This window comes from Myotis myotis, unplaced genomic scaffold, assembly GCF_014108235.1.
Source record: "Myotis myotis isolate mMyoMyo1 unplaced genomic scaffold, mMyoMyo1.p scaffold_m19_p_8, whole genome shotgun sequence".
NCBI lineage: Eukaryota > Metazoa > Chordata > Mammalia > Chiroptera > Vespertilionidae > Myotis > Myotis myotis.
In genome coordinates, this window is record NW_023416390.1 from 14,477,703 (window position 1) to 14,590,737 (window position 113,035).

The 113,035-nt window shown below is 40.9% G+C and overlaps 4 protein-coding genes and 1 long non-coding RNA gene across 18 annotated transcripts; 3 read left to right on the top strand and 2 right to left on the bottom strand.

Moving 5' to 3' along the window:
- Positions 1 to 2,391: 2,391 nt before the first annotated feature.
- Positions 2,392 to 2,811, top strand: LOC118661476 (60S ribosomal protein L23a-like). The gene has a single exon (XM_036319577.1). It carries the CDS (start codon positions 2,392 to 2,394, stop codon positions 2,809 to 2,811), a length of 420 nt encoding a protein of 139 aa, XP_036175470.1.
- A 14,690-nt stretch (positions 2,812 to 17,501) lies between these two features.
- On the bottom strand, positions 17,502 to 18,689 carry LOC118661477 (basic proline-rich protein-like). Its single transcript, XM_036319578.1, has one exon. It carries the CDS (start codon positions 18,687 to 18,689, stop codon positions 17,502 to 17,504), a length of 1,188 nt encoding a protein of 395 aa, XP_036175471.1.
- On the top strand, positions 17,690 to 76,189 carry CREB1 (cAMP responsive element binding protein 1). 10 transcript variants are annotated; one of them, XM_036319888.1, is made up of 9 exons: positions 17,690 to 17,783; positions 40,415 to 40,536; positions 47,092 to 47,238; positions 47,992 to 48,033; positions 55,644 to 55,744; positions 60,396 to 60,538; positions 65,574 to 65,756; positions 67,584 to 67,734; positions 73,449 to 76,189. In XM_036319888.1, exons 2-9 carry the CDS (start codon positions 40,423 to 40,425, stop codon positions 73,591 to 73,593), a joined length of 1,026 nt encoding a protein of 341 aa, XP_036175781.1. In that variant the 5' UTR covers positions 17,690 to 17,783; positions 40,415 to 40,422; the 3' UTR covers positions 73,594 to 76,189. The 10 variants fall into 10 exon arrangements, with proteins under 10 accessions (XP_036175781.1, XP_036175784.1, XP_036175779.1 ...); XM_036319891.1 differs by lacking the exon at positions 73,449 to 76,189 and adding an exon at positions 68,357 to 68,466 and having other exon boundaries at positions 17,692 to 17,899; XM_036319886.1 differs by having other exon boundaries at positions 17,695 to 17,899.
- Positions 48,792 to 90,630, bottom strand: METTL21A (methyltransferase like 21A). 5 transcript variants are annotated; one of them, XM_036319897.1, is made up of 4 exons: positions 88,750 to 89,780; positions 86,848 to 86,959; positions 82,786 to 83,102; positions 48,792 to 49,117 (listed from the first exon to the last, which is right to left on the bottom strand). In XM_036319897.1, the coding sequence occupies exons 1-4, from the start codon at positions 88,969 to 88,971 to the stop codon at positions 49,085 to 49,087; spliced, it is 684 nt and encodes a 227-aa protein (XP_036175790.1). In that variant the 5' UTR covers positions 88,972 to 89,780; the 3' UTR covers positions 48,792 to 49,084. The 5 variants fall into 5 exon arrangements, with proteins under 5 accessions (XP_036175790.1, XP_036175792.1, XP_036175791.1 ...); XM_036319899.1 differs by lacking the exon at positions 48,792 to 49,117 and adding an exon at positions 90,511 to 90,630 and having other exon boundaries at positions 82,295 to 83,102; positions 88,750 to 88,928; XM_036319898.1 differs by lacking the exon at positions 48,792 to 49,117 and adding an exon at positions 89,787 to 89,892 and having other exon boundaries at positions 82,295 to 83,102; positions 88,750 to 88,928.
- Positions 78,105 to 80,350, top strand: LOC118661650. Its single transcript, XR_004969421.1, has 2 exons — positions 78,105 to 78,286; positions 78,410 to 80,350. It is a non-coding gene; the product is annotated as an uncharacterized LOC118661650 (long non-coding RNA).
- Positions 90,631 to 113,035: the final 22,405 nt, after the last annotated feature.

A 113,035-nucleotide genomic window follows, 5' to 3' on the forward strand; every position in this document is an offset into this window, starting at 1 on the left:
GTTCGTTTTTTTCCTATATAAAAATTCATTTGATTCCGTCATTTAAATAATGTGTATTGGTCACTATGGAAGACAGTATGGAGCTTCCTCAAAAAACTGAAAATGGAACTCCCATTTGACCCTGTGATCCCACTTCTAGGAATATATCCCAAGAAACCAGAAACACCAATCAGAAAGGATATATGTACCCCTATGTTCATAGCAGCACAATTCACTATAGCTAAGATCTGGAAACAGCCTAAGTGCCCATCAGTAGATGAATGGATTAGAAAACTGTGGTACATCTACACGATGGAATACTATACTGCTGTAAAAAAGAAGGAACTCTTACCATTTGCAACGGCATGGATGGAACTGGAGAGCATTATGCTAAGTGAAAAAAGCCAGTCAATGAAGGAAAAATACCACATGATCTCACTCATTCATGGATAATAGAGACCAGTATAAACTTTTTTTTTTTTTTCAGTATAAAATTTTGAACAATAATAGATATAGAGGCAGAGCTGCCTCAAACAGATTGTCAAACTGCAGCGGGAAGGCCGGGGAGGGTCGGGGGGCAGGAGGGAGGGGGGTAAGAGATCAACCAAAGGACTTGTATGCATGCATATAAGCATAACCAATGGACATAAGACACTGGGGGATAGGGGAGGCTAGGGGACTGTCAAGGGCGGGGGGGGGGGGGAGGAAAGGACACATATGTAATACCCTTTGTAATACTTTAAGCAATAAAAATAAAAATAAAAAAAAATAATGTGTATTGGTTACTGTGCCATCTAGAGACTGAGCTTAGCCCAGTGGTCGGCAAACTCATTAGTCAACTAGTCAACAGAGCCAAATATCAACAGCACTTCTTCAAAACAGACTCGCCCAGGCCGAAAACCGACTTCTGCGCATGGGCCACGAAGTTTCAATCGCACTGTACGTGCACGCCCGCACGTGGTATTTTGTGAAAGAGCCACACTCAAGGGGCCAAAGAGCCGCATGTGGCTCTCAAGCAGCAGTTTGCCGACCACGGGCTTAGGGGATTCTATGAAAAGAGTCAAAACTGGGAAGGCAGATAGTGCTGTGTATCTGCCTACTGAAATTTAAAGGGCACAGGCAAACATTTTAGAGTACACAACTCTAAAATGTGTTATATTTATATATTGACAGCACATACATTCCTCCAACAGCTATAAACAACTAAGCTTGACATCTAATTACCAAGAACAGTTATTTAAATATGAAGCCACCAGATGGCACATGTTGTTAAGAACACATAAATCACACATCATAAGTGACATAGCTGATTCAAGAATGGATTTGTGTCTTGTCCCAGGTACCAAAATAGCTAAGGCTCTATCTCTGAGGGTAATCCCTGGTCCAAACTGAAAGAACACCTCAAAGGAGAAAGATCTCTATGTCACTGCATTCCTTTCTAAAGATACATACTGTAGCCCTAACCAGTATGTTTGGCTCAGTGGATAGAGCGTCAGCCTGCGGACTGAATGGTCCCAGGTTTGATTCCAGTCAAGGGCATGTACCTTGGTTGCAGGCACATCCCTGGTAGGGGATGTGCAGGAGGCAGCCGATCAATGTTTCTCTCTCATCGATGTTTCTAACTCTCTATCCCTCTCCCTTCCTCTCTGTAAAAAATCAATAAAATATATATATATATTTTTAAAAAGATACATACTGTAAACTTCCTTAGCCACTATTTTGGCGAACAGGCCTGAACATTTTCCTTACTGACCACTATGTTGACAAAGATGTGGCCCCTGGGCTGGTCAAGCTGACATTCCTGGCCCATGCGGTCTGATTGCGGTATGTTATGAGCGCTCACTGATAACGTGGTACACCTGGACATAAATAAGCCATGAAAAATTTTTTGCATTGTATTACCCATGGGGTTTGACTTCCACACCCTGAACAGCAATCAGGTTCAATCTAATAAGCTACCTGAAACAATACCCTATGGTTCCTTCAGCTGCCTCACTACTTATCCTTAAAAATTCAGCTGACCTCTTTTATAGGAAGACTAGAGGCCCGATGCACGGATTTGTGCACCCGTGGGGTCCCTCAGCCAGGCCTGCAGGGATTGGGCCAAAACTGGCTAATCAACATCCCCCGAGAGGTCCCAGATTGTGAGATGGCACAGGCCAGGTCGAGGGACCCCACCAGTGCACGAATACGTTCACTGGGCCTCTAGTATGCGTATAAGATCTTTGGTTAATCTCTTCCCGCCCTCCCTTCTTCCCTCTGAGATTCATCAGTCTGTTCCATGTTTCAATGCCTGTCTGAGCGTCTGCCCCCTGGTGAACAGTGCGCATCATAGCTACTGGTTGACGGTTGGACGGTTGGATGGTCAAATGGTTGCTTAGGATTTTATATATATAGATGGTGCTGAAAGCGATGACAGGAACCCTTGGCCCTCCCCAAACTGAAGCCAAAGCAAAGGCTTTGATGGCAAAGAAGGCAGTGCTGAATGGTGTCCACAACTTTCAAGAAAAAAGACACCCACGTCACCCACCTTCCGATGGCCAAAGACACTGCGGCTCTGAAGACCTAAATATCCTCAGGAGAGCAATCCCAGGAGAAACAAGCTTGACTACTGAGTCGGCCATGAAGAAGACAGAAGACAATACCCTGTGTTCATTGTGCATGTCAGGGCCCAACAGGCACCAGGTCAAACAGGCTGTGAAGAAGCCCTCTGACATTGACATGGCCAAGGTCAACACCCTGATCAGGCCTGATGGAGAGAAGAAGGCATATGTTCGACTGGCCCCTGACTATGGTGCTTCGGATATTGCCAACAAAACTGGGATCATCTAAACTGAGTCTAGCTGCTAATTCCAAATATAAAAAATTTATGTTTTTTAAAAAAAACAGTTCAGTGCCCTTGGCAGTCCCATATCTGTCTCTTGCTTCAACAGTGTTGGGATTGAACAGACCAGGGACGCCCCTTCTTCCAGCCTCCGGCCACTTTCCTGCATCTTATCCAGTTACCACCTTCAGAACCACCTCTGGGACCAGGCAACACACCAGGGGTTTTTTTTTTCCTACCTTCACTCCTTATTGCCGAACAACCATGAGCTCCCAAATGCCTCAGAATTATCCCACCGACGTGGAGGCTGCGGTCATCCGCCTGGCCAGCCTGCATCTGCGGGCCTCCCACACCTACCTCTCTCTGGGCTTCTATTTCGACCGTGAAGATGTGGCTCTCGAGGGCCTGGGCTGCTTCTGCAAGTTGGCAGAGAAGAAGCTGGAGGGCGCTGAGCGTCTCTTAAAGATGCAAAACCAGCTCCGTGGCCGCATTCTCTCCAGGACGTGCTGCAGCCTCCCCAAGGTGAGTGGGCAAAACGCAGGACGCCATGGAGGCCGCCCTGGCCTTGGAGAGGAGCCTGACCCAGGCCCTTTTGGAGCTGCCTGCCCTGGTTCTACCCATGCAGACCCTCAGCTCCGTGACTTCCTAGAGAACCACTTCCGGGGTGAGGAGGTGAAACTCATCAAGAAGATGGGCGACACCTGCCTCACCTCACAGGCGGCCGGCCCCCAGGCTGGGCTGGGCGAGTATCCCTTCCAGAGGCTCTTCCTCAAGCACGACTAGGAGCCTGTGGAGCCCAGAGGCCTTTGAGGGGCCCCTCTGCATCCCCTGGTGTCTGGCTTTTACTTGAGCCTCTTCCAGAAACCCCTAGCCATTCTTTTAACCACCCTGAAGCCCTCTCCCATGCATCGGACCAAATGAAACAATAAAGCTTTTTACAGAAAAAAAAAAAAGTTCAGTTGAAGCATTAGCTCAGTGGTTCTCAACCTTCTGGCCCTTTAAATACAGTTCCTCATGTTGTGACCCAACCATAAAATTATTTTCGTTGCTACTTCATAACTGTAATTTTGCTACTGTCATGAGTCGTAATGTAAATATCTGATATGCAGGATGTATTTTCATTGTTACAAATTGAACATAATTAAAGCATAGTGATTAATCACAAAAACAATATATAATTACATATGTGTTTTCCAATGGTCTTAGGTGACCCATGTGAAAGGGTCGTTCGACCCCCAAAGCTCCTTCACAAAGTCTTAATCTGCTCAGTGGGGGCCATTCTTATACACTCCCATGCACCTGTGCTGACATCAGTCATACGATTTGTCACAACTGAGTACAATTCAACAAGCACTGAGTGAGTGCTAATGAAGCACTGCTTAGGCACTTGGGAATTTCAGCGAACAAATCCACGGTTCCTGCCTGCCCTGGCCACATGGCTCAGTTGGTTGGTGCGTTGTCCCATACACGAAAAGTCATGGGTTTGACTCCCAGTCAGGATACATACCTTGGTTGTGGGTTCGACCCCTGGTTGGGGCAGGTACGGGAGGCATCTGATTGATGTCTCTCTCTCTCTCTCTTCCCCCCTCCCCCCACTTCCTCTCTCTCTAAAAATTCAATATAAATATATCCTCAGGTGAGGATTTTTAAAAAAATGCCTACCCTTGTGAGGAAAAACAGATAATAAACTATAATAAATAAGTACATTCTATAGTAGTTATACTGATAAGTGCTATGGAACAAGAAAACATGGAGTGGATTAAGGGGGATTGAATGAACCGGGGTACAAAAGGGGGTTCAGGTGGCTGTATTAATTAGGATGGCCAAGGTAGGTTTCAGTGAGAACATGAGATGTGAGCAAAGACTTGAAAGAGGTGAGAGAGTTAACTCTATAAATCCCGAAGGAGGAGGCTTTCGGGCAGAGGGAAGACCAAAGACCCTCAGGCAGGAGGAGCAGGCCTGGAAGCCAGTGAGTGGGAGCAGAACGCTCCAGAGGGCGGAGGAGGGGCCAGCACAAAGGCTCTGCCTTCTACTCCGAGGGAGCCATGCTGGGTTTTGAACATAGGAGACTTACTTATTTTTGCAAGATTCACTGGGGCCACTATGTTGAGAATAGGATTGTAGGGGGGCCAAGACAGAAGCAGAAAAACCTGTCAGGAGGTAATTATAGGTGATGTTTGAGGAGGCCTCAGGCTAGAGAAGTAGCAGTTGAGGAGCAGATGGAGCCAGATTCCGGAGTCAGAGTTGCAATCTTATGGAAGGGATGTGGGTGGAACAGACAGAGGGGAGCCAAGAACGGCTCCAGGGATGCTGCCCTGAGAAACGGCTGCAGTGGCCTTGTTATGACCTAACGGCTGCAGTGGCCTTGTCATGACCTAACGGCTGCAGTGGCCTTGTCATGACGTAACCTAACGAGGCAACGGCCCTGGAAAGAGCAGGTCAGGGTGTGCGGAGCAGGAATTCAGAGTAGAATATGGATGTGGCTGTTGTCTGAAAACATTCTGCCGGCACCTCCTGGGGAGAAGGGACGAGCATGAGGAGAGTGGGTGTCGGCGGTTTGAAAGAAAGTCTGGGATTTAGCAGAAGACATTTTAAAAGTGCTGCATTTCTCATTTCTCGCAATTGATATCACAGGCAACGTTACGAGAGAAAAAAACAAATCAAAAAGTGATTCTGAAGAACCAGACTCAGTGATTTTAAAAAGCCATCTAAATAAGTCTAAGAGTTTTTCAATAAGTAAAAAATAATTTTGGCCCTAGCTAGTTTGGCTCAGTGGATAGAGTGTAGGCCTGAGGACTGAAAGGTCCCGGGTTTGGGTTCGATTCCGGTCAAGGGCACGCACATACCTCAGTTGCAGGCTCCTCCCCGGCCCAGGCCCTGGTTGGGGCTCGTGCAGGAAGCAACCAATCGATGTGTTTCTCTCACATCGATATTTCTCTCTGTCTTTCCCTCTCTCTTCTGCTCTAAAAAAAAAAAAAAGGAAAAATATCCTTGGGTGAGGATAAAAAATAAAATTTAAAAAAATAATTTTGATGATAAGAAATCATTGTGTAATAGTTTAATAGGACATTTTTTCTTAGTGACACAAAAGTATCTCTTAATTGGATGTAATGAAATACGATAAAAATATTAAATACTTACTAATTACTTACCATCAGCCAGGGACAGTGCTAAGTCACATATATAAAACTTTCCATTTCATCCCCATAACAATCCTATGACATAGTTCCCACGTGCCACCCCCCGCCCTTTTCTAGAGAAAGCTCAAAACAGCAAAGAAAACTCATGTGTCTTCTGCATGCCCCCAAAACTTTTTGCACTTTGCTATTTTTCTTTCCCCTGGAAAGAAACGATTAGCCTCTTATTGAGTAACTCCTCGCCTGTAAGAATTTTAAGAGGGAAATCCTTAGCATGGGTATTCCATGCCTGCTACAAGCCAGGCTGTCCTCTCTCCTTCCAGTCTTTTCTGTCCCGTGTTTTCGGTTTTGTTTGGTTCCCTCTGTTCAGGTCAATAAACAGGCATAGAAGGAGGTGCTGAGCTAAAGGGATGAGTAAAACTTTATCCTTGGCCTTGAGGCATTTGGAGTCTAATGGGCTGGACAAATACATGAATGGGCGATATGTTTCATAACACGCAACGGGTGCTCTGCCTGTGGGTGCAGCAAGCTCCGACAGGGAACCGACTGCGTAGGGCAAGCCCTAATGAAGAAAGAGAGGATGTTTTTTTAAAACCCCTTTGGCTTCGGGGCAGCTCTAGTAAGCATTCTTGAGCTGCAGCAAGGGAGTGTTTTGATTACAGCCTTTTCATACCTTGCCACTCATAGGCCACAAGGGCATATGCTACCGGACTAAAGACGATAGACTATAAGCCAGTGATGGCGAACCTATGACACGCGTGTCAGAGGTGACATGCGAACTCAGTTTTTTGGTTGATTTTTCTTTGTTAAATGGCATTTAAATATATAAAATAAATATCAAAAATCTAAGTCTTTGTTTTACTATGGTTGCAAATATCAAAAAGTTCTATATGTGACACGGCACCAGAGTTAAGTTAGGGTTTTTCAAAATGCTGACAAGCCGAGCTCAAAAGGTTCGCCATCACTGCTATAAGCCCTAGAAATGATTCCGTTCTGGCTTCCTGGAAAAAGGACAAGAAACTCTGACACACAATTACAAAAGCATTCTCCGGTTCCACTCAAAACCACAATTACAAAAACCATTTAGCACTGTGCCATAGACCAGATAGTAGACAGTGACATTTACCGAGTATCACACAGGGACGTGTTGGACAATAACATTTACGGATTCGTTGCGGGAATCTATACAGGGTAACTGTACTGGGGAGTAGGGGATAGGAGGGGAAAAGGTTGTACTCAGTCCTGGAAAAAGATGAGTCTAGAGAGACTGTGTGAACCTGGAGTAAAAACCCACCCTGCTAAGAGCCAGGGCTGTGAGCAAACCAAATCCCAGCAAATTCGATTCCTTGTCGCTGCTGCCTATAACCCTCACTCACAGGCGGAGGCTATGTGTACGAAGGGACCTCTTATCCTATAAGGATCTCAGAGGCAGTTTTTTCCTGATCTACAGACGCAAGACCCTAATGCTATAAAATTTGCTGGGGCGGGGGTGGCGTGGACATGTGTGTGCCCTCTAAGTTCTGTTGTCGAGGAAATGTTTCCTGGAAGAAGCAACACTGTAGCCAAACCTGTAAGAAATCACTGTCATTTCTGACAGGTCCCTTTTTAAAAAAGTATGTCAAATACTCGGCTGCAAGAATTTTGCTGACAGGGCTAGAGTTCTTGCTAGAAAAGTCTACACAGAAAAGGGCCACTGGCAATCATGACATTGGGTTCTTATTCTCACGTGCTGACGAGGGATGGGTACAGATGAACAGATTTCTTCTCTCCTTCCCCATCACCCAAACGAGTCACCTCTTTCTAAATTCCGTGTAGAAGGAGGAGGATGAGGAGGGGATAAAAGTCTGGGTGGAAGGAGCTTTTGAAAACAGACGGGGTCCTTACCCCCACGCCACCTTTGGATGTTAGTAATGTAAATGTGTTAGTTGTAGGAGCTACAGTGACTCCTACCTCAGACGCTACCCAGGTGTGGAGAGCCTGTCATGCTGCAGAAACGGGGGATGCTTCCTGGGACGTGGTTTGAACCGCTGTGCCCTGCGGTAACAAGAAGGGCATGAGTCAGCTGTGTTGTTTCCAGGATCACCAAGACAACACACATGACTGAACAACTAGACAGAGACCAGAAACGTTTAATCAAGATGCATGTGAGTTCTGGCCGGTGCATGCACCAAAAAGTCACTGGTTCGGTTCCCAGTCAGGGCACATTCCCGGTTGCAGGTTCAGTCCCCAATAGGGGTTGTACAGGAGGCAGCCAATCTGATGTTTCTCTCTCTCTCTCTCTCTCTCTCTCTCTCTCTCTCTCTCTCTCTCTCCTCCCCCCCCCCCCCCCCCCGTGCTCTCTTTCTAAAATATCAATAAAAACATTTTTTTTTGAAAGATGCACCTGAACCTCAGCCTTAGGACTGACAGTTATGACGACTTCCTCCTTTTTACTCAGACATTGAAAGAAACGTCACTCTTCTGGGGAAGAACTGTGCTGGGGTCCTTCTGAAATACCTTCACTGACAAACTGTCTTCTACGTTATCACAGTAAAGCATCAGTTTTTAAGCCCCAAAGACATTCAGCGTAAATGTTTTGTTTCCTTTGAATAAGTACAGGGCAGCATGGGCGTAAAGCCTGAAGGAAAGGAGTAAGAACCTAACAAGACAGTTTAAAAGGCATGAGAATTCCTGTCATTTTATGTTATTGTTTCTGATGCCTTAGATATTTGACTAGCAACACTCGCCTAAGAGTAGTGCAGTCAAAAAAATAAGAATTTGGACAGCGCTGCAAGAATGAAAGCTTGTTAACCTTACAAAGTCAAATGTCTCCCCTTTTCCCAGGGTTAGTAACGCTGTTTTCCCATGGCTTCTTGGAAAATGCCAATATTTTCTTTGGGTTCTTTCCAGATATTTTATTGAGAGGGCAAAATGGAGGATGAGGAGAATGTTGTGAACATGGGGAATGCTGGCCTCAGTATGCTTCTGTTCTTTCTATATAAAATCCTCAAGATATAATTGTGGAGGAAAACGGAGCATTGGTCATTTGCTGATTGTTCTAGCACAATAATTCCCCAAATATATTCAGCCCAAAGCCTTGCCTTTATATACCAAATCAGTGCTTCTAAAACTATCTGTGGCAAAGGACCATTTTTTAAATCCTCAACAGAGGATATTCATTGATTTTTAGAGAGAATGGAGAGGCATGGCCCCTAATTCCCGAACTGCTCTGGGTTTCTAAAGGGGAAATTGACTTCCTTCTTAGTGATATCCCTCCTGCAGGCACTTAGGAATCAGCTTCCCCCTCCTGCCAAGTCAAGTTGCCTTTCCTCCATCCATCCTATCTTCTAAACATGCATTGAATTCTCTCAACTATTTTATCTCCTTTCCTATTTTGGTCCATAACGGGCTGTACTAGAATCTTATTGCCACTGCAACAAATTACCACAAACTTCATGGCTTACAACATCACCAATTTATATTATCTTACAGTTTTGGAGGTTTGAACTTCAAAATCCGTCCAGTGGGCTAAAATCAAGCTGTTGCAATACTTGCGGCCACCCCAGGGGAGAAACTGTTTCTTTGCCTTTTTGAGCTCCAGGCTGTCTGCATCCCTTGGCTCATGACCTCATGTTCTGTCTTCAAAGCCAACAGTGAAGCATCTTCCAATTCCCCTCTTCCCTGCCTCCCTCTTTCCCTTACAAGAATCTTTGTGAGGACATTGAGCCCACGCAAATGATCCAGGATAATCTACTATCTCAAAACCCTTATCTTAGTTATATCTGCAGAGTCCCTTTTACCAAGTAAAATAACGTATTTGCAGGTTCCGGGAATTAGGACAGGAGTATCTATGGGGGAACCACACTCTATCTACCAAAAGGGTTTATACTTGTCTTATTCCTTTACTGTGAGGTGTCAGGAGTGAGCAAAGCAAAAAGCATGTGTTCAATCACCTTGCGTAACTAGAAGCCCAAATAATATGTTGCTGGTTCCAATCCCTGGGACTTCTTCTTTGTTGTTGTTAATCCTCACCCAAGGATATTTTTTCCCATTGATTTTTAGAGAGTGGAAGGGAGGAAGAGAGACAGAGAGATACATTGATTGGTTGCCTCCTGCACATGCTACAACCGGGGACTGGGGTCAGGGATGAACCTGCAACCCAGGTTTGTGCCCTTGACCAGAAATGAACCTGAGACTCTTCAGTCTACAGGCCAATGCTCTAACCACTGAGAAAAACCAGCTAGGGCTCCCTGGGACTTGTATATCTATTTCTGAAACAAATATAACGATAGTGTAGGAATGATAGAAATAAACAAATATTACCAAAGCCTTCAATCCATACACAGGATTAGGGTAGGCCCCAAAAATGTTTTCAAAAGCCCTGAGTGCCACTATTTGGGATAAAAAATGGCAAGGTAGAAATGGAAAGAAAATGAATAAAAGTGAAAAACAGAACAAAGGAACAAGAGAAAAAGGTTTTTGAAGGAGGTGCATATAATGCATCTATGGAATATGATTACTACTCAGTAATATGTGTGATAGCCATGAACTAGTAGACAAGATCAGAGATGGGAACAGAAAGGTATATATATATTAAAGAAAGCTAAATTTAGACTCAGAAGTTCTAAATTCAAACCTCAATTCTCAGACTTATAGCTTGATCTTCCACAGTCAATCGGGCATCTTGGTTGTACGGCTGAGGAAACTGAAACCCCAAGAAGTTATCTCACTTTAAAGGAGCAGATATAGATAAAAGACCCTTGGGAAACATATCACATAGCAACTGAATGTTGCTGAATCTGAAGCCAAGAGAGGCACTGATCGGAAGCCAGCATCAGGGCGTAGTCAGTGATAACATGAAAACCCAACCACTGGAAGGCAGATTAAAGGCAAATTACCTTTTCCATTTCTAGAAAGATGGACTAGCCTGGATACAAGAAAAATCACCTTAATGCATGGCTAATTGGAGATATTCTAGAGAAATATAACTTTTATTCACTCAAAACAACTGTACTGAACTGTGCCCTCGCAAAGATTACAATCTAGTGGAGAACTAGACACTAAACAAATAGCAGTAAGTTGTGATAGGCACTTTGATGGAACAAAAACATGAGTTCAAGTACCTAAACCAGACTAGGGTGTTGTTAGGGACCTGGGGAGGGGAAAGGGGGGAAAGGGATTTAGGTAAGGCGCTCAGAAGCAATGCCATACCTTCAGAGCTCAGCTAAAGAGTAGGAGCTAGGGAAGCAAAGGTGAAGGGGAGTGGTTTGGGCAGTGTTTCAAGGAGCCTGCTCCTTTGCCTGGGGAGAGTGGAAAGTTATCTTGGAAGCGACTTAGCCTGATTCCTGTGTCCTGCATGGCAATGGTAGTAAGGCTGATGTCAGGAAACAGTACTTGGATTACTATGGCGCTTTCAGCATGGCAGAGTTCCGTGGGTGGAATTATAATTACTTTGCTTTCTTTTCAATGCAAAGCCCTCCCCCCTCACTCCTTTATATTCCACAACCAGGCAGGGGAGCACCATGGCTAAGAATGTAGGCTCTGGAGCCCGACTGCCTGCCACATTTCTTCACCTGCTGTGCTTCAGCCTGCTCCCCTATAAAATGCTGCTGAAAGTACTATTTTCCTCCTTGAGTTATTATGAGGCTTGAATTCGTTAACACATCAGAAATGTTTAGGACAGTACTTGGCACGAAGCAAGCGTTCAGTAAATCTGCACTGGGTCCTGCTACTGGATTTACTGCCAACCACTGGCCTTTTTGAAATTTCTAGCGGGAGAAGAGGCCGGCTTTGTTTACATGGCATTGCTTTCCGTCACAAGAAAGATGAGACTGCAGTTTACCATTTGGTCACCATCATAATAGAAATTAAAAGCAACCAGACTCTTGTTGATCAGTTCTTCAATTCTCTGGGATGTGGGTAGCTCTGAAAGCTTCAAAGAGGTCCTCATCTCTTTCAGGTTACACCAGTCCCCATTCTCCACAGGGGATGCATGCCAAGACCCCTAGTGGAGGCCTCAAACCACAGAGAGTACCAAACCCCTGTGTACTGTTTTTCCCCTATATATAAATACCTATGATAAAGTTTAGTTTATAAAATAGGCAGAAAAAGAGATTAACAACAACAAATAATAATAAAATGAAACAATTATAACCATACACTGTAATATAAATTATGTGAATGTGGCATTAAGTAAAATAAAGGTTACTTGAACACTTGCAAGATCTGTTTAACCAAATGACCGGAGATCAGAGAGGAGATGGGGTCTTGTGGGCCTAACGTAAGAATTGTGGCTTTTTCTAAGTGAGATAGGGAGCTACTAGAGGTTTTGAACAGAATCATGGGGTGGTTGGCTTTATATGTTGAAAGGATCACGCTAACTGCTGTACTGAGAACAGAATGAAGGTTAAGGGTGGCTGATATAACATCCTAGTCCAGTGATGGCGAACCTAGGACACGCGTGTCAGAGGTGACACGCGAACTCATTTTTTGGGTTGATTTTTCTTTGTTAAATGGCATTTAAATATATAAAATAAATATCAAAAATATAAATCTTTGTTTTACTATGGTTGCAAATATCAAAAAATTTCTATATGTGACACGGCACCAGAGTTAAGTTAGGGTTTTTCAAAATGCTGACACACGGAGCTCAAAAGGTTCGCCATCACTGTACCTAGTCGAAGGCGACAGTGGCTGGAACCAAGGTGGTGTCAGTGGAGAAGGGAAGAACAGGATTTGACGACAGATTGGGTGTGGGGAGTAAAAGAGTTGCTGAATGATGAAGTTCCCATAAACTGAGATAGACAAGGCTGTAGGTAGAGAAGGTTTTTGAGGGGGAGGGCAATTAGGAGTCTAGCTTTGGACACAATAAAATGGAGAGGTCTATTCAACATCCAAGTAGAGATGCTGAGGTACTTGGATATACAAGTGTGGATCTGAGGCTAGAGACTTGTGAGCATAGTTATCAGATCTAATGCCCTTGACTGAATGCCATTGACTGAATGAGATCACTAAGGGAGAGAGTACAGAACAGGTCCAGGAATCCAGGGACATGCAATATTAAGAGGTCAGTGAGCAAAGGAGATTGAGAACAGTGACAGGAGTATAGGACAAAGACTAGGAGAGTGAAGTGTCCTATATCTCAGAAGAAACAAATGTAAGAAGTGAAGGAAGTCTTACAGGGAGGAGGGAGTGATCACCTATGTCAAATGCTGCTCACAGGTCAAGTGAGATGAAGACTGAGATCAGGCCATTGGATTAAGTAACATGGAGAGTTTTGGTGGAATGCTGGGAACAGGAGCTAGTTAGAACATGAAAGAAAAGGAGTTGGGGCAGTAAATAGAGCACTCTTTCCAAGATCCTTACTGTAAAGAGAGCAAAAATTAATGGGACAGTAGCTAGAAGAGGAAGTGGAAGTAAAAATGGGTTTTGTTGTTGTTCTTATTGTTGAAGATTAACTTTAAGAAGCAAATATATTAACCTACGTGGGAACTGTCACTGGTAAACAGATCAGGAATAGTTGTAACAGATCGGTGCTCCCCTCTTCTCCTTTGGAAAACTATTTGGAAAGTACAATTCAAATCACAAGATTATTTCAGGAGCATTGATAACATTGATAGCACTGATGCCCAGTTTCTGTGCGTACATGGCACAAAGCAGGCGCTCAACAGATAGTTTCAGAATTAAAGAGAAAGGTCACCATGGCCTTGGCCCTAGACAGGAAAGCAAACTGAGTCATGAGAGGTGATGCACCAGAGTAGGCAGGGTTTGTGGAACGTGAGATTGTAGCGAGAGTGAACATTAGGTTCAACAGTGGAAGCAAGAGAGAAAAATAACAGGAAAAGGAAGCCATGGTTAGAGGGAAGTTCTCAAATGTCCCTTTCTCCTTGAAGCCTTTTATAATCATCTCATGAGACCTCCGCCTTTTCTGGACCTCTCTCAGGCACTTACTCTTATACTATGTCAAGTTATATCCACGTGCTCTTCTCTACTTTCATCTCCCCAATATTGACCATATTTTTCAATTGAAAAACGGAGTCAAAAACTAAGGTAATTTCTAAATCCCAGAGACAAAAAGCAGATGCTAAAAGTTTGACATTTCTAGTTCACTTCTATGGTTTACGGAGATGCTAGAGTAGAATATATGAAATTGGGGGACTGGGTTTCAAATCTGAAGTATATCCAAAATGTTTAATAAGATCAATTGCACTTGAATGCCTGGATGATTAAATGAATGAGTGAATGGACAAAGTGAAGTGAAAACTGAGGCCAGGAGAGAAGTCAAGGGGAACACGTGATTTAATAACTGAGGTCCCCTGGTCTGACAGGTGGGGCACAGGTGAATGCGGGAAGTGGGTCTGCAGTCAGAAAGCTCCTAGGAAGTTAGCAAAGTAACTAAGACGTGAAGAGATGGGGCCTAAAGAAAGGTCAGTGTGAGTAGAAAGGAAGGATATGAGGACATTTTAAAATAAAAAATTACCACATTTGGTGGGTGATAAATATAGGCTATGAGTAAATAATTCCAAGATTTTGGTATCATGTGGAGGGCCAGCATAAGAACAGGGAAATGATAAACTCAATCTTGAAATGTATTTGATACAAGGATGAGATATGCATGTAAAAGCTAGTAATAGGCAACATTTCGATGAACACTTAGTATGTGCCAAACATTGTGTCAAGTATGCTTTCCATGAATGAATTTAATTATCACAATAATGATCACCTATGATGTAGGTGCTATTATCATCTTTACACTATAGATGGGAAAATAGAGGCACAAGAATGAACCATTTGCCCAAACTCACATAGCTAGTAAGTGGATGAGCCAGGATTTGATTCCAAAAATATTAAGGAACTTATCCTGGGACCACACACATATTCATTATTTCTTCATTAAATATTGAATGAGTACCACTGCATTCTAGACATTGTGCTGGTGCTAGGGAAGGAAGGGAAAGGCTGGAGGTAAATAAGACAGACATGGTCCCCACCTGCACAAGACCTTACATGGGCATTAAACAAATAATTACAATACGATATATCAGAAAATGTTATTGCAATTAGGTAGGAGGAGTGGGTGACAGAATTCCAGGGGAGGGGAATGGTGTGTGTCAATAACTTGAGGTGAGAGCCTACAGTAGAAAAAAAAAAGAGAGAGAAAAGAGCCCAGAAAAGAAAAAAAAGAGGAAAAAAGACTAATATAAAAAAGATTAATATGGCTGGAGTGCAGAGCGATAGGGAGGCTGGAGAGAATGACCAGCCCAGATGGTGGAAGGGCCTGGTCTCCATGATAAGGAGCTTAGACTGTGTTCATTACGAAAAGGGAATCCACTGAAGGAATTCAAGCAGGGTAGTGACTTGGTCAGATTTGTATTTTTAAAATGACTGTGGCTGCAGCATGGCAACTGAATTGGAGCGAGAGAACAGTTTTGTAGGACCTGGATGGTAGTTATGTGCAAACTTCAAGCAAGAGAGGTAGGTGGCTAGGCTGGAGCAGGGTGTGGAGAAGTGGCCACAATCCCGTTTTTTAAGGCACAGGGGTCTAGGTGATTCTGATGTGTGTCAGAGACATGCTAGGTTTCTGGCTTGAACTCAGCAGATGAACAGGATGCCCTTAACTGATCCCAGGGCTAAGGGAGGAAGGTTTTGGAGGGACTGTAATATACAGGTGGAGTTTGACATGCCCCATTCATCCAAATGAAACTGTAGCAATGGCAGTTAGAACTATGAATCTAGAGTTCAAGAGCAAGGTCTAGATTTGCATTACGGGATGGACAGTCTTTGGCAGAGGGTATGTGAGGCTCCTGGTAGAGGATGAGGTCACCTAAGGGAGTACATAGGGTGGGACTCAGGAAGAGGACTCCGATTTGAGAGTTGGATAAAGGAGAAGCAGAGAGAAGAGCATATTTGGTTGAAGGTGTGGTCAGTAGTGCCAAACGCTAGAATCAAGTCCGGTAACAGGATGACTGAAGCTGTCTGTGACAGATGAGAGCTGCTTCCAGTGAATGATTGGAATAGAAGCTAGACAGTAAAGGGTTGAGTAGTGGGACATGAGAGCATGTCCACAAGGTAAGAGACCATTGGAATCACCCATTGGAGAGGGATTTAAGGAGAGAAATCTTATTTATTTTAAAAAAATCTTCATTGTTGAAACTATTACATAGGTCCTCCTTTCCCCACCCCCCATTAATCTCTTCCAGCCTCCTCCTGCCCCTGCCCCCCAAAGCTCTCACTACCCCATTGTCTGTGTACATGGTCATGCATATATCTTTTTAAAGAAATGAGAGACTTAAGCATGTTTATTGATTTATTTTTTAAATATATTTTTACTGATTTCAGAGAGGGAGAGAGACACACACAGAAACACCAACGATGAGAGAGAATCATCCATTGGCTGCCTCCAACATGTCCCCCACTGGGGATGGAGCCCACAACCAGGGCATGTGCCTTGACCAGGAATCAAACCCATGACCTCCTGGTTCATAGGTCGATGCTCAACCACTCAGCCAGGCCAGCACGTTGATATACTAGGCGGGGAAGCCCGTAGACTAGCAAAGGTTGAATAACAGAAGGAAAGATGGCTATTCTTTGGCCCAAGTCCTTGAGAAAGCAGCAGGTGATCGATCAAGAGAACCAAGAAGGGCAACTGTTTCTCACAGGAAGCCAGTAAGGGGCGGAGCTCAGACTTGTACCATCTCGGTCTGCTTCCTAAGACAAGGTCTGCTTCTCAAAGGGCAGAAAGGCGATTATGAAAGAGGACTGCAGAGTTCAATACAAAGGAGAACGAGAAATCAATATCGCGGCCGTGAGTGACCTCTGAAAGCGCAATTTCAGTAGCTCAGGCAACGGAAGTCACGCTGGCGGGTTTAGAGTGGGAGGGGCGGTGAAGGAAAGGGTGCAGTGGGTGCAAACCACGGCTGTAGAACACCGGCTGCGAAAAGAGAGCGACACGGGAAGGTGCCAGAAAAAAAAAGGGGAAAAAAAAGGCGGGCAGGTAGGGGAGGGGAAAGGAGAAGACATTTCGAAAAATTGTGGAAGAGCAACCTGGGTCAGGGCAGGTCATTGCTCAGAGGCCCTGGATGACCCAGGCTGCGCACGCAGCCGGGCTGAACCCCGCGAGGTGCCACAGGTCCCAGCCCCGAAACAGAACAGTCCGGCCGGCGGCCGCCCGCTTTCTCAGCTGGTTCTCGGAGCCGGGCTGCCCGGCCCGCCCGGGGAGACGGAAAACCCTCCCCGCGGGGGCTCCCGAGCCACGCCGGGGCGGCACCGCGTCCCAGCCCGGCCCTGCCCGGGGCCTTGGGGGCGTTTGCAGCTGCCTTCCTCCCGCACTCGGCTGCGGTCCAGACCCAGCGGCGCGTCTCCCGCGTCCCCGCAGCGTTTGAAAGTTCCCGGGCCGAGGCCGCCCGCAGCCGCCCTAGAGCCCGCCGCTTACCGCCGCAGGGCCCGACCCGCGCGGGAGTTTCCATGCAGTCGCCCACACCCCCCTGGATTTCCCCAGCCGGCCACACACAAGCCCCACTTCCTCCTTCAGGTTTCCGCCGCCGCCGGGTTTTAGCCGCCAAAACGCGGCGAAGGGGCTTAGATCACTCCTCCCCCCCACCGCGGGTCCCAGCCCACCTTCGCCTTCCCTCCCGGGAGAACCCCTGCGCCTCGCCCGAAGGAAACCGAAGAGCTTCGGCAAGTTCCGCCTCCAGCGCGGGGGGGCGGGGCCGCTCGAGCTCCTCCGGGCGGACTCGGCTGTTTCCGTGCGCGGCCGCTGCGCACTCGGCACTGGGCGGCGCTGGCTGGCTCCCTGGCTGCGGCTCCTCAGTCCGCGGCGGCTGCTGCTGCCTGTGGCCCGGGCGGCTGGGAGAAGCGGAGTGTTGGTGAGTGACGCGGCGGAGGTGTAGTTTGACGCGGTGTGTTACGTGGGGGAGAGAATAAAACTCCAGCGAGATCCGGGCCGCGAACGAAAGCAGTGACGGAGGAGCTTGTACCACCGGTAAGAGGAGCAGGAGGAGGAGGCAGGAGCCCGAGAGAGCCGGGGGGACCGAGGGGGGACGGGGAGGCGCCGGACACCCGCGCTCCGGGCCTTCCCCTCGCAGGAGGGGCCGCGGCAAAGATGGAGCCTCCGCCCGAGCCCCACAACCTCGCCGCCGCTCGCAGCGAACAAAGAATAATGGCGGCGGACTGGAGCCAGCGGCGGCCGGGCGGCAGCGACTCTGCCTGCAGCCAGCGGCGGCGCTCATGGCGGGGGGCGGCGGGCTGCGGGCGGGGTGGCAGCCGGGGACCGGGCGGCGTGCGGGCGGGCGGCCGGCCGGCCGCAGCGAGCTGGCGCCCGCGTTCCCGCCGCCGCTGCCACCGCCACCATCGGGCCGGGCGCGGAGCCGGGAGCCGGGAGCCGGGAGCCGCCCCGGGGGAGGCCGCCCGCCCGGCCCGATCTGGGCTGGCGCCGCTGCCCCCCGCGCCGCCCGCCTCGCCCCCGGCCGGCCCGGCCGTCCTCCCGGCTGCGCCGCCGAGCGCCCGCGGGGGGTGGCGGCGGAGGCCGGCGGCCGCGGAGGGCAGCGGAGGTGAAGGTGCCCGCCTTCCCGGCGGCCCCGGTGCCTGCCCTGCCCGCGGAGCAGCGCGGCGGCGGCGGACCCGCTCTTCGCCGCTCTCTTTGTGCAATAAAGTTCGGAACCCACGGCTTCTCCTCGTCCTGTATTTTGTTCGTGCCCTTTCCCCCCGCTCGCCGCACACCATGGCGGGGACCCTGGCCTTTCTGCTCCGGGGAGCGAGGAGGGCTTGAGCATTTTTAGGTAGTTTTGACTCTTTTCCCTTCGCCTCTTTTTTCTTACTTTTTCCCCCCTAAGGCAGTAGTCATGGAAATGCATTCTTTTTGGGAGGAAGGGGTTGCTAAGAAAAAAACCCCACATTTCTAATAAGTTTGAAACAGTTGGGATCTTGTAAAAGGGAAGCTGGCGTTTGAAAACAGTTTCGCTTTTAACCCTTTTCAGTAAGGTGATCGCTTGAGATGTATCATGGTGAAACACCTCGTTTTTGGTCGATGTACTTTTGCTTTACATCACTTTTTATGTGTGTGTTTTTTTTCTTGCCAACCATGCCAACGCGTTTGGGCCCTCTGGATCGCGCCACCCCGCCTCCCGCCACCATGTTTCCCCACATATTTCTGTCTAAACGTGAACGTATTGATTAATACTAACTCTAAAAATAGGCATTTTTAAAAAATATCCACTATTTGTCTCCCGACTGCGGTGGGTAACCCCGACCGGAGACTGACGGTTTCAGCCACAAGGCTTATTTTTTTCTTTGTTAGGAAAAGGCATGGCAGAAAAGTCATTGACACATTAAAGATGAAAAAGATGATTTTTAGCGGACCTGCAGTATGACCTATTTAAGTGTGTCATACCCTCTTTTAGGAGTTAGAATTTCATTCCGGCCTTAGCTTACATCAGTTCCACCTCCTAAAGGTTTAGTATAAAAGATACTTTTGGTTGCCAGCTATTGAAATCTTTTACACTCACTGCTTATTTCCTGATTTAAAAGTAAAAAAAAAAACAAAAAAAACCCGGTTGTTTTTAGGTGTTGCAAAAGATGAACGAATTATTTGTTGTAGAAACACTTGGTCTGCCACATTTCACTAGAACTAGTTAATATACAAGGTTTCTTGTGAGGAATTAATACTGATTGGTAATGGAAGCCCTCTTATTTTCCTGTTGCCAGGTCATTTTCAAAACCTACTTTGCTGTATTGCAAGTCTTAAACACACATTAGCAATTTGTCATTGTTGAAAAAATCAAGAAAATGCAATAAAGAGTTTTTCCATAAGGACTGAGAAGATGATTTTATTGACAAACACTGAGGAAATTATAGTATTGATGATGTTATAGATTACTGTTTTTCCTTAAGAAAGATTTTCTGAAACCCAGCATCAGTTGAGGAACATTTTTCTCCTACAGAGAATATAGGACAACTCTTCCTCTGTGAAAATTTAAACTTTATTTATAAATTCATAATCTGTTAATTCTTAGCAATTCCAAGTGAAACTTTTCAAACTTCTTTTATATTCATTAATATGTGAACATTCACATGGAGCATGGTATTAAAAATTACACTTCTCCCCCCTCTCACAGATCAGTAAAAAAATCACAGTTAAATCTGTGATTAATTTATTAACGGACCATGTATTCAGAAAATGAATGAATCTTTGACACAAATTGACTGAAAAATGTTAAAAGGCACTTCTGGGACTTAAAGCTGGCACCCCTTTTGAATGACTTTTTTTTTCATGTAAGAGCCTAAGGAAACTTAGAAACCTGATCTAGAAAACGGCACTTCCCTTTTCTGCTTTCTAAAATTTATATTCTTGATTAGATCTGACAAATAGAAACTTTTCTTCGTAGAGAATTAGATCTGACAAATAGAAACTTTTCTTCGTAGAGAAGTAGCTTTATTTCGTCACATTCTAAGACATTGTGTTTTGTTGTTTTGGAATATAATATGGTTATATTAAAAACCAAGTACAGGGGGGGGGGGCAAAAATAGGCTTACAGTTGTAAGGTTATAGTAAAACCAAGTACATGGTGGGCAAAAACAGGTTTACAGTTGTTAGTACAAGAAAGAGTTTATTCTTGTATTACAATTTATTAATTATTGTATTAATTATTATATCATTTTCCATATGAATAACAACCTACTTTTGTCCCACGTGTATGTATTCCCCACTTCATGTCAGTTTAAAAATATTTTTCCTCTTCTACAGTAGAAAAAATGTTCTTGCAACTTAATGCTTACAATGTATCACTGAAATTTATAATTTCATTTATTCCATAAATACCTTACTAGATTCAGTTATATGCACTTGTTTGCCTGTAACACAGTCTTATAAGCATATCTTTCTTGACGTACAGTGTCACAGTGATGGCATTTTAATTGAATAGTTAAGAGCTCAAATCTGAATGTAAGGATATAGTAGACAGGGAATAGAAAAAAGGCAAGGATTTTGTTTTCTCTTTTTTTTTAAAAATATATTTTATTGATTTTTTTTTTTTACAGAGAAAGGGAGAGGGATGGAGAGTCAGAAACATTGATGAGAGAGAAACATCAATTCAGCTGCCTCCTGCACACCCCCTACTGAGGATGTGCCCGCAACCAAGGTACATGCCCTTGTCCGCAATCAAACCTGGGACCTTTCAGTCCGCAGGCCGCTGCTCTAGCCACTGAGCCAAACCAGTCAGGGCAAGGATTTTCTTTTTCTTATGTGTGAACTCATTTCTACTGCAGTATCACTTGAGGCAGCAGTTTGTGGTAATTCAGGTATTTAGTTAGCATTCACTGTGACAGAATGTAGTTAGTGGAAAGAGCATTAGGTGTTAGAATCCCTGCTGACACTATTGTCATGTGCCTACCCTCAAGGAAATTTGTGACTTACCGGGAATTTTTTAATCTTCCTCAGCCTCAGTTTTCTTATTTGTTAAATTAGAATACTACCACCTTTTTAACAGGGTCATGAGATAAAGTACTTCCTTAGGGACTCAATGATAGATACTCATTTTTAAGCCTTATTTTAACTTCCTAGCTGTGGGACATGGAGCAGGTTTCTTCTCCATACCTCAGTTTGCTTGGTCATAAAGGTACAATATCCACCTCATAGAAATGTGAGAATTAAATAAATTAATACATGTAAACTGTTTAAATAAGTTAATACATATTAAATTACACAAGTGCCCAACAAATATTTTTATTTTTAAGTTATTCATTATTAATATTACTATGGAGTAGAAGCTGCAGCAAATCCAAAGATGAATTACACTGTCTTGTTGCTACTCTAAAGGAACTTTGAGGACGTGATGACTAATAAGGCAGAATATCAAAGGAAGGAGAGATCATACTTGGTGAAATAATGAAAAAGAGGAATACTACAGTTTTATATTTTCAGTTTTATTTTTTAATGTCATTCAGATAATTCATAATTCAAAACAAAATTTATAGGAAAAGTCTGTGTGTGTGTCACCCCCACCAAGTCGTCCGAGTATTGTCAATTATTCATTCAGAGGTATATATTCATACACAAGCAAATACGTATATACTCTCCCCTCCTTTTATACAAAGGATAGTCTACTATATACACCATCATATATCTTGCTTTAATCCACTCAATACTGCTTAGCAAAAAGAGCTTCATTTTTGTTTTTTAACAATGAGGCATTTCATCATATGAATGTACCCATATTTATTAACTAGTGAGTGAGCTGATTTTATTTTTAGATCTTACCTGGCACTTTAAAGTAATCTATCATTATGCCTTTATTTCTTTTAATGAAAGAGAATTCATTTGACTGATAAATAACAGTTTCTGAGAGGAAATTGTCATTTGAACTTCCTCATTACCTTGTTAGCTTTTTGTGCATGAAAAGGCATGTAAGGTGTGCAAGAGTTAACTATGAAAATGAGTTTAGTCTGAATTTAACTCTTGTTGAGGCTCTTTATCCTACCTGCTATTGCTATTTCAGCCAAAATATTCTCAATAGCTTTCTCTCTAAATGAGAAAGAACATCTCATGTAGTTCAGTTCTTTAAAAAAAAAAAAGTGTTTATTGATTTTTTTTTTTTTTTTTTTTTTTTTTTTTTTAAGGAGAGAGATGGATAGAAAGAAACATCAATGAGAGAGAAACATTGATCGGCTGCCTTTTGCACACCCCCTACTGGGAATGGAGTCGAAATCCAGGCATGTGCCCTGACAGGGAATGGAACCTGTGACCTCTTGGTTCCTGGGTCAGTGCTCAGTTGCTGAGCCACACCAGCCGGCTCAGCTGGGCAATCCTTTTTTTTAAGCAGACTATTTTCATGGGATAGTATGACCCAGTAATGCGGATGAGAATACTAGCTTTCTTCCTGTATTTATTTTTTGCATAGTCATTAACTTATTCTTTGATGATTTTCTAAATTTTTTAGTGTAATTGTCAGATTTATATTTGACTAGAGGCCCGATGCACAAAGTTTGTGCAAGAGTAGGCTTCCTTCCCCCGGCTGCCAGCACTGGCTTCCCTCTGGCACCCGGAACCCGGGCTTCCCTCACAGCCCTGCCTTCATCCAGAAGGTCGTTTGGAAGGACGTCCAGTCTAATTAGCATATTATGCTTTTATTGTTATAGATGCCTAAGTAAATAGTTTCACCTATATGATTCTATACCAGGGTTGGGCAACCTTTTTGTGAGTGCGTGCCAAAACCAGCAAAATCTCTAACTCAAAATTCTTCTGTGTGCCAACCCTAATTTTTTGAGAACGTGTTACGCCTACCTGATATCTCTTAAGGTGTACATATGTGAAGAACCTTGAAGAAATAACAAAATTCATTCGAGCAACAAAAACACAGTATATGATGATGAAAAATACATTTAAAAATATATATATTTTATTGATTTTTTTACAGAGAGGAAGGGAGAGAGGGAGAGAGTCAGAAACATCGAGGAGTGAGAAACATCGATCAGCTGCCTCCTGCACACCCCCCACTGGGGATGTGCCCTCAACCAAGGTTACATGCCCTTGACCGGAATCGAACCCGGGACCCTTCAGTCCGCAGGCCGACGCTCTATCCACTGAGCCAAACCGGTTAGGGCAATACATTTATTTTTTAATGTATACATGTACGCTGATAGTCCGACAGAAAACTTTATGACTCTGTTTGATATTATCAGTGGGACTTTTGCTGCTGCATCACTGATGACAGAGATTTTACATCAGGTTTATATTTCGTGACCTTCAGAGATATGCTCGAGCTACTACTTTCATCCGTCAGGCTACTCCTATTACGAGACTTAACAAAATTCATCACTGAGAACAAAGATTCACAAGCGTATGTGGATGAAACCAAAACACTGGTCGGATCTAGGAAGGCAGGGAGAGTTAAGGCAGAGGCATAGAAATTGCTCTTCCCCTCTCTCGTCAATCCATGTCTATGGTCTTTAAGATAACTTGTTATGTAAAATTATTTATTTATCTAAGATGCACCTACACTGAATTTATCTGAAAAATAAAGAAGTCAATATTAAGAAAAAAATTGTAAATGGAAGATTCTAAGAGAGGGTTTCGTGTGCCAGCAAAAGTTACTGGCATGCCATGTTTGGCACGCGTGCCAGGGGTTGCCCACCCCTGTTCTATACTGAGATTTTACTGCTAAGATGATACCACCTCACCCCCAGAAGTCTTTGATCAACCAATTAGACCAAGTAGTACTTCAAGTAGAGCACAAAATTAAGTTTCAGCATCTCTCTAAATATTTTTTGGCTCTTCTAAGCAGTTAAATGCTGTTTGTTTATCTTTAAAATACATATGCTATACATTTTTTTAGTTGATTAAAGTTAGAAAGAAAAAGATAACTAATAATCTAGTAGGAAGGACATAGATAAGCTCCCTATCTTCCAAAAAGATAGGGAGGTGGAAGCTCTATCCACTGAGCCAAACTGCCTAGGGCTAATATGTGCTGTTTTTATCTGAAACATTTACAAAGCACTTTTAAAGATTTGGGGGGATAATTAAAGTTTTTAAAGGCAAAACATTTTTCTTCTGGAATATATATCTGTGTGCTGCCAGGGAATTAAATAATTTCTCACAATATGGAGTTGTTGAATTGCCTTTTGGGAAGGAGGTAAAGGTAATGAATTAAAGTAACAAATGGATAAGGAGAAAATGGCTGTTTTCCTCTGCCATTTAATGTATATGCTAAATCAGTCATTATATAGAGGTTGCTCTGGTCAACTTTCTGAAGTCTTAAGAAAGTATGGTTTTAAACTTATCATATCTATAAATGTAGGTTTTTGAGAAATTGGAAACTTAGATAAGACTAGCCATTTATTTTTCTTATTCAGAATGCTTTTCTCCCCTTAATATATATATATGTACAGGACAAATAACTCATGTCTCATGTCCTGTTTGCTTTGTTTTGCATTCTTTGAGATCTGCCAGACATGGCCTTGTAAAGATGTGTTGTTATAATTTACCCAGAGTTTTGTTCACTTGTCTACTAGGTTACCAAAAGGAAGAGGGGACAAGATTAATCATTCATATTCTGGTGTTTATCCTAACAGAGAAGGAGAAGACAGTTCTCCAGTGATGAAAAATTACCTTTATATGTTTAATCTATGCTTGAGGCAGGTTACATGAATCTCAGCTTCAAAAGAAAAAAAAAAGCACACCACAGTAGTACTCCTTGAAAAACTTTTAAATGCTTGAGTTGCTTTTCTCAGGGTTGAGGTAAGGTAATAAAGGAGTTTACCACAAATGAGATGAGCTGCCTGAACCAAGATGAAAAGCACATAAGAGTTTTCTTCCTGCTGCTGGATTTATCTAGGATCTCTGAGGAATCTAAAACAAGGGGCAAAGATTTGGAGTGTAAGAGATTGATGTTAAGGGTGTGTGTGTGTGTGTTTTCCCAAAAGGAAAGAAGTGAAGACTGACATTTGGTTGGAGAAGAGAGAATTTCGCAGAAGTTAAAATAGCTAAGTAGTGACCTGGATAGGAGTGGAGAGTGAGCCTGAAAGTTGACTTACGCCAATAGTAATAGAAAATGCCTTTCCCAAATATTTTTTTTTTAATTTTTTTTTTAAAATATATTTTATTGATTTTTTACAGAGAGGAAGGGAGAGAGATAGAGAGTCAGAAACATCGATGAGAGAGAAACATCGACCAGCCGCCTCCTGCACATCCCCCACCGGGGATGTGCCCGCAACCCAGGCACATGCCCCTGACCGGAATCGAACCCGGGACCCTTCAGTCCGCAGGCCGACGCTCTATCCACTGAGCCAAACCGGTTTCGGCGCCTTTCCCAAATATTAATGAATCTTCTCTAAAACTAAGATTTATTTCTTTAATTTTAAGTGTATTCCGAATGAGCTAGTTATATGCATGTGAGTTTTCAGTTACAACTATATGACAATATTAGATATAGCTAAAAATGTTTGTAGTTTAGCCAAAGCTGAATAAACATTATCTTTAGGGCCATTATCTCTGTTTGTATAAGTGATTGGCAGTAGGAGACTGAGAAGTATCTTGTTTGTTTTTATCACAAGCAAAAATTATTGCTTGTTCTCACTTTGTATCCTTAAAGGGGTATTTTTTTAAAAAATATATTTTATTGATTTTTTACAGAGAGGAAAGGAGAGAGAGAGAGAGTTAGAAACATCGATCAGCTGCCTCCTGCACATCTCCTACTGGGGATATGCCCGCAACCCAGGTACATGCCCTTGACCGGAATCGAACCTGGGACCTTTCAGTCCGCAGGCCGACGCTCTATCCACTGAGCCAAACCGGTTTCGGCAGGGGGTATTTCTTTTTATATAATATCAGCAGCTTTATTGTTTGCTCTGACCAGTAATAGTAGTATGTTGGTTTTACTTATTGCCAATTTATCAATCTAGTCCTTTATTCAATGAACATTTATTTAAAAACTTTTTGTAGTGAGATAATCACATGAAAATTTATTCAGTTAAGTATTTTTATAGATATTAAATGAAGGATTGCTCTAGTTCAGCGGTTCTCAACCCGTGGGTCGCGACCCCTTTGGCAGTCAAACGACCCTTTCACATGGGTCGCCTAAGACCATCCTGCATATCAGATATTTACATTACAATTCATAACAGTAGCAACATTACAGTTATGAAGTAGCAACGAAAATAATTTTCTGGTTGGGTCACAACATGAGGAACTGTATTTAAAGGGCCAGAAGGTTGAGAACTACTGTTCTAGTTGCTATAAATACTAAAGCCTGATTATATGGCTCCCAACTTCAAGGAACTCACGGTGTAGTGGAAATGATTTATTCAGGGCAGAATATCAGTTTTCACTGTTGTGTTGAAGGGCTATAGGAGCTTAAAAGAGAAACAGTTTAGTGAGGGAAAGTTTTGTGAGAAAGAATTTAAACAATACTGAAGAACTTGGATAAATAGAGATAAAAGGGTGTGTATTCTAAGCTATGGCATGGACAACAAAAATGAAGACATGGAAGTAGAATAAACCTAATGTGCTCACAAGTTGTTGAAGGAAGTATTACATTAACTATAATCTCACATTATGAGGAACTCTGAGTGTGAGGCAGGAAGCTTTAAATTTCATCAAGAGAAGGAACAATATAAACAGGAATGACATGATAAATTGGGCTACAACATAGATTTCCTGACTCCTAATTCACTCTCCTTCATGGTAGATTATGTTGCAGTGTAAACATTGGACATCATAGTTTTTAGTAGTTTTATTGACATATTCACATACAATCTACCAATTTCAAATGTACAGTATATTGGTTTTTAGCATGTTCAAAAAGTTGTGCATCTACCACCACAGTCAGTTTTAGGATATTTTCATTACTCTCAAAAGAAACCTAGCATCTCATAGCCTTCACCCCTCAATCTCTTCATACCCCCCAGCACCAGGCAACCACTAAATCTATTTTCTGTCTATAGATTTACCTATTCTGGACATTGCATATAAATGGACTTACACAGTAAGTTTTTCTTTGTGATAACCTTTTTCACGTAGCATAATGCTTTCAAAGTTCATCCAAGTTGGATGTATTAGTACTTCATTTCCTTATATTGCTAAATATTCCATTTTATGGATACATATTTTATCAATAAATTCATGGACATTTGGGCTATTTATTAATAAAACTGCCATAAATATTCATTTATTGCATATGTTTTCATTTCTCCTGAATATATACTTAGGAGTTGTTATTGAATTATATGGTGACTGTTTAACCATTTGAGGAACTGTCACACTTTGCCAAAGCTACTGTACCTTTTTATATTCCCACTGGCTATGAGGGTCACATCCACACCAACACTTGTTGTTCTTTTTCATTATAGCCTTCTTGGTGGGTAAGAAGTGGTATCTCTGTAGTTTGGATTTCTCTGATCACTAATGATGTCTAGAATCTTTTCTTGTACTTATTGGCCATTTATATATCTTTGAAGAAATGTCTATTCAGATCCTTTGCCCATTGTTAAATTGAGTTAGTTGTCTTCTTATTGAGTTGTAGTTCTTACTATTCTAGAAACAAGATATATGATTTACAAAATATGCTTTCATTCTGTGGATTGTCTTGCTTTTTTTTCCCAGCCGAGGAAGTAAAGGTTATCAATTAAAGAAATGGTGCCACACCTAGAGTCGCAGGTGAGCTCGTGCTCAAATACCTGGCTTCCTGGTGGCTTCCATGTGATGGATGATATAGAGGACTAATGGAGTTAGGGTCCTGATTAGGGTCACACTGTATTGATTGGTCAGTCTTTTCATTTTATTTATTTTTTTGTTTGTTTCTTAATCCTCAGTGGATATGTTTTCCATTGACTTTTAGAGAGTGGAGGATTGGGAGAGAGGAACATCAGTGTGAGAGAGAGAGATCTATTGGTTGCTTCCCTCATGTGCCCCGACCAGGCCGTGCAACCCAGGTACATCCTTGACCAGGAATTGAAACCAGGACCCTTTGGTGCACAGGCCAATGCTCTGACCAGTGAGCCACACTGGTCAGGTCTTCACTCTCTTAATGATGCCCTTTGAGGCACAAGAGTTTTTAATGCTGATGATTTCCAGTTCATATATTTTTCCTTTTGTTGCTTGTGCTTTTGGTGTCCCTGTCTTGGACATCATAAATTCTTATTTAATTACAACATTTTCTAAATATCCCTGAAAGCCCAGACAAACAGGACACCATTATTTGATGAAAAATAACTAAAGCCACTAATGCATATTTGGACTTATACCATGTCTCCTCTGGACTTCCATTTATTCTGTGTCCAGATCCCTTAGTTGGGGTAACTGATGATGTTTCTTTTCATCAGAAACAAAAATCAAGAAATGACAACTTTAAGTGAAACATTTTAAGTACTATGTTTTGAGAATTATTTGTTATGAGAGAATTTATTATGACACTTGTGTGGGTGTAGTGTATGACTCATAAATTCTACTGTATTTGGGGAATTCATACTTTACAAACTTTTACCCTGAAGAGAGTAGTACCCATAACTCTTTTGTTTTTACATATGGTTAAATTGAGCCCTGGAGAATTTTAATAATTTATTGCTGACCTAGCTTGTTTAGCTCAGTGGTTAGAGCACTGGCCCCCGGACTGAAGGGTTGTGGGTTCGATTCTGGTCAAGGGAACATACCTCGGTTGCAGGCTTGATGGAAAAATATCTTTGGGTGAAGATTAACAAAAAAATAAAAATAAAATAATACCAGAATAAACTGTTTTTCCATGCTGCAAACTGTAAACCTACTTTTGTTCCACCCTATATTTTACCCATTGTTAGCTTGTAAGCTCAGTGAGAGAAAGGTTCTTGTCTGCTTCTTTTTAGTTCCCATAGTTTTTAGCAGAACACTTACATATGTGATAGGCACAGAACATGTATTTGTTGAACGATTCCCTCTTGCAGGGTCACAAATTTAAATGGATTAAAAACAGTGCCCCTTTAGAGTTGCACAGATTAAAGGAAGTGGAAATATAGATTTCGTATTATTAAAATGTACTGAAATTACAGATTTATTTTTTTTAAGCCAAAGAAGTTGGGTTTTTTCCATTGCTTAAAAATTTGTCTTACTTTGAATTTTTATTGATGCTTTATTAACTCATCCTGTCCCATCTCTGAGACATGAGAAATAACATGAGATTGTATTAATCAAAATGACCTTACCAGAAATCACTACCAGGCTAATATGCTAAGTGTCCAGTCATCTGGTCAGCCATTCAATCAATCAAAGCATAATATGCTAATGATATGCTAAGACCTTTCAACTGCTTGCTATGAGGTGCACTGACCACCAGGGGGTAGACACTCCGACTGGTAGGTTAGCTTGCTGCTGGGGTCCAGACAATTGGGACTGAGCGAGACTGGCCAGACATGCCCTGGAGCCGTCCCACAGTTCATCCCCAACTCCAATTGTGCACCGGTGGGGGTCCCTGAACCTGGCCTGTGTCCTCTTGCAAACCGGGACCCCTTGGGGGATTTTGGAGAGCCAGTTTCAGCTCAACAGTGGAATGACTGGTCACTATGATGCTCAGGACCACCAGGGGGCAGACACTCAACACAGGAGTTGCCCCCTGGTGGTCATTGCACTCCCACAGGGGGAGCGCTGCTCAGCCAGAAGCCAGGCTCACCGAGCACAGCAACTGTGGCGGGAGCCTCTTTCGCCTCCACAGCAGCACTGAGGATGTCCCATGGGGGGCGGGCCTAAGCCATCAGACAGACATCCCCCGAGGGTTCCTGAACTGTGATAGGATGCAGGCTGGGCTGAGGGTGTTCCCCCGCCCCCCCTGAGTGCACGAATTTCATGCACCGGGCCTCTAGTCTTTATATGTTAACCATGGCTAATTTTTAAGTATAGTCCCAATATATCCTTGGTTCCATGAATGCTTGGGCTTTTTCTGGTAAGAAAGATATAGTTAAAATGATTAGCATGTTGCTTACTAGACCATGCAGTTCCATTGCCAAATGCAAAGAATTCTTAACTTTTTGTAATATTGGAGGTTATGTGGTATAGCCCTGAACAGTATTGTAAATTCCTTACAAATCTCTTAACATCTCTAGTTCTTTATCTAAAGTCAGAGCCAAAACCAAAATTCCTGTCTGACGACTCCTACTGTAATATGCTGACTTATTTAAGGAAAACTGAATTTTCAGTCTTCCATGTCTAATTTATAAATAATTTGCCAAGAATAGCATTTCAAATTTACTTTAAAACAGAACTATTAAGCCGAAACCGGTTTGGCTCAGTGGATAGAGCGTCAGCCTGCGGAATGAAGGGTCCCGGGTTCGATTCCGGTCAAGGGCATGTACCTGGGTTGCGGGCATATCCCCAGTAGGAGATGTGCAGGAGGCAGCTGATCGATATTTCTCTCTCATCGATGTTTCTAACTCTCTATTTCTCTCCCTTCCTCTCTGTAAAAAATCAATAAAATATATTTTAAAAAAAAATAAAACAGAACTATTAAAATAATAAATTGTTGATTTTATAAACTTACTGTTCAAAAGCACTTGGACATTGATTTCCATTTGAATCGTGATTTTCACAAAGTCCCTCTTGGTTTTGTTGAGTAAATGGAATAGGTCACACTTCTGTGGGTCTTTACAGTTTCGGCATTAAGGTAGTTTATGAAGCAGAATTTAAAAGTTGAAGACAGTTTCATTCTTTAGTCAACACAAAAATTGCTTTTCTAAAAGTAACTGTATGTAGGAGGTGTATGTTTCCTTGGAAAACAGTTCAGCTCCAAAAATCCATTTAGTAGAACTTCATATGTGGAAGTTTATTCAGGATCACTTCTTTGAAAGGCTTATGGTGTAAAAATCTGGAAACATAGTTTCAGTTGGGTGTTTGGAAAGAAAGGAGAATGAGGAGAAATGGAATAAAAGTTATCTAAAATAATACATAGTCATGGCTGCAGTAGTCTTACCTGCAGGAAAACAAAGCATATACATTTTGCCAATACTTAAAAAATAACAACTTTGTTTTAAGAAAGTACTAAAGTTTTCTTATTGAAAGGTTCTATAGATTAATTAATTAGCTACATATTCTAGGATAGCTGTCATAAATCATGCAGTACATTTCTATAAATCAAATAACATTTTTCTAATTCACTTCTATTAAGTACTTCCTTTGAGGGGACGGTATCTTTTCTATAGTGCATGCTATATATTTTAAAATAACTTAGTTTATTAAAAATAGTGTTCAAATCTGGTATTCACAATATAGCAATAAATTAGAAAATATAAACATGGAACTTAAAGCAGTTTTTCTGAGTTCAATTCAGTAAATGTATATAGGTAATTAATTTTATTAAATAACATTGAAAAGATTCACCTTTGCTGTACTCTGCCTTCTTTTTGGTAGCTTTGGTACAGGTATTTTCTATTAATACAAAGAATTTATAAAAAGACATAAACACATTTTCAGATTTTATTTGCTTTATAAATGATTAAATCTTATCAATTTAAGTAATAGAGAATTAATTTCATATGTAACTTTCCTTGCCTTCCTCTAATACAAGCATGTCAAAATCGCAGCCCACAACAAATATTTTTGCGGCCCAGCCAATATAATGGTATGTAAGAAACATTTTAATAAAAATTTCATAACTTAATTTTTATAATATCCTGTTACACATAATTATTAATAACGAACTACAATGTTCGCTAATGACTGATTACTATAATCGTGTTGCAATTCATTTCCCTTACTCGCCAGCGCGCCATTTCTCTCCACCAATACTAGCAGCGAATATTTTAACAGCCAATTGTCACATCATTAGTCTTGTACTGACTTGCTTGGTGTGCGCAACAGAAAATATTTTGCTCCCGGAGAACAAGAAAAATAGGCTTATTTGCATTATGCTTATTAATTTGTGCAGTTATTCAGTGTCTGGTAAGTTAATGTTCAAGAAAATATATTAATTTTTATTAAAATGTTCTATTATTTTATGTTAACGATTATTTCAGCCCTTGGTATTCAACATGTCTCTATCGAAATAAACCTACGTTTCTACAAACATTAAACCTTTTGGTTTTTTTTTGTGGCTCATATATACTTAAACCTTGTTTATTTGGCCCATGTTAGCCTTTGAGTTTGACATGCTTGCTCTAATATCTAGAGACTGAGGTATGGGTTTGTTCTTCAATTAAAGGAGAAAGACCTTGGTAAGAGCACAGAGAAAATTGTGTCAGAATACTTAGCTTGATAGACAACAAATTTATTTTATTATATCGCCTGTTCTTTTACTGTTTTTCTACAAACGTATATAACCTCATTTTGTTAAGGTGTAATCAGTATAATCTAATAAAATTTTTATAGTTGAAGTTGATATGTGTATTGAGGTGTGTGTGTACATTATATACATACATTTGAATATGCGGTATAACTGATTTCAGTGAAGATAACTTGTATTTCATACCAGAAGACTATTATTGGCATCAGAAACCTGGAGCATTATTAAATTTCCAGTATTGATTACATAAATCTCATTATGCTGGATTGGACATATCCTCCTATATAATGAAACCCTAATATGCAAATTGACCGAATGGCAGAACAACTCATTGCTATGACGCGCACTGACCATCAGGGGGCAGATACTCAGCGCAGGAGCTGCCCCCTGATGGTCAGTGCTCTCCCACAGGGGGAGCACCGCTCAGCCAGAAGCTGGGTTCATGGGTGGTGAGCGCAGCAGCAGTGGCAGGAGCCTCTCTCACCTCCGCTGCAGGCAGGTGGACATCTGCTGAGAGGTCCCGGACTGAGAGAGGGCGCAGGCCGGTCTGAGGGAACCCTCCTCCCCCCAGTGCATGAATCCATGCACTGGGCCTCCAGTGATAAAGATAAATGATAAGTATTTAAGGTTAACAACCAAAAGAAAAATTGTACAAGGAAAAAGATAAAGGGAAAAAGGCAGTGCAACATAGTTATTGATTATTGGAAAGCTGAAGTCTGTTTAGCACCTCAAAGTTTTACCACTTTCTTTAGTAAATCTTAACACTTTAGAAAATTAATACAGACATGTTGAAGGTGTTAAGAATGTGTTAGCAAGGCTTTCAAACAGTTATGATATCCTAAAAACTAAATAATAAGTACCAAATAATTGTAGAGAGTATTACGTGTTGCTCATAGATGTTTCTAGGTACAGGTGTACCGGTTAATAATTCGATTTTGTAATCAAAGAAAACACGATAATTTCAAGAGAAACATCAAAAGTGCTTTATTCAAAATAATGTCCATCGCTAGCTACACATTTCCCCCATCTTTCAGGTAATTTGTGGATACTGTCCCAGTAGAACTTTTCTTGTTTTGAGGCAAACCATTCAGAGACCCAATTTTTCACTTCTTCGTACATTTTGAAGTGCTGCTTAGAAAGTGTGTGTGCCATCGATCGGAACAAGTGATAATCTGAAGGAGCAAGGTCTGGTGAATACAGCAGGTGGATTAATACTTCACAGGTAAGATCTTCTAACGTGTCTTTAACTGGTTTTGAAGTGTGTGATGGTGTGTTATCATGAAGCAAAATTACTTCGCCATGTCTTCTGGAACATTCTGGTCGTTTCACCATCAAAGCGTGGTTCAAATTGATTATTTGTTGTCGGTAGCAATCAGTATTAATGGTTTCACCTGGTTTCATAATACACCACACCTTCCTGATCCCACCAAACACAGAGCACTGTCTTCTTTCCAAAGCGATTTGGCCTTGCAGTCGATGTTGATGGTTGACCTGGATCAACCCATGATTTTGTGCATTTGGGATTCTCAAAATAAATCCACTTTTCATCGCCAGTCACAATTCAATGCAAAAAAGATTTTCTTTCATGCCATTGAAGCAACATTTTACTGATGACTTTTCGGTTTTCCATTTGTCTTTCATTCAGTTGATGCAGCACCCATTTTTCTTCCTTTAAAATCTTTCCCATTGCTTGTAAATGATCAGAAATGTTTGTTGAGCAATGTTTAATCTTTCTGCAAGTTGTTTTTGAGTTTGACACGCATCTTCATCCAATAATGCTTGTCATTGTTGGTCTTCAAACTTTTTCGGTTGACCTGAATATTCTTTGTCTTTCACATTGAAATCATCACTTTAAACCGTTTAAACCAGCGTTCACAAGTATCTTGAGATGGAGCATGTTCACCATGAGCTTCCCGAAGTATACGATAGCTCTCAGCAGCACTTTTCTTCAAAATAAAATAATGAATTAAAACTTCCTGCAAATGCTCTCTTTTTGGCACAAAATTCCACATTTTTAAGCATAAAAATGTATATGATGTTAACACCTTCAGAAAATTTGACATAGGAAGTTTTGAAGCTTACTGTCAATACAACAAAATAGCATACATATCAAATCATATATATATCAACATATGTGTAACTTCATGTATTGAAAAAAAATCCACATTATTAACTGGTACACCTGGTACTTCTGCAAAATATTTTTGGTACTGCATTTGAGTATGACAGAATAGTTATTTAAGTTTTAAAGTCGTGTGCCCAAATGTGCCTTTTGCTGTGGTTACCCTGGAGATTTTAAACTAATGCTTATATGATTTCCTTAAATCCTTGGACTTTTGGATTGTTAAGAGTTCAGGAGGAATGTATTTGGTGTAGGGTGCAGGGGTAGGTTTTTCTCTCATTTATAATTGAAGTTATTTACATTTTTTAAGTCAGCATTTATATGTTTTGCTAGTTATGGCTGCATTATTTCTTCAGAGTCAAAAATGCACAACAGTTCATTTCTTTGAACACTTACCTCCCTTAGGCTGGATTGATTTGGTCATAGATTTAAAGGATTAAAAAGTAGACTAGGTTGTCGGGGAGATGGGCCTACATTTCATAAATTGAACTAGAATGTTTAGGATTGTAAAGACTGGGACATTTATTAAAGGTCAAAATGTTTTAGGAAAAAGAATGAGGTGATCTGTAGCATTCTTTCCTTTTGCTCAATGATTATTAACAAAACTGATGAAACAGGCTTGCTTTCTTAATTGATTAGCTTTAGTTAACTTGGTAGAGGCAGATAGAGATGAAACTAGTGCTGCTAGGAATTTGTCCCTGACTTGTATAGTTCTGTATAGAATTGAAATGCTACTTTAAATCAATGAAAGTTTCACTGCTCAGCTTTTATAATATTGAAAAATCCCTCAAACATCTTTTCCAGGTTTATTTTTTACACAGCATTTCTCACCATCTGATTTACTTTCTCTCCCCTGTTCCCTCACACTAGAATATAAGTTCACAAAGGAAAAGTGTTTTACAATTTTATTTTGTATATTTCTTTATCTTCAGTAACTTGAACAGTTATGAAACTGAAATACAAATATATGTAAACTGTTCAAATTGAAGATATTGTTGGTTTTAGAAAAGTGATTATTTGTGAATTTCCTCAGGTTATATTGTTATATAAAATAGAAGTAAAATCTATTGCACTATAAAAATTCTGAACCCAGTACTTACCTTAAGAGACATCATTCTCATATTCTCATTTTGCCCTAGTAATTGTTGATTACTTTGGATTGACCATTATGTATTGTGATTTCTTTTCTCTTTGCTTCTATACAAAATCTGACACCAGCCAGTGACACAGTCATTTCTCTAAAGGTCTACCGCAATTTAAACCTTTGCAAAATGGGCAGGTGATCTGAATAGACATTTCTCCAAAGAGAACAAACAAATGGCCAAGTGACATATGAAAAAAAAATGCTCAAAGTCCCTAATCATCAGAGAAATGCAATCAAAACCATAGTGAGATTTATGAGGTATCACCTCACACCTGTCAGAGTGGCTATCATACAAAAATCAACAGACAAGTGCTGGCAAGGATGTGGAGAAAGGGAACACAAGTTCACTGCTGGTGAGAATACAGGTTGGTGCAGCCACTGTGGAAAACTATGGAGTTTCCTCAAAAAATAAAAAATGGAACTTCCGTTTGACCCAGCGATCCCACTTCTGGGAATATATCCTAAAAACCCTAAAACACCAATCAGAAAGAATATATGCACCATATGTTCATAGTAGCATTATTCGCAGTAGCTAAGATTTGGCAATAGCCAAGTGCCCATTGTTAGATGAATGGGTAAAAAAGCTGTGGGACATTTACACTACAGAATATTATGCAGCTGTAAAAAAAATAGGGATCTCACCCTTTGGGACCGCATGGATGGACCTGGAAAGTATTATGCCAAGTGAAATAAGCCAATCTGAGAAAGACAAATATCACATAACCTCACTTATTTGTGGAAAATAATGAACAAAATGAACTGACCAACAAAATAAGACCCAAAGCATGGAGGTGCGGAACAGACTGACATACCTTGATGTGGGGTTGAGGGACGGGAAGAGATAACCAAAGAACATAATGCGTAGCCCATGGACACGGGCAGTAGGGAAGTGAAGGCCTGGGGGAGGAGTGGGGAGGAGCTGGGAGGAGGAGAGTAAAAGGGGGGAAATGGGAGATATCTGTAATACTATCAACAGTAAAACGCATTTTAAAAATTAAAACTTTGCTCCTACCATTTTTCTTATCAGAAAAGTTATCGTTTCCCCCCCCCCCCCCCACATTAATCAGTACTATATTGCAGAGCACATTCTCTTATTTTAAATGTCATGGCAGTGCTCGTTTGACATTTATTGGGATGTTTAACTAAACTACATTTTAAACTCTCAACTATCTACTATCTTTACTGTGTAAAGTGATACAGCCTTATTCATAAATTCCTTGAAGGCTTCTAAGATAGAAAAAAACTTATCTTCTCTGAAAATTAAGAAAAGGGACTATTAAACTATTTAATAACTATAACAGCAGTTAAAACGAGGGCTGTGTAGTGAGTAATAGAGACTCTCCAGGTAAAAGATAATTTTGTTGAATAATATTCTGGTCTTGTATCATTTTTTATTGATTTCTGAGAAAGAAAGGGAGAGTGAGAGAGGGATAGAAACATCAGTGATGAGAGAGAATCATTGATCTGTTGCCTCCTGCCCACCCCCTACTGGGGATCAAGCCCAGCTGCCGGCCCGGGGCCTTTCTTCCCTCCTGCGCCGCCCCCTGGTGGTCAGTGCAAGTCATAGCGAGCGGTCGAACTTCTGGTCAGTCGCACTCTCGAGGGGACAATTTGCATATTAGCCTTTTATTGTATAGGATTACTTTTAATCAAATTAAGTTGAGTGAAACTGTAATGAATGATAGTATAGGCAAAAAAAAAAGGAGGGGGGAATTGAGATAAAGTCTTTTAAACATGGTTGCGGCCAGGCTGGCATTGCTCAGTGCTTGAACATGAACCAGGAGGTCACAGTTCGATTCCCAGTCAAGGCACATGCTTAGGTTGTGGGCTCTCTCTCCAGTGTCGGGCGTGCAGGAGGCAGTTGATCAATAATTCTCTCTCATCATTGATGTTTCTATCTCTCCCTCTCCCTTCCTCTCTCTGAAATCAATAAAAATATATTTATTAAAATAAATAAAAATGGTTGCTTACACTGTCTACAAAGGAAGTATTGTGATGATAAATTTTATTATCTTCGTTTTCATTAAAATGACTAGAGAAGATGGAGAAAAGTGTGGATTTCTGCTTTTATTTGGCTTGACTTAGTATTAATCTCAAATGGACTCATTTACCTATTATTATTGAATCGTTGTAATATTGTTATTACTTTCACTTCCATTTTCTCCCAGACCAAAAGTATGCACAACATTTAAAGCACATAAATTGTTTTGTTGTTACTGTTGCTTTCTATTACTTTTGATATTTTTCTTAAATACTGTAGTTTAAAAGAGCACAGATCATTAAGTATAAAAGTCAGTAACTGTCACAAATGATAATCAAAATTATTTGATAACTTTAAAAAAGAATTACTCTTTGGAAATATAGGGTAAACAGTTTGGGCAAAATTTCAACAAAAATAGTAATTTCATGTAAACTGTATCTGGGATTTTAAAAAATCTTGTCAACAGGTATCTCAAAATTATTATTGAAACACAGTTTTTAGTTCATAGTTTCAAAATGTTATCCATGATTTTTGCTATTAATTTTTTTTTTTACATTGTACAAGTATTCCTGAATCTTTGCTCATGGGAAGAGAAAAATAATATAAAAAGAGGTGAAAGTCAGCATCCTATACATGTCTACCAAATCTTCCTCTATTTAGAGCTACCACTTACAGTATACTAGAGGCCCGATGTACGAAATTCCCAGCCCTGCCTGCCTCACCGGCCCTCACAGCCCTGGCTCTGGCTTCGTCCGGAAGGTCTTCCTGACAGTTGTTCTACTGTTCAGTCAAATTAGCATATTAGCTCTTGATTAAATAACTTCCCATACCTTTTTCCGTGCATATACCTTTACAACAATGTTTTTTCTTGTTTTAAACATAAATCAGAGGTCTATTTTATAATATGTTCATGGCCCACTGTTAAAGTTTTATGTCATTACATTATAGATTTTATTTGTCTTTACTGCTATAATTTCTTTAAAGGTCCTCCTAATGATAGATACTTGTTTCCAGTTCTTTGCTATTATAAAAAATTTCTACAGTGAATATCCTTGAACATACATTTTTGTGAACTAGTCAATAGTAGTTCAGTAAGAATTTCTTATTGATTAGTACTTTCTGTATTCTAGAGGTTACTGTGTTAATTATATGTGGCAGATATTTTCTCCCTGTGCACTTGTCTTGATGGCTTTTGCCATATAAATGTTTTAAGTAATTATGTAGTTTAGTCAGTTGACCTTTTTCTTTTTTATCTGTTTTATGAATTCTGAATTTCTAAATTACTTTTATTCCTTTCCAGAAATATTTCCACTTTAACTTTTAACTGTCACTTGTAAAACGCTTTTTTTATAGAATCCTGTAAATGATGGCAAAATGTATTAGTATGTGACACATTCTGATGGTATGTAGTAAACACATAAGGAACAGTGAAATGTTGATGGTCAATTTCAGAGTTACAAAATAAATGTAATGAAGTCTGGAAAAGCATTTTGGGTTTTATGTTATTTATACAATCATTGTAGGTAATTTTAACTATTAATAAATTCATTTTGACAAGTAATATGCTAGGCACTGAATGATAACAGTAGTCCAGAGATAAGAAGTAATCCCTTTCATTGTGAATCCTTTACACATGATGGCTTCCCCAGTTATCAGAAATTTCTCTCATCTCTAGGTAGCTGCTGCTGCCATCCAGTTCTGATAACCCAACAAATATACTAAGCCCTTAGCACAGCAGGGCTCAAAAGTAAAAAAACATTAGCCTAATTAAAATTATCCACAATTTTGCAATTTAAAATTTCAGAAGTTTGTGTGTGTGTGTGTGTGTGTGTGCGCGCGCGTGCGTGTGTGTATGGTGTTGCATACTATACATAGTGAGAGGAATCAGAACACTAATATTTTCATGTGTTTGGAGCCTCCAGTTTGGCTCTGTGACTAATTATCCCACCTTTCTATCTTGATACCCCACAACTTTGGCTCTTGAAACTTGGGCTGATTTTGCCCTACCTCCAGTAATTTCACATGGAAGTAGCTTCTAATTTTTCTGTTTTTTCCCCCCATATAGTAGGAGGGAATACTCTTATAGGAGGTACCATGAAGCCAGTATACCTTATCATCAGCTCACTGCTCTCTACGCTCTCTTCATTCCTGATTGGTATAGTTTGAAAAATTATAACTTTGCTCGCTCTCTCTCTCTCTCTCTCTCTCTCTCCCCCTCCCCTTGTCAGTAGGGGAGATTCATGGAAGAGAGAAATAGCCTAGGTAGAGTAATCTCTCATTGGGAAGAAATGGCAAGGAAAAAGAAAGTGTTTTTCTTTTTGGAAGGGACTGAAACATTTACAACTCAGCAAATTTGGACAAGTTTTATAATAATTAAGCTACATTATATTGTAACTAGACTTTTTTTAGTGTATTTGCTAACCTATCCACTACATAATACCTATTAACTTGAAATTTGCCTTTAAAGTCACAAAAAGCACAAAGCACTGTAGTGCTTGTAACACTCTTCCATATTATTGTAGGTGGCTAAATGACCATGGAATCTGGAGCAGAGAACCAGCAGAGTGGAGATGCAGCTGTAACAGAAGCTGAAAACCAGCAAATGACCGTTCAAGCCCAGCCACAGATTGCCACATTAGCCCAGGTATTAAATACATGGAGAGATTCCAAGTTGCTTCTCGTCTGAGAGGCATATGTTTTTATTACAGAGATATGCATAGAATGAACACAGACATTCTTAGAATATCAAAATTCCTATTTTAGTATTAGACTAATTTTAGAAAGGATAGTATTCAGTTGCATATCAGAAAAAAAGTGATTTGTTAAACTGATACCCTATGTGTAGCAGCATGATTCAGAAAATTACATTTTAACTAGTGGGCAGATTAATTGTCTCTTAAACAAAGGAAGAAAACCTTATAAGTGCTTTTTTTCATATCATGCAAATTTATTTTGGGACATAGGAATGCAGAGAATCTGAAAGGCTAAGTTTATATGTGCTTAAACTAAAAATATAGGATAAGTAAATAAATTGACACACAAGTAAATTTCAAGGATGATAGTTTTTGTTTCCTGTATATTTTAAATATAATTCATGACTCTTCCATTTTGTCTTTGTCTGAAACATTCTATCTCTAAGGTTATATTTATATTCTCTCATCCTTATTTTTTGTTATTAAATATTTTTCCTTAAATAGTTTATTTTATTAACAACTGTTTGAACGTATATGAGAAAGATGGCTAATATAAACACCAAATAGCAAAAATAAATATGCTAGGTAAGAGTATGATATTGCCTATTTCATGTGAAGTCTCCCAGGAGAAAATAATCCTAGCAGAGGCTCTGGGATATCATACCTCAGCTTCCCAAAGAGTTTTAAAGCTCTCCTAGAGGAGTCACTGAGCAAGAATAGCATCTTAGGAAATAGAGGGCCAACCATTGATGGTTACCACACTGAGTTAAAGTGTGGGCCAAAAACTGGACCTCCAGCAGGAATATAATTGGGCTGATCTGTTTTCTCCTGAGGTCACTCAGGCCCACCTCCATTCTTGAGGAATAGAAGACACATGAGGATGAAGTAAATGTATTCAGATGAGTCGGGTGCAGGAACAAAGCAGGAGAACCAGGGCTTTATCAGTACATGGTTGAAAAACATGCACAGATAAGAATCTGGGCTCATCCAAGCATTTGGCCCTCTAGTAAGAAGATACAATGCCACGGGGGATTTTGATGGTGACAGCGCTCAACATGTCTCTCACATCACACTATCTTTTCTGGCCTGATGACCTCTAAGTCTGCTATAGTACATCATTCTGGAAATTTCTTCCTCCTACTGACTTTCTTGAGAAGTTTGTGTTCTGAAAATAGGAAAGCATGATTTCCAGTGGTTTCTTGAGCAAGTTTGGGTAAAGAATTCTTGGTAAAGAAATCATTTTTCTTTCAAATTTTAAAGACAGGTAACTTCTAGTGTTGCTGTTTGAGACTAAATGCATCTCTTATTTTGTAACTCTGGTATCTTAAAAAATCTCGTCTCTGTTCATAGTGCTTCATTATTTCATTATTGGGTTACTAGGATCTTGATTTGGACAATTTTCATCCATTGTCCTATTTATTCAGTGGGTCCTTTTGTAGTGGGAACTCATGCTTTCAATTCTGCACAATTTCTTTAAATTATTTGGTTGATGGTTTTTACTCTTTTCTCTCTAGGATTCTTGTGATACAGATGTTATACCTATAGAATTGTTTCTCTAATTTTCTCATCTCTTCTTTCCTGTTTTATATCTCTTTGTCTTTTTGTTCTGTTTTCTGAGAGATTTCCTCAAATTTACATTCTAACCCATCTGTTGAAATTTTTTTATTTCTCCTGTCATGTTTCTAAGAATTCCTTTTGTTCTCTGAATAGTCCATTTGTGTTTTAATAGCATCCTGTTTATATTTCACAAAGGCAATATTTTTTCTTATATCAGAATATTAATTAGGTTTTATTTTAAGTTTTCATCTCTGTACATAGATTTTCCTTTATAGCTTTTCCCCCCTTCCATTTGTTCTGCTCTTCATCTTCCATTTTAGAATGTGATTTGTAGTCATCTGTTCAGGTTTAAAAGTAGGGAACCAAAAAGCTGTGTTGGAAGCTCTGTGGATATGTTTGAGGCTTATAATGAGTTGTGAGCTTCACTTAGGGTGACTGGCAGTATATTTTAGGTCTTTTTTCTGCCCCTTGGCATTGGTCAGGTTCCCCAGAGAAAGAGTATTAGTATTCACTAATACTCTGCTTGTATGGTAAAGGCCTAGGTAAATACAGAGAAGACTGAGGTTTAGTACTCCACCTTCAGCAATTCCCTGTGTTAGGCAGTCAAGTCTAGAGACAGTCTCTATCCAGGGAATCTCCACTTCTCTTGCAGCATGGGATACCTTAGTTCTCTCCACAGGGAGTGAGGAGGAGTTTCAGTTGCTTCTGAAACAGCCTTCCTTATCCTCATTCTTTCACTCCACCTTCCAGGGTGTCTTAGATTCCAGACCCTTAAGGATTTTATGGTGCAAATCATGCTTTCCCTGCCTCCACCCTATGAGTTGGCTTTCTGAGGTTTTCTAAGTATAATACCATTCATCCATCTGCTTTCCAGCCTCCAAATTTCTTCTTTTTTAAATCCTCACCTGAGGATATTTTTTTCCCATTGATTTTTAGAGAGAGTGGAAGGGGAGGGGAGAGACAGAGAGAGAAACATTGATGTGAGAGAGACACATCGACTTGTTGCCCCATCCCACCCAACCCGCACCATCTGACCGGGCTGGGGATCCAGCCTGAAAACGAGGTATGTACCCGTGACCCTTCATCCACAGGCCGATGCTCCAACCCCTGAGGCAGACCCGCTAGGGCCAGCCTCCAAATTTCGTATTCTTTTCCATTCTCATGCTTGCATGATTATGCCTGTAAAAACAAAATCAGTTTCATGAAATTTAATTGGAGATTCAGGAAGGAGCAAAATTATTATACACGTTCCATATGTCATTCTTACTAAGCAGTCCTCTAGCACTTAAAACTTTTGAAAACAGGGTGGCATGATGTTTGAGTTTTAGGAAAGCTAATTCCCATTTGTATACTTTTTTGTTCTTTTTATCTCTAATTACAGTTGTTTTCACTTGCTCATCCAAGTCTGTAACACATACATCATACATTGTCAACATAATTTCCTTTTGTCATCCCAATATCTGCTTTTGTTTCCATTGTGTCTTTTTTTAATATATATATATTTTAATTGATTTTGAGAGAGAATGGAAGGGAGAGGGAGAAAAACATTGATGTGAGAGCAAAACATTGATCGGCTGCCTCCTGCACACCCCCTACCAAAGATTGAGCCACAACTTAGGTGTGTGCCCTGACCAGAAATCAAACCAGCAACCTTTCTGTGCATGGACGACTCCAGACCAACTGAGCCACTCTGGCCAGTACTTATTGTCAGTCTTTAATACTAGAAAAATAGAATAAAATTGTCAAATCCAAGATCAATGAACAGGAAAAAATATTCAGCCTAACTAATGAAGGAAGAAAATCTAAAACAATAATGAGATGTCTTATTTTACTTTTGGAATTTGCAGAAATTTTTTTAAGTGAAAATGAAAATATTGTTGGTTTTGACTATGAGAATGTAAATTTTTAAAAAAATATATTTTATTGACTCTTTACAGAGAGGAAGGGAGAGGGATAGAGAGTTAGAAACATCGATGAGAGAGAAACATCGATCAGCTGCCTCCTGCACACCCCCTACTGGGGATGTGCCCCAAACCAAGGTACATGCCCTTGACCGGAATCAAACTTGGGACCCTTTTCAGTCTGCAGGCCTACACTCTATCCACTAAGCCAAACCACTTAGTGCGAGAATGTAAATTTTTATGAACTTAACTGAAGAGTTGGATAAAAGGGTAATTATTGTTGTAGCTTCTTGAAATAGGCAAATTTGAAAACCTAAATATGGCCCTAGCTGGTTTGGCTTAGTGGATAGAGCGTCAGCCTGCAGACTGAAGGGTTCCGGTTTCAATTCAGGTCAAGGGCACATGCCTGGGGTTGTGGGCTTGATCCCCAGTAGGGGGCATGCAGGAGGCAGCCAATCAGTGATTCTCAGAATTGATGTTTCTATCTTTCTTTCCCTTTCCTTTCCTCTCTGAAATCAATTATATATATATATATTTATATATATATATATATATATATTTATATATATATATAAAGGAATTTATTGAATAAATTATATACTTTATTATGCAACCATTAAAAAAAAAGACTGTTAATGGAATGGAAAAGTATTCATAGTGGATTCAAAATAGATTCCATGATAATGTATTACAAAAATTGAGTGTATATGTGTACCTTTAAAATCACCTAGATCTACAGCAAAATTATAAAAAGTGATTAGCTCTGAGTGGTAGGAATATAAGTGTCTCATTTTATTTTTGTGTATCTGTATTTTATAAACTTATAATGAGAGGAGCCATCATGTAGAATGGTCAAGGTAGAAAAGGAATTATTCACTGAGTTACTTAGCCCTAGAGAATAGTCAGAAGAGGACATAATTAAATATTAGAAGAGCTTTTATATGGAATTGAGATGAATTATTCTGAATAACTTAAGATTGGGGTTCAGTGTAGGGAAATGTGTCTTTCGGTCCATGAGCGTTTATAAACAGGTCCCTATGTAACTAGTGGAGGGGTAGTCCATGGACCACATTTTGAGAACCAAGTAAAACTGAACAAGATTTATAGTGGCCAGAGAGAAAAATGACTAATTAGGAAGGACTTCTAACTGTCCAAAGATGGAAGGCTTATGGTTTTAACCTCTATCTTCAATAGAGATCTTCCCCACAAGCTTCACAGTCAAATATCAGATCAATTCTTTCATCTTCCACCACCACCCCCACCACCCAAAAGTTTCTCCTTCTTGTGTTCTCTGGTTCAGTTGATAGCAGAGTCTACCATTTGTTACCCAAAGATGAAATATATGGATCATCTTTGATTCCTCTCACCTCCTTCAACCAATCATTTATAAAGCCCTTACTGGTCTGCCTCCTGAATTTTTATTACATTGCTTCTCTCATTCCCATCCCTACCACATCTAGTACCTTCTTTCTGCCTTTATCATCTCACTTTAACTACTATTTAGGTTTTCTCAATTGGTCTCCTAGCCTCCACTTTTTTCTTCCTGTGACATAAATATTTTTCACATTGCACAAAAGAGATCTATCTAAAATGCAAACCTCACCATGATCAGGAGTTCAAAACCCTTCAATTGCCTTTCCCAAGCTCCTCAGGATAAAGTGCAAGTTCTTTAATATGACATGTATAAGAGTTTCATGACTAGCTGAATTCATATTCAGCTCCTGCCTGCCTTTATTATTTCATCTCCTCACTTCCTACATTTTAGAGTAAAACACATCTCCAGTAGTACTGACTGCTTGCCTTCCCTCTCTGTCATGTACAGATCATGCTGTTTCTCTGCTTTTGCCAGTGCTAGCCTTTCTGCCTGGAATTCTATGCTTATAGCAACATGCCTAACATGTGTTCTTTGTTGCAAATTTATATTCTTCCCTGGTAGCCTCCTCTCTTGGTGGGATGGGATCACTCTCAATGTGTTTATTTTTATCTTTGCAAACCTCATTATTTCACTGAAGTATATTTATTTGTGTCCTTTTCCCCATTTCTTCACACATTCCCCAATCTATATCTTTCTCATTTTTGTAGTTTCAGATCTAACATTGTTCTCGGCATATAGGTCCCCAGTAACTGTTCACCAAATGAGCAAATAAAATTCCTACCCCAAATTTGTGCTAGCATAGGAATAGTTAAGCACCATCTGATAGACATATGGCATAAGAGCCCTTTGTACCTACATATTGACTCATTAATAGTGCCTTCTTTTGTGCCTCAAGGAAAAAATGGTTTCTCTTATATTTTCTAAACTCTGCTCCTTTATTCCTTCAAGAGGAAAATAAATCCTTAAAATATCAACTATTACCAGTTTAGTGATTTATTTGGGGGGTGGTAGAAATTTTTACCTTATTATACCTATTAATACTTTCTCATTAATGAAAGGCATACTATTAGTTTAAGATAAAACTATGCTGTGTATTATAAAATGTGCATTTGTTATAGACTTAGTAGCTAAGTTTTGCCCAAACTTGAGAGCAATTATATTTCAGAACATGATTTATTTAATACATGTTACTAAGAAGACTTTTATGTTTAGGTCTAGCATATTGCTTGACTTTCAGTAAATTACTTAATCTCTTTGAGGGATTGGCTTTTCTCTTTCTAAAATGGATATAATCCTGATTACCCAGGCTTGATATTTTTGAAGAGCAAAATGAGAAATTGGGTATGAAAGCAGGTGGGAAAATGTGAAGTTCCATACAAATAAAGTAGTATTTAGTTTTCAAAGGAAGTCTGTTATATAATTTGTTATTACATTAAAATAGTATTTTGACTTTTGTCATTTGGGAGGAGTTGAAAAATGGGGACGGGGAGGTATTTGAAGTCTTTTTATTTTTTAAGAATATTAAATTTAATCATTAGTTTCTTTCACACCAATGAAAGACTTACCTAGCAAAAAGGTCATCATTTTGCTGCTAAATTTTGCTTTATATTCAACATAAGTACTCCCAAGAAGGTATCTGTGATGGTAATTTTTTTCCATGTTCAACACAATAGGTATCTATGCCAGCAGCTCATGCAACATCATCTGCTCCCACCGTAACATTAGTACAGCTGCCCAATGGGCAGACAGTTCAAGTCCATGGAGTTATTCAGGCGGCCCAACCATCAGTTATTCAGTCTCCACAAGTCCAGACAGTTCAGGTATGTGTATAAAAAGTTCTGCATCTATTTTTATAACTGTGGTTTATAGTCATATCTCTATTCTTTCATTAGTTATGAAAATAGGGGCATTATGTAGTTCAGAGTTTATTTTATTTTACAATAAATGAATATGCTGCATCTGTATAGTCACTTTTATAGGAATGCATATACCCAAGAACAGACATAGAAGAAAAAGATTTTCTTAAGCTATAGAAGAAAGAGAATTGATTGGGGGAAATCTTTAATAAGTACATGGGATAAAATGAAAATGTTTGGGAGAGACTGTAAGGTTCATGTACCTCAATTAAGGAAACTTAAGAAATAAAACTAATATCTTTGTAACTATTTTCTAAATATGCAACTAAAAAAATAAACCCTTGCCAAAAATTAACTAATAACCTTACCTAAGATATTATTGAATTTAGAGATTACATAAAGCATTTGTAATATGAGCTATGTTTAGGGTTCTAAGTTACAGAATATAACTTTGAAATAATGATATTTCAGAAAGGGCACCTTAAGAGTCAGGGATTATACTACACATTATCTCATTCTTTAGAGAGATTGTTCCTTTGAGTTGGATCCAAAGGAATTAGAGGCACGTAGACCTCTGAAGGTGACTACTCAAATGTAGGGAAAACCTAGAGCAGTATACATCTTTGCGGTGAGCTTATTGAAGAAGAAAAAAAAACTTGAACGTTCATTCAAGTAGGCCATAACCCCAGCCTCCCATTTCATATTTTTGCTTCACAGTCTTCCTGTAAGGACTTAAAAAGACTTTTCTCCGGAACTCAGGTGAGTCCTAGGTCCTAGATTTGGAGAGAACTATTTTTAGAAAGGAAGGTGAGAAATTTTCCTTTATGTCTTTGTCCTTCTCTGTAAACATGGGATTCAGGTTTGAATAAAAATCTTAGAGATCTTCTAAGTCTAGGCCAAACTTGTTACTTATCCAGCTCTTAGTCTGTGGCTTAATTTCCCTATCTGTCTTTTCTTCCTTCCTCTAAATTGTAGCCCAGCATTGCTTTCAAAGGAAGGAAGGTCATATTATCTCCTGAGGTAACCAATTTATAATTTTTAATTAGGGATAATTGCTAAAATATTGTTCCATGTGATGAACCAGGTATGCCTTTTCTTTTTTTTAATCCTCACTGAGGATATTTTTTCCATTGATTTGCAGACAGAGACCAGGTATACCTTTCACCAGGTGATCCCAGTTAAGCAAGTTTTGTTTTGTTGTTTTTTTTTAAATATATTTTATTGATTTTTTACAGAGAGGAAGGGAGAGAGATAGAGAGTTAGAAACATCGATCAGCTGCCTCCTGCACATCTCCCACTGGGGATGTGCCCGCAACCCAGGTACATGCCCTTGACCGGAATCGAACCTGGGACCTTTCAGTCCGCAGGCCGACGCTCTATCCACTGAGCCAAACCGGTTTCAGCTAAGCAAGTTTTAACTCCTTTCTGTTAGACTGCTTCCTATTCCCATCTCCCACCCCCTTCCTATTAAAAAAATAAAAGATCAAACCAAACAATTTTCTATTTTTCTTCAGTCATTTATTGTGTGGTGTAGCTTTGGTTCCTCATTACCATCCTTGTTGTCTTCTGTGGGTGAGCCTTGCATTTTCCTTGGGCATGGTAGCCAGACTGATGGGTATTTGTAGAGGGGAGAAGTGTCTCCTTTGTCTTGGGAGCATTCTGTTAACGTTGAAAGGACTTGTTAGATCTTGTCTGCCATATTATTCTTTTGTGTATTGAGCTGCTGTTACCTCCCCGCTTCATTATGTCCTTGTGCTTTTGGCTTGCTTGAATATTTCGTGGGAAAAAAGGATGTTTTCATGTGAAATCATTAAATTGTAGGAATTTCCATACTGAAAGATACCTGAAAGGGAATTTTTTACCAAGTAGGAGTCAGTATTGCCCAGTTAAAAATGGAAGAATTTGATATTTCTGTGGAATCATAGTGGATGGGTTATAGTCTCGTATACTTTGCCTCCATTTTTATTTCATTAATGTTACCTTACATTCTCTATCCTATGCCATTACTAATTCCCTATTCATATCTTCTTCTTGATAATAGTGGAAAGATTCTAAAGCTCACATTAATCTTTACTTTTTCAGTTTCACTTAATAGTAGGTCTTTCTATAAAGAACACCAAAAAATTACCAAAATTATACCCACAAAATTTGTTAAGATTACAGTTTTTGGTAATAATATGTGATACATGTTTATTCTTATTTTTAATCTTTACTTTGTGACAACAATAATAATAATGTGGACCTGGGGTTCATAGGGCCATTAACTCTAGAAATGGGTTCATCTTTTCAAGAACACATTTTTTCTATTAAGGTGAGTTATGCCTATAATTGAAAGCCTGAATTGTATAAACAGAGATATAAATAACAGTATTTTTTAAAAAGGGCCTAAACCAGGGGTGGGCAAACTTTTTGACTCAAGGGCCACAATGGGTTCTTAAACTGGACCGGAGGGCCGGAACAAAAGCATGGATGGAGTGTTTGTGTGAACTAATATAAATTCAAAGTAAGCATCATTACATAAAAGGGTACGGTCTTTTTTTTTTTTAGTTTTATTCATTTCAAACGGGCCGGATCCAGCCCGCGGGCCGTAGTTTGCCCACGGCTGGCCTAAACCATGGAAAATCTATTACATTTTAATGGTCACTTCAGCTGGTTAACAGTGACTAGTATTAATAACTAGGAAGTAGTTTACATCAAAAAAGGTGATCTCCAAAAGGAGAGAAGGGGTTTCTCGAACTTCTAGATGGGAGAATAGTATTATTCTAGAACAGCATTTCCAAAATACACAAGGCACATTTCTCAGGTGTGAGAATAACATATTAGGACTTCTGTTTATATTTTTTAATCTAAGAATATCAGAAACTAAGCTGTAGTAATATTCCATTTATCACTTGACATTGGTACCCTAACTCTATCTTATGTATACGTTAAGAGTCAAGTCTCACATATTATGTGAGTGACATAAATGTATAGAAATTAACAGTGGCGTCCTCACTTTTTATTTGTTGGTTTTGGATGCATTTTTAATACAGTGTAATTTAAACATGTCAGAGGATTTATGGATTACCTTAAATTACATTCATTCCTTCAACAAATTTTTATTGATCAGATGTTATGTGCCAGTCACTGTTCTAGGTGCTTTGAAAGACAGCAGTGAACAAATAATACTTCCCTATTCTCATGAAGATCACATTTGAGCGAAGAGAAACAATGAAAAAATAAAATATGTCAGGTGAGGATAAGTACTGGGAAGATGATTAAAGCAAGTGAAAGTGATGGAGGATGGTTTTATGTTGGGTGGTCAGGGAACATGGTAAGCAGAAGGCAGTGAAGGAGGCTAGCCCCTCTATATACTGTATATTAAAGGCTAATATGCAAAGTGTCCCCTCGGGAATTCGACTGGGAGACTGGGAGTTTGATCACTCCCTATAACGTGCACTGACCACAACAAGCGGGGGGGGGGGGGGGGGGGGCGCTGCGGAACGAAGGAAGGCCCTGGCCAGCAGCCAGAAGGAAGGCCCCGATCGGCCCTGATTGCTGGCCAGGCCTACAGACCCTACCCATGCACCAATTTCGTGCACCAGGCCTCTAGTACAATAATAAAAGGAAGTCCAGAGGCTGAGAAGTGAGAGTATGGAATAGCGAGGAATAGTGAGAAGATGTAACTCAAATAGAGTGAGCAAGGGGGAGAGTAGTTGGAGATGGAATTTTTGATAGAATCTTTACAATACTGTGTAATGTCATGGGAGCAAAAATCTTTTGTGCAACATAGAGGTTTAGTGGTTATATAGCAAAGTGTGTAAGAGTTATCTAATGAAAGGATGAATTGTTTGTTTTTTTACATAAGATACGTGTTCTGAAGATTCTGGTATTTTTAATGATGGCAAGCAAGGATGTGCAAGGGACATATTACCTAATATATTTTTGGAAAGAAAATCTCTTTTATCCTTTCTGGGAGAAAGTGACATATTAATGCATGAGAGAGGAACTAGTTTTTGAAAGAAACTTATGCTGTGGTGAGAGCATTTTGAAAATAAAAGTTTGGAAATATTTTCATACCTTTTTGTACAACTGCAAACAATAAAAATATTCTGCAAAAACTGTAAATTTGGCACCTAAAAAGTCAAATCTATATACTTTTAAAACCTGGAAATAGAATTTTTCAAATTTTTTAGAAGTCCTCTAGAGTTTCAGTAGGCATTGAACTTATTGGTTAAAATATGAAACCATAATACCTTTTATTAGCATATAGTAACTGAGAACCAGGGAAATGAAAATATACTAGATAAATCTCATCAAAAGTTTGTATAACTGGTAGATTGTTTTATTAAGTAAGCCCAGCCAAAAATTCACCTATTTATATCTACATCTCAAGAGGTCTCTTTTTTTCAACAATAGCAGATTTTAAATCATATTTCAAAAGCCCAAGCTTATAATCATATTTTTGAGTCACTATTTTAAAGTATTAAATGATTTTTGACAAAGCACATTAAAGCAAATTATTCACTATTAAAAATGAAATGATTTAAGAAATTTACAGATACATTTTAATATTTATACTTGCTCTCTTTAAAATACTGTTTTATATGTAAAATAACACTTATAATTTACAAATAAGAAATATATGCTTATGTAAATTATATGCTTATGTAAATTTTTCTTATTTATAAGGGAGATAGATCTGCAGATCAGAAGTGCTTGGAAGTTATTGTTCTAGATTTTTATTAAACGTCTTGATCCACTGAGTAAAAATCTGCCTAAGCCATGAGTGTGAACTATCCCAGGAAAAGTACTTAAGTTTCCAGGGGACTACATATAGTTTGAGAAAGCATCTAATATTATCAGTGCTTTGATTTTCACTGATATTTTATTTTGAAATTTCAAAAAAAAACATCAAAATAGGAAGTTTTCCCCTCCATATAAATAGGAGGTATCGGTTTTTAACAAAGTAAAAGAGAGTTGAGAAATACAGATCTAAAACTTTACATCTACAAGTAATAGTTTGGCTTTTGAAAATGTATTGACTTATAAGCAGCAAAGGTTAAAGACTTATTTAAGGAGCTCCAGAAGGGGTTTATAAGTGAGGTGATAGAGGGTGAGGCTCAGAGGAAGTGGTCTATCATTGGAATGAAGTAGTCTATGATACTTAAAATTGGGATGTAATTTTTTTTTTTTTTTTAAATATATTTTATTGATTTTTTACAGAGAGGAAGGGAGAGAGATAGAGAGTTAGAAACATCGATGAGAGAGAAACATCGATCAGCTGCCTCCAGCACATCTCCCACTGGGGATGTGCCCACAACCCAGGTACATGCCCTTGACCTGAATCGAACCTGGGACCTTTCAGTCCGCAGGCCGACGCTCTATCCACTGAGCCAAACTGGTTTTCGGCGGGATGTAATTTTTTATGTTATTTTAATAGACTATTAAATATATTAAACTATAATTACTAATTTTTATTTATAAAAAGGATTTTTAAAAATATTTGTATTTATTTTTAGAGAAAGGGGAAGGGAGAGGGAGAGAGAGAGAAACATCTATGTGAGTGCGGAACATCAATCGGCTGCTTCCTGCATGTCCCACAACCTGGGCATGTGTCCTGACTGGGAATTGAACCTAGAGGTTCATGGGACAGTGCCCAAACAACTGAGCTACACCAGCCAGGACGCATAAAAAGGAGTTTTTGACATGATTTTTATTAGTCTCAGAAATGTGGGTCCACTGTGTGTTTTTGTTTTTGTTGGGTTGCTTTTTTATTTTGGGTAGATAATCCATAGGAATTGGCCTCATAGTTCTAAGTAATTACAATATGGAAAGTTAATTCCTTTTGTCTGAATTGACAAAATCTTTTAGATCAGAGGAAGAGTTGTTTTTTCCCTTCTAAGAGCAATAGATCCACTGAGTTTAAAAAAATTAAAGGCTGCATACAAAAAGCAACATTAATTTATTTCATTTTGAAACTGTCACATGGGTGGTTTATGTAACATGTTTTGAAGTTGTTTTCAACCTGGGAGAGTGTGCCTAAGTCACTGTATATCCTTAAAAGAAGGTTGTAAGGATGAGAGTCAAACAAGGCAAAAAGAATAATAGAGGACCTAAGATTCTGAGAAATTTTAATGAAGGTAAACACTTTTGATACAAAATACTGTCCACTATGAGTTCTGTCTTCTTATTCCTTGAAAATCTGACCACTTGTTAAGGCCTTTTCACAGCTCCTTATCTGCTCTACCTCTGTGAGAAAGTCTGTGCAGACTACACTGAGTGGCTAGTTACAGCATCTACAGATTAGTGAGAAATTGTTCTAGGTGCTCCTTTGGCAGTAACTGTAGTGTTACTACTCTGCAGAGAATTACAGAGTAAATTCAGCCTTGCTCATCTTTTTATCTGTCATTTCTGGATTCCTTAAATGTTCCTGTTATATTTTTGGTCTTAAAGACTATTCTTATATTTTAAAGTGAGTGCATATCACAAAGCCCTGTCAAAATGAGTGTCTGCACTCTAACTCTTAGGCTCAGAACCATGTACATCAAGCATGTCAAGTTTGCGGCCCACAGCGAATATTTTTGCAGCCTAGCCAATATAACGGTATTTAAGAAACGTTTTAATAAAAATTTCATAACTTAATTTTTCAATATCCTGTTATACATAATTATTAGTAATGAACTACAACGTTCGCTGATGACTGGTTACTATAATCGTGTTGCATTCATTTCCCTTATGCACCTTACACGCAGGCGCATCATTTCTCTCCACTAATACCAGCAGCGTATATTTTAGCAGCCAATTGCCACGTCATTAGTCTTGGACTGATTTGCTTGGTGTGCACAACAGGAAATATTTTGCTTCCGGAGAACAAGAAAAATAGGTTTATTTGCATTATGCTTATTAATTTGTGTAGTTATTCAGTGGTAAGTTAATGTTCAAGAAAAAATATTAACTTTTATTAAAATGTTCTATTATTTTATGTTAACGATGACTCATTTATTTCAGCCCTTTGTATTCAGCATGTCTCTATCGAAATAAACCTACATTTCTATGAAAATTGAAGCTTTTGTTTTTTTGCGGCCCATATAAACTTAAACCTTGTTTATTTGGCCCGTGTTAGCCTTTGACTTTGACATGCTTGATGTACATAGTACCTTTGGGATTTCTCTGGTTCCTCTGAATATGTTTTTTCTTATTGTTATTGCCATACATTTTGACCGGGAGCTAACCCACAAAGACCCTTTTGCCCTGTTTAAATCTAAATCTCACTCTGGCAGCATCGTGCACACCTAGTTCAGGAGAGAGTAAGAGGCTCCTGTTGGAGCAGACTAGGGAAACTTGGCAGTATAAATCTGACAGAAAGCTTGCCTAGGTGAATGAACTTCTAGTCTGAAAATGGTCTAAAAACACGTCTGGGTTGCTGCTTCTGAAAAAACTGGTTTGAGATGGGAACCAATAGGATTTTGGTGCCTGTAAGGATGTCTAAAACTGAGATGCCAAGTACTGACAGTGACTCCACTACTTCCTAGCTTTGTGGCTCGGGTGAGTTACTTAACTTCTTTGTGCCTCAGTTTTTCTGTCTATAAAATATATATAATAATCACACTTACCCAGCACCTAATGTTACTATTTTAGTGAGTATTAAATAACATAATATATATATTTAGCAGAGCACTTGGCATATAGTAAGAAATACTAGTTGCTCCTTTTATTATTATTTCATGTAAAATCTTTACTCAACTTCATTACTTTTCAGTTCAGGGATACTTTCCAGAAATGCACAGGTCTTTGAGTGTTTGCTTACTAAAAATTGTAGATTACCAATTTTGAACCATATCTATATGTAACAGAGCTTTTTCCTAACTTACTAGAAACCACCATCTGGAATGTGTTGGGGTATCACCAATCTTATTTGTACCCTTATAAATATATTTTTAAGTGTTTTCACAGTAGTTAAGGAAAGTATTTGTATAGTCACTGTATAGACTTATATGACCAAATATTTAGTCATTTTTTTCTTACCTTCATGTCAGACATTTTATTTTACTTGGTAAATTTTTTCTAACAACTGTAAGAAAACAACTGACAGGGACTATTGATGCATTCAGGATTGATTACAAGAAGTCCTGAAAGAGATTAAGCTGAATTTGGATATCACAGAAGTGTGGTTTTGACAAATTTTTTAGGTCCTCTGACTTCTATAGAATAAGTAAATGGGAGGGGAAAGTGATCCGTGTAGGTCTCTCATAAAAAGGGATTTTGTTAATCTACTGAAGCATGTATATGGTTTATGTATGTCCTTTTGTATTTGACTTTTTCTTAAAATTCATAAATATTTTATGGGAATGAAATTTGATTATCAAGATAAAGTTCTTTATTTTCAGATTTCAACTATTGCAGAAAGTGAAGATTCACAGGAGTCAGTGGATAGTGTAACTGATTCCCAAAAACGAAGAGAGATTCTTTCAAGGAGGCCTTCCTACAGGTATGGAATTTAATAGTCAAAAGAAGTTAAAATCAGAGATGTCGGGAAAACAATTAGCTGCTCAGCTCAGGACCCAGTAGCTTACTTTTCTTCATCTTTAGTAAAATAACTTGGAAGCTTATCATGCAGAGTGAGAGCACTTCTTACTCTGAACAGTGCTGGATAAACACTGATATTTTTTTTCCTGCTTCTGTTTTTGTAGATTATGCTGGCTACTGCTTTTCTGTTTAAAGGTTTGAAATACACTTAATAAGGTTATAGTATTTTCTAGTTACATGCCAGTTCTGACACTGTACTATTCATCTACTTAGCAACACATTTGCCAACCATTTTCTTGTGCGATGGTACTTGGCAGATAACTGTTTGCCGGGGTCCAACCCCAGCAGGTCCAGGGGTCCCCAAAGGTGTGGACGGAGTCAGCGAAGAAGGAATGACACGGAGACAGCGTTCAGTTGATCAGCAGCCTAGCCAGGATCTCTAGCCAGGATCTCCAGCCAAGTTCTGGTCTGGATCTCCAGCGAAGTTCTGGTTAGGATCTCCAGCCAGGTTCTGTGTCCATGTTCTCTTGCTAGGTTCTCCAGGTTCTCCAGCCAGGTTCTGTAGCCATGTTCCCTCGCTAGGTTCTCCAGCCAGGTTCTGTGTCCATGTTCTCTTGCTAGGTTCTCCAGGTTCTCCAGCCAGGTTCTGTAGCCATGTTCCCTCGCTAGGTTCTCCAGCCAGGTTCTCCAGGTTCTCCAGCCAGGTTCAGTCACCAGGTTCTAGTCAGGTTCTCTTGCCAATTTCTGTAGTCAGGTTCAGTCCATGATCTTTTGCCATGTTCTCTCCAGCAAAGTTCTTCTGTCTCTAGGTTCTGTGTAGGTTCTGTGTTCTGAGTTCTGTGTTCTAAGTTCTGTTCTAAGTTCTGAGTCTTGCTGTCTTGTTACATCTGTATTTATACCAGTTGATTCAATCCTATCAATCTCTATTACAAAGGTTAGGGCGTTTCTTATCTCCATTCCAGGGAGTAAAGATTATGTAGCTTAAGCATGATTGTTCGTAGTTAAAGTGATTAATTACCCGCCTGGCACTTAGTTAAGAGGTTTTATTCCCTCCCTAACTTCAGGGGAAAATCCCTACCTGGGGAAACAACCTTTCTCAGAGAGGAGACCTTGGTTAAAACACATAGTGCCAAGAAGGTGAGCAAACATATTAAGAACAGTATGCCATATATGCCGGGTCCCTTGAAACAGCAAGGATGGACCGGCTCCCGGCAAATTCCCCCTTTTTTATTTTTTAAAAGGAGGCATTAAAAAGAAAAAAAAACCCAAATGCTCTCTTGTATCCATTTTAAGAGTAGGATTGGCGCTTTCCGCTATTACCTGAGGCCTGATCTATCACCCCAGGGAGAGCTTGCCAATCCTGCACTTTCCTGGGGTGGAAAGGCTGCAGTGGGGTTAAGGATAAGGCTCCTTGGGCCTACCTCCTCCCATGCCTTTACATTTACCTTTCCTTCCTCAGAAAAGCGTGGACATACTTCTTGTATAAAACGTTCTGTCTGACTAGGAGTAACCTTAATTCCTCTGCTAGCAAGCATATGTGTTAAAAGATCAATACAGAGTCTTATTTCTTTAGACTCAGTATTGCACATCTTCTTAATCTAAAGATCAATACAGAGTCTTCTTTCTTTGGACTCAGTATGGCACATCTTCTCAATCTAAGTTCTGTACTATCCACCTTCTTACCCTACTTATCCTCTATAGGAGGGTCTGTAGCACCCTGGTGGAGTCCTATCCGTCCCGAGTGTGGGGGTTCTCAATGGGGAGGGGGGTTTACCTAGGGGAATCCTGTTTCCGGAGTTCCCAAAGATGTGGACGGAGTCGGCAAAGACTATCCACCCTCTTCCTATGGTGGAGTCCTATCCATCCCGAGAGTGGGGCTTACCTAGGGGTCCCTGTTCGGGCGCCAGATGCCAGAGTCCAACCCCAGCAGGTCCAGGGGTTCCCAAAGGCGTAGACGGAGTCGGCGAAGAAGGAAGGACACGGAGACAGTGTTCAGTTGATCAGCAGAATGGGGGGATTACCTAAGGGTCCCTGTTCGGGCGCCATTTGCCGGGGTCTTGCCCCAGCAGGTCCAGGGGTTCCCAAAGGTGTGGACGGAGTCGGCGAAGAAGGAATGACATAGAGGCAGCATTCAGTTCATCAGCGGCCTAGCCAGGATCTCTAGCCAAGTTCTGGTCAGGATCTCCAGCGAAGTTCTGGTTAGGATCTCCAGCCAGGTTCTGTGTCCATGTTCTCTTGCTAGGTTCTCCAGGTTCTCCAGCCAGGTTCTGTAGCCATGTTCCCTCGCTAGGTTCTCCAGCCAGGTTCTGTCCAGGTTCTCCAGCCAGGTTCAGTCACCAGGTTCTAGTCAGGTTCTCTTGCCAATTTCTGTAGTCAGGTTCAGTCCAGGATCTTTTGCCATGTTCTCTCCAGCGAAGTTCTTCTGTCTGTAGGTTCTGTGTAGGTTCTGTGTTCTTCCTTCTGTCTTCTTCTGAGTTCTGTGTCCTAAGTTCTGTGTTCTAAGTTCTGTGTTCTAAGTGATGCTTTGCTAATATCCCCTAATTTTAGGGGCACCTTATTGTAGTTTTAATATTCAGCTAGAGAAGTTGCCTGGTCCATGCTTTGCCTCCAAAGATGAACCAAACCATTTTTTTTATATTTAGATATTGGCTTCATATTCAATATCTCCAGGAAAATTAATTCTGCAAATCTTCATAAGCTTACTTTAGAGTTTAATAAAGTTCAACCCTAACTGGTTTGACTCTTCAGTGGCTAGAGCGTCAGCATTTATAGAATTTCCAGAGGGGAAATTTGGAGAAAGGAAATTAAAGAGAATAGAATATTTTATATAATACTAGTAAAGGTAATTTCATAGATAAATATAAAAGCCAGGATTATTATAGTTTTGCCTTGTAATTTCTCTTTTTTTCCTATATAATTTGAAAGACAAATACATACAACAATAATTATAAATCTGTCAATGAACATACTATGAAGATGTGATTGAAAAAACATAAAAGGGCAGAGTTTGGGTAGACTGTTAAAGCTAAGTGATTAGTGCAGACTGATTTGTTGGAAATTTAAGATGTCAAAAATTACTTGGGTTAAGGTTTTTTCATCCCTTCTGTCATTATGTTATTAATTTGAAATACGAGAAAATTCATTTGTTTTTGTTTATATTCCATTTTTAGAATTTTCCCCATCCTTGTTGATATTATTTTCTTTCGTTTTGAATATGTGAAACATTAGCATGATTCTGAAAGTTAGAATTGTACCAAAAATGTATACATATACTCAGAAGTGTCCCTGCTCACTCATTTCTTCTACACTTTTTTACTTTTTTCCCAACCATCTTCAGTAGATACTAGTCCAGGGGTGGGCAAACTTTTTGACTCGAGGGCCACAATGGGTTCTTAAACTGGACCGGAGGGCCGGAACAAAAGCATGGATGGAGTGTTTGTGTGAACTAATATAAATTTAAAGTAAACATCATTACATAAAAGAGTACGGTCTTTTTTTTCAATAGTTTTATCCATTTCAAACGGGCCGGATCCGGCCCGCGGGCCGTAGTTTGCCTATGGCTGTACTAATCTCATCAAACTGTTTACCCTCTCTCTCTCTTTTTCTTTTTTTCTTGAACAGACAAGGAGATACATGTATATTTTCCTATTTTATTTTCATATACTAAAGGTACCATGTGTATCCAATATTGGGATGAACCATATTTATTCAACCATTCTCCTATGTGTGGGCATATAGACTGTTTCTAGTATATGCTGTTACAAACAGTACTACCATGAATACCCTTAATATTTTCATGCTGTTGGAAGAATATCTTAAGGGTAAATTCCTAGGAGAATGCTATGTAAACATAGTTTTGTTAGATGTTACCAAATTCCTTCCATAATAGTTATTCTGATTTTATACTCCCAACATTAGTGTATGAGTGTCTGTTTTCTCACAGGTTTGATCTTTTCCCCCCCCATCAATGTTTAAGAGTTCTTTATATATCAGGGATATTGGCCCTTTTGTATGTAATATATGTAAACATTTTCTCCTAGTATTGATGATATCTCTTGACTCAATTTTTTATATTCTTTGCCACACAAAATGATTTTTTAATTAATTTCATTAATTATTTTTATTAATCTCTCCTTTACTTGCAACTGGATTTTTTAATCACAGTGTTTACATTCAGGTTTAAGAAAAATTCATCTGGCCCTAGCTGGTTTCGTTCAGTGAATAGAGCGTCGGCCTGCGGACTGAATGGTCCATTCCAGTTAAGGGCACATGCCCAGGTTGCGGGCTGAATCCCCAGTGTAGGGCATGCAGGAGGCAGCCGATCCATGATTCTCATCATGATTCTTTCTCATCATTGATGTTTCTATCTCTCTCTTCCTCTCTGAAATTAAAAAAATATGTATTTTAAATCTGTATTTATCTGGTCCTGGTATGGTTTCATTTTGACATATAAATCCCTGATCCTTTTTTAGTTTATTCTTATAAATTTTTATATTTTAAACTTTAGTCCTCTGCACTAGTAGCTTTTTCCCAGTTTTCTGATCTTTTCCTATTACTGTTTTTAGCTAGTAAATGTCACTTTTATTTTAATTAATATAATTCTCTTTTTCTAGGAAAATTTTGAATGACTTATCTTCTGATGCACCGGGAGTGCCAAGAATTGAAGAAGAGAAGTCTGAAGAGGAGACTTCAGCACCTGCCATCACCACTGTAACGGTGCCAACGCCAATTTACCAAACTAGCAGTGGACAGTATAGTGAGTAACAGATATTTCTGTTTTGGCAAGTGAGATGAAAAACTAATGTCTGCGTTCTCCTTTAAGGAATTATAAAAATGCCAACTCTTTTCTCAGTCTCGCTTATTATTATATTTCCTTTACTGTTCAATATGCACAGTTCTGTAATGGCAGTATTTTCTTTTCTTCAGGTTTTTAATTTGGATTGCTCAAGTATGTAAGCCCTTTAGATGGCCCTATGTTTTATGCTGATGCATGGAGAGTCTTAGAAGTTTTTTGAACCACTACTTCAGGTTTTTAATTTTTTTAAAAAATATATTTTTATTGATTTCAGAGAGAAAGAAAGAGGGAGAGATAGAAACATCAATGATGAGAGAGATTCACTGATCAGCTGCCTCCTGCATCCCCCCTACAGGGGATCGAGCCCACAACCTAGGCTTGTCCCATGAATGGAATCGAACCAAACTGTGACCTGGCTCATAGGTTGGCGCTCAACCACTGAGCCACTGCAGCGGGGCTATTATTCCTTTTAATATGAAAGGTAGTGTTGTGAATTATAATAATGAAAGCATAAGGACTGCTGAATTATATCCTTTTTGGCTTATAGAAAGCAAAGATGTCTTTAGCAAAATTCAAAGTTTCCATTTCTGTTATAATACCTATCTTTCACCTAAATCTTTTATAAAGTACTTTTGAGTTCTGCTTTTGTTTGATCAAAGGCATTTGTGTGAGTGGTACTTTTTGTTCTCTTTTCCTAATATCTTTTTGTCTCCCAAAGTGCCTCATATTCATGATATTTTCCTTTTGATTTGTTCATTAACTTCAGTACTGCCCATTGTTTTCTCCCATCCCTTCCTTAGTTATAAAGTAAATGCACACCTTGAAACTCCTTTCCTGCGTTAGTTTTCTAATGCCCTGGGGAAGCCTATGTCAGGAATATGTATAAAAGTTTGACTCCCAAGTTAATAGTTTTCCAGTTATAACTCAAACTTGGTTTGCATTTCAGCTGGATTAACAACAAATTTGCAAGTAGCAGACTTTTTAGCTCTCTCAAAGCTGAAACTTTTCATAGTAAGTAGAAGGAAGGCATTTTTTACTAAGCTTCTTGTCCACTCTGTAAATTTAATAGAGTTCAGTTATCTTTTTCCTCCTTAAGTTCTTTGTTGGCAGAGATAAACAGGTACTATCTAAGTACTTGTACATGTGTATTTTTTAACCTTATAACCAGATAATTTGTGTTATTAAAGATGTGTATACTAAGACATAGATACATGACCTTTATTTTTCTCCTGCTTGAGCACGCCTCGGGGAGATAGCATGCTTCTATTAGTGACAGTGATGCACTTAGTGGAGCATCTGACTTGAACTAGGAAGCATGCTCTTTAGGAAAGAGGCAGATCAGAATCTCAAATAGGAAAGCAAAGTTCAGAAAAGTCCATGTTTAATTTGGCAAACTGCTCTCCTCCAGCAACTGAGGAGAGTACTAGTTTTAAAAGGTTAATAATTTGAGATTTTAAAATCTTAATCATTATCTTTCTCTCTTATTCTGAGTGTATACACATGGCCTTGATGGAACTGATTTAATGTTATGTTCTTGATTGTCATTAAGAACCCATATAATGCCTCCTTATACATATACAACATTTATATATTTCTTATACAATGGGGCCTTGACTTGCGAGTTTAATTCGTTCTGAGACCGAGCTTGTTAAGGAGCTTATTAAGGAGCTCATTAACTCAAATTACTCTATCAACTCAATGCAAAAAATCGGTCGAGAGACAGCTGGTATCTCAAAAAAGTCGTTAGTCGGGACACTCGTAAGTCAAGGCCCCACTGTATAACAAATTAATGGTTGTGAAAATTCAAGTGGTATAGGTTCATCCTATATAATAAAGCGATAATATGCAAATTAACCTTCACACCCTCACAAGATGGCTGCCTATGACCAGGCCAGCAGGGAGCAGGCTGTGTGGGGCAACCAGGTTGGTGTGGGGGGGCGGGAGGGGCAGTTGGGGGCAACCTGGCTGGCAGCAGGGGATAGTTAGGGGTGACCAGACAGGCAGGTGAGCGATTAGAAGCCAGCGGTCCAGGATTGTGAGAGGGATGTCCGACTGCCGGTTTAGGCCCGATCCTGCAGTCGGACATACCCCAAGGGGTCCCAGATTGGAGAGGGTGCAGGCTGGGCTGAGGGGACACACACTCCCCCCCCCCCCCCCCACGAATTTCGTGCACCGGGCCTCTAGTAGTATTAATAAAAAGTAAAATTCTTTTTCATCCCTTCCCAATAGTAAGAATTTGGTATATATTCTTTCATTCTTTTTCCTTCTATTTATACAGACACATGTTACCATGTATTTTTATACAAGTGAGACCTACATTATTTATATAGACAATATATACATAGGGTTTGTGTATTATGTCTTTAACAGCTATATCGTTTTTTATTGTATAAGTAGAACATTTCAACAGTCTCCCACACACACATACTGATGAACATACAGAACATCTCTATTGTTTCGAATAATGCTACATGAACATTCTTTTTTTAAAAAATATATTTTATTGATTTTTTACAGAGAGGAAGGGAGAGGGATAGAGAGTTAGAAACATCGATGAGAGAGAAACATCGATCAGCTGCCTCCTACACACCTCCCACGGGGATGTGCCCACAACCCAGGTACATGCCCTTGACCGGAATCCAACCTGGGACCTTTCAGTCCGCAGGCTGACGCTTTATCCACTGAGCCAAACCAGTCAGGGCTGAACATTCTTATATATGTAGTAATGTCTCGGTAAAGTAGCATCCAGAGAGTAGACTTGTTGAATCAAATCATATCCTTCCCAGTTGCCCTTTTCAGTGGCTGCACCAATTTTTGTTCCATAAATTGGTTATGGTTTTTATTAATACGGTTACTAATTTTATTCATACTTGATTCACTGTCTCTGTTTATAAAGTCTTGTTTGAAAGATTCTATTTTTAGTTAGAAAACATGTGTCTATCATTTTGAACTTGAATTTTTTGTTTCATTGAGCAAAACTATAACACATAATGTTTTCCTGTTTATTTTGGCTACTGAGAATCTCAGCTAAGTTTATGTTTAATTACATTCTTTCTATCTAGATTTTCTGGTAAGGTTATTACATACACCTAGAGACACATCAGTCACTTGACTTCTATCTTTTTCTTCTTGTTTTAATGAACTTAGTTTTATTGAAAGCTATCTAAAATCCTTTTGGAATAATCAAGAAATAATTATTATATAATAAATATTGAGAAAAACCATGTTTGGTAGAATCAGACTTCAGTTTTCAGAGTACTTTCATATACATTATCTCATTTGATTTTTTACAACAATTGTACCTTAGTGGCTAGAACCAGATATTTTTATTTTTACAGAAGAGATAACAGATTCAAGTAACAGTTTAGTGATGGAAGTTGGACTAGACCCCAGATCTCCTGATGTCTAGTTTTCTACTTCTTTCTCCCACCTTGAGTTCATTGGTAGGTAGCCATGAAAGCTGTATGTGTTAAATACAATAGAATCTGCTTATTAACTCTATATGAAAAATTGTGGTTTGATTCTCTTAACCTTCTGGTTCTTTCAAGTTATCTTGCAGTATTAATCTCAGAATATTTCTTACATATCCCTTTTTTTTATCATTGTCAAAAATAAGTAAAACTTACAGAATTAGCTAAAGTGAATGGACTGTATTTGCCAGTATCTTAATTTCTACAGTATCATTTGTAAACCAGATGAAAGCCATTAACTTATTATTTCTTGATTGAACAGTAAATAATCAATTTCCATATTCAGGTGACTCAGTATATTAGTTACTAAAGCTAGCTGACAGTTAATCCCAAGTTAATTCGTTTCTAACACACAAAAAGTAACGTGCTTAAGTCAGACATGTTGACTTATTTAGTTAAAAATTTGTTATGCAATTTTATATGTAATATTGTAACTTTTAGTCACTTTTTGGAAAACTTGAACTCAAACAAGGAGAGTGTCTAGAAAAGGATCCAACTATCTGTCTCAATGCTGGCATCTAAAGGATTGCTTCTTCCAAATAAAATAATGATCTATTTCTTTTTATTAACTTTATCTATGCACTCTATCATAAAGGTGAATTCATCTATAATAATAAAAGCGTAATATGCTACTTAGACCGGACGAAGCCGCTGAGGCAGAGGTGGCCGCGGCCATGAGCCCCTTGCACGAATTTCGTGGATCAGGCCTCAAGTTTTTTTAATAAAGTGAAATATCTAGTAGCATGAGCCAAAGGTGATTACTTTGTAACAGATGAATGATGTGTGGTTAATTAGTAAATAATAAAAAAAAAATTCTATATGAGAATGTTTGGGTAAGTAACTTAGAAATAGCAGTCGTTTGTTTTTTTTTCTCTAGATGATGATCTTAAGCTCTGATTTTAAAATCCATGAGAGACTCTGTGATCATTAAGTTCCATGGGACATTATGTTGTTTGATTGAGTGGACTTTTGTTATGGTTGTGCATTGCTAGCAAGTTAGAGAAAAGAATGTACTACTGAACTACTTTATTAATTACACATTAAGACAACCATTTGGGTGCCTATTACATGCCCATTATTGTACTAAAAATATGAAAGCAGAAAAGAAAAACCATATTTCCTACCCTCAAGAAATTTAGTGAGACAGTAAATACTGCACAGTTAGAATATTAGGTAGTTAGTGCTAGAATAAAGGAAGTATGGATCACAAAATGGTACCTCCTCTAAACCAAGTAACTTCAAAAGGAATTTAATATTTTCTCATTTAACTACTTTTTAAAAAATTAACAAATATTATTATAAATTATAATGTGGTTCAGAGAGTGCATTTATATTATAGAAATTGATTGTGGGTTTCCTAAGCAGAAAAGTACTTCAGTGTACCAATCCTTCTTGCCAGTGTTATTTGCTGTTATAATTTTTTCGAGTTTATGTCTCACAAGTTATTCTACTTTGAATTTAGTGTGTTGTAAAAGTCCTATATGGTATTAATTAAACTTGTAACAATAAAATTCATTGGATTTTAGTTGCCATTACCCAGGGAGGAGCAATACAACTGGCTAACAATGGTACTGATGGCGTACAGGGCCTGCAAACATTAACCATGACCAATGCAGCCGCCACTCAGCCGGGTACTACTATTCTGCAGTATGCACAGACCACTGATGGACAGCAGATCTTAGTGCCCAGCAACCAAGTTGTTGTTCAAGGTAAGTGAATTCAGATTTCACAGGTATGGTACATTCGTTGAAAGGTTGAAATTTTAAAACTCAGAAAAAGTAAGTATGATACTGTAAAATACTGTAAATGTAAATTTTTTCTTCATTATAAATAAATTTTCCACTAACTCTTCCATTATTCTAATTAGACCACAATGTCATGGCATAAAAACAACTATTTTCAGTTTTAAAAATACAACTTCTATTTTTAACACCTAGAATTTGGGGATAGGAGAAACAGGGTAGGTTAAATGGAAAGACAATGAAATTGTGAGTTAGGAAAGCTAGATTCTAGCTTAGATTCTGCATAGATTTGCTATGTGACCTTGAATAAGACTCACTTTCTCTGGGCCTCATTTTTTTTCATGTGTCAAATGAGAAAGTTGTACTGATAAGAAACTGGAGATTCAAATTTTTGTTTCTCTGCTGTTTTATTCAAAAGAAATTTACATTCTCATTTCTAAGATCATCCTTTTTATATTTCTAATGAAAAGCACTGTATTCTGAAAAAGCTTATACCAGTATGTAACTCCGCTGGTCTGTGTAGAAAAGTAGTAGTTAAATCCTTGATGAATTATAGAAATAGCTTTTTTTCTGTTTAATTTAATTTTGTTTTGTTTTTTCCAATTTGTTTCGGGAATCTTTATGGAGAAGAGTTGATCATTTTTCTTTTAAACTATTTGACTATTTTAATATATGGTTTATACCAGATTGAAAATTTGCATATTGAGGAAATAAAAAATGTTTCTAAAAATGTTATTAATAATATGTTTTGCCTCTGTTAGGTAATGACAGTTGTGCCCCATCCCCTCATCATGGAAGACAATTTTTGAATAATTCTAAAACATCAACTAGAGAGAGTCATAATTTACTTAATTACTAAAAAATAATATTTGAAGAAGATAATACTTTGCTTGTTAATGGGAGTAAAACACCTTTTCACTTTACATGCAGGTACTCAAAAATTGTAAAGCAGGATGTCAGTGAATTTGAATTCTGAACGTCAGTTTGAAGATGGTAACATGTTTAGTATATAAATCTTTTCCACTCAAACTACACATTTTAATTGATATTAACAAATATGGATAATTTTATAAAGATCTTCAAATTCTCTCAGATAATGTTAGGTTCCTTATTCTTCGGAGGGCATATTATTAAGCTGTTTTTAGAAGCAGTTTGACCAGTAGTGATTGTATTTCTTTTCACAAGTAGTAGATCATTTAGTTAGAAGAATAACTAATACATTAAACAATGTTTACAGATGATATAATTGTCATCATTTGGTATACTTTTTCATACTTAGTTTTGTGTCAATTAGAAATTTATAATAGTTGACCATAATGCTTTATTTTTTCTTCTATTTTGCCATTTGATGAAAAATCATGGTCGTTTTTATGTCGTGGCAAGAGTCTACTTGAAATTTTTTAATATGAATTTACCAATATCAAAGGAAGACATTGAGGACTTTATCTAGGAAGATGAACCAAGCTGTGCCCTGCTTACCTTTTAGACTTAAGGTTGGTAAGCATGTTAACAACAGAATAGAACTGCATTCCAATGAAATATAAATTAAAAACCCAGCAGACATAGGTTAAGACCTCTTTCCCCCAAGGGTCTATACTAATAAATACATTAATTTGGGAATTATTTCTCAGTAATTCTCAGTAATGCTGATTCTTTCACCATTTTAGTCAGAATCATCTGTCCCCCCCCCCCTTTTAATCCAAAATGTATGTTTAGATTGATGATTGCATATCTAGTTTTACCAGGCCACAGTGCTTCAGTGTCATACATCATATTCACCGGTTTTCTTTCCAGCGGCCTCTGGAGATGTACAAACATACCAGATTCGCACAGCACCCACTAGCACCATCGCCCCTGGAGTTGTTATGGCATCCTCTCCAGCGCTTCCTACACAGCCTGCTGAAGAAGCTGCACGAAAGAGAGAGGTTCGTCTAATGAAGAACAGGTACATATGTTGTATTTTACTGAGACTGTTGTAAGTCTGCTATGTCTTCACATTCTTCTAGATGTGTGTCTTTTATATCTGTTGACAATAGGATATTTGTGCTGAATTTTTTTCTGGTGGAATTGATGGATCTTGCTAAAACTTCTTTATTTAATAAGCTGCACTTACAAAATGGCTAACAGTATTATGGATTAATCTTTGATCATAAAGTAGTTTTCTTTCATGCAGTTTCCCCATGAAAGGTGTAGTGCACAATTTGCTATATATTCATTATGCTTTAATCAACTGGCTAATTTATTTAAAAATTGTTTGTTTTTGCCCTAGCTGGTTCGCCTCAGTGGATAGAGCATCAGCCCGGGGACTGAAGCGTCCCGGGTTCAATTCCGGTCAAGGGCACATGCTTGGGTTATGGCTCGACCCCCAATAGGGGGTGTGCAGGAGGCAACTGATCAATGATTCTCTCTCATCATTGATGTTTCTAGCTATCCTTTCCCCTCCCTTCCTCTCTAAAATCAATAAAAATATATTTTTTTAAAAAATTGGTTTATTTTCATGAGTAGTATATTTCAAGATCAAGAATTTCATGTATGAAAATTAAATGTTAAATTCATTTGTAATATAGTTGCCATTACCCAGGGAGGAGCAATACAACTGGCTAACAATGGTACCAATGGCGTACAGGGCCTGCAAACATTAACCATGACCAATGCAGCCGCCACTCAGCCGGGTACTACTATTCTGCAGTATGCACAGACCACTGTGGCTAATCTGTGTCTTAATGACTATTACCTTTACTCAAAATAGTAATAGTTTAATACTGAAATATTCTTTGAGAATAGATTGTCTAAGAATACCTTGTAATTGACAAAATCTTAAAATAGAATTAGTCATCAACAATTAAAATGCTACCTATCATAAAGTAAATTCATAGCTGCAAATGATTTTGTCATTAAAAAACAAAATACTTTTATTTGCTTATATGTACCTTAGGACTTTAATATTAATAAAATGAAAATGAGGTATATAAAGATATAAGAAGTTATAAATTGGTGAAAATATGTCTCTGCTGTTCACCCCAAGAATCATCAACACTGTGAATAAATTGAAAGAAACACAGATTGAACATCAAAGATCTGGATTCAAGTCCTATATCTATCCCTTTTACTGTGATTTTGGAAGAATATATTAACCTTTTAAACCTCAGTTTTCTGTTATAAAACAGGAACCCACAGCCCACCCAGGGTTGCATATTCCAGAATCTAACATAAATGGAATCACACAGTATGTAGCCTTTTGGATCTGGCTTTTTTCACTTAGCAAAATACATTTAAGATCCATTAACTGTGTTGCATGAATCAATAATTGGTTTTATCTCTGATATTTCATTGTATGTATGTACTGTGGTTTACCCTGAAGTTCATATTAGTTGTTTCCAGCTTTGGAGGATTATGAATAAAGTTACTATAAATACTTATGTACACGTTTTATATGAACTTTCAACTCACTTGAGTACATATCTAGGAGTGGTCTGGCTGAGTGGAATAGTAAGTATATATTTAACTTTATAAGAAAACAGCCAAACTGTTTTCCAGAATGGCCGTACCATTTTGCATTCCCACCAACAATATATGAGATCCAATTGCTCTATATCAAGTGTGAAATTGTTTTGTTTTGTTTTTAAATATATTTTATTGATTTTTTTACAGAGAGGAAGGGAGATGGATAGTTAGAAACATCAATGAGAGAGAAACATCGATCAGCTGCCTCCTGCACACCTCCCACTGGGGATGTGCCCACAACCAAGGTACATGCCCTTGACTGGAATCGAACCTGGGACCTTTCAGTCCGTAGGCCAATGCTCTATCCACTGAGCCAAACCGGTCAGGGCAAGTGTGAAATTGTTTTACATTTAGGCCTATGATCCCTTTTGAGTTAACTTTTGTATGAGGTGTGAGGTGTGTCAAGTTTCATTTTCTGTATGTGGACACCCATTTATCTAGCACCATTTGTTACAGACTATCCTTTCTCTATTGTCATTGCACTTTTGCCAAAAATTAACTGACTGTATTTGTGTGAGTCTATTTCTGGACTATCTAGCTTTTTTCATTGGTTTGTGTCTCCCCTTTCATCAATATCATGCTGTCTGGATTACTATTAGTAAGTTTTGAATTTGATAATGTGAATCCTCCAACTTGGTTCTTTTATAGAATTTTTTTTTTTTACTTTATTGATTAAGGTATTACATATGTGTCCTTATTCCCCCATTACCCCCCCCCCCACACACACACACACACTCATGCCCTCACCCCCCTGTTGTCTGTATCCATTGGTTAGGCCTATATGCATGCATACAAGTCCTTTGGTTGATCTCTCCCCCTTACCCTCACCCTCCCCTACCTTCCCTCTGAGGTTTAACATTCTGATTGATGATTCTCTGTCTCTGGATCTGTTTTTGTTCATCATTTTATGTGTTCATTATATTCCATAAATGAGTGAGATCATGTGATATTTATCTTTCTCTGACTGGCTTATTTCACTTAGCATAATGCTCTCCAGTTCCATCCATGCTGTTGCAAATGGTAAGAACTACTTTTTTACCACAGCATAGTATCCCATTGTGTAGATGTACCATAGTTTTTCAATCCACTCATCTGATGGGCACTTAGGCTGTTTCCAGATCTTAGCTATGGTCAATTGTGCTGCTATGAACATAGGGGTGCATATATCCTTTCTTATAGAATTGTTTTAGCCATTCTGGTTCCTTTGCATTTTCATATAAATTTTAGAATCAGTTTGTTGATGTCTATAAGAAAGTTTGCTGAGATTTTTATGAGGATTATGTTGAGTTTATAGGTCAAATTGAGGAGCATCTTAACAATACTGATTCTTTCATTCTATGAACACAATATATACTCCATTATCTAGCATACAGGACTTTGTTCCTTTCTGGAGATTCCAGGAGAGAGTGTCTTCTTGCCCTTCCAGCTTCTAGTGGCTACCTAACATTCCTTGGCTCATGGCTCCTTCTCCGTCTTCAAAGTCATCAGTGTAGCATCTTGCTGTGTCTTTCTTTTATAGTCATACTCGAGGCCCGGTGCATGAAATTTGTGTGTGTGTGGGGGGAGGGTTGTCCCTCAACCCAGCCTGCACCCTCTCCAATCTGGGACCCCTCGAGGGATGTCCGACTGCCCGTTTAGGCCCAAACCCAGTGGGATCGGGCCTAAACGGGTAACGCTTCTGCCTGCCTGCCTGATCACCCCCTAACCACTCCCCTGCCAGCCTGATCGACCTCTAACTGCTCCCCTGCCGGCCCAATTGCTCCTAACTGCTCCCCTGCAGGCTGGTCACCCCCAACTGCCCTCCCCTGCAGGCCTGGTCCCTCCCAATTGCCCTCCCCTGAAGGCCTGGTCTCCCCCGCAACTGTCCTCCCTTGAAGGCCTGGTTGCCCCCAACTGTCCTCCCCTGCTGGCCTGATTGCCCATAACTGTCCCCCTCTTGCAGGCCTGGTCCCTCCCAACTGCCCTCCCCTGCTGGCCATCTTGTGTCCACATGGGGGTGGCCATCTTGTGTGTTGGAGTGATGGTCAATTTGCATATTGCCTCTTTATTATATAGGATCTTCTGCCTCTCCCATTTTTAGAGACTTTTCAGATTACATTGGCTCCAGTCAGATAATAATCCAAGATAATTTTCCTATTTTAAGATCAGCTGATTAACAACCTTAATCCTGTGCAACCATAATTCCCCTTTACCATGTCAGAAAACATATTCACAGGCTAGTGACTTATAGCTTGCTAAAAAATATTTATTACTTTTAATCTGTTAGATTTTTTAAAAAATTTATTTTTAATTGTGGTAAAATATAAAATTTGCCATCTTAACCATTTTTAAGTATACAGGCTCAATAGTGTTAAGTATATGCACATTATTGTGCAACAGACTTCCAGAACTTTTTCATCTTGCAAAAGTTATACTTCATAATAAACAACTTCCCTCATTTCCCCCTCCTCTAGTCCTTGGCAGTCCCCATTCTCCTTTCTGTTTTTATGAGTTTGACTACTCTAGATACTTCATAGAAGTGCAGTCATGAAGTATTTGTCTGTGACTGCTTATTTTACTTAGCACAATGTCCTCAGGATTCATCATGTTGTCGTGTGTGACAGGATTTCCTTCATTTCTAAGGCTGAATAATATTCCGTTGTTTTTATATACACCACATTTTAAAAATGTGTTCATCTGTGAATCGATATTTGGGTTGCTTTCCTTCTATCTCTTGGCTATGGTGAATAATGCTGCTAGGAACATGGGTGTGCAAATATCTCTTCAGTATTCTTCTCTAAATTCTTTTGGATATATTCCCCAAAGTGGGATTGCTGAGCCATATGATAATTCTATTTTTAATTTTTTGAGGATTTGCCATAGTGTTTTCTATACTGGCTGCATTATCTTACCTTCTTACCAACAGTACACAAGTTTTCAAGTTTCTTCACATCCCCATCAAATCTTATTTGCTTTTGGGGTTTTTGTTTTTTCTAGTTGTCCTAATGGCTGTGAAGGGTATTCCTCATTGTAGTTTTGATTTGCATTTCTGTAATGATTAGATTGATATTGAGCATTTTTTATATGCTTTTGCTGGCCATTTGTATATCTTTGGATACATATTTATTCAAGTCCTTTGCCAATTTTTTAATCAGGTTATTTTGTTGTTGAGTTGTGGGTGTCCTTTGTATTTTCTGAATATTAACTCCTTATCAAATATATGACTTGCAAACATTCCCCTGTTCTATAGGTAGGTCTTTTACTCTGTTCATTGTGTTCTGTGCAGAAGTTTTTAAGTTTGATGTTGTCACATTTTCATATTTGCTTTCATATTTACTTTTACTTTGTTGCCTGTGCTTTTGGTGACATAGCCAAGAAATCACTGCCTAAACCAGTTGACTTAAAGCTTTTCCACTGTTTTCTTCTAGAAGTTTTATAGTTTTATGTCTTGGTGTTTAGCTCTTTAATCCATTTTTATTTAAATTTTGTATATGGTATAAGGGTCCAACTGTCTTCTTTTGTGTGTTTTCTCAACATCATTTGTTGAAGAGACTTGTGTTAGATTTTTAAAAATGCCTTGAAATAGAGAGTTTGTGAGATCTTTCTATTCAAAGCAGGGATGGGGAATATCCAGCCTGCGGGCCATATAAGGCCAATGAAATCATTTGGTCTGGCCCTGCCAAGGCATTAGGGGTGAGTTAATTATTTGACCAAATAGAGCAGGCTGATTTGTAAGTTGATAATTCTGTATGGCCTGCGAATGATGTTATAAATATCTAAATGGCCCTTGGCAGAAAAAGGTTCCCCACCCCTGATTTAAAGGATGATTTTTCACACTAAAATTTGCCTTAATCATTTCTTAGTTACTGATATTGATAGAATTTCAAGTTTTATAGGTATGATGCAGAACATTTTAATAAACATTTTAAAAAGGTAATTTTTAAGTGATTGTTAAGCCCTTTTGGTTGTGGAGTTTTCACATTTGGGGTTTTTTGAATCAAACTTCTGTGGTATATTAAAATTAAATGTTTGTATAAGGCAATTTCCAATTCATTCTGTATTTCTTTCAAATGCTAAATTTAAAATGATGTGAGCTAACTCACTAAAAAGAAATGTATCCCAACCCAAAGTAAGTGATATAGAAATGTTACATAATATTTCCCTTTTTGCTTATAGGGAAGCAGCACGAGAGTGTCGCAGAAAGAAGAAAGAATATGTGAAGTGTTTAGAAAACAGAGTGGCAGTGCTTGAAAACCAAAACAAGACACTGATTGAGGAGCTAAAAGCACTTAAGGACCTTTACTGCCACAAATCAGATTAATTTGGGATTTAAATCTCACCTGTTACATTGGACAAAGAACTGGCTTGGCCATAACCAGAAAGACAAAGTAAACATTTTATTTTCTAAACATTTCTTTTTTTCTATGCGCAAAACTGCCTGAAAGCAACTACAGAATTTCATTCATTTGTGCTTTTGCATTAAACTGTGAATGTTCCAACTCCTGCCTCCACTTCTCCCTTCAAGAAGTTTTCAGCACCAGGAATCATGAAGAGACTTCTGGAGTTCATCCCCCATCCTCCTTAAGAAGTAATAATTGATTGACTTGTAAATTGATGGGGGAAATGAGGAAAAGAAATTTTTTTTAATGATTTCAAGGTTTGTGCTGAGCGCCTTGATTGCCTTAGGGACAGAATTACCCCAGTCTCTTGAGCTGAAGTAATGTGTGGGCCACATGCACAAAGTAAGTAAGGTGCAATGAAGAAGTGATTGCCAATTTGACGTTTCCACATTTTCATTGTGAATTATGTAAAATCATTAAAAGAAATACCTTTTAAAGAATGGTGTTGAAGAAAGTAAGAATGAATTTGGAGTGCTTTCTATGTACAATTTCTTCAATACTGAAAACGTCCTTGATTCTTAAAAACATTCTGTATTAACTACAGCTCTCCCGTAGGGCAGTTGTTGCTTCTTAATTTAGTTCTGTATGTGTTCAGCATTTTTGAATACATTAAAAGAAGTAACCAACTGAATGAAAAGGCATGGTATTTTAATTTTAAATTAAATTGAAATAAATGTAAGTACAAATTTTGTTTTAGTTAGTACTAAATTCTTAGTAAAAAGATGCTCTACTCAAACCAGCCCTCTGAGTTATATAGCAAGGTTTTTAAATAAATGTTTTTGTCATCACCTTCAAAAATATTTATATTGTCACTCATTTACTTAAAAACAATTTCTAATGAAACTGTTCTCATTTGCACTTACATTATACCACCAATAGGAAAGCCTTCACAATGTTAAGTAAAGCAAAGTGATATGTTTGTTTATAAAATGTGTTGTAGGAAAATACTTATTTTAAATCTTTCCCGTATTAACATACTTTAACGGAATATCTCTACTGAATTTTTTTAATGAAGTTGTAAGAATATAGCTCTGACAAGTACACTATTAGATGTGACAAGGGAGGTAATTTTCTTCAGACATGTTTGAATGACTGCTGTACTCTACAACATTTAGATTATCATTCTTACTAAGTATTTTTCTTCTTCTAAAAAGGATAATTATGCTTTCAGTTTCCAGTATGCTATACTAGTCTAGTCTTTGTCATTCTATAAAGGAGATGCCTTTTTTAACTCCTGACTGGAACAGTCTGTGCTTATATGTACCATACGTTGTTTCCAATACTTTTTGTTAATTATTCATTTTATCACTAAGCCTGATAAATCTAAAAATTATTCTTTAATAGAAAAATAAGACTAATAAAAGAAAAATAAAACTAAGGTGGATTTTAAAAATTGGAGACTGACATAATGTTAGATATCATTTCTCATTTGAGAAGGTTATTTCTTTTAGAAGAGAGTCAAGAAAATTAATATTTTATGTTTAGTTATGGGTTATTTTTTAAAGTTTACTTTGTTAATGTGTTAAAATATGCAGATGGGTGTTAATTATTGGGTCAATTTTTTTTAAAGAAAAATTTTTAATTAATATTTGTAAAAGGTATATTTCTGTTTGTAACAAACCACTGCCTTTTTTCAAGGATGAACAGAGTTTATGAAGGAGCATCATTCTAAGAATTGAGTGATGTAGTATATTTGGACAATATACCAGATGCTCAACAAGGCTTTCAAACAACTGTAAAGATTGATGTTTATCCTGCTGAGCTATTGGGGAATGTTATAGTATAAAAATTATTTGTATACCAGTATAGAGATGTCATTTTTCAAAACTGGTTTAACAGAAACCAAGCAAAATCACAAATTTGTTCACCAACTAGAATTCTTTCGTAATTAGTCAAAGTGAACATCTTGAATGTCATAAGCTTTATAAATGAAAATTGCCTAGTATTTAGCAAGTTATAAATGAAAGTCACACATTTTTCAAAAGTTAGGGCTTTCTATTTAATAAGAAATTTGGTGGTCCTCTTAGTCCCTGATGAATCAAGGCAATCACTTCCATATTAACTGGTTGGATTTTTAAGTTATAAAGAGCAGGTCCTTTATACCTTGAGGATGATAGCACTGGTTTGAAGTTAAGTTACTTAAATGGTGAGATAACAAATGTATTCTGTTGCTAAATCTGTTTTAGACCCTTGGAGAGACTTGAAGATTTCAGTTTATAGAAATTAGGCATCTTTTGTGCAGACCTTTTTTTTTTTTTTTTTAAACAAGAATTGGGGGAAAGGTTAGTTTTTATGCATGCAACTTTGAGAATTTTTATTAAGAAAATGACATAATGAAAAAAAATATTGTAGCCAAGAACATAAATGGCCATGTTACCAGTAATAATTGTTTTTTTCTCTTCATATTGGCCAAAAGGGAATGAAAATGTTATCATAGGAATTTGTACATATGCTACTGATTTGCCTAGAAAATAGTTTGGTATCACTTTGCAAACATAGGGCCATGTGGCACTTTTATCTATAGGACAGATGAATAGAGATGAAGTGGATGGGTTTATTTTTGATATTACTCTTATTAGTTTTCAAGCTTTGATAGTGTTTAACTGAAAAGTGGTTTAGAAAGGGCTAGATCCAATGTGTTCACATTAAAAAATTGATATCAGATGTAATTTTAAGTTCATTTTTTTCAAACTCAAGTACCATATTGGCAACCATAATACTGTCATGGGTGCTGTGTTCTTTAGATATTCTTGGGGGGGAATGGCATTTGTATGATATATGTGTACATATATATATATATATATACATACAGTATATAATCTGAAGCTCTGAGAGCTCTTAAGTCAGGAATGCCGAGTATTATAGTATATTGAAATTAGATGAAATTTTACATTTTTGCGTGTTCTATTGCATACCTTTTGGTAGTTTCTTGGACTGCATTACTCCAGCACTCATGATTGATTTTTGTCTTCTAATTTTCTTCCAAGTGTTTTTATTTTTAATTATTATTATTGTTCGTTTTCTTTGGCTTGATACTTTTAAACATGTTACTAGTCACTTGAAAACTCCCTCCACCCCAGAGTATTTGGTTTTTCTCTTTGTCTCTGGCAGCTACAACAGTGGTAAGAACATTTAAAGATAGCTTCTAGGAGGTACCGCTCCTATTTCAGAAATCATCCTGGGGGAGGAGTTTTGGTCTTTTCATTTGAGCAGGGATTTGTCAGGATGTGTATTTTGATGGAAGGTCAGTAGCAGTGCTAGTATCTGAAAGCACAATGCCAGCCAGGCAGGCTGTCCAATCAGAAGTCATCTGGCTGAAGTTTATCTCTGGCTCTCAGGCCTAATCCCTACTATCATTTTGACCATTTGGGTGACATGTGGAATCATACAAAGGCTTGGGAAGAAACAAGTTTGTTTAAACCAGGATGCTTTTACTTACTTGAAGTGACTTCAATCTAGACTTCTTCTTTTCATTTTTATTGTTTTAAATTCTGTGATCAGCTACAGTCAGCATAAATTCGTCTCTTTATTTTGAAGATAAAAAAGGCTGCTTCATTTTGCAGGATTAAATAAAGCTTATATCTTAAAGATTTTTTTCATTAAAGTGTGTTTTAGAAAGTGACTATATACATTTTTAGTTATTTTCAAGAGGCTTTATTTTATTGCCTTTGTAGCCCTGAAGACTGTTGGTATATTGTTTCCCATTGATTTAATACAAAAGTTGTATATTTGTTTGGATTATATTTACATTATATTCTTTGTAAATGTTTGGTGTAACTTGCACTTTTAAAAATTACCCGGTTTGGGTATTATCAACTTGAGAAATTCCCTCATCAATTAATTGTCAACTGACTTTTTATGTGTTTCTCCTTTCTTCAAATAATGGGACTTTTTTTAAATGAAAACTTTTCATTGATTAAAATATTGTAGCACCTACAGTCTAGCCTTATAGTTGTAAAAGAAAAATACCAGTAAATTAGATCTAGCCCCATTAATTAGAAGATGCAGCCTGAACCCTTATTCGGTTTCATCTTGGATAAAGGTAGAAAGAAAAGCAACTCAAGTGAATAAATATTTCCAATTTTAAATGAGTGTCTTATCCTCACCCCAACATTAATACTATTTATAGGATGCCAAGATATCCATGGATTTGTTCAGAATGGTAAAAGAATTTTCAAGGCAATTATTGTCATAGTGGAGACCACATGTAATCATTTGAGTAAATTTATTTCTCTTAAAATTGGCCTGGTTAACATCAAAGAGATGCTGCCTAAATTTGATTTCAGATGAGGAGGGAGAAAGAAGTGTGCTTAGTAAGCCTTTAGATCAGCGGTTCTCAACCTGTGGGTCGCGACCCCTTTGGGGGTCGAACGACCCGTTCACAGGGGTCGCCTAAGACCATCGGAAAACACATGTATAATTACATATTGTTTTTGTGATTAATCACTATGCTTTAATTATGTTCAATTTGTAACAGTGAAATTGGGGGTCACCACAACATGAGGAGCTGTATTAAAGGGTCGCGGCATCAGGAAGGTTGAGAACCACTGCTTTAGATGAAGAGCTGTGGGATAAAATTTGCTCACTCCGTTGTACAAAGCACAACCAGAACTTGTGAGTGGCTTACTTGAAGTGACTTCATACATCTTGAATACTTTTAATGTTGATGTGTTGACTTTTTTAAGTTGACTGCACAGTCACTGTATGTACTAGGAACTGGTTTCCTTGACTTTCTAGAATCATTGGCTAAGAGAGGCACTAATCCCTGTGGGGTTGAACATATCCTGAAGCTGAGTCAGTATGGAAGAATTTAAAATAAATCAAACAGGGTGCTGCAGTTCCATCTGTCTCAGGCTCACGGTAAGTTCTTACTGATTAGTGAATGTAGCTAAAGCCTTTGTCTGTGTCCTCAGGGGCAGACTTCAAGAGGGACCAGATAACGTTTGAATGGAGGGATTATATTTCAGGTGTTTTAGCTTGAAATTTATTTTTTAAAAAAATAAAAATGGGGGGGGGGGTAATAGAACAAAGCCTGTGAAGCAAAATTGATATTATAAAACAGGCAGAGTTGTTTAGCACAGAGAAAATATTGACCTGTCTGCATTCTGGTACTGTGGGTGCAGGTCCTAGCTTGGTATAACGATACATTTTTAATTCTCACCAGCAAGGAAAAGGAAAAGGAACAGTCTTCTTCAGAAAATGTCTGCAAAGGGTCAAGCAGTAGAAAAGTCGAAAGTTACCGACTTTATACAGGCATTATTTAATGCTTGCCTACAGAAGTATAGCATTTCCAAGCTTCTGTCTGAGAAGCATTTCAGAGATGTGAAAGTAAATCTGAGGTAGTTGAAAAATTGGTAAGGACAGGAGAAAATCCCTGCAGATACGATCTTACATTAGTTGGCCAAGTGAAATGATCTAGCATTGTGTTTGGGAGGTTTTATTTTCTTACGTTTTTAAAATTGAATTGGTAAATACTTTATAGGCGTATTTTTATCCAGGTGCCACTCCAATTTGTGTGTGTAATAAAATTATTTATATTAAAAGTGGGAAATAATTTGTCAACATTTTTCTGTGAGTATAGATTAGGGGTGGCAAAGAAGAGTGCTAGTTAGCAGTTTTCCAATGTAAAGTTGTCCCTAACTGATTTGTCCACATGTTGGTTATCATCCCCACCCAAAAAAGGAATTATCCTAACCTGGATGTATCACTTGAAAATTTTTAGAAACAATAATCAGGGAAGTTTCTAGAGAGTGTTTGGTTTTTTTGGTTTTCCTTTGAGGACTGGGGTAACAAATACCTCCCCCAAAAATTATCAGCACAAAACAGGGTATTGATTTTCAACTCTGATCTTGCTATTGGAGTTGAATACTAAAGAACTATAATGAGGAAAATACATTTCTAATACAATTTCCTACATTCTAGAAACATCCCTGTTTTAATTTTTTTACTTAAATCTTTTTGTGCTTTATCTGTAAAGAAATAAAATGTACTGAATTATAAAGCATTTTATTAACACTATGTACATAGCTGCTTTGTGTTCAGAATGGTAGCATTGCTTTGTATATTAAAGTGATCCTTGTGAATTTGTGAAATATTGTCATAAAGTCCTTTTTCTTACTGTAATCTTTGTGGTAAAAACTGTCATTGCCCTTTTACACACATTTATGTGCAGTCACATAAAACATGCTTTTAAAAACTCAGAGTCTCTTTTTTGGGGATGGGGGGGTCTCTATCTTGTTTTTTGCTAGTAGTGTTAAGCTATATTTTCTTGGACTTATGTTTGTTACTTTTGTTAAATGAGCAAAAGTTACGTTAGAATATATCACAAGCTTGTGTTGCAGAGCAACAGGAAACTAATTCAAGCAACAAGAACTTATCTTCAGTTAATTTTACTGTCTAATTTTTACCACACGATGTCTTTGTTCAGTAAGATTGAACAGTGCCTATTTGAAGATTCGGAGATGTTACTGCTCTATTGAGACAACCAATGGGAGACGTGTGACCAACTATCTTTGATGTCATAAAATGCATGTTTGCATTGGAAGAACAATAATTGCTAACTTCTCAGGTCCCCTTATAATTCTGAAGTTCTGTGATCATATGAAAGGAGGGAATGTGTTTAATCTGCTCCTTGCTTAAAGCATATGAATAAAAGACTCATACTATTTATTGATTCAATTTCTGAAAACAGCAGTTGCATTTATTCTAAGTACTTCTAAATTGTCACGATGTGTTTATGAAGCCTGTTACACCTGCCACTGTATTAAAGGAATTATCTGACTTTTTTTTTTTCTTCTACAAAGAGTGGCCACCACATAATTTATACAGTCAGACATTTTTGAGAGTGAAAGGGTGATGTTAACAGGGACAACGGACATGAATGAACTGAGCTACCTGGCCAGGGCTTATAATGCTTTATGAAAATGTAAAACAACCCAATCAATGCTTTCTTGGTAGAGCATCTAGGCATCTTGAAGCTCTCCACCCCAAATCATTTTACATATATCATTCAAAGTGTGTGTGTGTGTGTGTGTGTGTATCTACATAGATACATATATGTGTATATATTATTGATTTCAGAAAGCGAGAGAGAGAAACATCAGTGATGAGAATCACTGATCAGCTGCCTCCTACATGCCCACATTGGGGATCACGCCCACAACCTGGGCATATGCCCCGACCAGGAATTGAACCCTCACCTTCTGGTTTATAGGTCAATGCTCAACCACTAAGCCATGCCAGGCAGGCCAAAGTTTAGGAATTTTAAAGCAAAGAAGCTGAATTCCAGTTAATACAATGATTTCTAATAGCATGCCTGAATGTGACTGGCCTTTCGTTAGTGCTGATACTGCACGGCTCTTATTTTACTTGTTTTAACCCTTTGAGTGCCAACCAATATCCTAGGAACTATGCTAAAATTGCCAAGGCATTTTTGCTGATTTTACAGCAGTTTAGGAAAAAAATGAATCGCAAGTAAATGAAGTTATATATTCAAAAACTTAAGGAAACCTTTACTACATTGGCATACTTATCATCATCACTAATAAAAGCAGACTTAGAACTGGACGCCATTTCAAAGCTTTGATAGCACTCCCGCCACTTTCGGCGAGAGGAGGAGCAGGATTGCGCTCCCTGGCACTCGGGCGGGGGGGCGGGTAAAAGACCACATTCATGTACAATACTGGCATTTCATGGATTTGGCAAACAATGGGTATTTCTATTTCTTGGGCATCTATCAGAATTGTGTTGAACTGATACACCACAGAATGCTCAGAACTTTTAATTCACCTTTTTTTAAAAAATATTTTTATTGATTTTAAAGAGGAAGGGAGGGAGAGAGAGAAACATCAAATATGAGAATCACTGATCGGCTGCCTCCAACATGCCTCTGACTGGGTACTGAGCCAACACTCTGGGCATGTGCCTGACTAGGAATCAAACCTGGGACCCTTCAGTCCCACAGGCCAACGCTCTATCCACTGAGCCAAACCAGCTAGGGCAATACTGGGTGTGCGACTTCTTTCATCAAGTCTATCAAAGATAATCATGAAACAACATTGCAATCATTTAACCCAAAGATCAATATTGTCTAAATGGAATGTATCTTTTTCACTCAACGAATTTACTATTAGACACTAGGGAGGCAAAATAAAAGCATTCCTGGCCCTCAGGAAGTGTACAGTGTTCCGGGGAATCCAAACAAGCAATGACAAGTATGCTACGGAAGGAACTTGTCCTTGGAGACTAAACTCTCATGCAGGGGTGAGATTTAAAACTTTCATTGTCATCCTATGCACTATGAGGAGGCAGGGAAAGCCTAAGAAAGAACTACAAAAACATTTGAGAAACGGGAAAGGTGAAGGGAAAAGCTATGGCTTTTGCTTTATGAAGATGATAACCTAGTCACAGCACATGGAGGTCCAAGATTTTACATGCTTTCAAAAGTAACTAAAACATTATTTTTTACTGATTCCTTTGTTCATAGACCTACATCTGACATTAATCCAAAAAGCATGCTATGAGACTGTAGAAAACTTGCACCCCAATCTCAAACCACCAAAATTATTTAAGACAGAAACTGGCAGACAAAAGGTTTCGAAAGCATTAACAGCTCAGGGAATGTATGTTAAACTTGTTTTATATTCAGAAAATTAGAAAAAAAATGGGCTAAACATATATCTCAGAATGTGTTTAAAGTTATTTGCATGACTTAGCCTCTCACTAAAGCAAAACAAGCTCACTGCTTTGAAGATGCCAATACGCCAGCCCTTCGTGGTATCAGTGAAAACTGCTTATCAGGAGGGAGCATATGGGATACAGAAACAACATGAACCAAAGCTCACACTCCTCTTAATGTTAATTGAGTTTCGGAGTGAGTGAAATATGACTATAAAATCACTGCAGTTTGTTCCCCGAGAACCTTTGGTTAGACTTTTTGTACAGTAAGCCATTTCATTAAACATGGTTAGATTCCCCCTGCTAACACCTTAATTGACACATTTAATGACAACATTCCTATAAATTACAGCCAACTATAAGCCCTCCCTCTGGTTTCTCTTCTGGGCTTTGTAAACATGTACATCTTTTTCAGGATCATAGTGAACCTTACTCACGGAAAATTGCCTCTCCAGCATGGCTAAGAAGTTGTTGTCCCGCTCGTAGCGGATTCGGCAAGCTAAAAGAATCACGGAGTGGCTGCCACAGAGATGCGCCAAAGTCTGCAGAAGGTCCGTGAATGTTTCTTCTAAATATATGATATCAGCTCCAAGTATCAGGTCAAACTCTCCAGGTGAAAAGCTCCCCAAATTCTGTCCCCAAGTCAGCTCCTTAACCACGGCTCTGGGTTGAATATGCAGAGGTAAGTTGGCTTCAACATTTGATTTAAGAAATTCTAATGCTACTTTTCGATCCGTGATAGTCACCTGAGCACCTAGAAGGTGGGACAGAGAGAAAGTAATGGGCGCGTCAGTACAACTCATAGGTCTCGGGCCAAGTTCAACGGCAGGGTGGGTGTCTGTAGATATTCCACCTGATGTGCAGACCATGCCCTTCAGGGTGGCTGCAGATTAGAACAATGACCAGTGGCTCCTTCTGCACGGCCGACTGTAGAAGTGAACCTTATAAAACGCAGGGCCCCAAGTGACAACAAGCGGGGGCTTCTCAATTCTGCAGGCAGAGCTAGCCCTCCCTCCAGAGGCGCCTGCCTCTACGTTTCATTCATTGGGTCGAAATCTTGGAGTCAGTAGGCTTCAGGGTGAAACGGAATCCAACAATGAAAAACCTGGGAGCAGATGATTACGAAGAAGACAAGATACCAGAAACAGGGAAGGGCTACTTTCTGGGATTAAAGCTTTAAAGAGAATCAAGGAAGAGATTAGTTGGCTACGAAGAAATCCTAGCCTACTTCTCCTTATGCTGTTACAAAGCAGCCAACCTATATGTATTTATGTTACGTGTGCATGTGTGTGTGCATGCGTGATTATTGAAAAACGGTAAACTTAGAAGTTACTAGATTGTGGTGTACTCTCTGGCTCTCAGAAGAATACCCCTGTCTTCCCCTTCCTCCTCTCCCTGCTCCCCACCCCCACCCCCAGGCCTTTTACTTTAGCCTTTCTCTCGCCTAAGCTCCAAGGGCCCTTCTCCTGCCTCTGTAACTTGTTTCCTGAGCCCACACAGCCCACCTGGCTCACTTCTACTACCTCTGTAACTTCCTAAATAATCATTCTCTTACAATTTGAAAAGAAATTCCTAGGTTGTATTAAAGTGCTGTAGGTTAAAATGTGGGACATGTCCTCTAAGTGCTAGGTTTCCATATGCGGTGTATAAAATTAATGAGGCAATATTTTACTAATCTCTTTCTTGTGGGCTTTTACTGTGAACAAAAGATCCACCAATTTTTTGAACCAATATATGTGAGAGGCTGAACCCTTAAAATGAAGCACCAAGTAAATTCAGCCCCGAAACGACCCTGTTTGTCTACATTGTAATACCAACTTAGCATGTATAATCTTGTTTAATTTTGGCCCTATCAATTCTGAAATTTGAAATTCTGTTTCATTCTTTCCTAAATTTCCCACTGGCCCCCTTCTTCAGTTCATTATCTTCACGGGTAATCCCCCCGGATTCCGGAGCTGCTGTGGTAAGCACCATTTCAGAGGTGTCTTATCTTGAGCTGCAACACTAGGTTAGGACAGTATGTAATTCATTCTGACATTTACAATCCTGACTGTGAGACTGTGAGAATGTTCCAGTTGTTAGATGTTACAAGCATGGACCTACCGCTTTGTCTATCCATTGCTAGGCAGCGTGCTGCCTGGGAGCGGGAGTCGGTGATCCTTCATCTCTCCTGAAAATCACAGACAGCCTTTCCCAGTTCAACTCAGAACTTTATCTCTGGATATATATATATATATATATATATATATATATATATTGATTGATTTCAAAGAGGAAGATAGAGGGATAGAGAGATAGAAACATCAATGATGAGAGAGAATCATTGATCGGCTGCCTCCTGCACAGCTCCTACTGGGGATGTGTCCGCAACCAAGGTACATGCCCTTGACCGGAATCAAATCCGGGACCTTTCAGTCCGCAGGCTGACACTCTATCCACTGAGCCAAACCGGTTAGGGCTCTGGATTTCTTAACAGTCACAGAGCACTGTGCTCACAATATGGGGCGATCTAGTCATTTGCATATCATCTTGGTGTTCATTTCAATAGTTCTTCGATGCAGACCTCCTCTAATGCCTGTCTTAGGGATTTCCGAGGCTGCTTCTGACTGACTGACGCGGTGTTCCAGGATTCTTAATAAGATCCTGATGACAGCTGACCATTTCCCTGGAACATCTATCAACTCCACAAACATTCGAGTGGCCACTGGACAAAAACCCTCACCCTCCCAGAGCCTGCATTCAAGTAAGGAAATAGACAATAACAGGCTTTAAAAAAAGAATATCCGTCCAGTATGTCAGTGAGAGATAGGCACCAAGGAAAAAAATAAATCAGGAAAGAGACATGTAATGTCAGGCAGTAAGGGAGGTGGGCGTGAAATTTTAGGCAGGGTGGACGGGGAAGGCCTTGAGAAGACTGAGGCAAGGCCTGAAGGAAGGAGCCGCCGAAGGCACGGGCACAGGCACGCAGGGGAAGGATGTTCCTGGCAGGCAACAGAGCAAGGGCAGAGGCTGGAGGGGAAGGGAAGGAGGAGGCCAGAGCGGCTGGGATGAGTGAATGAGGAACAAAGCAGAAGGAGATGAGGTCACGAAAGTAACAGGAAGGGAGGCAGATCACGCAGGGCCTGGTCGGTCCTGTTTTGAAAAGGCTTTGGGCGAAAGAGGTGACATGATTAAGCACAAATTGGTAGTTACAGAATAGTCACAGGGATGTGAGAACAGCATAGGAAATAATATCTGAGTATATTATAGATCACAATACAGTGAGGAGGCCAATACAATATTCAGGTGGAGGCTGGTGGCTGGCCCCTGGGTGAAACCACCCCAGACACCCTCCACAAGCCACCTTCAGACCCGGCCCCCACCAGTCAGCACTCCCCGACTCGCTTGGTGATAGTCTTTGAGGAGCCTTATCCTGGTGTTCCCGCCCCACCGGTGCCGATTTCTAGACCAGAAACAAAAATACTCAGAGAGCCAATCGCACTTGATAAGCATTTACTTTGTGCCAATCAGCGAGCTAACAGATTTCCACACACATCCCATTTGGTCATCAGTGTGCAATGAGTGCGATGGTTTCCCTGTGTTACAGGGAAATTGCAGTTTAGAAGTTAAGCAACTTGCCCAAGGTCACTCGGCTAGTGGAAGTTAAAAGACGTGTCAAAACCAAGTATCCTTCTAAACCTAGGCGCTTTGCCACCCTGTGTCACTATACCAGCCAGTGAAGTTTTTGTTTGTTTGAATATATTTTTTTTATTGATTTCAGACAGGGAGGGAGAGGGAGAGAGATACAAACATCAGTGATGAATCACTGATTGGCTGTTTCCTGCAGGCCCTCTACTGGGGATCGAGCCTGCAACCTGGGCATGTGCCCTTGACCAGAATCGAACCTGGGACCCTTCAGTCCACAGGCCGACACTCTATCCACAGAGCCAAACCAGCTGGGCAGTGGTCAGCAAACTAATTAGTCAACAGAGCCAAATATCAACAGTACAACGACTGAAGTGCAAATAACAAGGAGAGAGAGAGAGAGAGAGAGAGAGAGAGAGAGAGAGAGAGAGGAGAGAGAGCGAGAGAGACGCCCAGCTTGCATGGCTCAGTGGTTGAGTGTCGACTTATGAACCAAGAGGTCACTGTTCAATTTCCGGTCAGGGCACATGCCTCGGTTGTGGGCTTGATCCCCAGTGTGGGGCATGCAGGAGGTGGCCAATCAATGATTCTCTCTTATCACTAGTATTTCTATTTCTCTATCCCTTCCTCTCTGAAATCAATAAAAATATATTTTAAGAGAGAGAGAGAGAGAGAGAGAGAGAGAGAATTTAGCCTTGTTGGATTGGAGGTAAGAGCACCAGCAGATAGCCCATAACTCCTAATAAAGAAATACAGCGGGGAGAAAAAGAATCATGTCAGGGGAAACAAACAGTGGGTTTTACATCAATAAAACAGCAGACACACCTCTCAATGAGCTCCACTCACAAGGGCTCAAGCTCGCGCATCACACTCACCCAGCAGGGCAGCCACGATGCCCACCAGCCCCGTCCCAGCACCCAGCTCCACAGCAGAGCGGCCCCTGAGCTCCACGGCTCCCATCTCCAGGTACGTGGAGAGGACGACGGCCTGCGTCAAAACACAGGGGGTTTGATGAAGTCAGCAAGTGCTGGAGTTTCAGGTAGGCTCTGCGCTGGCAGGAGACATCGCACCCCTTGCCCACGGCAAGGGTCAACTCCCAGGCGATCCGCACACACGGGAACTCAGGTGCTGCTGGGAGGTGACCCCTCGAGCAAGCACAGCACAGCACAGCGTCCCGCAGAGCGGCTGCCCCAGGCCCTGAAGGGGACGGTAGCGGTCCACGACACGGCCCACACGAGACAGGGTCCTGCTGAATTTGGGAAGATTCATTCTTATGCGTCACTGCCTACACTCGAGGCTTCCAAGACTCTCTGGCATGAACGGTCTCTGGGATTCTGCTTAAGGGAACGTCCAGTTTCTAAACCAAGCTCAAGTCGGCAAGGCCACAACATCTCCCAGAAGGAAAAGCAGAGCAGCACCCAGGCTCCCGGAGCTGCATGCCTCCCTCTGGGCATCACCCGGCAGGAGCCCTCGCCATGCATCACTGGGCATCAAAAGGTGAGTTTTAGACACACTTTGGATACTTGGCGTGTGAGTTAGCATTTGCATACAATTCTACAGAAGCACTGAACACTGTTAACATGATTTTAAAATCGTGTGTTTTCATGGCCACTTACTATTGGTCTAGTGAGCACTTAGGAGGCTCACCCATTCCTCACTACTGTCTATTTTTACTACTTGGTCTAGGAATACTTCTCATGTAGTTACCTTCGACTAGGTTCCTTAAAGTACTCGGTTAGAACATATTGATTTTTATTTCTAAATGTGCCTCTCACTTCAATACAATGCAAAATCTGTAAAATTGTATCTACATCACGCAGTTATCCAACATCAAATGAGCTGCCACCTAGTCCCAGGTGTGGTGCTAGAATCAGCCGTGGGCAAACTACAGCCTGCGGGCCAGATCCGGCCCGTTTGAAATGAATAAAACTATTGAAAAAAAAGACCGTACCCTTTTATGTAATGATGCTTACTTTGAATTTATATTAGTTCACACAAACACTCCATCCATGCTTTTGTTCCGGCCCTCCGGTCCAGTTTAAGAACCCATTGTGGCCCTCGAGTCACAAAGTTTGCCCACCCCTGTCTAGATGCTGGGGGCAAGTCACTGTCACATGCAGCTGAGGACAGTGCTCCGAGAGGAAGTAAAAAGGCAATTATAGTATAATTTGGGGACCATTACAACCACCCAGAACTTAAAGGAAACACATGTCCCTGGCCAGTTTGGCTCAGTGGAGGAGAGCATCGGCCTGAGGACTGAAGGGTCACAGGTCTGGGTTGCGGGCTCGATCCCCAGTAGGGGGCGTGCAGGAGGCAGCCGATCAGTGATTCTCATTATTGATGTTTCTATCTCTCCCTCTCTCTTCCTCTCTGAAATCAATAAAAAAATATTAAAAAAACACACACATGATCTTCACTTTGGGCTGTCATTTTACAATATCCTTTGTGCAGTATTTTAACTTAACGTTTCTTTACTTGCCCTTAAAATGCAATCTATTTTGGGGAAGATGATCAGGAAAGTGATTCTAGTGGGTAGAAGTATTTTTGGAGCGAATGGGGTCATGAAAATATTTAAAAATTGAGCATGGTGATGGCTGCATCACTCTGAATTTACTTTAAAAAACCAGTTCATTATGCACTGTAGGTGACATGTACAGTATATGAGTTATATCTCAACAAAGCTGTTCTTTCATTTCTTTTTAAGTAAAGACCAGTCTTATAATCAATTGCAGATGTTTTCAGAGTCCCCCCCCCCCCCCCCCCCAGGATTTGCTTACCGCGTCCCAAACCACGGCTGCGACCCCCAGTTGCCTCCAGTCCTGGCGGATCTGGATGGTGTGGTTGGCGAAGGAGAAGGTGGCAAGAGGCTTGTGGAATTTCTGCAACCCCATTTCCGCGGTCTCCTCATAGGGCACCAGGGCCATTTCCGCTGTGCCAGCTCTCTGCTTCCTTTCCCCTGTTGGGCAAAAGAATCCTGCATGCTCTGGCCAGAAGTGCATTCTCTCTTAGGTGGCCCGAATGCTTTTTTAAAAGTCGTTTTATGGATTCAAAAGAATAAACAGAGATGTGGAAAGCTTTTGTCGAATTCCTTTTACATGGTTCTTCTTCCAGTCTCGTGGGACGTGAGACGTGGCTCTGAATTCATCCCAAAGGATGTCTTTGGGCAAAAGCACCCAGAACCGCACAACTCCTGCAGGATGCCCTACACACTTCGCTGTCAGGACTCAGGGGGGCTTGAGGGCGAGCGAGGCGGCATCGGGCCCGCGGGAAGGTAGCGCTCTCTGCACTGCCGCGGCCCGCGAGGACTGCATCTGCACCCGCCGACGTGGGCAGGGTGTTTCTGCCGTTTTGTTTTGGTCTGGCCTCCACCCCTCCAGGCGGTGCCGCTCACAGGTGACAGCCACGGACCGCGCCTGCATGAGACCGCGAACGGCTCCATGATCCTACTTTTTGGCGGACGGAGCACGCACTCCCACCTCCGGAGACTGGCAGTGAGACCCTGGCGGCTTCCCAGTCGCTCGCGGGGAGAGCGCGGCCCTAGGTCCTGAACAGACTCGGGCGTCCCGGCTAGGCGGCCTCCCCGGGGCCCCCCAAACCCGCCGCCGCCCGCCCCTCTACAGCGCCCACAGGCGCGCGCTTCCTTCCCGCGGGCGCCGGAGCTCCCGGGATCGGGGTGGAGAGGGGAGGCGGCGGAGGGGTCCACAGGGCCCTTGGGGACCCCCGGCCGAGCGGGACGCCCACCCACCCCGGGGTGCCGGGAGCTGCCTGGAAGGCGCGTCAGGCCGCCCCCGAGCGGGGCCTGGCCGCTACTCACCCCCGGAGCGGCCCTCGCGACGCGCGCTGCGCTCCCCGCCCCCAGCGGCTGCGGAGACGCCGGGCCGGCGGGCGGAGGGCGGGGACGCCGGGAGGGGGCGGTGCAGGCGGCGGCGGCGGCGGCAGCGGCGGGCGGCCCGGCCCAACGCGCGTTTCCGGTTTCCCAGCCGCCAGGGCAGGTGCCCCGCGGTCGCGGTTGCGGGGTGGGGGGAGAGTAGGGGCGCGAGGACGGCGCGCACGCTGCGCGGGCCGGGAGGGGGGCCCGGGAGCGCTGCCTGCGTGGTGGTCGGCCCGCACCCCAGCGGGTCCCCAGGGCGTTCGGCTACCAAGTCAGCCTCCCCCGCCGAGGGCAGCGCTGGCGGAGCGCGAGGTGCACCGGGGCTGGGGGCCCTCGGGCGGCCGGCGAGAGGGAGCCCCCAGCGTGGCCCTGGCTGCGCTCGCGTGCTGGCTCCACGCTTCCGCGCGCGTCCTCTTGTGTATCTGGGTGCTGGCTCGTCTTAGTTGTCTAGGTGGCCGTGGGCAGATGTAGGAGAAGGTTCGCTCCGAAGGGTCGTGGTCACCCACTCGTGCACGCGGCACCGAGGGAGGTCAAGGCGCAGACGCAGTGAGCACCCCAGGGTGTGACCCCCCCGGGGGGGTTGGGGCAGGTTCCACCTTTACTTTTCTGCTTTGACCCTGACCCCGGTTTCCTCACCGCACCCGCCGCCGCTCTCCCGGCGTCTCACCTGCGCTGAACGTTAGTGAATGAACGCGAGTGCTTCACCCCGGTACTCAGCTCCGGAAGGTCTCCTGCCGCGTGCGGTGTGCGGTGTGCGCTGGGACCCCGCAAGGGTATTGTGAAGAGCTTTCCGGATGATTACGGCGCCGCCGCGAGGCCGGACGCACCCCTTCTCCCATCCCGCAGGGGGCGCGCCAGGCCTCTCCTGGCTTCCTTAACTGTCCAGCAGGAGGCTGGGCCTGGGGGCGCAAAGGTGGCTTGAAGTGAACTTTGAAGGTCTCTAGTGAAGGTCCTTATTTATTTATTTATTTGCTTTGCTGAGTTCTTTTAAATTTATTTTTAATATTTTATGGGATGTCTTTTTGAGAGCTGCTTTAAGTTCACAGAAAAACTGGAGAGACGGTGTAGAGATTTCCCATACACCCCCTGCCCCACACGTGCATAGCCTCCCATGATCAACATCCCCACCAGAGAGGTACATTTGTTACAATTGGTGGACCCAACAGACACATTAACACGCAGAAACCAGTTGGCATTAGGGTTCATGGGTGGTGGTGTACATTTGATGAATTTGGACAACTGTGTAATGACATGTACCCACCATTATGTTATCATGCACAGTAGTTTCACTGCCCTAAAAGCCCTCCGTGCTCTGCCTATTCAGCTCTCCCTCCTCCATAACTCCTGGCAACCACTGATCTTTTTACTCTCTTCATAGTTTTGCCTTTTCCAGAATGTCATATAGTTGTAATCATATAATACATAGCCTTTTCCAAGTGGCCCCGTGAATGTAGTAGTATGCATTTAAGGTTCCTCTATGTCTTTTCATTGTTTAGTAGCTCATTTCTTTTTAGTGCTCAATGACATTTCATTGTGTGGATGTACCACGGTTTATCCACTTACCGAATAGAGAGCATATTGGTTGCTTCTAAGTTTCGGCAATTGTGAATAAAGCTGCTATAAACATCCATGCACAGGTTTTTGTGTGCATGTAAGTTTTTTTACTCCTTTGGGTAGCTACCAAGGAGCATGATTGCGGGATCGTAGAGTAAGAGTATTTTCAGTTTTCTCAGAGACTGCCAAACTGTTTCCCGAAGTGCTCATACCATTTTGCATTCCCACCAGCAATGAATGAGAGTTCCCGCTGCTCCTCAGCCTCACCAGCATTTGGTGGTGTCAGTGTTTGGGATTTTGGCCACCTTAGTAGGCCTGTAGTGGTATTTCATTGCTGTTTCTGTTTTGTTTTTTAATATATTTTTATTGATTTCAGAGAGGAAGGGAGAGGGAAAGAGAGATAGAAACATCAATGATGAGAGAGAATCATTGATTGGCTGCTTCCTGCATGCCCCCTACTGGGGATCCCACCGGCAACCCAGGCATGTGCCCTTATCCAGAATCAAACCCCGGACCCTTTAGTCCACAGGCCGATGTTCCATCCACTGAGCCAAACCGGCTGGGGCTACTTTGCAATTCCTTAATGACATATGATATGGAGCATTTTCCCCAGTATTTGATATGTAATTGATATCTAACATTGTATTAGTTTAAGGTATACAACATAGTGATTTGAAATATGCGTATGTTGCAAAATTATTACCATAATAAGTTTAGTTAACATCTGTCACTCACACAGTTACAATTTTTTCCTTCGGCTGAGAACTTTTAAAATCTACTCATAGCAAGTTTCAATACAGTATTGTTAACTAGAGTCACCATTCTATACATTACATCCCCAGAACTTATAACTGGAAGCTTGTACCTATACTCATTCTTGCCAACCTCCACCTCTGGCAACCACTAATCTGTTCTCTATTTCTGTTTTATCTTTTGTTTTTGGGGTGTGTTTTTTTTAGATTCCACATATTAGTGAGATCACACACTATTTGTCATTCTCTGTCTAACTTACTTCATTTAGCATAATGCCTTCAAGATCATCCACGTTGTCACAAATGGCGGATCTCCTTTTTTATGGCTAAATGTCTGTGTGCTGTGTATGTGCATGTGTGTGTGTATGTCACACACACCACATTTTCACCCATTCATCTGTTGATGGAGCTTAGATTGTTTCCATATCTTGGCTATTGTAAATAATACTGCAATGAACATAGGGGTGCAGATATCTCTTTGAGAGAGTGATTTTATTTCCTTCCGATATATACCTAGAAGTGAGATTGCTGGTCTTATGGTAATTCTATTATTAATATTTTTTAATCCTCATCTGAGGGTATGTTTTTATTGATTTTAGAAAGAGAGAGGAAGGGCGAGAGAGAAGAAGAAAGAGAGAAACATTGATCAGTTGCCTCTCTTACCTACCTTGACTGGGGATCAAACCCAAAATCTAGGTATGTGCCCTGACCGGCATACAGGGTTATGCTCCAACCAACTGGGCCACCTGGGAGCCATGCTGGGGCACAATTAAAAAATTAATTATTTTTAATTGTTTGAGGTATCTCCATACTGGTTTCCATAGTAGTTGTACTAATTTACATTTCTACCAATAGTGCACGAAGATTGCCTTTTCTCCACACCCTCTGTCACCAACACTGTGATCACTTGTCTTTTTTATAATAACCACTCTAACATGTATGAGGTGACAGCTCGTTGTGATTTTGGTTTGCATCTCCCTGGTGATGAGTGATGTTGATCACCTTTTCAGGTACCTTTTTCATGTATCTGTTAAGCACCATTTCACGTACCAAATGGTTTGGACCGTTTTAAAATCTGATTGTTTTCATATTACTGAATTGTAAGAGTTCTTTGTAAATATTGGATAACAGGCCTTTATCAGGTGTGTATTTTGCAGCCAGCTCCGCCCAGTGTGGCTTCCCTTTTGTCTGTTCTCTCACTAATACCACACTTGATTACTGTATGAAGACTGAGGTCAGGTAGTATCAGTCCTCCAACTTTATTCTTCTCTTTTATTTTATTTTTTATTTTTTTAAAAAATATATTTTATTGATTTTTTACAGAGAGGAAGGGAGAGAGAGAGTTAGAAACATCGATGAGAGAGAAACATCGATCAGCTGCCTCCTGCACATCTCCCACTGGGGATGTGCCCGCAACCCAGGTACATGCCCTCGACCGGAATCGAACCTGGGACCTTTCAGTCGGCAGGCCGACGCTCTATCCACTGAGCCAAACCAGTTTCGGCATCTTCTCTTTTAATGTTACCATTTTTTTCTTTGTTGATCTTCTTTCTCTTTCCTTTTTCTCTCCTAGTAGTGTCTTTCTCTTACCTCCTCTACCTCTCTGTGCTGCTTTTCCCTCTCAACTTTTTTTTTTTTAACCTCTCTTTTTCATATTTTTCCCTCATTTTGTCCGTTTCCTTTGGGGAGCCATCCTGGGGCACAAGAATAAAGTACGTGCTTTGGAGCCAGAGAAACTGCACATTTTAATATTGCCTCTGACACTTTAATTGGGATGTCTTTGGGTAATTACTAAACCCTTCCTAGATCCCAGGTCCCTCACCCACCAAGCCTGGCACAGGGATTCTGGCCTCCCTCCTCCATCCTTCTCCTCATCTCCATTGCTTCTACTGAAATCATCATAGGACTTTATAAGACAAAACCTTCCCAGCCTCTCCAGCATTCTACAAACATAGCACATTTGCCTCATTGTATTTACTTGCAGTTTATCTGGAAAGTTATTTACATTTTCTCAACCATAATAGGCAAGAATGTCCTGAGTCCTACAAATGTTCTAACTGCCTGTACCAGTTGGCTCCGGAAGCAGCAAAAAGAATGTTTAGAAGCATATGCAGCTTGTATAGCAGTGTAGACATTGAGTGGAGCTCTGTTTTTATCAAGATAAACCAGGAATAGCCAGTGCTTCCCTGTGAATACTTGAAAATAAAATTTTAATCCTAAAAAAAAGTTGGGTATGTGATAGATTTTATTATTGAATCACCCAGTCCACCTTCTCCTACAGGGGCCTTGGTGTCCCCTCCTGAGGGAGGGATATCTCCCCATCCTGTTGAGGTTAGGCTTGGCCATATGACTTTCTTTGGCCAATGGAATGCGGGTGGAAATGACACCTCTCACCTCCGAGCAGGGACATGAGGTGTCTAGCAAAGCTGAGTCATTGCAGCTTCTCCCTGTGCTCGAGAGCTGCATGTCCGAGATTGGGGTGTTCCCTGACCCTGGGTCCCCCAGCTGCAGAGCTGACCTGTGAAATATGTGAACCATGAGAGACAGGTAAACCTTTGTCGAGGTAACCATTGAGGTTTGGGAGTCACCACTACAGGATGACTCAGCAGGAGCTGGCAGAACACAGATGTGAAAGAAATTTCAAAAACCAGGTAGAAGTTTTCAGGATGGGAGGCTTTGTTTAGCTTCTCGGTGAAGGAGACTCATTTTTGGAGCTCGGCCTCGTTCATCATGACTCCTGATTGCCCTACACCTGGGCCCCCAGTGCCAGCATCAGCCCAAGACTACTGACCACCTTTATCCTACTGTGATTCTAAGGCCGGAAGACAGTTCACAGTCTTGCTGGGATGTGAACATAGGCAGGCTCGCTCTTCGTGTTATCTGTAATTGCCACGTACAGTTTAACCATAACATACCAGACTGTAAATTACGTGCTTTTTCCTTTAGCAGGGGCACGGGGCTTCTTCCCTGCTCCTCGCCCGGACCCAGACACCTGAAAAGGGGACGGGCATGGGCATCTCCATCCTAGTGTTTTCCCTGGGCACCTCGGGCTATTGGGCTCTTCCTACCTCCTCAGCCCTGCAGGGGGAGCAGGATTTAGGGTGGGGGTTGGATATAAAAAGTGCACCCAGAGCCTTTGGTGGACAGCTTTCTATTTTTATCCCCCAGACTAAACGGGCCTTTCCCCAATCACATGACACCTCACCAGAGCAAAATGGTAGAAGGCACATATTCTCTCCCTCCTGTCTTCTGGAACCAGTCCATGTCTGAGGTCACAGTGGAAGCAGCCACCGTGGTACAAGGTGACCCCACCCTTGGCCAGGAGTGGGCACCTAACCCAGGTTGGGTAAATCAGTTTCTCTGCAGAGTGAGAATTCAGAGTGGCTGTTGGACATCTGTTGTTGTTATGATCTTTATTAGCCCAACATCGATTTCCACTGTGTTGGTAGCAGTTCCCTTCGGCTGACGGTCAAAAGCTCAGCCTGGGGCCCCAGAGTCTAGGTCACATCCCAGCTCTGCAACTCACTAGCTGTGAGGCCTTGTGGGTAAGACACACTCACCTGTGCCTCCATTTCCCTATCTATAGAATGGGGATAATGTGCCGAAGCTGGTTTTTGCTCAGTGGATAGTGTCAGCTTGCAGACTAAAGCAGTGGTTCTCAACCTGTGGGTCGCGACCCCTTTGGCAGTCGAACGACCCTTTCACAGGGGTCGGCCAAAGACCATCCTGCGTATCAGATATTTACATGACGATTCATAACAGTAGCAACATTACAGTTATGAAGTAGCAATGAAAATAATTTTATGGTTGGGTCACAACATGAGGAACTGTATTTAAAGGGCCAGAAGGTTGAGAACCACTGGACTAAAGGGTCCCAGGTTCAATCCTGTCAAGGACCCTTGCTTGGGTTGCAGGCTCAATCCCCAGTAGGGGGCGTGCAGGAGGCAGCCGATCAATGATTCTCATCATTGATGTTTCTCTCTCTCCCTCTCCCTCTCCCTTCCTCTTTGAAATCAGAAAAAATATATTTAAATAAATAAATAAAAAGGGGATAACGTGTTGACTAAATTAGTAAGCAGATAGTAAACTGAGGTTTAAAATGAGTTAATTTATCTACAGTGCTTACGACGGTGCCCAGCAAACAGTAACCTTCATGCAGCCTTAGCTCTTCCTGTATGTGTTTGGGTGGGGCTGCCCTCCGCCCTGGCTCCAGGACCAGGTAACATGTCGCAGGTCTGGCCAATGAGCATTTCCTTGCATCTGGCCCTGGGTGGCTCAGAAGTGGGCAATGTGACCAAAGCGGGGCTTATCCGCCATCCACCCCGAGTGTCCGGGAAGGAGAGAAGCCAGCGTTCCTGTAGGTCATCTTGTCCCCAGAGGGCTGAACCAGCAGCGAATGGAGCCGGCACAGATGCTAGTGGAGGGAGAAGCGGCCTCCTACGTGCCCTGTGACCACCTGGACCCAGCTGGCTGGGAATTTTTAGTTATTTGAACCATTAAATTCCCTAATTAGCTTAAACCGGCTTGAGCTGCTTTTTTTGTCCCCTGCAGAAGAGACAATTCTGATTCCTTCCGTCTGGACTGGTCTCTGAACACAGGGGGTGGGAAGTCGCACTGTGTGTGAGTCCCTCCGTGTGCTGCTGAGTATGGGACAGAGCAGCCGGAGGCAGAGGGGCCGGGCTCCAGGTGGCTCTCCTGTCCCTGGGCTCCCAGGACCTCAGGGACACCAGTGTAACCTGATCATACATTTCCCTTTCTCGCTTAAGCTGGCTTGAGTGCCTGTGAATTCTAACGGCCAGTGTGTTTTCTGATGTTTGTCTTTAGGAAGTAATGTAGACGAATACAAATATTCTGTTAGGTCCTTATATGTAATTTGGTGATGGCTAACTTTCTATCCTATTTGCCAAACAGCAACTTTGATCCTAAGAGACAGGTCTGTGTTTGAAAGACAAATGTCTCCTCTCTATACTCCCTGTCAGCAGATAACCTGAGTTAACACAGCAGATGACTTGAGTTGGTGAAATGGAAGCGTGATCTCTGGCTGCACCTTTCCTGTTCGTTCTAGAATGAAGAAGCGGCCCTTTCTCGTCCCCCCAGCACCTCCACACACCCAGCCTGGGAGTTCTGTCCCCTCCCCAGTCCCGAAGAGGCTTGTCCCCAACCTGTTCTTCAATGACTTCTTTTTGCCAGACAACTCCAAGGGTCCCCTGTTATCTCAAAATTCAGGGTTTTAAGAGTGGTGCATGCTTACTGCCTTTGGGTTTGTGGGAGAGGAGCAACCTTCCTACCCTCAAGGGTCTCCTGGCTGGTCTAATAAGCACATAGATATGAGACAGAGCAGCAAGAGAAAATAACCAAGTTTAATACATATGTATGGGAACTTTACACACACAAGAGAGTCAGAGGCCCCACATGCGCAAGAGGTTCAGAGATAGAAAGGGGGACTGAGGTGTATGAGACACCTCGAGTTAGGGATGAGGTTGGGTGCTCAAAGGATCGTTGCAGGATGAAGAGAAGAACAGATGCTTAGTACATAGACGTTTTCGTGCCGTGTAGATTAGTCACGGCTCCTAATTTAAGTTCTACTCAGTACTTAAGAGAGAAGTTTCTTGAGCCTGTGGCTAATGCGCCTTTAGCTCAAAACAGTCTTCATGTCAACTCCTGCTGCTCTCTGGCCCTACTGAGATAATATCTCACAGCTACTTCTGGCCAACGCCTGGGGCCCAGATAACAGGCATCTCGGAGGCATTGGACTTAAAGAGGCCCTTTAGTGAGGGGGCTTTTGTGCTGGGTGTTGGGGCACCAGCCTCTGGTCTCGCCCCTCTCCATCGCCTCCACTCTGCCTCTCGGCTCCCCTGGTTACTGCAGCTCCTCTTCCTACACTCTTGCCTGCTTACCAGCTTTCCTGCAACTTCAGCTTCAGCATGTTCAAAAGTACCATCTCCACTCTGGCTGGTGTGGCTCAGTTGGTTGGAGCGTCATCCCATACACTGACAGGTTGTAGGTTTGATTCCCAGTCAGGGCACATACCTAAGTTGTAGGTTTGATCCCACACCTATGGGAAGGCAATTGATCAATGTTTCTCTCACATTTCTTTAGTCCTGGTGAGGACTAAAGAAACAAAAAACTATCACTTCCACACAAGCCCAGTGCTCTGCTGAGCAGCCACAGGGATGCAGTGAAAGAATGGGGACTTTGAGATTACACAACTTGACCCTCAGCCCCACTTCTGCTAGTCCCTCATCACGAAACCCTGGGCAAGTCACTACAACTCCTTCACTTTATCTGTTTCCTTATCTATAAATGGGAGTCAAAGGACTGATTCCACCCTGTCTACATCCTTTCCTGCCTGTATGACCACGACTAGTGAATTCTGTGCCTCGCTTTTGTCATCTGCAAAACAGGGATCTTACCACTGTCAACGTATGAAGTGTTCAAACCTGCAGAGGATTTTTTATGAATTTATTTGAGCCGAACTGACGACAGTTGCCAGGAAGCAAAATATCAATGGATTGAGGAAACACTCCAGAGAATGGCAGTTTGTTTGATACATTAGAATAAAAGGAGAAGGGATACATGAAATCCATTGGTGGTAGATTAAGAGAGGAAGGAGAACGCAAAACAGGGAATCTGGGCCTGGGTAGAGAGTAAAATGATGGGTGCAGGATAGTTCATGTACAGCACAGACAGGCGGTATTCAGGGGACAAGATAACAGTGAGGGGTTCTGTGTGATCTCAGGCTCTGGTTCTGTGAGTTGTGCTCTGAGGGGTCTGGAAAAGGAGATTCCTCTGACATTTCAGCGGTGATGTTATCTTAGATGCAAAAAGGCAACAGGCAGGCGCACTGAAGGTGAAGACGGACTTTCGTCAAGGAGGCTCCGGGCCTGGGATGTGGCTCCCGGCCATGCCTCGTGTTTATGAGGAATCTTTATGTTCAGACCATCACTTGTGCTTACCTTCGGCCTCTGGGTTTGTAGGGCTGCCCTGCAGGCCTCCCCTGAGCGTGTCAGGTTTGGTAGGTGGCCCCTCCTTTATCCACACATGGCCCTGCCCGGCTCAAAGTCAGCAGGAGGGTAGCTATGACCCGCTTGGTGCTGAGACCAGTGCTGGGCGTACAGGAAGCATTTACTAAATATTTGCTGTTGCTTAATTCCTCGTTGTCTGCGGCTCTAGCTTTTTCCTTGTCAACAAGATTTGTAACCTCCCTGCCTTTCAGTGCCCATATTTTTCTTTTTAAAAATTATTTCTTTTAATCCTCATCCGAGGATATGTTGTTATTGATTTTTAGAGAGAGGGGAAGGAAGAGAGAGAGAGAGAGAGAGAGAGAGAGAGAGAGAGAGAGGAGAGAGAAACATGGGTCGGTTGCCTTCCATGCGTGCCCCAACCGGGGAATCAAACTCTCAGCCTAAGTATATGCCCTGACTGGGAATCGAACCTGCCACCTTTTTTTGTGCACGGGACACTGCTCCACAAATGGAGCCACCCGTCCAGGGCTCAGGACCCATATTTTTCAATCTGTTCACTCACTGCTCAAGTGGCTGTGGTGACCAAAGTATCTTTAAGGGACCGGCCTTGGTAGTCATCCCCCCGCCCCCTGGAAGAGCCCCGATTGTCCCTCTACTCAGCCTTCTTCTTGACTCCTCCACAGCCCAGGCTGCTTGCTGTGGGGCCTGCCTCAGGTCGGAGGATGCTGTGAAGGACTTGATCGCTGCCCAGCCCATGAGGTCAGTGCATGTGTGGCCTGGGGCTGCCACAGCAAAGTACCACAAACCGAGTGGCCCATAAAACACAAACCTATTCTCAGTTGTGGAAGCCAGGAGTCTGAAGTCAGGGCATAGGCAAGGCCATCCTGCCTGCAAAGGTTCGAGGGAAGAATCCCTCCTCGCCTCTTCCAGCTTCTGGCTGTCCTTGGACTTGGCTTATGGCCAAGCTTGTAACCCAAGCTCGGCCTCCATCCTCACTGGCAATCTCCTACCTGCGTGTCTGCATCTCCAACCTCCCGCTCTTTATTAGGACACTAGTCAGTGGATTCAGGGTCCCTCCTACTCCAGTATGACTCTTCTCTACTTCATTCCATCCGCAAAGACCCGATTTTTAAGTGAGGTCGCATTCATGGTGCAACATACTGTGTCAGGGGACATAATCCAGCCCACAGCAGTCAGCAACCAAAACAGAAAGGAAAAATAAATGAGGGGCAACATTTTAATGAAAATACCTTTTTTTAAAAAAAAAAAAACACAAACACTATGGATTTTCTTAATGAACCATTTTAAAGTGGAAACCAGTGTAGGATAGTGGTTGGGAGCATGGTCCGCTGAATCATATAGCACATGAGTTTACATCCTGCAAAGATCACTTTCTTGCCTTTTGCAAAAACAAGAGTAATGCCCATGCCATTGGGCAGTTGGGAGGTGGTGGTGGTAAATGAGCACGTGGACAGCACAGAGTTTGTGTTCTGATTGGGCTCGTGGAGGCTGGTCCCTGGGGGGGTTACTTAACCTCTCTCAGCCACAGTGTCCCATCTGTAGGATGCGCAGGCTCTTGGAATTTACCTCAGGGGCTTGCTGTGAGCAGCCATTGAAACAATCTCTGTAAGGGGAGATTTGGGGGAGGCCCCAGGCCTGTGTTCTGGCCAGGAGGATGGCGGCCATAATGCCCCTGCCTGAAGGCCCTCCTCCCCGAGAGGTGCACAAGCTGGAGGCTCCGGGTCCCCAAGTCACCGGATTGTGACATGAGCAAGAAATAACCCTTCGCTGGGGACAGCCACTGAGATTGGAGTTTGTTCACTGTCGCATGTAGCCTGGCCTGGCCTCACTAACAGGCAAGGGCAGGTCCTCTGAGTGCAGTGGAAGGAGAGGACTCTAAGGGAGAGGCATTGGAAAGATTAGAGATTTAAACCCAAAGAGTTATTGTCCTCAGGATACTCAAGAAGCAAGAGGAATAACACTTAGTGGGTGCCACAGAAGGGTTAGAGTTAGAGTAGGGCGGAGAGGGGAAGGCCATCCAAACAAGGGAATAGAAAATGCAAATGCTTGCAGGCAGAAGAGAGAACCCATCCAGAGAGCACCCTTGAGCAAGGGGGAATCAAACCCAGGACTGGAACTGTTGAAGTACCCATTTCTGCATTATCACTACCAAGTCTTCCGAGTGAGTCCAGGAAACCTTGGGAACCCCAGGGGTGAGGCCGACTGCCCTTGCTGACACTAATGTGCAGCCAAAGAGTTACTGTCCTCAGGATACTCAAGAAGCTTAAGGAATAAGGCTCAGTGGGTGCCACAGAAGGGTAACCATATATCGCATCCTGGCATAACTATTCACCATTTCTTTAAGTTCTCTAGCTTCTCCATGTCTAAGTTCTCATAAGACCTCACTACCTGGAGGGAAGGACAGAGCCGCCCAGCACTGCACGGAGGGACCGTGCGGCGTAAACAGCAGCGTTTGGACTTACTGTTTTGCCGGTGCCATCAGGCTCTCACAGCTGCGTGGCAGCTGCTGCCCATGCTCTCGCTCAGCAGCACAACAGAAGTTTCCAGGCTTGGGTTCTGGTGGGGTTTGCAGTCACAGCTGTGCTCTTCAGAGAAGTGCTGAGTAAATATTTGTTGATGAATGTGTGGGGGTTCAGAACCAGTCACCCCAAGATAGGCCTCAGTGGTAATACAGATTACTTTGCGCTAAGGGCAATTTTCACTTCAAATGTTCGATACACTTCTGCCCCTCCCTTTCATTAACCCCCTAGAAGAACTTTGGTGTGTTGCCCATAATAAGAGATGAGCAGAGATAACTTCTTTCGACCTCTCAATAGGGCAGGACAACGTTCTGTTTATTTAGCCTCTGCTCTTCCTACAGTGACCCTTTGAAACCCCCAAGGCACCTTCCATCATCCCTAGCTCAGGTTGTCTTATATGCCCATGTTCCCTTTCTGTCTCTGCATGTGGGGTGTCTGACTCTCATGTATGTGGGTTTCCCATACATATGTATGTGTTAAAACTTGGTTATTTTCTCTTGCCGATCTGTCTCATCTCATTTAATTATCGTCCAGAAGAGCCTTGAGGGTAGAGGAACGTTTGTTCCTCCTCCCCAAATGCTGAGATTCAGTACCATCACACCAAATTATCGCCCACCTCACTGTAAGAATTTTTAAGTTCAAATTCCACATAGTAGATGCCTTTGAGTCAACGATGCCGAAGAATTAGTGGTCACTTTCATTTTTTGTACATGTTTCATTAAGCTGGGGGTCAGTAAAATCCACAAGTGTGCTATCCATGTGGGCAAGAAGCTATTGACTATTCATCTTTTGATGCTGCCAGGAAAAGGGATGGAGTTGTTACCTGTTCAAAGTCCATGTGCCCGATGCTTCAAAAGGCCAAAACCCAAAATGTCAAAGGTTTGGAGTAAGGAAAGGGTTATTGATTCTCAAGGTGTCTACCAAGAAGATGGGAGCCCTAGTGGTACCTCAAATTCATCTTAAAGTACAGAGTTCAGGCTTCTTTTATGTCATGGGAAAGAGAAATGGGAGTGGTAAGAGGTGACTGATCATAGCAGACATCTGGGTGCCCCTGGGTCTGAGGAAGATTGTCCTAATTGATGTGAGTCAGAGCAAGTTCCTGTAAATCTTTGCTAACCAGTACATACTTCCTGCATCTCCTCGCGCTATAAGCAGAATTCCTCTAATGATTAGCCTGCCTATATGCAAGACTGAGCAGAAGCCGTGAGCCTGAAGGCCATGGGAACAAAGCAGGCTTGAACAAGATGCAGAGGCCAAGCATTTCGCTGTCTCAGAGCCATTTGCCTTTTCATACTCTGCATGTTAATTTGTGTGTAACTAGAAAAGTGTGTTTCATGTTAAGTCAGGCCAAAAGGTATCATCAAAAAGAGAGCAGTAAATTATCAATTAAAAATGCTAGCTTTTAGTTCTAAAATAACTCATGTACGTACAGCAGGGCCCCTCCTCAGATGACACAGGGCATTTGGAGTCCGGCTTTTCCTGATGAGATGATGGGAGTGGATGCCTATGCAGGTGATACCAGGGAGGATCCAGCACCGAGGTTCAGGCAGCCTTCGGACAGCCTTGGCCTAAAGATATATTTTGTTTGTTCCACACCAACTTGGCCCTAATTGTGTTTTGTTTGGCTGGTTTTATTGTCAACTTTTAAAGAGTAGAAGATGTCAGGTAAAAATCAAGATATCTGGCTTTCCTTGAAATTTTGAAATAACTGGGGAGAGTGGGTCCAAATGCCCACAATGGAGGCAGAAGAAAGCGAAACAGGGAATCTCTGGGACTGGAACAGGAGCAAAACGGAGAGCCCGGCCAGTGTTTCTCAATGGTTAACACCAACCTATGAACCAGGAGGTCAGGATTCGATTGCCAGGCAGGGCACATGCCAGGTTGCAGGCTCAGTCCCCGGGAGGGAGCATGCAGGAGGCAGTCGATCAATGATTCTCTCATCATTGATATTTCTATCTCTCTCCCTCTCCCTTCCTCTCTGAAATCAAAAAATATATATTTTTTAAAGAGTAAAATGGAGCCCTAGCCAGCTTGGCACAGTGGATAGAGCATTGGCCTGTGGACTGAAGGGTCCCAGGTTCGATTCCGGTCAGGGGCATGTACCTTGGTTGCAGGCACGTCCCCGGTAAGGGTGTGCAGGAGGCAGCTGATCGGTGTTGCTCTCTCATCGATGTTTCTAACTCTCTGTCCCTCTCCCTTCCTGTCTGTAGAAAATCAATAAAATATATTAACAATAAAAAAAGTAAAATGGAGAGACTTCTTTTACATTGGTGGGTATGGGATAGTTAATAATGGACATTTGTAGCACAGCGAGATGGTATGGAGGAAGTAAGATAGCAATGAGGGGGGTCTGTCTTCTTTTCTGGCACAGCTCGCCTGCCCGGATGGGTCTTGGAAAGGAGAAACTGACATTTCAAAGGTATAGATCTTAGATGCAAAAAGGCAGTAGACAGGCTCACTTACGGTAAAGATTGACCTTTATAGGGGAAAAAAATTTGACCTTTGTCTAGGAAGCTACAGGCCTCGGATGTGACTACCCGCAATGAATTGCTTTTACTTAGGACTTTTTATGGTCAGACCATCCTTTATGGTTACCTTCGGTCTCTGAGTTTGTAAGGCCCACCATTCTCCCCTCCCCTGAGCTTGTCAGGTTTAGTATGTGCACCCCTCCCCCCTTTTTAACGAATAGTTTATTGACTTGAGAGAGAGAGAGAGAACCAATGTGAAAGTGCAACATTGATCGGCTGTCTCCTGCATGCCCCCCACCAGGGATCAAGCCAACATCCTGGGCATATGACCTTGACCAGGAATTGAATCAGCAACCTCCCGGTGCAGTAGATGACACCCAACCAACTGAGCCACCCTGGCCAGGGTTGTGGCTCCTTTTTTGTGCAGACTTCTCTGAGAGCAGGAGCAGCCTGAGGTCAGTGAGGTGGCCAAGGAAGACCACGCTTTTATTTTTTAGTATGTGTTTATTGAGAGAGGAAGGGAGAAGAAGATAGAAAATCAATGACAGCAAAACATCGTTTGCCTGCACTTTATCCTAGGGGCCTTCTTGATTCCTAATCTAGTCGTGATGCCACTGGCAGGCAAATTAACCCACACCTGCACAGGGTCGTATCACTCCGTAGTCCAAGAGATCAACTATTGAAAGCTCCTTAATAGGAAATGTTTTTAGAAGGGCATATGGAGAGTCAGAGGGGCTAATATAAACCTGTATTTACAGAACTGAATAAGCAGAAAGAAAACCTGAATAGAAAGAGCCGAATGGAGAAACTTTCTCCTAAAACAGGTTTGTTTGTTTGTTTGTTTGTTTGTTTGTTTGTTTGTTTGTTTTCAGCAGGCGTGAATGTGTGTTTTGCTGTATATGTGAATTTCTGGAACATTAGAGTGACCTGTAATTTTTAAAAAATCTGCTAATGATGCTACAGGTACTTCTGATGCAGTCGAATTATGGAAGGACCTGAAGCTGTATCCACTTTCATTAGAGGTAAACCCATTTGGTTGCCTTATAGACTTGGAAATGATCAAATAGAACACAGACTTTCTGCAATAGAAGTTTTAAATTTAAGACATTTTAAAGAGTAAGATTTAAAGAGAGATACACAGCTGGCAGTTCTAACGTTCCTTCTTGCAGTGATTTTTCCTCTGGACTCCCCCACTTTCGAGCTAGGACAGTGGGCTGTCTCCTGTCTGAGCAGGTGTGTTGTTTCCAGTTTTAGGGAGGCAGACTTCCTCCACCACTGACCAGCTGGCGTATAGACCAGCACTTTCTATGGGGTGCATAGAGGGCACTTTAAGCTGCTAATCAGTAAACAGAATGCAGTGCCCTCTAATATATCTTTATTTATTCTATTTACTTTTTGGAAATGTTGGTTGTGACTCAATAAACTTATTTTTATGTGCCACTAATGGGCCCCCAAAAGTGGGTCTAAATCATAGTCCATTTGCTATGAGACAGTATGGGTTCAACTTTTTGTTTTAGGAAAAAAACAAAAAATATTTGGAAAATTTATCAAAAACAATGTATATACGTTCATTAGCATCTTTATGGGGAACAATTGGATGGTACAGTGTAGGCCAAGCAAGTAAGTCAAACAATGTAGACATAAAGATAAATAATAAGAAAATATCTCTGAACAGAGTCAGGAATGGGGCTCCGTGGGGATGCTTGCTTGTTGAGATGCAGGAGAAATAAAACGGGTGAAGGAGGAGGGAAAAGAAGCACACTGAGAGGAACGGAGACAGTAATTTCAAGAAAAGCTGTGGGCCAGTTTCCTGGTGACCTTATCACCTTCCTCTTACACTTAAGCTTCATTCTGGTGTTCTAACGTGATACCTAACCAGACTGAAGTTTGATTTGGAGGGATGATGACCCAATCTTATTTTGTCTTGATGACATTTTGGGAGGAGCTAAATATCTCTCAGCTCAACCTAAGACATAATACCAGCATTTTACAATGAAAGTCTAATTGGAATGTGAATAAAAAGTGCTATTGGCTAAGGGCCTCTATCCACTGCTTATGTCTTATTTGAAAATCTGACCCAAATATCTGACAATCAAAGATGAATATCTTTCATCTTGTCATTTTTTTTTTCCTCACAGTTTTGCCATCTGGCTCATTTTACCAGAAGAAAACTTGGCACCCACATTCAGCCAGAATGGCCAGCAGTTCTCAAAACATCTTATTTTCTCTTTGCCAAACACAAAGTAACAACTGATTTCAAAGTGTAAGTACTTAAGTAAAACAAATGACTTGAGGGTGGCATTTTTTTAAGAAAATGGGGTTGGAAGAGCATTTTGGTGTCATCAGATATCTCACACTATGTTCTCAAGTATAACCTAATTTATATTTCTTTGTGTCTGTCCCTGAATTTTCAATGTAATTTAACAAATACCTTTTGAACTCCTGCTACGTGAAATGGAATGAGCCACGCACTAACGGATACCAAGCGGAAATAGCTCTAACTCTGGAGGAGTTAGATTTCGGTGGCTTAACCCAGTGGAGGTTAAGTTTACGCCTGCTTACCAGCTCAATGATGCTGTTCTAGGTCAGCAGGCAACATTGTTGTATCTGGAGATCCAGGAATAGGGCTCCTTCCATATATATATTGATTTCAGAAGGAAGGAAGAGGGAGAGAGAGAGAGAAACATCAGTGATGAGGGAGAATCATTGATCGGCTGCCTCCTGCATGCCCCACACTGGGGATTGAGCCGGCAGCCCAGACATGTGCCCTGACTGAAAATCAAACCGTGACCTCCTGGTTCATAGTTTGAAGCTCAGCCTCTGACCTACACGGCAGGGCGGGCTCCTTCCAACTTGAGTTCCTGCCATGCTCTTTTGCTTGGCAGATCCTTCTTCCTCAAGAAGTGGAAGAGTAAAGAAGGCAGTGCATGCTTCTTAAACACCCAGACCAGAGTTGACACCCATCACTTCCACTTACATTCAGCTGCTAAGAACAAGTCACGTGGGCACATGTAACTTGGATGTATGACATGTTGGCCAATGTAGTCCCTGTCGGGGCTGCACTTTCCTGCAACAACTTTACACTCGGGAAGGGAGGGAACACGCTTGAGGTCTCTGTCCACATTGTGTAAGGTGTGTAGCTTCTACCTTCAAAGAACCTTTGCCAGAGCAGAGAAAAAAAGTTCACAGGAGAGAAATGTTATGGAAGAGGTGGCGTTTGAGGTGATCCTCGATTGACAGAACTGCCAGACAGGTTGGTAAGAGAAGCATTCAGCTGGCGTGAGGGCACTAGCAAGGCATGGAGGTGGGGAGGGAATGTTGAGTACCCAGTTTTCCTGGAACTAAGCTTTGCATCGGGGAGAGAGCAAGCTTGAAACGTCACCGTTGTGTAAGGCCTTGATTGTCAGGAGAAAGTGAACTCCATGCCTCTGTTATCACGATGGTCATGCATTCTGAACACAGGGCCCCGAACAATGACAGCATTAATCCCTGACAAGTAACAGACAAGACATTCAGTAGGAAGGGGTTTCATTTTCTGAGAGCAACAATAATGACCTCATCGTATTGCACTTACAGGCTGTAATAGATTCCAAAATTTTGCGTTTGTTCCCATGTGTCTTGATATTTGGGAAATGCAGTCTTCACATTCCCACTGCAGTCTTCCTCCTTCTCCCCGGCTTCTCTCACATGGTTATCTGGAGATGCCAGGGGTAGCCTTACACACTGACTCCACAGCCCGCGGGGCCTCCTCTCGGGAGGGACAGAGGACCCTCCCAGGGCTGTGAACTCTGAATGCCGACACCAAACCCTGTACATTCCACAGATGTGATCCCCTTCTCCTTCAGCAGGCCATGTGGTCACCATATTAGGCCTGCGATTCCAACCAGAGATTTAACAGGCATGAATATCTGTTTAGAAATATTCAGGTACAAAGAGACAGGAAGGGCATATACAACAGCATGGGGGGTCTTAGGAAGGGAACTGGACTAGAAAGTGAACTTTCTCTGAAGGTGTGTAGATTTCTAACTCCAGTGTTCTGTGAATTGTGACTTTGCTGTCTGTTTCTCCAAATCAGTGGTGGCTTTAAAATATACCCAGGTAGAACACTGAAGAAATTCTGAGTGGGGTCGGACCGTTTGCATTGTGCCGATATATCGATGTTGTCTTCCCATTTTGGAACAGGGTAGGGAAGAAAGGAACAAATAGATTTCAGAGAAATGCTGCCTTCGTCTCTTCCACAGAAGTCTCACTTGAGGCGCTTGGACCTTACCTGGTACTTTCTTATTCTTTCCATTCCATTTAATGTAATGCAGTTCTGCAAAACTGTTTTTAAGCCATTGTTACTTCGGTTTAAAATAGTCTATGTAGGCATGATATAGAGTTTAGTTATACAGAGCTCTTAATATTATATATTTAATCTAATTGGCTTCATAAAATAAAAATTATAAGCAATAATTTTCACAACAATCAATCTTTTATAAATCCATACTCAAAACAATTTTCCACTATAAAATTAACAAAAATTTTAAGAGCTGCCGAAACCGGTTTGGCTCAATGGATAGAGCGTCAGCCTGCGGACTGAAAGGTCCCAGGTTGGATTCCGGTTAAGGGCATGTACCTGGGTTGTGGGCACATCCCCAGTAGGAGATGTTCAGGAGGCAGCTGATCGATGTTTCTCTCTCATCGATGTTTCTGACTATCTCTCTCCCTTCTTCTCTGTAAAAAATCAATAAAATATATTTTAAAAAAAATTTTAAGAGCTAATATTTAAAGTTGGTGAGGATATTGTGAGATGAACATTCTCATTTACTGATGCTGTTAATTTAAATAAGAACAAACTTTCTGAAAAGCACAGACCTGGGTTGTGGGTTCAGTCCCCAGTTGGAGTGCATAGGGGAGGCAACCGATTGATCTTTTGCACATTGATGTTTCTCTCGCTCTCCCTCTCCCTCCCTTCCTCTCTCTCTCTCTCAAATTAATAAACATATCCTCGGTGAGAACAACAACAACAACAAAAACTTGGTTAGCATCTTGGCTGGGGCTCATTTTCCTCATTTGAAAAGTGGGGTTCTGAAAGGGGTTGAAACGTGCTAACAAATCGGAAGGCCATCCCATGTTGGCTGGCATGGAGTTCTGCTTCATAAGTGATCGTTTTCTCAGTAATCCAACACCCGCTCAGTATGTTGCTGGGTTGTGCTGGACCACCGGTTTGCAGTCCCTGAGTCTAGACCCCCATTCTGAACCCGGCAGCTGGAAGTAGAGGGTGACTTTTGTGAGGACTGAGCCACTTCAGCTTTGAGACTTGAGACAGGGGTTCAGGTGGGACCTTGGTGCAGCAGCACGTGTGGCCAGGTCTTCGGGGTTCTCTAGACCATGCAGAGAACCGGGCAGCACAGGGAGCCAAGCCGGGCACAGGAGAAACCTGGTCAGATGCTTTTCCTTTGTGCCTGCTTGCTCATCTGCCCACCAGACTTTCGTCCTCCTCCCCTCCCTTCAGCAAATAGTTAGCAATACAGATTATGTGACAGTCTGCGTGCTCAGCATCTGAGTTTGAATATTAAATAAGCTCTTGGGTCTAATCTTTTAAAAAAACAATTTTTTTTAAATTGATTTCAGAGAGGAAGGTAGAGAGAGATAGAAACATCCGTGATGAGAGAGAATCATTGATGGGCTGCCTCCTGCATGCCCATAGTGGGGATGGAGCTCGCAACCCGGGCATGTGCCCTGACCAGGAATCAAACCATGACCTTGTTATAGGTCAGTGCTCAACCACTGAGCCAACATCGACCAGACTTGGCCACAATTTTTTAAAAAGTTGAAAGCAGCGGGCATTTTAAAGCTGGGAGGGACATGGCCACACCTGCATTTCAGACAGCAGCCTCTGGGGAAGGGATTTCGAGGGTTGGTGGTGGAACGACTGGAGCTCAGGAGGATCTTTCATGGTCCAGACCTGGGTAGATGAGGGTGTGAGGAGCTCAGAGAAACAGGAAGGAGGTGTGACGGCGCCTGGGAATTCAGGCGTGGTTCTTTGTTCCTGAGCATATAACTGTGGACACTGTTCCCCTGGAATCCTGGGCATTTTCCAGCTTGGCATGTGGTTAATATTGCCCACAGAGATCATTTGATTCCTGTCAGGAATCACATTGACTGCTTGTGACTGTTATCCTGTAGAACTCTGGGACAGGGTTCTCTGCTCCCTCCGCCTCCCCTCCCTCTCTTTCTTTTATTTATTTTTTCTTTTCTTCTTCTTTTTGAACAGCAGCATTGATTCCCTTGAATACTATCATTCATATTCAAAGTTGCAATTCTCTTAAAGCCAATTAGAGAAAGTACCGATTCAGGGACTATCTCTTGAAATTCAGTAACTTTTTATTTGTCTTTCTTTTATCTCCATTCCATGAAATTTCCCAGCAATGATATCATTCTCCAGAAATGCATCCTGGGGTGAAACCTTTTTCATCTCCACAGTTGAGAAAAACAGTGGTAGTGAATGCTTGCTTTGTATAAATGCCATTGACACGTGACTTCTGCAGAGTGCGTCATAAGGGATGAAAGGACAAGGCTACCCTGAAATTCAGGTGCTGGGGTCAAACGGGGTACTTTCCAGGGAGGGACTGTGAGGCCTACCACACTCTTGGCACAATTCAAATTTTGACTCAACAGAGTAACATAATTCTGTATATCATTGGCTTTGGGGATTATTTGTGAAATATGGAAATTATTGAATGCCAAAGGCCAAGAATTTCTTCTAAATTAATCATGAATGGCCTTCAGTAAATAATGTTGCTTGTTAAAATCACCTTTCATATTACAATTTACAAACCATCAAATCCCTTGATTTTGTCCTTTGTTATTTCATTTACTGCTTCCAAGTTTAAATAAATTATAATTCCTCTGAAGATGTCATAACTGCTTGTTTCTGTTTTCTGCTGCTTTGCTATGACTTGATTTATATGTTTAATTATTAAATCTATCTAAAGCTTTTTTGTATAAATTAAATTGTTTTTCAATATTGCTAGCAACCAGAAATAAATCCAGAAGGGGTTTTACTTCTCCATAAAGTAGATAATTTGCATATTTTTTAAAGTAGTAAACACAGTATAAATGTGAGGGAATTTAAGCCAAAGGAAAAAATTTTTTTAATATATATATTTTTTCATTGCTTTCAGAGAGAGAGGAAGGGAGAGGGAGAGATAGAAATATCAATGATGAGAATCATTGATCAGCTGCCTCCTGCACACCTTCTACTAAGGATTGAGCCCTCACCCTGGGTATGTACCCCTGACTGGGAATTGAACTGTGACCTCCTGGTTCATGGGTTGACACTCAACCACTGAGCCACACCAGCCAGGCCAGAGGAAAAAATGTTTTGCCTTGGAAAATACTTCAAGCACAGTGGTCACATAACTAATTACTTTTAAGGTACAATTGGATAGGATCCAGGAAAACTACCCTTTGTAAAATAGATGAATGTTTTATCTGAAAACTTGGTCCACTTAAGAAAAAAATTAACTACCAAGCACTTACGTAAGTGGCTATGTTAGTTACTGTGGTACAAATTACATTCAATAGGAGTTTCATGCTAAGAAAAGCCGTGAAGTATATGAGTGCCTTCCTTGTGATTATTTTCTTCAGGAGCTAGAAAATAACTACTTAGAAAGATTTTGCATGAGGATAATTGTTCTTTAATGGAGAAAAACTAGGGAAATAATTATAAGAATGAAGAAGATATTTCCTAACCATCTGTCACTTAAAAATAAACAAAAAAGGGAAACTAGTAATTTTTCAGAAAGACTTGGAAGTAATACCACAGGACAACAGTACACATACAAAAGAACTTTCCAAGAAGAAATCAGAGATTATGATATGTTAAAGTTCTTTCTAGAGCCATCAGCAAGATGTGTTTTACTATTTTGGTCAATCACCTTTAGTTGACATTCCTACATAGCCAAGGTGGAAGGACACACCCAACTCTGATGTCAGTAATTAGAAGCAGGAGATGTCAACAGAAAGACATTTCCTGCTGAAGGGTGGGCGGAGTGGCAGTGGAGAAAAGCAATTTTTTAATTTCTTATTTTGTTTAATGCACTGAAGAAATAGTAAGCTAATAAAAGACTATATCTATGAGCCTACATGGACTTTATTCAGATAACATTTCATTGATGTTCTCTTCTGCTAGAGTGGTGGTTATTCTTAAATCTGTAGATATCAGCCCCTGCTCTATGCCTCTTGGAGGTCTCCAGCCCTGCCTCGGAGGAGCTGCTGAGCTGGGCAGATGTAAGATGGCTCCTCATTCTTTGTCATTCAAGAGGCGGAGTCTGTGTCCCTTCCCTTCAGCCTGGGCAGGTTCCCTGACTGCCCTGATCAATAGAATACATGGCAGGAGCAGTTTCAGTGCCTAGGTCTTCATAGGCTGGCCACTTCTACTTTTTGTCTCTTAGAAGGTTCACTCTCGAAGCCCTGAGCCACCATGCTGTGAGGCCACCAAGCTAGCCCCGTGGAGCAGTCCTGTGGAGAAACAGGCCCAGCCAGCACCCAGCTGTTCTAGCCACCCTGGTCCAAGTGTCTAATCTGTGAGTGAGGAAGTCATCACGTGACCCCTGCCTCAGAAGCCATGTGACTGCACCATCAGCATAGTGGTTAGACAATCATATTTTACAGTATTTTCAGTACCTACCTGGCACCATACCTAGTTATTACAGTATTATTGACTATATTCCCTATGCTATACTTTACATCCCCACGAGTATTTCATAACTAACAATTGAATTGAGGTTTTCGACAAGCCTCCCAAACCCAGAAAATATGAACAATCAATCCTTCATCACACATTTTCCTTTTACTTTCTATTCTTGAGGTTAAGATTCTAGATCCTAGAGTTATCCAAAATAGTATTATATCTAGTTATCTATA

Bases quoted from the DNA above. Each gene is read 5' to 3' on its own strand.
- LOC118661476 (XM_036319577.1), top strand. From the start codon at position 2,392: ATGACAGGAACCCTTGGCCCTCCCCAAACTGAAGCCAAAGCAAAGGCT.
- LOC118661477 (XM_036319578.1), bottom strand. From the start codon at position 18,689: ATGCTCAAGCCCTCCTCGCTCCCCGGAGCAGAAAGGCCAGGGTCCCCG.
- CREB1 (XM_036319888.1), top strand. From the start codon at position 40,423: ATGACCATGGAATCTGGAGCAGAGAACCAGCAGAGTGGAGATGCAGCT. The intron at 65,757-67,583 runs GTAAGTGAATTC...TTTTCTTTCCAG, and splicing joins CAACCAAGTTGTTGTTCAAG to CGGCCTCTGGAGATGTACAA. The intron at 67,735-73,448 runs GTACATATGTTG...TTTTGCTTATAG, and splicing joins GTTCGTCTAATGAAGAACAG to GGAAGCAGCACGAGAGTGTC.
- METTL21A (XM_036319896.1), bottom strand. From the start codon at position 88,971: ATGCACTTCTGGCCAGAGCATGCAGGATTCTTTTGCCCAACAGGGGAA. The intron at 86,960-88,749 runs GTAAGCAAATCC...GTTTTGACGCAG, and splicing joins CAGCCGTGGTTTGGGACGCG to GCCGTCGTCCTCTCCACGTA. The intron at 83,103-86,847 runs GTGAGTGTGATG...CCCACCTTCTAG, and splicing joins CATCGTGGCTGCCCTGCTGG to GTGCTCAGGTGACTATCACG.